The following is a 144179-nucleotide window of genomic DNA, read 5'->3' as shown; positions in this document are numbered from 1 at the left end:
AAAACAAACAAACAAACAAACAAAAAAATGCTCACAGTTTACACTCATTTCCCAGTGTTTCTTTTCTGGATGTAGCTGATTCTGTCCATCATTGATCAATTGGAATTAGATTAGCTCTTCTCTATGTTGAAGATATCCACTTCCATCAAAATACATCCTAATACAGTATCATTATTGAAGTGTATCTCCTAGTTCTGCTCGTTTCACTCAGCATCAGTTGATGTAAGTCTCTTCAAGCTTCTCTGTATTCCTCCTGTTGGTCATTTCTTACAGAACAATAATATTCCATAACGTTCATATACCATAATTTACACAACCATTCTCCAATTGATGGACATCCATTCATTTTCCAGTTTCTAGCCACTACAAAAAGGGCTGCCACAAACATTTGGCCACATACAGGTCCCTTTCCCTTCTTTAGTATTTCCTTGGGATATAAGCCCAGTAGTAGCACTGCTGGGTCAAAGGGTATGCACATTTTGATAACTTTTTGGGCATAATTACAGATTGCTCTCCAGAATGGTTGGATTCTTTCACAACTCCACCAACAATGCATCAGTGTCCCAGTTTTCCCACAGCCCTTCCAACATTCATCATTATTTGTTCCTGTCATCTTAGCCAATCTGACAGGTGTGTAATGATATCTCAGAGTTGTCTTAATTTGCATTTCTCTGATCAATAGTTATTTGGAATACTCTTTCATATGGGTGGAAATAGTTTCAATTTCATCATCTAAAAATTGTCTGTTTATATCCTTTGACCATTTATCAATTGGAGAATGGTTTGATTTCTTATAAATTAAAGTCAATTCTCTGTATATTTTGGAGATGAAGCCTTTATCAGAACCTTTATCTGTAAAAATGTTTTCCCAATTTGTTACTTCCCTTCTAATCTTGTTTGCATTAGTTTTGTTTGTACAGAAACTTTTTAATTTGGTGTAATCAAAATTTTCTATTTTGTGATCAATAATGGTCTCTAGTTCTCCTTTGGACACAAATTCCTTCCTCCTCCACAGGTCTGAGAGGAAAACTATGCTACATTCCTCTAATTTATTTATGATTTCATTCTTTATGCCTAAATCTTGGACCCATTTTGATCTTATTTTAGTATGTGGTGTTAAATGTGGGTCCATGCCTAGTTTCTTCCATACTAATTTCCAGTTTTCCCAGCAGTTTTTGTCAAATAATGAATTCTTATCCCAAAAGTTGGGATCTTTGGGTTTGTCAAACACTAGATTGCTATTTTTATTCACTATCTTGCCCTGTGAACCTATTCCACTGATCAACTAGTCTATTTCTTAACCAATACAAAATGGTTTTGGTGACTGTTGCTTTATAATATAGTTCTAGATCAGATACAGTTAGACCACCTTCATTTAATTTTTTTTTTTTCATTTCTTCCCTTGAAATTCTCGACCTTTTGTTGTTCCATATGAATTCTGTTGTTATTTTTTCTAAGTCATTAAAATAGTTTCTTGGGAGTCTGATTGGTATAGCACTAAATAAGTAGATTAGTTTAGGGAGTATTGTCATCTTAATTATATTCTCTCGGCCTATCCAAAAGCACTGAATGTCTTTCCAATTATTTAAATCTGACTTTATTTTTGTGGCAAGTGTTTCATAATTTTGCTCATATGATTCCTGAATTTCCTTTGTTAGATATATTCCCAAATATTTTATACTATTGACTTATTTTGAATGGAATTTCTCTTTGTATCTCTTGCTCTTATTGTGTTGGTAATGTATAAAAATGCTGAAGATTTATGTGGATTTATTTTGTATCCTGCAACTTTGCTAAAGTTCTGAATTATTTCTAATAGCTTTTTAGCAGAGTCTTTGGGGTTCTCTAAGTATACCATCATGTCATCTGCAAAGAGTGATAGTTTGATTTCCTCATTTCCTACTCTTAATTCCTTGAATCTCTTTCTCGGCTCTTATTGCCGAGGCTAGCATTTCTAGTACTATATTAAATAGTAATGGTGATAGTGGGCAACCTTGTTTCACTCCTGATTGTAAAGGGCTAGAACTGAGCAATGCACTTGGATGATGAAGCACGTGAGACTAATTGCCAATTGGACGGTTCCCTATTAACTTGTTTAAGGTTGACCCTCCCCAGCTGTTCTGTGTTGACTTGATTGGTGAGACAAAGAGAGGGAAGTGACTTGTGTGGAAGGAGTAAGAGAAACTTGGGTGGTGGAACTCACGCTCACTTGCACTCGTGACCTGGCGTTGGAGGTGAAGGTAAAGATCTAGAATAAAGACGTTTAGTGATCCTGACTCCTGCTGATTTCTGGAAAGATAGAGTTCCAGCACCTGATCTTACAGGGAAAGGTTCCAGTTTATCGCCATTACATATGATGTTTACTGACGGTTTTAAATATATGCTCGTTATTATTTTAAGGAATAGTCCATTTGTTCCTATTCTCTCAAGTGTTTTTAGTAGGACTGGATGTTGGATTTTATCAAATGCTTTTTCTGCATCTATTGAGATGATCATATGGTTTTTATTAATTTGATTATTAATATGGTCAATTATACTAATAGTTTTCCTAATACTTAAGATTTTAGCATCAATATTCATTAAGGAGATTGGTCTATAGTTTTCTTTCTCAGTTTTCAATCTACCTGGTTTAGGTATCAATACCATGTCTGTGTCATAAAAGGAATTTGGTAGGACTCCTTCAATCCCTATTTTTTCAAATACTTTATATAGCATTGGAGTTAATTGTTCTTTAAATGTTTGGTAGAATTCACATGTAAATCCATCTGGTCCTGGGGGTTTTTTCTTAGGGAGTTGGTTAATAGCTTGTTTTATTTCTTTTTCTGAGATGAGACTATTTAGACTACTTACTTCTTCCTCTGTTAATCTGGGCAAGCTATATTTTTGAAGGTATTCTTCCATTTCATTTAAGTTATTGAATTTATTGGCATAAAGTTGAGCAAAGTAGCTCCTAACTATTGTTCTAATTTCCTCTTCATTAGTGGTGAGTTCTCCCTTTTCATTTCAAGACTAACAATTTGCTTTTTCTCTTTCCTTTTTTTAATCAGGTTTACTAAGGGTTTGTCTATTTTGTTGGTTTTTTCATAGAACCAACTCTTAGTTTTATTAATTAATTCAATAGTATTTTTACTTTTAATTTTATTAATCTCACCTTTTATTTTTAGAATTTCAAGTTTTGTGTTTGTCTGGGGGTTTTTAATTTGTTCCTTTTCTAGCAATTTTAGTTGTAAGCCCAATTCATTGACCCTCTCTTTCTCTATTTTATGCAAGTAGGCCTCTAGAGATATAAAACTTCCCCTTATAACTGCTTTGGCTGTATGCCACACATTTTGGTATGAGGTCTCATTATTGTCATTTTCTTGGGTGAAGTTATTAATTATGTCTATGATTTGCTATTTTACCCAATCATTCTTTATAAGATTATTTACTTTCCAATTGTTTTTTGGTCTTTTCCCCTGGCTTTTTATTAAATGTAATTTTAATTGCATTGTGGTCTGAAAAGGATGCATTTACTATTTCTGCCTTACTGCATTTGATTTTGAGGTTTTTATGTCCTAGTATATGATCACTTTTTGTATAGGTTCCATTAACTGCTGAGAAGAAAGTATACTCCTTTCTGTCTCCATTTAGCTTTCGCCAAAGATCTATCATATCAAACTTTTCTAGTATTCTATTTACCTCTTTGACTTCTTTCTTATTTATTCTGTGGTTTGACTTATCTAATTCTGAGAGTGCAAGGTTGAGATCTCCCACTATTATAGTTTTGCTGTCTATTTCTTCTTGCAGCTCTTTTAATTTCTCTTTTAAGAATTTAGATGCTGCACCACTTGGTGCATATATGTTTAATATTGATACTGCTTCATTATTGATGCTACCCTAATAAAGTTATTTCTATGGAGAACAAAGTGGAGAGGGAATATACTTGAGTTAGGGAAGATCAATTAAGACAGTGTCATATTAATCCAGATGAATGATTATGAAAATTTGAACTTGGCATAATACTTGAAAGAGAGGATATTTTGTGAGAAAGATAATGTGATTTGGGATGAAGAATACAAATTTTTATCATGCCTGCTCATCTTGTGAAATTTATTCTATTCCACCTGTTAAACACCCAGAATAATAGAGGAGATAAGACTTTTATTCATTGGCAAGAGAACAATTTCTGCCTCTGAAGACTTTTACCCTTTAAGAAGTGTCTTTTTTAGCCACAAGATAATTTGAGTGGCAGGGCATGGTTATTCTGGGGGTGAGGAGAAGGGGAGTTGGATTTTCCCAAAACATAGACATCATTGTTGCTGTAAGTGCTTGGTAGCAGTTAGATTACAACTGTCCAGAAGGTTGCCTGGCTGACAGAGTTGGAAGTTGAGAGCTTTCACAGCAGAATGATGAATCTGAGAATTATATGGTATAAGAGTAGATTTGGCTGTGGTAGAAAAAAGACCTTTGAGTGACTCTTTTGGAGAGGGTGGAAAGTAATTCATTTTCCTACCCTCTAATTGATTGATTACATATACCATGGAATAAGACTACTATACCTGAGATCCAAGAAATAGAGGCCTCTGGATATATCAATCTCAAAAAAAAAATTGTTAATTACATTATTGTTCTGGCTTGTGATAGAACAGACAAATGTACCAACGTACTTCAGGAATTAAGTATGAAAATAATTGCATGTTTTCTCTATTTTATTATACTTCCATAAAGTTTTGATGAGAAATTTTGTTTGTAGACAGAATTTTGATGTTTTTTTCAGTTTTTTCAGGCATGCCTCATTATTTCTGACATTTCTTGGGGATTTCCTTGGCAAAAATACTTGACAAACATCAAAAGCTATAGTGGTTTGTCCTTTAGTTTTCCAAATAATTTTTATGGATGAGGAAACTGAGGCAGTTAAAAAGATTTTCCCAGAATCATACAGCTAGCAGGAGTCTGAGGTTGTATTATAAACATAGATAAAATGAATCTTTTTGATTCTAGATTTGACACTATCCACTATGTCATTTAGATGTCCATTTAGGGCATATATACTAAATGCTACAATTAAATGATTTTATGACCAAAAATTTCAGCAAATACATGGCTTTATTTAAAGAAAGAAAGGAATTAATTGGGTAAAGATATGAGTTGTGTGAAAGTTAAAAAAAAAAGTATTGATTTTCTGCATTTCCCAATCTACTCTTTCTCTTTTCTCTAAAGGACACATCCTTTATAACAAAGGATAAAAAAGAAGGGGAAAAATAGTTTATCTAAAAGTTTAGCATTAGTTTCATGCCTATAGTTTCCTCCTCCTTCAAAGAAGTGAAGAAGGTATCTTATATTAAGCATTTTTCATTATTTCACAAACATTTGCTTTTAATTGTTTTGTTATTCTTTATATTTACATTGTTGTGCAAGAGAACATTTTTTTCTAGTTTTACTTATTTCACTTTATATTCTCATGTAAGTCTTCCTTTGATTTGGTGTATTCATTATTTCTCATGTAGTAATAATTTAACATATGCATGAAATATAGTATGTTTTGCTGTTTTCCAATTGATGTACATTAACTCCCCCCAGTTCTATGCTACCAAAAATATTTTGCTGCAAATATTTTGTTATATATAAGGTCTTTTTTATTGTTGATCTTCATGAGATGCTTAATAGTAGAGTCTTTGAGTCAAAGGCTGTAGCCATTTTATATATAATGGCATATTTCTAAATTATTATTTAATTTTAAATTGCTTCTCAGAATTGTTGGACCAACTTGTAACTCCACCAGCATTGTCCTTCATGTGCCCATATTTTTATAAGTCCTCATTATTGATGCTTCCTTTTTTGTCAATTGCTGGGAGGCAAAACTTCAGAGCTGTTTTGATTGTATTTTGCTTATTATTGATGATTGTGAGAAGTTTTTCTTGTGGAAGTTATTAGTTTGTAATCCTTTTTTTCTAGGATTTGAACAGATATCATTGTCATTTTTTGGAGATCATAACCCGATTGCTTTTCTCACCCTTTTATTATTTTTCTTCCAAGGGATGTTTGCTCACAACAGTATGTGTAGAGATAATATGAATTAAATTTACCCATTCCCATTAATTTAAATTCACGGATATCTGAGATGTCAATGTTTAATTTTTCCATCTCCTGTGTGACCACGTCCAGTTTACCTGGTTCATAGATTTTACATTCTAGGTTCCTATTCAATACTGAGTTTATAGCATTAGATTTTTCTTTGATCACCAGATGCATCTACAGCTTCCTTTGGGCTCTGGCCCAACAATTCAGTTATACCGGAGTTACTTATAGTTATCCTTTACTCTTCCCAGTAGCATATTGGGTACCCTCTTAAGGGACTTATCATCCAATGTAATTTCTTTTATCATTTTAGTATTGAACATGAAGTTCCTTGGCAAAGATACTGGAGTATTTTGCCATTTCCTTCTCCAGTGGATCACTGTTAGAACTCTGATTGGTTTAGTGTTAGAAAAGGAGTACAACAAGGTTTAATATTGTTTCCTCATTTATTTAGCTCATATGTAGAATATATCATGTGAAATGCCAGGTTGGATGAATCAAAATTTGGAATTAAGTTAGCTGGGAAAAATATCAGCAATCTTAGACATGCTGATGATACTACTCTGATGCCAGAAAGTGAAGAGGAATTAAGTAGTCTCATGATGAGGATGAAAGAGAAGAGTCGAAAGCTGACTTCAAGCTTAATATAAAAAACACCCCAAAATAAACAAACAAACAAAAAAATCTAAGAACTTGGCAATTGTTCCCATCACTTCTTGGCAAACAGAGAGAATAAATGGAAGAAATGATGAATTTCATATTCTTGGGTTCAAAGGTCACTGCAAATGGAAGCTGCAGCCAAAAAATTAAAAAATGTTGGTCCTTGGAAGAAAAGCTTTGGTAAATTTGAATAAAGCAGAGACCTTTCCTTGTTGACAAAGGTCCATATAGACAAAGCTATGATTTTTTCCAATAGCCATGTATGACTATGAGAATTGGAATATGAGGAAAGCTGTAAACTGCAGAATTGATACTTTCAAATTATGGTGTTGGAGAGGCCTTTGGAGAGTCCCTTGGATGTCAAGGAAATTAAATTAGTCAATGGTTAAAGAAATTAATTTAGACTATTTATTGGAATGTTAAATACTGAAGCTGAAGCTTAAATACTTTGGCCACATAATGAGAAAATGGGATTCATTAGAAAAGATCCTAATATTGGGAAAGTTTGGAAGCAAAAGGAAAAGGGGATGGCAGAGGATGAGACAGAGTGTCATGGAAACAACAACTGTGAACTTGGACAGACTTAGGGAGATAGTGGAGAATAAAAGGTCTTGGCTTCGATAGTCTAAGGGATCACAAAGAAGTGGACATGAATGAAAGACTGAACAACAAAGACAACAACAAAAGACAAAAACAACTTCTTTTGAAAGTCACTTGTTCACATTCTTGACTATTTACCAGATAGGAAATGGGTTTTGGTCACAGATATTTTGAATAGTTACTTATATATCTTGGTTATTTGACCTATGGCAAAAATATATGATACTAAGATTTTCTGCCCAACTGCTTTCCTTTAATATCCTAATGCCATTAATTTTGTTCATACAAAAGTTATTAATTTCATGTAATCAAAATTACCATTTCTTGTTTGGTTATGAATCCAGCTGCTTGCATTAGATATAAAAAGTACATGATCTTATACTTTTCTAAATTTTTTGTTCTATGATCTTTAATAATCATTTTCAGATTATTTTGTTTTATCATATAAGATTTTGATTTAAAATCTAATTTCTAATAGATTGATTTCAGTTTCCTCATCAGTTTCTGTCAAATGAAGACTTGTTTCATGTATAATTCATGTTTCAAAGTTTATGGAACATTAGGTTATCGAGTTAAATTATTTCTGATTTTTTCTTTTCTTGTTTGTTTTACTGATAATTTTAGAGTTTTTTGGTTTTGTTTTAACCACTGACAAATGATTTTTATGATTATTGCCTGATAGCATAGTTTGACATCTGGTAAAACTATTTTCTCTTTATTCCTACTTTTTTCATTATTTCTTCTGGTATTCTAGGTCGTTTCTTCCTCCAAAAGAATTTTGTTGTCATTTTTATTATTTGCATAAACTATTCATGAGTACTGAATATCCCTATAGTTATATAATATATTCTTTATTTCTTTGAGGAACATATTGTAATTGTACCAATTCTGGTAATAAATATACTTTGGTAAATGAACTTCCTGATAGTTCATGAATTTTGTAGTTTGTTTTTAATGGAACTTCCCTTTCTATTTTTCCCCCTACTGGATTTTATTACCAATATTGATTTGGTGAAGAAAAAAGAGGCAGTGTTTTTGGAAACTGATATTACTTCTGACATACTGATTATGTGATCTTAGGAATGTATGATTATAAAAGCAAAAAATGCAATCTGTACTGTTAAAGGCAGTTTCCTTATTCTGAAGCTCTCTATATTAATGAAATACAGGTTAAGACTCTGTTAAGGAAACAGAAAGAATTAATAGGGACAGTTTCCTAGGTTTTTACAAGTAAATCATTACATCAGAAAATAATGGTAATTTTGTTTCCTTCTTGCTTATCTATATGTATTTCTGTTTCTTCTCTTATTGCTATGGATAGAATTTCTAGAACCATTAACAGCAGGGAAAGAAAACATTCCTGTGTTACTACTCCTGCATTTATTTAAATAATCTGTAGGGCCTTCCCATTGCAAATGATGCTTACTTCTGGAAGCCTGGTGTAATGTTCTTTCTAAGTGCTAAGTTGGTACTTGGCAATTCTCTAGCTCAGAGTTCACACCTTTAGTTCAAACCTTTACACTTTTAAACTTCTGAAAAGGAGTTTACACACCTTTAAAAAGGAGCAAATTCATTGGTTGTAAGTAGTTCCCACAAGCCCCTGGAGTACCCACAAGCCCATTCTCTGGGAGGATAAAAGGAGAAGTTAGAGTCTGGAAGATTCATTCTGGATTGGGTCAAGGAGAAGACGTCCTGTGGATTTGCAAGTCCAGCAATCCCACACTTTTGGAGGGGAAGAAGAGGATTCGAGATTCTACCTTCGCTCTGGCTGGAGGCTCCAGAAGCCTCCCAAGAAACCTGTTTGCAGAGGAAAAGATTTACAGAAAAGAAACCTCCTCTCAGAGAAGGATTATAATTGAGAGACAACAGAACATTACAGTAATGGATGGAGAACCAGACTCAGAGTTACAAAAACTTGGATTCAAGTCATACCTTTGATATATACTTGTTACGTGATCTTGAATAAGTCAATGAACCTCTTAGTGTTCTAAAAAATCCTATAGACTATAAGTTGCATAGAAGGTACAGACATGCATTGTTAGATAGAGCTTCTTCACATGGCAGTCCTGTATAGAAATGAAATTACAACTCTAGTCCTATGTACTATCTGTTATTTTTAATATTATGCTAATTTTACATTGTAATGTTAATCCTAACATTAATCCTAATGTTGACTCATCTCTACATCCTTGTTACAAATAGAACTAGATGCATGCTTTTTAGTATAAAATGGGATAGTATTTTTTTAGGGTCCATAATTGTACTTTAAATAATTTTATAGAAATTATATAGAAGACAGAGATGAATATTAGTGAATAATATTAAGCAATAATTCTATTTCTTTGCTTTATTCTTCTATGGTTTAGTGTTAGGATTACAAATGCTAACTCAGGTTGTCTAAACAATTCTCTAGCTCAGAATTCACACCTTTAGTTCAAACCTTTAAGGGAGTTCACCTTTGAAAGGAATACTTTAAAGAAGCAAGTTCATTGGTTGAAGGAGTTCCCACAAGCCCCTGCAGTACCTACAAGCCCATTCTCAGAGAGGATAAAAAGAGGCAACATTGAGTCTGAAGAACAGTCTGGATTGAGTCAAAGAGAAGACTTTCGTGGATTCGCAAGTCTAGCAATCCCACACTTTTGAAGGGGAAGGCTCCAGAAGCCTCCCAAGAAACCTGCTCACAGAGGAAAAGATTATACAGAAAAGAAACTTCCTTCCAGAGAAGAATTACAATTGAGAGATGACAGGACATTACAGTTTAGTTATTAAGACTATATTTGCATCACAAAAGGAAATTTGGCAGGATGCTTTTTTTCCTCAAATTTGATAATGATTTATACAGTGTATGTATATTCATAGATGTGTAAATTCTTAATATTTATAATAAAATACTTAACTAATATATTAATTTGTTAAAAGATTGGCAGAACTCTGCTTTAGGTCCATCTGGTACATTGGTTTTTCTTCCCCCATATCCATCTTTCCTTTAGAGTTAGTGACTCAGATTAAAAAAAAAAAAAAAAAAAAAAAACAAACAAACCCATAAAACACTTCTATTTCATGTTCTTTTGGTTTGGATAGTTTATATTTTTATACATAATCCATATTTCTTTTAAACCCTCAGTTTTTGGGCATATACTGCATATGTTATAGGTTTAACTAATTCTTTTTGTTTCTTCTGTATTTTGAGTTTACCTTATTTTTAAAAGTGTTGTTCATTTGGTTTTCCTATTTTAAAATACTATTTAATACCATTGGTTTTCCCTGCTAATGTTTCTCACTTGAATTTGCTTTTCTCAATTGTTTACTTCCTCTTTATATGAACTTGAAGTAAAAAGCTATATTTTGACTAACTTCTTAAATGATTTGTGTTTTTTGTTTTGTTTTGTTTTCAATTGTAAAGTAGATGGAAGGGAGATTTTAATTTTTGTTATTATTTACAAACTTTTTTTTTTTTTAACAACGAGAACCATAATAGTATATGAAATGTGATCTATATCTCCTATCAACTTATGGAACATTTCTGAAAAATTTTCACTATTTAAACCCTCAAATATATTATCCAGGGTTTTTTTTTTTCTTGTTGTTACTTTCTGGAATCCACATTAAATATTTGTGCTTGCTTTTGCTTTTAAATTTTGCTTCTTTCCTCTCATAGCTAGTTGTTTTTTTAAATTTTGCTATATTTTGGGTTTCCTCTTCAATTTTATTTTTGTTATATACTGATTTTTAAAAATTTAATTTATGCCATATCCTTTCCTGTTCTTAGTTTTTGCTTATTCCTTTTCATTTTCCCTAATAACTACTTACTTTTTTTAAATGAATGTATATTTTAAATTAATTATATTCTTTCTTTTAATTCCTTTAATATTAAATTTAACATCTATATTAGTATTAGGTCTTTATGAAATGTATTATGTTATGTCTCAATTTTATTTTAACTTACTTTTTTTATACAGGAATTTTTAAAATGATAGATGAAGAACTGACAATGGCAACCTAAGCATGAACTGAAACTGTGGATGAAGGGAATTTCCCCCTAAGAGTAAGATCTATGTTCAAATTAAACAGTTAATAGGAAAATCACAGCAGGAGAAAACACAAGAGTTATGACTTCCAACCTGGAAGCTTGAAACTGGAGTCATGATTTTGATGATCAGTGTGGGTGATTGGAAGCTTCTGAGGGTTGACACTCTGGAAGCATATGATGTTTTCCAGCTTGTATGAACTGATACAAAGTGAACTGAGCAGAACAAAAAAATATTGTACACAATCTTAGCAACATTATATGATGATCAACGACTAACCCAGTGCTTTTCAGCAACATAATTATCTAAACAAGTACAAAGGACTCATGAAGAAAAATGTCATCCATAACTAAGTAAAGAAGATAGATTTGGAATGAAGATTGAAGCATTTTTTCTCACTTACTTGTGGATTTTTTTTCCTCTCCTAATATGTTTCTTTTATAACTGTGATTAATTTGGTAATACATTTTACATGATAGCTCATGCATAAATTATATAACACTGCCTACCATCTTTAGAAGAGGGGAGGGAAAGGAAGAGAAGAAGACAAAAAAATTTGGAACTCAAAGTCTTATAAAAATTATTGCTAATTTTTTTCTTGACATGTAACTGGGGAAAATAAAATATCATTAAAAAACAGAAATTTTAAAAATATGTTTTCCATAGGTTTTTTTTTTGCCCACTCTCTCATATGCTGAAGTATCATACCTATTTATAATAAATACTTCTTTCTAGACAAACCTATAAGTCACCTTATATAGCAAATATTTTATCTCCTTGACAAACTCTTTTCTCCATGGATTACAATAAACCAACATATCTGAATTCTAATTTGACATACCCAAATGTGCTGCTTGAGGAAGTAGAAATGGCCTTGAACAAAAACTAGGATGAAAAGAGTTATAAGATCATTTTGAGGCTGGTGTAAAGTAGCATGTGATCATTCTATTAATTGCTTTAATTGTTTTCAGAGAATGTACTTTGTGGTTGGTTGGTTTAATAGCTATAGGTAGTGTCTAGTATGTCAAAATAGGTCAACAAAAATAATTATAAAAATAAACAATCAGTTTAGGTCTACTATGACTATTAATTTTTTCTTACATTTAGTACTTTCTATTATTTAATTGGCCAAATTCTCTACTATTGTTATATATCCTTTCTAATACCTGAGAATTTTGAAGAGATTTAACTTTTTTATTTTTTTTGACATATTGGGGATTGTTTTCTATTAATCTCTTTTAAAGTACTTTCCTCCCATGTCTTTTAATGGTTAATGGCTTATCAATTTTATTAGTTTGTCTCAAAAAAACAGCTTTTGCTTTTATTTATTAATTGTAATTTTTTTCAGTTTCCAATTTATTTTTCTTCCAATTTTTAAAATCTACTATTTAAAAAAAATTATTTTGCTCATATGTTCAGTTGTTGGTTTTCTATTTTTTTCAGCCACATATTCAATTTATAATCCTCTCTTTTTATATTTTCTTAATGCACATTTTTCCTCTGAACACTGCTTTAGACTATAGTATATTCTGATGGACATAGAAAACAAATCAAAATTGAATATGCAAACATTAGCTAAGCAGCATGATTTACCAATCTTGGATAAGCCAATTAATTCACAGAGCTTCAATTTGTTCTTCTATAAAAATAAGGATTTTGTCTAACTGATTTTCAAATTGTCTTTAATACAAATTTTCTGTGACTTGGAAATTTTGAGAGTGTTTGCAATTGCAGACCTGAATTGTTTATTTTTTATAATTATTTTTGTTGACCTATTGTTGACATAATAGACACTATTACAACTACTAAACCAACCAACTACAAAGTAGTTTCTCTGAAAATAATTAAAGCAATTAATAGAATGATCACATGCTACTTTACACAATCCTCAAAGTGATCTTATAATTCTTTTCATCTCTGTTTTTGTTCAAAAACATTTCTACTTCCTCAAGCAGCACATTTGGGAATGTCATAATAGAGCTCAGTTTGACAAGGAGATCAAATATTTGCTGGATAAGGTGACTTATAGATTTGTCTAAAAAAGTATTTATTATAAATAGGTATGATACTTCTGTATAATCTATAAACATTTGATGTCTCATATTTTTACACTCTTAAAATGTTTTCTAACTTGTACAAACTGATGCGAATCAGAATAAGAAAAACATTATTCACAGTATTAGCAACATTGTATGATAATCAACAACTGACCCAGTGCTTTTCAGCAACATAGTGATCTAACAAGTAGAAAGGACTCAAGAAGAAAAATGCCATCCATAACTAGATAAAGAACTGATAGATTTCAAATGAAGATTGAAGCATTTTTTCCACTTACTTGTGGGTTTTTTCTCTCCTAAAGTGTTTCTTCTTTTATAACTGTGATTAATTTGGTAATATGTTTTACATGATAGCTCATGTATAAATTATATCACACTGCCTACCATCTTTAGAAGAAGGGAGGGAAAGGGAGGAAGAGAGAAAAATTTGAAACTCAAAATCTTATAAAAATTAATGCTAAATTTTTTCCTGAAATGTAAAAGGAGAAAAATATTAAAAAACAGAAATTAAAAAAATGTTTTCCTTAGTTTTTTTTTTTTTGGCCCAACTCTCTCATATGTATCTTTACATTGAAGATATCAATTATTAAATATGTTGATATAATTTAGAGGGTTGTATGTTCTCAGTAGGATTTTTGCATCTCTTCTGCAACAAGTGTTATTATATGAACTATGTTTATTTTCTTGGTGGTTGTGGAAATGCTTATAATGAGCACCACAACAAAAGAAGAATCAAATGTCCCATAGAATGGTGTTTCTTATAGCCTCTGAGTGCACAAAAAAACCCAGCTGTGCTAACTCCTTTATTTGCCTCTAAAAGCAAAATCTGTGAGTCACTTTACCATTTATTTGCAACCACTATTTGTCTTTTGGTTTTACTTATAGAGATAATGCCAAGATTAATAACAATTGATTTCCTTCAATAATATTTCACTAATTGATCATTGAAATAGAACCTCACTTTGATAATGCCAATAGCTGATTTAATAGCTAGGTGGTCTAAAAACTGTCTGAATCTTAGACTCTCTTTTTCTACCACTAATACCTTTATTAAAAAGTGAAAGGAGCTATACAGGAGAATCATTTTTCATTTTACTTTGTTTTATTGCTTGAGATAGTCAATGACTTTATTTCTAAGCAGCAAGACAGCTAGATAGCACAGCGAATAGATCTTTGGGCCTCGAGTCCTCATCCTCAATTCAAATTCAGACTCAGGTGCATACTAATTATATGATAGTCAAGTCATTTAATCTCAGTTTTCTCAATTGCAAAATGGTATAATAGCTCCTACTTCATACTTGAGAGGATTAAAATAATATTTTTCAAAATACCTAAAACAAAATAATTGCTTAATAAATGCTCATTTCCTTTCTAAACTGGTCCTTAAAAAGTACTTAGAGAAAGTCTTTTCAGGAACCTCTCTGGAAGCTTTTCTGAAATGGTAGAACAATTTATAAGTGTTTAGACTTTGCTGCCATATTCTTGAAAAAACTTAGGGTATACTCCATGTCTCTATGAGGTATATTAGTAGAACTGTGTGGACTTTTAAAGAAAAAGGCTTTAAAAAGTGAATTGAGCATCTACCTAAAAGTACTTGAACTTGAAAAAGAAAGTGAAAACAAAGATTACAAGATTAATAGCAGAAGTAAATATAATAAATATAATATAATGAAACATTATTCAGTCATTTAGTTGCCCAATGGAACACAGCAGCCAGGCTCTTCTATTCCCCACTATTTCCCAAAGTCTGTCCAAATTCATGTTCATCATTTCCATGATACTATCTATCCATCTCATCCTCTAACTTTTCCTTCTCCATTTGTCTTTAGTATTTCCCAACATCAAGATCTTTTCCAGAGTCCTATTTTCTCATCATATGCCCCAAATATTTAAGCTTCAGCTTTAGTATTTAACTTGAATAACATGAATAAATTTCTTTAAATATTGATTGATTTTATTTCTTTTCAGTCCAAGGGATTCTCAAAAGTCTTCTTCAGCATCACAATTTGAAAGCTTCAATTCTGCAGAACTCAGCTTTTTTTATGGTCCAACTCTCACAGCCATACATCACTACTGGAAAGAATAGCTGAATTGATAAAACAAAACTAAAACAAACAAAACAAACCAGGAGATTTTAAAAGAGCAATAGAATTATACACTAGCACATAATAAAAATGGAAAAGATATAAATTACAAAATTACAAATTATTAGTTAAAAATAGGCACAAATGAACACAAACGAACAAATGGACCATTCTCAGAATTGGGTAAGTAATCAATGAATTATCCTGTCAAAAAAAATAAACATGGATAAGATGGACTTAAAACCTTCCTATAATAATTAATTCCTAAAGGCTAGTGGGGAATTATGTTGTAGATTTGAATAGGTGAGGTTTAAGGTTCCTTACTTTTCTAAAATTTTAGTATTGCACACATAATTAATATAGAGAATTAAATTCAATAATGTTTGCCCATACTTTAACTTGTATATGTTATTGATTTTAAAAAAGAAACTAGCAAAGATCAGACTGGATAATAAAATTAAATTCCATTTTCAATAATGAACATGGATACAAAATTATTAAATAAAATACTAGCTAAGAAGATACAGTATTACACTTTAAAAATTATTCATTATCATCAGTTGAGATTTCTGCTAAGTATACAAGAATAATTCAGCATTAGAAAAACTATCAATATAATGTGATTCATATAGGGACAAAACTTGTGACTTCATTGGAAGAGGGAACCCTTCAATGAGGAATCACTTCCTATTAATGCATTTCAGCACCTTTTCTTTGGCTTATGGTTTTAGAATATTATCAAGAATATTGAGAGGTTAAGTGACTTGCTCAGGGTCTCACAATCTGTATCACAGGTTATATTGGAACCTTAGTCTTCTTGTATCTGAGATCTCTCTCTCTCTCTACCACACCATGCCTATCACTCATGATATGCTTCTTAGGACATAAACCTAAAAACCCTTAAATAATTACATCAATAGATGCAGAAAAAGCCATAGATAAAAATTCAACATAAATTTTAAGAAAATGTCATTTTGATGTAATTTGTTTTTATGTAGCCTGTCATTTCTGAAAATACCCCTTAACCTCTCATTTTGAATCTTCCCTTATACCAAAGAAAAATGAATAAGTTAAACCAATATCAATATCAATACCAGTATCAAACTTATGTAGTTGTTGTATGGTACTATAGGTAACATTTTGTACCCACACTTCATTCTCCCTATCCTTCCAATTTAACCCACACATAATCTGTCTACTTAGAGGAAAGAATATGTATTTCATTCTTTGAGACCAAGACTAGTTATTAAAATTATTCAGAATAAAAGTGCTCTTTAATGTTATTATTTATATGATTTTAGTTACAGGTATCCTTTTTTTTCTTAATTCAGTAGTTTTTTCCAATTACACATAGTTTTCAACATTCCTTTTTGTAAGAGTTTGAGTTCCAAATTTTTTCTCTCTCCCTCCATTACTTCTCCCCTAAACAAGAGAGCAAGAGAGCAATCTGATATAGATTATACATGTATAAACACTTAAAAATATTTCCATATTAGTCATTTTGCAAAAGAAAAATCAGAACAAAAGGTAAAAAAAACTATGAGAAAGAAAAAGCAAACAAAAATAGTGAAAATATTTTGCTTCTTCAGTTAATACCTCTTTAATATATATTTAAATAATATATATTTGATGTAATAACAATATAATTAAGTAAACATTGATCTTTTTACTTTTATTCAGTCTCCATAGTTTTTTCGGAATGAAGATGGTGTTGTCCATCCCAAGTCAATTGGAGTTGCCTTGTAGCACTGTATTGCTGAGAAGATCCCAGTCTATCATAGTTAATTATCACATAATCTTGCTATTACTGTATACAGTGTTCTATTGTTTCTATTTACTTCACTAAGCATCAGTTTATGCAAGTCTTTCCAGGCTTTTCTGAAAATAACCTGCTCATCATTTAATATAGAACAATAATATTCTATTACATTCATATATCATAACTTATTCAGCAATTCCCTAATTGATGCACATCTACTCCTTTTTCATTTTGTTGCCATCACAAAAATACCTGCTCCAATACTTTTGCGTATATGGATACTTTCCCCTCTTTTATGATCTCTTTAGGATACAGACCATGATGTCTATTCTTCTAGTTCTACTTCACTCAGCATCTATTTATAAAAGTCTTTACATTAAATATTCACATGTAACAAAACAGCTACAAACCACAAAAATGTACAAATAAGAATAGAATTGTTCCTTCACCATAACAAGTTTCTACCGTTGAGAACTAATATAATATGAAATGAAGACATATTAGTAGCATTCTCACTAACAGAAAATGTACTGAACAGTTCTATTTACTATTTATATTTGACAAAATATCAGAAATAATAGCAATTGTTACAAAATATTTAAAGATTAAAGGACTTAATATCAAAAATGATGAAATCATAATTTGTAGATGATATGATAGTTCATATTGACAATCTAAATATCAAACAAAAAATTAAAATAATGAATGACTTTAATAAGACTGTAATATCTCTATCTCTATCTCTATCTCTATCTCTATACCTGAGGCAATTGGGGTTAAGTGACTTGTCCAGGGTTACACAGCTAGGAACTGTTAAGTGTCTGAAACTGGATTTGAACTCAGGTCCTCCTGGTTTCAGGGCTGATGCTCTATCTACTAACTATGCCACTTGGCTGCCCTGTAGAATACATATTTTAACAGATAAAAATTCTTCTCTAAAATACTATTTATTATAATTAGGAGCTACTTTGCCCAATTGTATGCCAATAAATCTGATAATCTAAGTAAAATAGATAAATGCACATAAAAATATAGATTGTCCAGATTAACAGATGAGGAAGTAAATTACTTAAATAGTCCCATTTAGAAAAAGAAATTGAACAAGCCATTAATGAATTCCCTAAGGAAAAAAAAAAAAAAACAATTCCAGGCCAGATGTATTTACAAGTGAATTCTACCAAACATTCTAGTTCTTCTTTAGTCATAAATTCCTCCCTTCTCCTAAGAATTGATAGATAAACAATCCATTGTTCTCCTAATTTGCTTATGATATTACTCTTTATGCCCAAATCCTATAACCATTTTTGACCTTCTTTTGGAATGAGGTGTGAATGTAGAGCTAACTGAGTATCTGACATAATTTCCAATTTTCCCATCAGTTTTTGTGAAATAATGAGTTCTTGTCCCAGATGCTGGAGTTTGGGGATTAATCAAATAATAGATTACTATAGTTGTTGATTATTATGCTGTGTGTATCTAACCTATTCCATGATCCACCATTATGTTTCAAAATTATTTTGTCCTGGTTAAGAATCATTAGCATTCTGTACATAATCAACAAAATCAAGCAGCAAAATCTAGATACAGTAATTTCAGTTTAAGTAATTACAGGAGCTATACAAAATTTGATAATGTATCTACTAAGAGTCATTCAGATACTTTATGGAAAAATAACAATTGCTTATGGGTGGGGTGAACTAATATATGAAAACTGCCAAAACATTATGTTACAGAGTAAGGAAAAATAATAACAAATTTATCTGGAAGAACAAAAAGGTCAAGAATATAAAGGGAGTTAATGAAAAAAATACAAAAGATGGTAGCCTAGCAGTACCAGCCCTAAAGCTATATTATAAAGCAGCAGTCATCAAAACCATTTGATACTGGCTAAGAAACATAATGGTGGATCATGGAATAGGTTAGATACACACAGCATAATAATCAACAACTATAGTAATCTATTATTTGATTAATCCCCAAACTCCAGCATCTGGGACAAGAACTCATTATTTCACAAAAACTGATGGGAAAATTGGAAATTATGTCAGATACTCAGTTAGCTCTACATTCACACCTCATTCCAAAAGAAGGTCAAAAATGGTTATAGGATTTGGGCATAAAGAGTGATATCATAAGCAAATTAGGAGAACAATGGATTGTTTATCTATCAGTTCTTAGGAGAAGGGAGGAATTTATGACTAAAGAAGAACTAGAGAACATTATAAAATGCAAAATGGACAATTTTGATTACAAATTAAGAAATTTGTGCACAAACAAAACCAACAGACATAAGATTAAAAAGGAAGTATAAAACTGGGGAAAATTCTTTACAGCCAGTGTTTCTGATAAAGGTCTCATTTCTAAATATATAAAGAACTATTTCAAATTTATAAAAATAAGTCATTTTACTATTGATAAATGGTCAAAAGATCAGATAATTTTCAGATGAAGAAATTAAAGTCATCCATAGTTCTATGAAAAAATGCTCTAAATAACTATTGAATTAGGAAATTGCAAATTAAAACAACTCTGAGGTACCACCTCATACCTCTCAGATTTGTAAGATGACAGGAAAGGATGATGATAAATGTTGTAGGGTATTCGGGAAAAGTGAGACACTAATACATTGTTGGCAGAGTTGTGAGAAGATTTAAACATTCTGGAGAGCAATGTGGAATTATGTCCAAAGGGCTATCAAACTGTGCATACACTTTGATTCATGCCATTACTGGGTCTGTATCCCATGGAAATCATAAAAGAGGCAATAAGACTCATATGTGCAAAAGTGTTTGTAGCAGCTCTTTTTGTGGCAGCAAAGATTTGGAAAATAAATAGATGCCCATCAATTGGGGAATGGCTGAAAAAGTCATCGTGATATATGAAGGTAATGGAATATTGTTGTTCTATTAAAAATGATGAACAAGCAGATTTTAGAAAGGCTTGGAAAGATTTACATGAACTGATGCTGAGTGAAACAAGCAGAACCTGGAATACACCATACACAGTAACAGCAAGAATGTGTGATGATTGACTATGAAAGACTTGGTCCTTCTCAGTGGTTTGATGATCCAAGGCAATCCCAAGGAACCTTGGATAGAAAATGCACGCAGAAAAAGAACTATGGAGATTGAATATAAATCAACACATACTATGTTCAAAAAAAAGAAAAGAAAAGAAAAAGAAATGTAAATTTAATTCAGTCACTTTGGGGTAATAGGAATTTGCTTTGCATATGCCCAGATTGCTTAACATAGAGGCAGCAACACAGGATATGGCAGGGACCTGCTTCTGGGAGACGATATTCTGTGTTCTTTGACCAAGTGGAACGAATGGTCTTTTTCTATTGACTGCATAGCCAGAACTGTGGCTGTATCTTTAAAACTACCGGATTTGGACCTACACACAAACACACACAACCCCCCCCACCCCCATATTGTAACCATGATTACCCAGGGGGTAGGATTCTAGGCTGAATATTGCTTCTAATCCTGTAGAAAAATCCTGAAAAGCCAGATTACTCAGGCCTTGAGTTGAAGGAATGATTTAGACTTGGAAATTGATGTGGGAACTAAACTAAAGTATGAACCTAATTTCCCTCTCTTTCCCATAGACTGAGATTATATAAGTGGGGAGGATAATATCCATGGAAGGGATGTATTTTCTGAGTCTTGCTATAGCTATGAAATAACTACTCCTGCCAAAGCTACTTTGGTTGTTAAGTGGAACTGGGGGAAAGAAGGGGAAATACGTATTTATATAGCACATACTATATATCAGACATACTGCTCAACAATTTGCAAATATTATCTCAAAGAATTTAATCTATATCCTCTAAAATATTCATAGCAGCTCTCTTTGTGGTGGCAAAGACCTAGAAATTGCAAGAATGCCTGTTATTGGGAAATGGCTGAACAAATTGTGAAATATAATTGTGATGGAATACTACTGTGTTATAAGAAATGATGAGTTTAATGATCTTAAAAAACATGGATAGACGTATGAAATAATGAAGAATGAAATGAGCAGAACCAAGATAATGTCGTATACAGTAACAATATTGTTTTAAGAATAACTTTGAGTGACTGGCATTTTGACTATTATAAATATCCAAATTAATTACAAAGGACACATAAAGGAATATGCTATTTGCATCTAGAGAAAGAATTGACATATAGAAGACATATGGAATGATTTTTCATTTCTATCTATCTATCTCTGTGTATGTATGTATGTACGAATGTATGTATGTGAAACATGGAGATGACTTAGGAAGCCCTTGTGATAATATAGGTGAGTGGCAATGAGCTACATTAATATGGTAGCTGTATTTTTAAAAAAAAAAGTGGAATTCAAAAGATGTGAAGGCAGAAACAACAGGAGTTGGACAATAAATTGTATATACTTGGTGAGGAATAGTGAGAATTCAAGGATGATGCCAAGGTTATAACTCTGTGAAACTGGAAGGAAAATATTGCTTCTACATAAATAGAGTAGTTTAGAAGAGAGGAGGATTTCAGGACAAAGATAATGAATTCAATTTTGTACATGTTATATTAAGATGTCTCCAGGTCACCCATTTGAAAGATTCAATTAATAATTGGCGGTGAGAACTGAAATCAATGGAAAGATGGACTCAGTGTGAAAAACTGAGAGTCATCTGTGTGGAAATGACAGTTATACCCATGGGACCTGATGAGATTACCAAGAGCTAAACGAAAAAGAGTGCTTAGGATAGATCTTTGGGGAACACCTACAGTTAGCAGGAAAGCTTTGATCATGAACTAGCTAAGAAGTCTGAAAAGAATTCAGACAAGTAGGGGGAAAACTAGGAGGAAGTGATATTAAAATCCAGAGGGAGAAAACATTCAGGAGGAAAAGGTGGTCAATAGTGTTAAATGGAGAGATAAGTCTAGGCATATTACAAGGATGGTAGGATCTAGTGAACCTTTTTTTGCACTTATTTAATGATTATGAAAAAATAATTTGGCTGAACAAAATGGCAACTTACAAGCTCTTATAGAAAAGGTTTCCCACCCATCATCAAAAGATTGATTAATGACTATAAAAACAAAGATAATCATGCTTAATGTTCCTCTGGCTCCAAGCATCAGTCATCATAAAACAGAGACATGTGTACTCCAGAAGTGTTTGTTGATGTGATAGAAGAGATAAAGAGCAGAGTCTAAAGTGAAGAAAGACTCCTGCTGGATGGTGAGGTTCTCCAAGAGCTCCAAATTGTGAATAACATTGTGATGACTGCATCAAGCTTCAAAACACCGTAATTGCCTGGAACAGATCTGTAACTACTCAAAAGAGTTTGGGCTGATCATCTATGCAGGAAGAAATAAATGGAGGTCTTTTGCCCAAATGATTGCATGCAGTTAGATGGACAACCTATAGACCTTGTCCATCATTATTCCCAGAACACATAATAGAAAAAAAGTTGAGCCTAGAATTAAATTGGAGAAAGAGATGGGGTTGGATTGCCTGAAGGATACTGTAAAGCTTTTGAAATAATCACAGGATTTTCCCCAAAACAAAGACCCATCTTTTTAATACTAAATTTTTACTAATATTATGACAAGGCTGTGATTCATGAAACAGTGGTCTCTAAAAAAGTGAAAATGAATTTTATACTAAGTCAATGGAAAAGTGCATGATGGGTATGAATAGGCTGTTTATACTTGAGGACCTAAAAAGAAAAATGGTAATAAAAGATGTCAGCAGGAAAATATATGACAGGAAACAAAGAAGGATTGGTGAGATATTGAGCATGAGGGATGACAATAGCCTAAGTCCTTTAATGGTATCTTCTTGTGATGTGAGGAAAGTCCCCCTGCATTTTGGTTCGATTCTCTGTTGCAAACTTATGAAAAGACAAATAAATTTGAGTCATACAGAATGGCAGCCATGAATGATTTGTAATCTGTTGATTATAGGGAAAATTCAAATTTATAAATTCCCTGATAGACCTGAGAATTTCAGTAAAAGGGGTCATATCAATTTTTTCCCAAAATAGTGGGTTATATGATCAGAAATAGTGGGTTATATGATCAGATAGATACTTGTTGACCACTGGAACATAATTAGGAAGTTAATTATATTTAACTTCAACCACAATTACTGATTTAGTCAGTTTTCTGCATGACATTTGGTAGGAATCAATTAAACTATTACAGAATAAAGGGCAGGTGATTAGGTTCTACTGATGTATTATTTTCTACTAGTCTGTGCTAATTATATAAATTATTATTGCTGTTTTTTGTCATTATCACCACAATCACCACCAACACTATCATCATCATTTAAAAATCTCAGGTAGATTATACTCTTGGATCTGGGAAGCTATAGTTGGTTCTTGGATAAAATATTAAGGTTCTTTCTGTCTACTGTGCCTTCTATATTTAAGACTCTTAAGACTTAATTTTTATATAAATTCTACTAATTACATCGTAACACATTCATTGTTTTTTGCTCCCCTGTGTCTATGCATCAATAGCCTTACTGTATAATTTTGGTATATCCAGTCACTAGCTTCAGGAATTACAAAGAAATTTCTTGTTTTTCATGTGAACTTGTAAGAAAAACATTAGAGCATATATATTTTTAAAAATAGGTAGCTTATTTTTAATTACTAAGCATGCTGCTTGAGTATCACTGATCCCTGGTTGAACAAATTTCAGCCATGCACCTAAGGAGAAAAGCGTGCCCTTCTGGCTCCTGTTGCTATAGTAACTGATATTTAGCACTCCTTTCAAGTTCCATTGAAGAGTATTAACTGTCTTTTGGAATTTTGGAAAAGTCTGTTTCATAGAAGAAACAATACCAAAAAGGGAGAATTTTATGAATGTTCCCCAATATTATGGACATGGGGAGCTTCTATTGTTAGACCTTATATAACTGGCTTTCTTTTAATATATCTGTGTATTATTTAAGGTTTGAAAAAACTAAGTGTGAAGGTCCAATATGATTAGGGAAGGATGAAGCTATTTGTGTGCTATCCTTTGCTAAAATCTACTCATATTAGGAAGGCATCCCTGCCTGAGAACAGAATCAGCTCCACTCTCTACATCCACAAAGGAAGAAGACTAAGAGACCGGTTGCTAGGCAACGCCACACTGAAGATTGGAGCTCTTTGAAATTAACACAACTGACCTCTCCAACATCTCTAGAGCTCTCCTATTCAAAACAATTCTTTGAAGCAGTGAGATGAATATATAGCATATAAATAGTATATGAAACATACATATGTATAATACTATTACATATTATTATGCTAGAATATAACAGGGAATACTATTGATACATAAGTAATATTATTGTTACATAGTATCTTATTACCTTATAGTAGTATATAATATACACTGTTTTATATGACATTATGTAACACAATAGCATTACATATCATATATAATCATATGTAATATGCATATTAAAATATTTACAGTATTATTTATTATATTATATTATATATAAACATATAATATACATATTACATATAATATAAAATATATTTTATTATATATTTTACACATGCAGCAATAAGATATAAGGGCAGGAAACTATTATTTTCAAGAAAAAAGCCGGGAAACAGTTAAAGGAAGAGGGAAAAAAGTAATTTGAAAATAAAGTTATATAATGGAAAAGGTTATGATTTATTATAAATTAGAATTCTATTTTAATAATAATATGGGATGAAATATTTCTTCAACAAAACAACTATTAAGGATATTGTATAATACCTATGCAAACTAAAACCAGACAAGAGTCTGGGGGTAAGAAATTAATTTGAAGCTAAAAAAAAAGAAATTAGGACTGAAAATAAATAAAAAAAAATTCCTTTATTTGAACCAACAATAGTCAGCATGTTATATCATACTTGAGCTATTGGTCTTGAAAACTTTTGTATTTTTACTATAACATTGGTTAGTTTAACAAGGAAAGGGAAATATTTTGGAAGTTGAAGGATTTTTTTAGATTGCAATAAGAATGGTCAAAAATGGATAGTCTATTTTACTATTTAATAAGAATAAGTTAATATTTAAAAAATTATTGATGTTTTAAAAAAAGAATTCTATTACTTTGCAATAACTTTTGACCACAATTGTCCTAACTAAAAATTGTTCATATTTTAAAAAAGAATTATTGCTACTTTCCAATAACTTCTGACTACATCCCTCCCAACGAAGGACTAGACTTGTGAGCTTATGAATATAGGACATTCTATAATGAGGAAATTCCTCCTATCAATGTAGGTCAGATCTGTTATTCAATTTATGGTCTTAAAAGAATGGCTGGGAGCATTGAAATAGAAATGATTTGCTTATATTCACAAAATATGTAAATGTCAGATGTAGCCTTTTAACCCAGGTTTTCCTGGCCTTTAGGGAAGCTCTCTAACTATTAAACCATGTTGTAAGCAGCACATTCCTCACATTTGAAAATGTATGCTTCTCTCTGCACTTTGCTTGAGAGGAAGATGGTATGTTTTACTGTCAGACAGTTGAAGTCAAACTTAATTACTTTATTGATCAGAATTCTGATATCTTTCAATTGTGTTGCCCATAATATTATGGCCATTTTGTAAAGTATTCTCTTGGTTTCTGCATATTTGCTCTGTATCAGGTCACACAAACCTTAAAAATTCTTTATATTTGTCATTTATTTAAATGATGCAATAATATTCTATTATATAACAATAAATTTTTTTCTAGCTATTCCCCAACTATTCCTTGCCCCCATATTTTGTGCTACCACAAGAAATACACTATAAGTATTTTTACAATTATTTTCCTCTGGCATATAGACTCAGTAATATAGGGTCAAAGGTATGTTTATTTTAATGTCTTTTCTAGTATAGTTCTAAATTGTTTTCCAGAATCGTTGTACTAGTTCACAGTTTTATCATCAATGAGTCTTTGTCTTCTTATAGCCCTGTTAACATTGACCATTTTTATCCTTTGCCACCTTTGGCAATTTGATGCATGACAAATAAAACTTCAAATTTGTTTTATTTTGTAAGTATTGTATTAATAGAAACTCAGAGCATTTTTCCTATGATCAATGATGGTATGCATTTCATTTGAAAAGTTATGGATTAGCTCATTTGACTATTATCTATTAGAGAGTGACTCTGGTCCTTATCTAGAATTGTTTGGTTTTTGAATAAAGACACAATCAAAATCCAGTAATATATAATAGCACTAGGAGAAGCAATTAAATAAGGAAGTTAGGTGGTACAGCAGATAGAGTCCTGGAGTCAGGAAGAATTGAGTTTAAATCTGGCTTCAAATACTTACTAGCTATGTGATCCTGGGCAAGTCACTTAATCTTATTTGTCTCAGTTTCCTCATCTGTAAAATGAACTGAAAAAGGAAATGTCAAAATACTCTAGTATCTGTCAAAAAAAAAAAAAACCTAAATGGGGTCACAGTCAGGAATGATTGAAAAATGATTGAACAACAACAAAGTGGTTAAATGATTCAATATCTAAAAACCAACTAAGAAAACAATCTATTTTTCACATAATTTGATAAAACAAAATAGTTTCATTAGAAATGGATTACCGAATATCTACTATTTTAAACAGACCTATGAATAGGTCTTTAAAACAGACTTCAATAGTTTTGCCTCAGGGTCTTGATTTTCAGATATACTTCCCCTCTTATTAAAATGACTTTCCACAATGACTATGGCTCTAGAACTTTGCCTTGTAGTCCTCCACCAGGAGTATTAAGGCCAAGACAATTCTCTTAGATCTAACTTTCTCCCAAGTCTTTTTAAAGTCATTTTTACACCTTCCCACCAAGACCACTTTAATTGTGGGACTTTTTTTTTGAATTACTATCACCACTCCCTTAATTGAATTTCTCTGAGGTTTTGAGAGTCCTAATAACAGGAGCTTGAAGCTTGGAAGCTATAGAAAAGAGTTGTTAGTTCATTTTTACAATTTCCCAGGACAGAGAGAGAATATGTAGGTAATTTATACTTGAATCCTGAAATTAGCCATCATGGTGGCTGTGACTTGTACCAAGAGAGGGCCTCCTTCATAATTTTTCTTCCTGGCCTTATTTAAAAGAAAAGCTGCTCCTCCAGAAGAGGAAGGGCTAAGGACATGTCTATGGAGGCAACTAAAAATAACCAACAGCCATGTTTTCATTTCAGCATAACACTACACTAATGTTAGACATCAATGATGATGATGATGATGATGATGATAACACCTAACATTTACAAAGGTAAATGTTACCTTTTTTCAAGGTAGATACAAGGTTTTATGTCTTTCGATTTTTCCATAGTGTGATGAATTTCATAAGCACCTAATGTTTTTGAATAAATATTGAATAAAATTGACTTTAACTCTGAAATATATAATGGAATTCATTTTTAAGCAAGAAGAAAAATCATTTCACAATTTACTCTTAGTATTTTTAAAGTTTACATATTTAACTATTAAAAATGAAACTAAACTCTATTTGGAGGAAACTGAGATAGCAATTAACTTCTTCAGATGATTCTACTTTTTTAAAAGTTTTCTTTCTAGTATAAAAGAAATTTGGAGGAAGATTAATATATATGCTATTTGAAGACAGAATGGTCTAAAAATTACCCTGTATTCCAAGGCTGCACCACTTAAAAGGAAGACATTTAGAGTCTACTCATTACTCAGCTTTCCTCATTTATGGGATAAAATTGCCTTTATGGGCATTCTGCCAGTACCATTTATGTACAGTGTAAGGCAGATTGCTAGAAGAAAGTACTCTGCTAAAAAAACATCTGTTCCTCATGAAGAATGTTAGACGATGTATCACCCATTATTTTATCCATGACTATTATATACTTTATTACAGTGCTGCCTTATTTGTTTAGTGGTCAAACTTCCGGTGATCTTAACCATTGGCACAAAAGTGGAAGGAAGTGAAAAAAATCCTTGAGCAGCAGGAAAACAAATACCATAATGTTTAGGCACAAAGAAAGGCAGTATGGTCTTTCAGGATAAAGATTATTGACTTAGAAATATTGTAAAAGACTCAGCTTGGTGAATAGAACATTGCATTAGGACATGTTAATTCCAGTGCCATCTCTGCTGCTAACAAGCTGGATTATATTAAGCAAGATATTTCATTTCTCTGGGTTTCAGTTTCTTCCTTTGTAATAATAAATAGTATTTCACTTAATGTGCAATGGTATTTACACACATATATTGTATCTAGGTTATATTGTAACATATGTAAAATGTATGGGATTGCCTGTCATCAAGGGGAGGGAGTAGAGGGAGGGAGGGGATAATTTGGAAAAATGAATACAAGGGATAATATTATAAAAAAATTACTCATGCATATATACTGTGAAAAAATTATAAATAAAAAAAATAAAATAAAAAAATAATAAATAGTATTTCTATAATACCCATGATACACCCAGATGCTGTGCTAAATTCTTTTCAAATACTTTAATTTGATCTTGATAAAACCTTGTGAGTTAGATACTATTATCACCCCCCTTTTACAATTGAAGAAACTGAGGCAAATATAGATTTGTCTTTATGATTTGCCTAGAGTCACATAGCTAATAAATGTCCAAGGCAAGATTTGAATTTATATATTGACTCCAGGCTCAGCACTCTATTTACTGTGCCTCCTTGCTTACTTACCTTTGTAAAAATTAAAAGATTGGATATGACTTCCAGGTTTTTTCTAGGATTAGGATTCCATTATTCTATCAAAGTGCTTAACTGAATAAACTAGACTAGTTAATTTCTTCTGAATGCCTCCAGTTTTTTTTTTTTTTTCTGAGTTATAACTAATTTCTAAAGGATTTGTATATTAGTGTATGTTTGTATGTGTGGTATATAGGAGAGAATCCACTATAACACATTAATACTTAATATGGGAAAAAGGAAAGTATAGTAGAATTGACTGTAAGAAACATAGGTGAGGTTTAATAGAAGTGTTGGTGGTTTGACTGGTTAAAAATTCAGCCAAAGTAGATATTGAATTAAGTCAGAGGGCAATATCTCATCTAGCCACTAGGCGGAGTTCTATCTGAGCAATATTTCCTGGGATCATGCAGCAAAGGAGCAAGGCTGTGAAGCTTTAGTATCCCCCCTGCTGGCCAGTTGAGAGAGATCAAAACCTTCAAATACCTTAATTGCCTCCTACCACAATGGCATGATTTTTTGCATTTAGCTCATAAGCAGATTTATGCCTTGTTAAATGCTATTAATTCTACAAGCTGTAATGTAGGAGAGGAAATTAAATGAAATTGTATGAAAATTTGGCTCTACTCTCTACCCCTTGGAAGAATTCATCACCTCTTGGGTTTTCTTGCTGTCATATCCACAGATTTAAATAGAGGGCAGAAAAGTTGCCTGCAGCTTTCTTGTACATAGGATCTTCACATATTTGAAACAAGACAAAATTCTCCCAGTCTATAAAATGATAAATTAGTCTAGGGCCATCTAGTACATGGGCAAACACTTCAAAAATTCTTGAAGGCATTACTGTACTCAGTAAGAGATACACATAATTTTGATCCCAAATTGTTAAGTCAAATTATGTTCAAAGTCTTCTGTTTAAGGCAGTGAAATGTGTAAAATAGTTTTGCATGATTTCCATTTTTTAAACAGACCTGTAATTTTTCTCAGGGTAAGGAATTCTCTAGCATAATTTTTTGGGAGCAAAAAAGGTTAAATGACTGAGTGTTGGTAGCCATCATATGTCAAAGATAGATCATGAAATCTGATTATATTGACTTTTGAGTCTAGGCTTCCAACTTCTAAGCCCTAAAGCCTCTCTATTAAACATTAGAAGAAGTTTCTTTTGCTATAGTGCTCTTCTTGATAGTGCCCTTCTTCTTCCTAAAGTACCCAGCACGTTGTTAGATGCTAGTGGTCACAGGCCTAGTGATTGCTTGTCAAATTAAGTATTGTTGCTAATATTACCTATAATAACTCATAGATTGAAAGCTGGAAGGGACCTCCAAGTCTCAGAGGAAACCAAGCAAAGATTGGTTAAGTGACCAATACTCAACTGATAAACCAGGGATAAACCAGGTAATCAAATCACAACAGATCATTTTACAGCTGGACTTTTGATCATCAGGATGCAAGTTCCTTCAGGGTAAGGACTGCCCTTCTTTTTGCTTTTATTTTTATTCCTAGTATTTAGCACAGTGCATGGCATATAGCAAGCACATAATAAATGTTTGACTTTTGAAGTCACAGACCAACTAATTATATTATTCCTGTAGTCTTTGCAGGAGGTCTTGAGGTCTTGGTGGTGCCAGTGTGAGGGAGAGTAGATGTAAGATCAAAGAACAACTAGGTCCTGATTATTTTGAATAATGAGTCCTGTGAGCTAGACATATTATTCAAATTCATACTCCAGTGATTGGGCTGAAACCAATGACTTTTTAAATGTAACTTCAAAAAATGTGAATTCTAATATATATGCCTACTTTCATTCATTATTCACATTAATTGGAACTTATCTATAGAAGGAGAATCTAGGAGACCTCAGTCAGCATCTTTAATTTCATGGATATTTAGAAAAACTTAGGGCCATATTCCTGTGTATACATTTATCCACTAAAGAATTTTTCCCCATATAGCAGATATATAACTTTGTTTTTTTTAAGTCCTTAATAACCAATAGTGTATTTCCTTTGTACACTGTACTGACATACTTCCCTTTAAACAATATTTGAGAAAGGATTTAATTAATATGTTCAAACCATGCTACAAAATAAATGCTGAAAGTAAAAATTGAATATAGTACCAGAAATTGCTCTTTAACTCACATTTTATTCCCACAGTACAAGTAGAAATGTGTAAAATTCTAGTAATGTGGCTACATTTTATTGACTGGTTTATAATTGTCTTAATATTTCTAATTTGAGATCTGAGGTGATTCTTTGTACTTTTCCATCAGCTGAACTTATTATTATTAGTCTCTATTCAGGCTTGGTATATTCCTATGGTGTTTTTGAGGATGTATATCATGTCATATAAAGGTAAATAGTATAATGTACATTTCACTTTTTTTTTTTTAATACTTTGAAAACAAATAAAACTAAATGATTTTTAGGTGCCCTTCCATCTCTAAAATACAAACAATTGGCAAGGTTTCCATTGGTGAGTTATAATTTATACTCTGTTTTACTGGGTTATTATGCAGTTTACCATATCTGAAGTTTTAACATAATTTCTTAATGATTTTAAGATGCCAAATTCTTATGGAAGACATACAGCTGTCTTCAAGTATTTGAAGGGCTTCTATGTGGGGAATGTTTTTGGTTCCTTTTCCTTAGCCTTATAGGTCAGAACTAGGAATAGTAGGTAGAAATTGCAGGGGCAGATTTAATTGGACGTAAAAAAAATGTCTGTTATAATATTACCACTACTACTGCTATTACTACTAAATGCTTTACATATATTCTTATTTGGCCCTCACAGCATCCCCGAAAGTTAGGCACTATTATTAATCTCATTTTACATATAAGGCAGAATCAAGTGATTTACGCAGGCTCATATAGCTAGTGAGGGACTGCATTTGAATTCATGAAGAGTTGACTGGATAGACTTGGTACTCTACCCACTGTACCATCTACTTCTCTTGGGAAAATTAGGCAAGTTACTTTCTTAGTTGAGGTTAAGCAGAAGTTGATATGCTTTTTAGGGGATTCTTGTTTAAGATGGCATTTGAAGTCCAAGATTCTGTGATTCTATTTTTAAGTACGGAAGTGCACATAGACAAAAAGATATGGACTATTAGAATGAACAATTCCTTTTTTAGCATATCTTGTTTCTTAGAAGACTAAAAAAAAATGCAGTTAAAATGAACATGATATTTGAATTAAAAATTTTATTACAACAAATTTATTTACAAATGACATTTGGATTTATGCCAACAATTGAAACTGCTTAAAAATATTAACAGAAAAAAAATCTCATTTTCTTAAATACATTTTCATGAAATTGACAAAAATATTACAGTAAAAAAATTGTCATTAAGTTTGTTTTAACTTGATTGTCAAGACATTTTAAAGAGAAAGGAAATAGCTCTTCAAATTGTGGAAGATTATAGTTTTGGAGACAGTTTTTAATCAAAGACAGTCAATAAAAGATTTCAATTAATTTCCCCTATGCTTGAATATATCTATTTGAATGTTTCTCTTCCTATACAACAGCAGCCTCTGCTGGAGAATAATACTATCAACTCTGAAAAAAAATTTTCTTTGTAAAACAAATGTGAGCCAAATCTTAATAATAATAGAATTTAAAATCATATTTCCTTTTTAGTGTCTGCTTCAATTTAGTAATCTAGGGAGAATAAGGTTCAAGTTCTTAAAGCTGCACGTGCTTTGTCAAGTATATCTTTTCGGATTTTCGGATAAGTTGGATGTGTTTTGAGAACCTGTAAAATTAAAAAAAAAATGAAAATAATTGCCAAGTGAATAGAAGAACTAGAAAATCAAGTGAGTTTTCTGATTATTCATTTTTACAAAAAGAGTTATGATTTTCTGGTGGATATCTTTCAAAAGATTTTGAAACTTAAGCATATTTGGAACCTAAAGAAAGCTCAGAGTTATTGAATATGAAGAAATTTCATGTCAGGGTAATAACAGAAGGATTTTACTGCATATTTTATGAAAAAGGGATAAGAATTTTCTCATACTAAAATAGTTAGTCTTACATTAAGTTTACATTTAACCAATCATAATAAAGGTTTCATAAAACCAAGATTAAATTAATGGAATCATTTCAAGTTATAAGTGAAAAGGTCAGCTCATAACTTTGAATGTCCTTCAGATATAGCATTACTTTATTCCTGACTCTGAAACTACAATAATCAAAACAATTTTTAATGTAGTAAAAAACTTAATCAAACAAATTTTAAACAGAACTTTTTATTCTCCATTATATTTTCCCCACATTTAGGAGAATCAAATCATAAGAAAACAATGTTAAAGATTCATTTAAAAAAAAAACAACACAGAACTTTATAGGCCATATCCTGGGGGGAAGTATACATTCTGCTCTTTCTCTTATACATTCAACAACTAAAAAAACTGAATTATAAGGACTGTTATGAATGATCACCCTGGGGCAATGAAAAGACCTCTGTTATTAAAAACCTATTAAAAAGGATTTAATTATATTCATTATTCTGTACTTGTTAAAAAATGAAAGTAAAACTAATATTTTAAAAAAGTTTTAACAACAAGAATTGAAGTAAAAAACACATGCCTTCAAATATGTCAACAATTTCTTCAGATATTGTGGTCCAACTTTTATTTTTCTGCAGGATATCATGTTAGACCCTTTTTTCCTTAGGTATAAATCAGCATATTTAATAAGACAAGTTATTAGTAGTGGTAGTGGTAATTATCATATGAGTTTAAGGGCATTAATGAGATATAAGTGAAGGAATCACCATAAAATATCAGTCATTATGCCTCATTTTTTATATGAAAATTTGAGTGATTTAGAAGTGTCAAATTGCTACAGAGCCTGGATAACACAGCAAAAATGATAAACACTATTTATTTGTCATAATTACATTTCAGTGCCACAAGAGGAGTAATTTAATTTCAATCTGAAATACAACTAAATTGAAGCAAACTATGGCACAGAATTATGTTCATCAGAACTCTATTTGTTAACATTTAAGCACCTCAACAAAAGCGATGAGCTTGAGACTACAATATGTTAATGATGTACCTTTTGAATCTTCAAAGATTTATAAAATTGTACTTAAGGTACTTTTACTATTAAGTACACTTTATCATATCCTAATCTCTGTGAAAATTTGTATAAGGTATTTAGGGAATATTGAGTATTTACAATGACCAGAATGTTCCATTTCCCAGCAATGCTGGATAACAGTGCTTACTGTGCTTACTTATGATAGTTATAATGTAGCTAAAGAATGTAGGTAAAGTCTATCCTGAGGTTCACAAAAAAAAAAAAAAAAAAAATTACTGCTACTACACCAATGTTTCAATACATTAAACTGTAGGTAAAAATTATTTTTATTTTAAAAATAATTACCTTGTGACATATATCAATGGCATCAACGTATCTTTTCCCTTTTAAATAATTAAATGCAAGTTTGTAGCCTATAAAGAAAAAATGATAATAAATAAACAATGTGAATAAATATGTTTCCCCCCTTTTTTAAAACTTGTTCTACTAGTTTAATTTTGTGGTATTTAAGGAACTACATTGGAATGAGCAAGAATGAAGTAAAAAGTAAGACAATAGAGGAGGAAAACAATTAGAAAGTCAAGCAGAGAGTATTTGCCACGGAGATAGGAGACTATCAGTCAGGCAAAAGGCGTTTGTAAAATGCTCATTCTGTGTTAGTACTGTCCTGGGATACAAAGAAAGGTAAAATCAGTTTCTGCTCTCAGGGATCCTTCAGTCTAATAGGGAGGTAGGAGTAAACAACTGTGTGTAAATAATACACACACACACACACACACACACACACACACACACACACACACACACACACACACATGATAACCTTAGGTAATTTTATTGAAAGGAAGATGTTAGCTTTAAGGTAGGACTAGAAAAGTGAAGAAGGTGAGATTTTCACAGAGCCAAAGAAGCCAGGAAACTGAGGAAAGGAGGGAGGGCACTTCAGGCCATGGAAATGTATGGAATTTGAGATGAAGTGTCTTGTACAAGGAACAGGAGAAGGCCAGGCTCAGTGGACTATGGAATATGTGGAATGTAATAAATCCGGAAAGTTGGAAAAAGGAAGTTTATGAAAGTTAAAGCAAACAGTGGCTTTTATTTTTTATCTTGGAGGTCAGAGGGAGCCTTTGGAGTTTACTGGCTACAGAAGGGATATGGTTAGACTTTCACTCTGGGAAGATCACTTTGATATCTGAGCAAGGGATGGAATTAAGAGAGAGTTGGAGCAGTGAAACTAGCAAAAGCAAATGGGCTCATGCATTAAATTGTTGCCACTACTGGAGAGATTTTTTGGGATTTCAAACTTCTCTTTTTGTAAGAACCTCCAACTTCTATTCTGAGAAAAGCTATATTGTATAGAGAAAATTTATCTCAATTCAGAAAAATCTTAAGGTATAGTATAAAGCACCAGTGAATTTTACAATAAATCTACTGTGCATCCTAATCACTAAGTGCTCCCACAAATAGTGTCATGTTAAGATACAACCTCTACTTAAAAATTGAGGAAACTGTCTCAAAGTGGCAAATTTCTACACAAAATTAAATGTAGAATCAGAAGACCATCCTGAGGTTTTTTTTTTGTTTTTTTTTTTTTGAATGATGATGAATAATAAAATAAATGTTGACTTGGCCAATGATTTTAAATGATGACAAAATTTAATAGAAAAAAAAGTAAAGTCTTACATTTAGTTTAAAAAAAAAAACATATAAAAGCAAAATGAAAATGCTTAAACAAGTAGCACTTTAAGTGCAAAATACCTGGAAGTTTTAAACACAATTTAGTATAATTTGATCTGATATGGCTATTAAAAAAAGGGGTAGTACGATAATATGCTGCATCAATTCATTAAGCATGTATTCAATGACCATAACATGCGAGGTGCTACAGGAGATGAGTCAAAGAACAAGCTACAATTACTATTCTTATGAAACTTAGTTTAATAATGCTTAGATCTGCAAACTGTGTTGATCAGAGTACTAGTGAGTATTATGTCCAGTTCCGGGAGCTATATTTCAAAAGACATACAGACATAAGAGAATATTTATACAAGTAGTAAGGATAATGAGTATTCTGGAAATTATATCATAGAATAAATGACTGAAGAAACTAGGGATGGTTGCCTTTTATAAAAATGAGGACATGCTAGATGTCCTAAAGCACCTGAAGACATGCTGTGTGATAGAAGGATTAGGCATGTTCAGGATCTTGCATAGGGAAAGAACTAGGATAAAAACCTAGGTGGCTTGTGTATTGGGAATTTTTTTTTTTTTTAACTAAAGACCTTTTTTAATGGCCATTATCAACTTTAAGATTTTATGAACATATAGCATGTAAAGACGGAAAGATGAAAGGTTTTAAAGAATTCTTCCTTATAAGCATAAGCAGTTAAAAGATTAGTTAGGATATCAAGACATCTTTTCAGGAGAGCTCTCAAAAGAGAATTGCTCAACTTCATACTATAGCTGCTGCTATGGATAACATGAACGAAAAACTCCAACCTTATTTAAGTAAAGATTTAGGAATAAAATGTAACCAATCATAATCCCTTTACCCCACTCACCCACTGCTGGACTTATCTGATTGCCATATTTCCATGCCATTTCATAATTCACAGAGGCATCCTTATAAGCTTGTTCTTTCTCCATTATATATCCCATATATTCATAGGCTTTGCAGCAAGACTGAAGAAAAAAGTTTAGAAAGATATATCTTTCTATATAAATGTATCTATCTATAGTTCCAACATTTCATTCACAAGGTTCGAAACTACATATTTACAACACATAATTTTCAAAACTCATATTTACTTTTGTTAATGCAGTCAATGCCTTAAAGATTCCAAAGTATTCAAAAATGCTATAGTACAATAATTATAAAACAATTTTTTCTTCTCCAACCCATTGGAAGGTTCCAATCTTCCATCAATTAATAAAAGTAGGCATATTGTTTTTGAGCTACTTTATTACAATCAGTACAAAATGAGAGTAAGAGAAAATGTGAAGTTTTGAAGCTATAGGTCCTTTTTTTTTCCCCCCCAAATTTCACTTTTTCTGAATCTATAAACACAAGAAACCAGTGAGCATAAATGCCATCTTAGGAAAAAAGCCACCATATCCAGACATATTCAGCAACAGAATATCAAACTAAATTTTGATGTGCCCCACACCTCTCATTGCTAAGCAGATTGTTGTTCTTGTACTGTGTTACAGTAGGGACATGATCAGACTATATATTTCAACAGTTTCTTAGATTTTTCAAAGTTATATTTGTTAAGTCTACTTAAAAATGCAATATACTTCATTTGGGAAAGACAATAAACTGATAAATGATTCATTTTTAAGTTCTCTAAGAACTTAGTAAAACAGTCTTTCATTAGAAGATCTCACTTATAACTTTCTAGGAAAAGTATTTAATTAATATTTTTCCCAGAAACTACAAATGTAGTTTAGATTAATGTAATAGAAGTTCTGAAATAATTTATATAAAATTATAAAAACAAGTATCTCCAAAAAACTAAGGCAAATTCAAGATACTCTTAGATAATTAGATAAATTAATTATGAAAGAATCACATATTTAAAGTAATTTTGTCCCTTATAAGAGAATTCTATGTTTAAAAATAAGTTTGGTAAAAAGGGGCTTTATACTGTAAAAATCTATACTACATTTTGCAATTAAACATTAACATTGTGATTAAACAATCCAAATTAAAACCTGAAAAGGAATTTTTACAAAATTTATTTTGCATAGATTATTCTAATACATGGGAATGGCATCCAGCTGCAGTAAATTCAGTCAGTGTTTCTTTTAGCAAATGAGGCAAAAGCCCACAATTGATATTTTTCTGCAATTTTCATTAGCTCTGAATAGGATAGATAATCAGAGGAAAACACTTGACATTCCACAAACACCTTTAGTAAGTAGTACATACTCACAGCTGAAACTTGAAACATGCATAAATTACTTATATGAATGAAAATGACTAAGTAGCATCTGGAGTTATTTATTTTTTAACTCTCAAAGATAAATTGCTTATCTCCTGTTTTTCTTAAGTTTATTTATTGATCATGACAAGAATAAGTATTCTATTCCCCACTTCATGACTATTCTTACCAAAAGAACACACAAAAAAACTTGAAAATGAATAGAATATGAACAGTACAGATTATTATAAAAACAATATTTTTCATAAATAGAGAGAAGCAGAATTATTTTTATTACTTACCCTATTATGACGCAGACACCGTCTTAGCAGTTCACCTGCCATATCATATTTTGCTGACTGAATATAAATATCAGCAAGCAGCAGCCAACTCTTTTCAAACTCCTCAGCATCAATGGGATTCCAATTCATTTTTGAAATTCGTTTCAGTTGGTTTCTGGCTCGTGGTATCTGTTTCAAGATCATGTATGCTGTTGCCATCCCCAAAAGTGCTGGAATGTGATCTTTCTGTAATTAAAGTTCTGAAATTGAGACACTGTAGATACACATACAGATTAGTAATTCTTAAGAAATTTGCTCATAGATTACTTGTTTACATGCAATATAAAATTAGAATTTGACAGAAAGATCTTATTGGTTTCTTTCACTTCTCAAATATATGACTTTTTGAAATGGTGATCCTTAAATGACACTCTATATCTTCATATTCAAAGGAAAACACTAGATACAAGATGAAGAAACTTTGGCACATATAATATAGAAATATGCAATTGATCATGCTAGTACCATATTCTGATGCCAGATAATTAGTCTGACTCCACTTTTGGTATATGTTTTATTGTACAAGTGAAAACAAACACTTTAAACATAGTCCTTATTTTTCAAGTGTTTATGGTAAAAACAGTTGTGTAAGTTTTCCTTAAATATGGATTATAGCAAGAAATGGATTTGTATATATGTAATTGTACATGTAATTTTATCTTCTCTCTTTTTAAATTAGTCTCCCCTTGCTCTTTTTTCCTTATCTTTAATTTTGTTCATCTGTTATCTAGGGCATCTGACCAAAAATTAAAATTGGTGCAGATTACTTTTCCTTTAAGTTATGAGAAAATGCATAAGATTATAGGAATTTCAGAGTTCAAAAGGATCTTAGAGATCTAATTCAGTACTAATTTTTTCTAAAAAGGAATCTAAGGGCTAGAGAATCCAAATGACTTGGTTATATAGGTAGTAGTCAAGCAAGGCTTTGAACTCAGGTTTTTGTATGCTACATTGTAGGTTTTTTCAACTATATTTCCTTTTTGGAATAAAAGTGGGAAATAATAAAGATAATTAGTTATAATGATGATAATTATAATAATAAATATAAAGTTCACCCATGAATAAATACACTTGCATTTGAAACATGGGCCAAAATAACAGACCATACAAAAGAACACTAAATGTGTGTTTACCAGAAACATTGTTTTTGCACTATAATTTAATTTTGTGAAAGTTGCATATATTATGTGGGTAAGAAGTTATAGGAGAAAAGATGGAGAACAATTATTCAGTTGTGGTAAGAATATACATCATGTACAACTAAGTGAATAAGCATACTACCATAATCTACATCATAAAAGATTATGATGATGACATTATTATTTGTATAAGTACACATGAATGAAATTAATACAAGCACATCTGTCCACATTAATAAGATGTATAGTTTGTTATTTGGAAGGTGGCTATAATTGACCACACAACAGTAGGAAGGTTCTCAGGCACTGGTTCTCTTTTTCTCTTTTTTCACCTCATAGGGAACATAACAGCCTTGGTCACAACAAACTTTCTCTGATTGCTACATACTTGAGTGCTGTTTTCCAGCATTCTGAAGCTATGATATATCACTTGAAACTGAGTTTCATTCAGTTCTTACAGATTTTCTTAGGCCTGGCAAACTTTTAATTATCTTCTTTCTGCACTCAATATGGCAGTTGCTGTCATCCATCTGCCACACACACACACATTTTAGCAGAGTGAAACTACTAGAGGCATTGTTTGAATGTTGGTGGAAGGTTGCATTCTAGGACACTGTTGTTAAATAACAACTGCAATTTTATGTTTAAATGTATATTGTAAGGGATAATGAAATTGCTTGAGAATCTAATCATGTTCAAAATATTTATGGCACTCCTGTTGGGTGCACAGAACTGTACAAGAATCTGAATGAATGGAAGAAAATGATAAATTATTGGCAAAACAAGAGAAACATAATATAAGAACAGAGGGAGGGCTATAATCTTTTAAGCTCAGTCATATATGATTTTCAGTATTTACTTGTGCAGGGTGTTCCAACAATTTTAATTTAATTTAAAATGTTAATAACTTCAGAAGTATAAATGCTACAAAATTATAAAAAAATCAGAAAGTTAATTATTTAAATTTTTATATTTAGTTTTATGAATTCTATTTTATTTTATGAATTGGATTACAAAGACAATCCTTTTAGTCACTTAGCAGCAGTTGATTGAAATTTTTTAACTATAAAGTTTAAAAACTGAATATAGCAATGTATAACATAAAATTGTGATTATGTTGAATATCGTATGAAAAATCAATATTAACAAATTCAAATAATTTTTCAAATGTTTTTAAAGTTTGTAGCATTTACACTTTTTATAATGAAAATTAAAACTATTATTATTTTTGGCCATTGTATTTCAGTACTTTTAGAAGTGATAATTACATGTATGTGTTTTATTCCTTCTATGATCCCAATTATAAATTCTTCATGTAACTTGGTAGACAAATGGATTAAAGTAGCTAAAATCACTCATTACATAGTGGCTAATTTTCTGATAAGTCTTAATGTGGATGATCTCCACATGACAAACTTAGTTTTAAGTCCTTTCAATGTAGTAAGATCTACCAAAGCTTATATTCTACTGGCATAGCCTTTAAGAATCCACAATGCCACAATGAGGGATCACAAAAGAACTCTCAATGGAGGCACTATTATTTATCAGCATATAAATGACATAGAGAGTTTGATGGGCTATAAAATATTTGAGAATTATAGTTAAAAATTAAATAAGGAAGGGCCAGTATGCATTCTCTTCTTATCTCCATACACATAAAATCTCTATACACATAAATAAAGACGAGAATTAAAATAAACGAATGGTCCCAAGAAAAATGAAAGACATAAAATGTCATAATAGAGAAGTAAGAGTTGGTTAGAGATTTCTGGGGGTGGAGCCAAGATGGCAAAATGAAGTCTGGTCAGATTATTAGCCAACCCTCTGAACAGGGTCCAGAACAAGAGAGACTATGAAGAAACAGAATGAAAGAATTCTCCAATTCAAGATATATTGGAAGGAATTCAAGAAAGATGAATCTCACTGAAGTGAAAGGTTTGCAATCCCACTCAGATGGTATCTAGGACAATCAGTGTGAGGGTCTTAATCACAGAGGATCAGCAATGGAGATGCTTTGTCCTGACTCAATAAAATAACACAGCAGACCAGTGGGACAGCTGCCATCCCCAGTGTAGAAGGCAAACTATTAACTAGGGAAACTAGGCAACAACAGGTAGGACTACATCAGGTTACCCCCAGCACTGTGAGCAAGACGCTAACCAAATACATGGGACCCTTGTGCTCAGAGCCAAAGCTCAAAGAAGCATAAGAAGCTTGGGATATGGCCTCTTATGACCCAGGAGAAGATCTCACCTTTTAAAGTCACAAAATAGGGGGGGGAATAAAGAAAAAAAATTAACAAAAAAGAACCTTGACCATAGAAAGGTACTATGGTCACAGGGAAGACCAAAACACACATTCAGAAGAAAACAAAATGCCCACATGTGAATTCCAAGGAGGGATAAGAATTGGGTTTCATGCCCAAAGAACTTTCTTGGAAGAAGAGCTCATAAAGAATTTTAAAAATCAAATATGAGAGATACAAGAAAAATTGGGAAAAGAAATGAGAGGTATGTAAGAGAAACTCAACAGCTTGGAAAAGGAAAACAATCCCTTTTTTATGTCTGGGCTATATCTTTTTTTTTTTTTTTTTTAATTAAAGCTTTTTATTTTCAAAACATATGCATGGGCAATTTTTCAACATTAACTTGCAAAATCTTGTGTTCCAACTTTCCCCTCCTTTCCCCTCATACCTTCCCTACATGGCAAGCAATCCAATATATGTTAAACATAGTAAAAATATACATGAAATCCAATATATTCATTCATATTTATATAATTTTCTTGCACAAGAAAAATCAGATCAAAAAGGAAAAAATGAGAAAGAAAATAAAATGCAAATGAACAACCACAAAAAGAGTGAAAATACTATGCTGTGATCTAAACTCAGTTCCCACAGTCCTCTCTTTGGGTGTAGATGGTTCTCTTTATCACAAGATCATTGGAACTGGCTTGAATCATCTCAAGCAAAAAGAGCCCCATCCATCAGAATTATCATTATATAATCTTGTTGCCGCATGATTTCCTGGTTCTGCTCATTTCACTTAGTATCGGTTCATATAAGTCCTTCAGGGCTCTCTGAAATCATCCTGCTAATCAATTCCTTAAAAAAATTGATCACATGCAAAAAAAAAAATGCACTGAAGAAACCAATTCCTTAAAAAAATACAATTGATCAAATGCAAAACAAATCCAATGAAGAAAACTTTTAAAAATAGAATTAATCAAATGAAAAAGGAGATTACAAAGCTAACTGAAGAAAATCAAACATTAAAACCAAAATTGGGCAAATAGAAGCTAATGACTATGAGAAATTAAGAATCAGTCTAAAAAAAAAAAGGGACACAAATGTAAATTTCCTCACAGGAAAAAAACTAACTTGGAAAATAGATCTTGGAGGAACAATTGAAAAACCACTAGACTACCTGAAAACCATGATCAAAAAAAAAAAAAAAAAAAAAAAAAAAAAAAAAAATCCCGGACAGCATTATACAAGAAATCAAGGAAAACTGCCCTGATCTAGTAGAACCATAGGGCAAAATAGTCATTGAAAGAATCCACTGATCACCACCTCAGAGATATCCCACTAGGAAAATTCCAAGAAATACTGTTGAAAAACTCCAGAACTATAAGCTAAAGGAAAAAATGCTATAGGATGCCAGTCAAAAACAGTTCAAGTAGAGGGGAGCCACAGGATTATCTAGGATTTGGCATCTTCTACAGTCAGAGGGTCTGGAATACCATATTCTGGAAGGCAAAGGACCTTGGATTAAAACCAAGAATCAGTTACCCAGTAAGATTGAGTATCATTTTTCAGGGGAGGAGAAGGACCTTTAATCAAATGGGACTTTCAATCATTTCTATTGAAAGACCAGAACAAAACAAGGAATTTGATCTACAAATATGAGATCCAAGAGAAGCATAACAGCAAGTAAACAGCAAAGAAAAAAAAAAACAACATTAAAGATTATTTAAAGGTTAAACCACTTACATCCCCACCTTGGAAAAAGATACTTGCAAGTCTTGATAACTGCATCTTTCCTTAGGGCAGTTAGAAGTGGAATACATAGAGAATGCAGATATAAATTGACTCCGATGTGATATTTAAAAAAAAAAAAGATATTAAGGAGTAGAAAAAGGTTTATATTGGGAGAAGAGGAAAGGAAAGGTAAAATGAGATAAATTAGATCACATAAAGAGGCACAAAAGACAGTTCTATGAGAATAGAGGGAAAGAAGAGAGGATAATGAGATCTGTCTTAAGCTTAATCTCATCCATTTTGGCTCAAAGAGGGAATTACATATTAATTCAGGAGAATATAGAAATTTATTTTGTCCTAAGTAGGAGAAAGGGGAAAGAAAAGGGAGGAGCTGGATAGAAGGGAGGTTATATTGCAGGAGGCCGTAGTCAGAAACAAAACACTGAAGACTGAGTTAGCACCCCAAATATCTTAGAATCAGCCAAAGTTAGGATAAGCAAAAAGTCCTTGGTCTTTATTCTTGGTCTTTAGGGGTAGAAGTGAAGGGAATGGACACAGGATCTCTGCGACCACTCCTCTCCTCCTCTACCACCACAGTGACTCTGGCTTGTCTTATTCCATCCCCTAATCCCTCCTACAATTCTCTGTATACACCAAAAGATCAAGCCAGCACAGAATAGTAGGAAGGACCATTTTCCAAGCATAAACTAATAGAGTACTGTCCAATGGATAATTAGCCTTAAGTGTTCCGTTGTCTGACCCCAGTGCATCAACTCAGAGTTTCAGCCCTTTACAGAGGAGGAACAGGATGGAAAGGGAAAAAAAATTATATGTAAAGGAGAAAATAAGATGAAGGTTAACATAATGCTGGTAATCATGATTGTGAATGTGATGGCATGAACTCTCATAAAATGAAAGAAGATAGCAGAGTAGGTTAAAAACCAGAACCCCACAACATTTTGTTATTAAGAAACATATCTGAACAGAGACATACAGAGTATGGATAAAAGGCTGGAGCAGAATTATTTTATGTTTCAGCTGAAGCAAAAAAGCAAGGGTAACAATTCTGATCTGCAATGAGGCAAAAGCAAAAATAGATGTAATTAAAAGAGTCAAGGAAGGAAGCTATCTTCTTAAAAGGTATCATAGACAATGAAGTAAAATCAATACTAAACATATATATATATATATATGTGAAGTGGTACAACATCCAAATTTTTAGAGAAGTTAGTTACAGGAAGAAATGGACAGCAAAACTACACTAGTGGAGAAACCCAACTTCCCCTTTTCAGAATTAGATAAATTTAAACACAAAATAAGAAAGAAATTAGGAAGGCTAATAGAATCTTACAAAATTTAGATATGATAGATCTATGGAGAAAATTGAATGGGAATAGAAAGGAATATTTTTTTTTCTAGTGGTACATGGTATCTACACAAAAAGGGACCATATATTAGGGCATAAAAATCTCACAATCAAATGCACAAAGACAGAAATAAATGCATACTTTTCAGATCATGATGCAATAAAAATTACATTTCATAAAGGGTCAGGGAAAAACAGACAAAACCAATTAGAAATTAAATAATCTAACCCTAAAGAATGAGTAAAACAACAAATCATAGAAGCAACCAATAGTTTTATCTAAGAGAATGACAATAATGAGACAGTATATCAAAACTTATGGGATGCAGCCAAAACAGCTCTTAGGGGAAGCTTTATATTTCTAAATGCTTACATGAATAAAATAGAGAAAAAAAGAGATCAATAAAGTGGGCATACAACTAAAAAAGGACAAATTAAAACCTTCCAATTAAAGAAATTCTGAAAATCAAAGGAGATATTAATAAAACTGAAAGTAATAAAACTATTATATTAAAAAATAAAACTAAAGGTTGGTTTTATGAAAACAAAATAAAAAAAAATATAAACCTTTGGTTAATTTAATGTGAAAAAGAAGAAAAAATTACCAACATCAAAAATGAAAAGTGTGAACTTACCACCAGTGAAGAAGAAATTAAAGCAATAATCAGGAGATATTTTGTTCCAACTATATGCCAACAAAACTAAAATGGCAATCTAAGTGAAATAGATGAATATTTAGAAAAATGTAAATTGCCCAGATTAACAGGAAAATAGATTACTTAAGTAACCCCAATTTTAGAAAAAGAAACTGAACAAGCCAACAATGAATTCCCTAAAAAGTGAATGCTACCAAACATTTAAGGAATAATTAATTTCAACACTACATAAACTATTTGGAAAAATAGATGAAGGAATCCTGCCAATTCCTTTTATATCACAAATATGTTACTGATACTGAAGTGGAAAAGCACTCCAAATGGGACTGTGAGAAACATAATCTAACGATGGATTCTCTGGGCCATTCAGGACTTGCTCTCAAAATCTGGTGCTTTCCTAGGGCACTAAAAGTAGTATTTAAGCAACATAAAAATATTTGTGGTACATTTAAGAAACATTTAGTTGCTTCAGTGACTAAGTGTCTTGCTACAAATAAAAAAAAATCAGCAAGAGTCCAGAAATCCAATTGAAGAGAGCAAATTACTAATTTTCAGTGGTCAGCAATGTGAAAAAATAGTACAAAATGGAGTATGTTTGGAGTTATATGTCAGCTGAAAGGAATAACTAATATTTCCTCTGTCATTTTCACACAAATACAGGAAATGTGGTAGTGTGGCTAAAGGGAGAAATAAAACACCAATAACAAAGGAAGTTGTTTTTGTTTTACCTTAGAACTGGGGAGAAGTTGGTATAGATTAAAAAGGAAAGTGAGTAACTCTCTCTTTTAAGGAAAAAAGAAAAAAGATAGTTGAAACCTTCCTAGCAAAGAAGAAAGTAGGAAGAGCTGAAGGTAAAAATCAGTTTCTTATGGTTAGAATTTATGCTGCATTCTTATACAAAAAAGTCATACAATATATTCACACACTGTCAACACTATACCTATTTAGTCTCAGAGTTGGAAATATTCCAAGTTTACAAGCTTGATAAGCTTGGATATCTTGCAACAGTTAAATCTTTTTTCTCAGTGAGTCAAACTAGGACACCTTTATAATTTGGAAATTCTCCAGAGGATTCATTTGGCAACTGTCCTCTGAATTAACTTGTGTCCTGCAGGTTACACTGGGGATTTCCTGTTCTTTGTAACCTACCTGCAATTCCTAAAGAACATTCCTATCAATGATAGTTCTAAACAGAGATACATTATCTTCTGAAGTAGGGGTTTGCTGTGTGAATTTTTTGCCAAACAAATATTTATTTAATAAGTGTCAAGAATTGATTTTTGGAAATAAAGAATTATTCAAAATACATACTTCTGTAATACTTTTGAAAGAAAATATTTGTGTACTAAATAAAACTACTAACCTCAGAAGTTGCTATGTCAGTGAAGGTATTTAATGCTCGCTCAACATTGGCTTTCTGCTTGGTTGCCATTAGGCAATAGTTCTCCATTATTCGAAGTTGTGTCTGACCTTGGACTGTCTGAGGCTTTAGTTCTTTGAGGAGCTTTTCAGCTGTTTGCACAGCTAATCGCACAGATTCTTGCTTCGCAGTAGTATTTCTATAAAGAAACAAAGGCAGCTAGAGCACTGGCCCTAAAGTGAGGAGGACCTGAGTTCAATTCCAGCCTCGGACATAACACTTCTTTGCTGTGTGACCCTGAGAAAATAATTTAATCTCAACTGCCTCACGCCTCAAAAAAAAAAATAATATAACTCTCCATACATAAACACACACACACACACACATACATATATACTCCAATCACTCCCTTCTGATTATTAAATAAGGGAGATCATCATTTAAGTGGCCTTGCTTTAAAAAAAAAAACAACAAAAAAAGTCACTTAATTCTTTTCCTAATATAAAAAAAGATAGTAAAAACAATCAACATTTTTAAAAAGACAAGATAAACCTAGCTTTTAATGAGAGAATGTTCATCAATTCTGATTTATTATGGAATAAAAGGAAAATTTACATGACATTTGTATACATGGTAATATCTCTTGTGTTATTAATGTTAGTTTAGCATAAGTTGTAAATTAACAAAAGCAAGCAATATTATTAACATGGAAATGATAGGATAAATATTTGTGAAAATGGTAAATTTCTCATACTGTGACATTGTCAAATGACGATCTTATAAATAAATTTTATTAAAATTACTCTTGAAAAATGCCAGTAGGCACCAAACCCAATACATATTTTTCAATCCTCATTCTGTTCTGTCCAGTATTTAACCCTGTTAAAATACTCCTCTCTCCCTTTGTTAAACTTTTTTCTTTTCTATTTCTGGTGATATTACCCAATCCAGGTTTTCTACCTTTCTGATTACTTTCTTGTTTTTTTGTTTTTCTACTCTTCTGTTTTCTTCATTGTTTGCTTTACCTAAGGCTTGGTTCTTGACTTTTTGTTCTTTGCTCTAAACTCTGCATTAGGGGAAGGACTCATTTACTCTCACAACTTTAATTATTATTTACATGCAGATGAAAATCAAAAAACCGTAATTTCTTTTTTAAAGGGTTCTGATTCTGCATTTACATCTAGTTACTGTACATTTCCATTTGGATGTTACATCACATGTAACATTATGCCCTCTTATTTATATATATATATATATATATATATATATATATATATATATATATATATATATATATATATATATATATATATATATATATATATATATATATATATGTGTGTGTGTGTGTGTGAGAAATATATATATGTAATGTTCTGGTAGTCTCTTCAATTATAATCCTTCTCTGTGAGGAGATCTCTTTTCTGTAAAATCTTTTCCTCTGTGAGCAGGTTTCTTGGGAGGCTTCTGGAGCCTCCAGCCAGAGCAAAGATGTATACCTTCCTTTCCACTGCCAAGGCTATGATCCTAACAAGTCTTTACCATCTCAAGGCTTGAGTACTAAAAATAACCACCTAATTGGTTTCCTTATTTTCAACCTTCAAACTAATATGCATATAATTATCAGATTAAATTTTCTAAAAACACTGTTTTTATCCTATTATTTTCCTGCTCCTAGAATTCCCTGTTCTGCTAGTTAATGGATAATTTTCTATGTCTCCAACCTGACTTTTTAATCTAATCTCCTATTATTATTATTTTTCCACCCTAGTTTATTTTAGCTGATCTGGATGGATTTCCCTAAACAAGGCTTCAGTCTACTCATTTATGTGTCTCTGTCATTTCCCTCACTTTAATTAACTTCCTAAATCCTATTTATCTTCCAAACTCCAGTTCAAGTCTACATTCTGAACTTTTGTCTTTAGTCTGAATTTATTTTTGTCTGAATTTTTGCCTTTAGTTTTATTTGGGTAATTAATAGTTCTCTTGCAATGTTACTAAGTTATTTCATGGATGTTAGATCTTATCCTTCAATTAGATGAGAGATTTCCTGTTGTAGAACTAAAAACACATGATACTCAGTATTTGTATATTGATATTTGGCTACTATGTAGATAAGAATGCATTTAAAAATTCAGCAATTTACCCTGCATTTATTCCAAACTAATTAAATCTATTTTAATCCAACATATGATTGAATGCCAACTACGTATAAGGTAGAATGCTCAGTGATATAGGGGATAAAAGACATATATTTCACAATAACTTCTTCAAGTAATGTAAAATCGAATAGACAGATAACAAAATCACAAAGAATTATAACACAAGTCAAAAGAAACTAAATCTAAAGAGATTAAAAAAAACCCATGAGAGTTCTGAGTTCATACTTTAGTAGGGGTAGGAATTAAAGAAGGATTAATGGAAGAATGGCATTTAGGAAGGTACTTAGAAGAGATATTGGCAGAAAGAACATAAATAAAGATGTGAAGAAATGAGAGCTCAAAATACTCATCAAGTTCAGTTTAAATGAAATGTAGAGTACTGAAAACTTAAGTAGTAAGAAATAGGGCCAGAGAAACAAATCTAAATTCCAGGCTGAATTTTGGACTTTATTCTATAGGCAATGGGAACCACTTTAGACCTTTGAACAAGTGAATACTGGGATGAGAGCTGTCCTCCTGGCAAGATAAATCTGGCAGTGACAGCTAATTTTTATAATTACAGTCTCATTCAGTGAAATTCTAACTTTTTCTCTGCTCTGTTCCAAAGACCAAAAGATCAATTATGTAGTTGAGACTGGTCTGTAGTGCTCTCACTAGAACTTTACTTTTCCTATTACAGTGGTTAAAAACCCCTCTCTAACCAGGTTGTTAAAAATGAAAAGTGATAGATTTTTGAGTGACTTACCCTAAGTCTCCATCCAGATTTTCAAATACTTCACCTCCTACAGTTTCATTATCTGGATTCAAACAGATTTCTATCATGTTATAAATAGCATTTTGACCCCAGTCACTATCTTTCCGGGCTTTATTAAAATGTCGAAGTGCCTCATTTGGTTCTCCAGTATACCTTGTTAAGGTTAAAAACAACAGACCACAAAGTATTTATTGCTTTTTCCCTTCATGTATATAACTACTATATTTAAACTTTCAATTAATGTTCTATATTTGTATCAAATATATAGTATAAGAACATTTCACAATGTTCAGATTGTGAAATAAAAAGATAAGTTTCAGTTTGACACAATGCTAGAATTAAACAAAATTGTTATATGGGAAATTTATTTATCAAATTAATTTACCAAAGATAAAGTCCTTTACAATATTGAAATCCTGGCTCCAATTTGGCTCTGGCACTATGTTTCTCAGCCATCAAAAGAAACCTTGGAACATCTTCAAATTTTCCAGCTCTTCTTAGTAAATCAATTAAGCGAGATAGAGTTGTATAATTATCTGGCAACACATAATTTTAAAGATTTGAACAAAATGGTAAATGAAAATTTAAACATAATTGAAAATGCATTTCCTTCTTTTTTCCCCAATAGTATTTAATTTTTCCCAATACATGTAAAGATAATTTTCAACATTCATTTCTGTAAGAATTTGTATTCCAAATTTTTACTCCCTCCCCAAGAAAGCAAGCAATCTGATATATAGGTAAACATGTATAATCCTTCTAAACATATTGAAAGCATATTTCAAAGGTAAACATGAAAGCTTATATTATGATGGGTGGATAAAAATATAATTGGATGAACCACTGGATGAGAACTAAGTTATATTGGTGGTTAGTCTGATCTTGGCAGTCTATACCATCAAATCTGAAAGATAACATTTTTGAGGATTTGTTATTAATTCCTCTTCTAGGGCCACTGCCATTTAAATATATGAGCTATATTTTACTTTAAAACAATTCCTAAATATTTCCATGCTACACAATTCAAGATCTATGTGCCGCATCACTTTTGATCTCCAAGTTTTCTTTTATATTTATATGAATGTATTCATGTATTTATGTTTAGTATAGAATTATAAATGCAAATATATTTTAAAATTTATACTGAGAGGAAAGATAGGGATGCTTGCTGTCTAGAAAGGGTTTGATAGGCAACTTAGCTGAAGATTTTGATATCTGATAGCTGGCAAACTAAGAATTTTATTTCCTTATTTTCTTTCAAACATATACATACAAAGTATACAAAGACAGCTGATAAATGTAACTGACATTTTAGTATCTGTTTTCTTTTCTTTTCTTTCTTTTTTCTTTTGGACAATCATGGTCTTAATTCTCCACATAAAATAATTAACTTTGCATTGTGAATATAACAAATTTTCATTCCCAAGAAACTTTTCTTGATTACTGACATTTTTGATGACTATACTTTTATTTAGTGCATTCAAATATTTTTATACATTTCTTTGGCATTTAAACATAAAAATCTATACAAGATAAATTAGCACTCAATCTTATTCTGTTTTGTAATCCTTAAGTGTTCTTCATTTGTGCATGTTGTATATAACTGACTAAATTAAGTAGATCACATCTACTTTTGTATAAGCACCTTGAACAATATGGTATATAGAGATGATCCATGGATATAACCGACTGACCTGAAGTCTAGAGTGAAGGGCTTCTTTGCCATTTTAAAATGTAATGAATTCCTATTTGGCAATTTGATGAAGTCTATGAGCTACTACTTAGACTATTTTTAATGCATAAAATAGCACAACATAATAATATATAGTATAACAAAGGAAACTAACTTCATTGAAATTCAAAGATCATGGACCCCTTAAATCTATGCATAGGTGCTTTGGATCTATGGACTCAAAGTTAAGATCTATGGTGTAGAAGTTCTTATTAGCCCTGGTGATTCCTTTAATTTGAATTCTAATCTAGATATTCCATGATGATGACAAATATCTTTGGTAAATATATATCTTCCTCTTTTATGTCTCACATGATATAAATAATTAGAGGTCAAACAAGATTATACTTGTTAGGTCTTTCAGTGACTGTTGTATAAATTATGACCTATATGGGAGACATATTGTTGCAAAAAAATTCTTAATGTGACCTTTTATTCTAGATAGCAAATACTTTTTAGCCAATAATCAATAAGCACTATAGGAATTTATATTTTTTAAAATTTAGGTCAGTTGTTCAGTTGTTAAGATATTGGTGGTTACAGAATATTTTTGTAAAAGCACTCCTGTTTTCTCCTCATAATTTCATCAAGGATGTTATGTATATATGATCTTTATATACATACAGATTATTCCCATAACATTTTGTAGTGATGGATCACATAAAAGGCAGTGAGAGATGTTTATGCATGGCAGATATGAACATAATGTAACATACTCCTCCCCAAGAATTGCACAAGAAAAGTAGCTTAAGGTTACTGGTGTACTGGATGGATCCCATGTGAAGGTTTTATAGGAGGACATACACAAAAAAATTACATACAAATAAGAGATCATAGATTGTGAATTCCTTGAGGGCAGGGACTATCTTTTGTTTCTTTTGGTATCCCCAGTGCTAAAAGCACATTGCTATTATTTTGGATAGTAGACAGTCTTGATTTCAAGACAGTTTCTACCTATCTTCATTTTTACTTACTCTATTACTCTGCCAATCTTAGGCCCCTGGCTTTTCTGTGGTGTGACAAATATCATTAGAGTTTTAAATAATCATATAGTACTCTCTATGAAGAGATCTGTTTCTAGTGGTCCTTAAGTGATTTACTGTCTGAATCATAGGTTATGTAAAATCACTGATATTTCAAATCAACCCAAACTCTAGTTTCCTGAATTATACAGCCTTAGTGTAATAACGTAATAGTGAAAGATTGGATATATACTTAGAAGAGCTGGGCTTGAGTTAGTAAATGTCTTTGCCAGTTACTAACTAGCCATTTTGTTTGAATAAATTACTCTATCATCAAGTTTACTTAATTTTTCATAGACTAAATAAAAGCTTAAACTGCATGCTGTTACAATTTCAACCTAAAGATAATGAATTTTTAGATTTAATTTAACAACGATAAATAAATATTTATAAATATTTTTTCTCATCTGATGTTCACAACTATACAAAATTTGTAGTTCAAATAAAATCTTCAATTTACATATAAGCAAATGGAATTGTGAAAAAAAAGCTATTAAACGTTGTTGACATGGTATTTGTTGCTGTTAGATGGTGTGCCTGAAGTAAGAAAGGAAAGCTCTTAGCCAACAAGAACTTCAGATAGAAAATATGTTAGAAAGTAGCTGGAGAAAAAGGCAAAATGGATAGAGATTGGATGGGATGAACAGAATAGTTTATAAACTTTTAAAATCCTATTAAATAAATGCCATTTATTTACAAATGAGTATTAATAGAAAATATACATTTCATGTGTCTCACATCACACGGTAAGTTGCCCAACATAGAAAAACATTAAAATTGCTCTGATATTTAATAAGATCATTTCTTTGCATGTTGCAAGATTCTAGGTATTAGAGAAAGAAAATTCTCCTCTCCCCCCAAGAAAACTTAAAATTTATTTAATCATTGATTCAGACTTACTGAATCCAAAAAACTGATAGATGCTTGGAGAAAAGTGTTTAGATTAAAGACAACCTGTGCTGTCATGCAGCTTACAATTTAGTAGGAGAATAAAACACAAACACAAATTTCTCTAAGACAAAAGAATAAATGAAACATGCATTTGACAGCAGGCAAAACAAAGCTGGGGGGGGGATTGTTGTTGGTGATGGAAGTTCCTTTCTGAAAAAGGAATCAGGACTTTTTTCTTCTCTGGGTTTTTGCAACAGTGCCCTGTCTCTGTACTCTATTTGTATGATCATTCTTTCTCTGTCTTCTTTACTGCATCTATCTCCATCCCATAGACACTAATATGTTTCCCTCGAGGTCCTGTCCCTAATCCTCTTGTCCATAGTATTTTATTTGCTGATCTCATTAGGTTTTAATGATTTAATTATTATTTCTATGCAGATGATGCATATTCAGCCCTATCTAGTCTCTCTTCTGAGCTTTATTCCTTTAATACTAACCTTCTTTTAGATATCTTGAACCTAAAAAAGCATTTTATTCTTTATATAAAATAAGTCTACCTTTCTACTCAAACCCTTTCCTTTTCTCAACTTCTTTATTACTGAAAAAGACACTACCATCTTCCTAGGCAGTTGGGTAGCACTGTGGTTTGAGTGCTACACCTTGAAACAGAAGGATGAGTTTAAATCTTAGATATTTATAGTTATGTGATCTTAGGCAAGTCACTTAACATCTGTCTGAATCAGTTTCTTTATAAAAAATGAGGATAACAGTAACTACCATCCCAGGATTATATGATAATACACTAAAGGCTTTAAAAATGACTTCAGCCTGCCTATAGACATGTCAAATGATGTTCAATGGATAGGTTATCAACAACATCTTTCATAAGGAAACTTCTATTTATCTTGTGCAATTCTTATCTATGTTCTCTCATAAGATTGCCTCAGGGGATCCACCCAATATGGTAGAAACCTTTCTCTAAAAGATATCAGTGGTACAGGAAATAAATAATTAGGAAAATGGAGATTAAAACAACGAAATGTTGGTATTGAACTTTTTTCCTTCTTAATCTATATTGTAACTGTACATTTTCATGATTGATGATAGAAGACATTAATAATGACCTATTTTGCTCACTTTCTCATCTCTATAAATTTTTTATAAAAAGGATCAATGTATTAATGATGAAAACATGAGAAAGGGCTTGGCTTTCATGCATTAATTTTTAAAAATATTTTTATTTTGTTAAATATTTTCCAACTACATGTAAAAAACTTAAATCATTTAAAATAATTTGAGTTCCAAATTCTCTCACTCTCTCGAATTATAAAGCAATTTGATATCAATTATACATGTGAAATCATGTACAACATATTTCTATATTAGCAACACTACACAAGAAAACAAAAATGAAACAAGAAAAATAAAGTAAAAACAAAAACTCTATATTCAGAGTTTGTCAGTTCTCTCTGGAACAAGATAATCTCGTTATGGGTGCTTTGGAATTGTCTTGGATCATGTTCTTCATCAGAAAAAGTCTTCAAAAGTGTTTCTTGTTACAGTATTGCTGTCATTAATATACAATGTTACTCTCTGCTCACTTTACTTTGCATGAGTTCATAAAAACCTTCCTAGATTTTCATTTCTTACACAACAGTATTTCATCATGATCATATACCACTAGCTAAAGAAGTTTCTTTAGCCATTCTCAAATGATGATGTTCAATTCTCAGATGAAGAAATTAAAATTATTTCAAATGATGATGTTCAATTCTTTGTACTACACAGAGCTTCTATTAATATTTTTTTTTTTGTAAAAAATGGGTGCTTTTTCATTTTCTTTGAGATACAGATTTAGTATTAGTTTTTCTGGATCAAAAGGTATGCACACTATATAGTCCTTTAGAAGTAATTCCAAATTGTTCTCCAGAATGATTAAGCCAATTCACAACTCTAATAATAGTTATGTGTCCCTGTTTTTCCAATCCCCATGTAGCATTTGTCATTTACTTTTTCTCTCATGTTAGCAAATATGATAGGTGTGAGATGGAATCTCAGAATTGTTTTCATTTGCATTTCTTTGATCAGTGATGATTTAAAGCATTTTTCTATGTGACAACTGAAAGTCTTTTTTTTTTTTTTCCTTTTTCTTCTAAAAACTGCCTGTTCATTTTCTTTGATCACTTATCAACTGGGGAATAGCCCCTATTTTTATAAATTTGTCTTAGTTCTACATGTAACTTATCAGAGAAACTTGTTATTAAAAAGGTTCTCCTCCAGTTTCCGTTTTCCTTCTAATTTTGCTGCATTCGTTTTGTTTGTGCAGAAGTTTTAAAATTTAGTGTTATCAAAATTATTCATTTTACTTCCTATGAATCTCTCTATTTCATGTTTGGTCATAAATGTTTCCCTTGTCTATAGATCTGACAGGTACATTTTTTCATGCTCCCCTAATTTACTAAATAATTTATCCATTTTGATTTTACCTTCTTATATGGTATAAGATGTTGGTCTATGCCTAATTTTTGCCAAATAGCTTTCCAGTTTTGGCATAAATTTTTGTCAAATATTGAGTTTTTTTACTCCAGAAGCTTGGATTTTTGGATTTATCAAACATTTTATTACAATTGTAATTTATTGTTTTGTACTAAATGTTTTTCGTTGATTTGAGACATTATTTCTTAGCTAGTGCCAGACTGTTTTGATAATTATTGTTGTTGTTAAGTCATTTCAGTGGTGTCTTACTATTTGGGGTCTCATTTAAGGTTTTCCTGGTTTTGCCATTTCCTTCTCCAGCTCATTTTACAGGTGAGGAATTTAAGCAGGGTCATGTAGCTATTAAATGTCTGAGATCAGATTTGAACTCAGGAAGAGGATTCTTAACAGTCTTATCTAATTGTTTTGTTTTGATGATTACCACTTTGCAGTATATAGTTTGAAATATGTAACTGCTAGACCACCTTTCTCCATATTTCTACTGATAGATGCCCTTGACATTCTCAACCTTTTGTTCTTCCAGAAGAATTAATTTTTTTCTAGTTATACATAAAAAAATTCTTTGATAGTTTGATTGGTAAGACACTGAATTAAATAAATCAATTTAGGTAGAATTGTGATTTTTATTATATTTGCTCAGCCTATCCTGAGCAATTAATATTTTCCTCAACTGTTTAGATCTGACTGTATTTGTGTGAAAATGGTTTTATAACTGTGTTCAAATAATTCCTGGATTTGTCTTAACAGGTAGATTCTCAAGTATTTTATTGCCTATAGTAACTTTAAATGTAATTCCTCTTTTTATCTTTTGCTGATGGGATTTCATCATAGAAATGCTGATAATTTATATATATATATATATATATATATATATATATATATATATATATATATATATATATATATATATATATTATCCTCCAACATGTGGAAATTATTAACTGTTTCAACTAGTTTTATAGTTGATTTTCCAGGGTTTTTTGGCAGACCATCATATCAGCTACCAAGTGACAGTTTCATTATCTCATTGATAATTTTTATTCCTTCAATTTCTTGTTTTTGTTTTACTTTTATAGATAGCATTTCTAGCATAATATTGAATGATAGTGTTTATCCCTGAATGAACCTATTAGGCTTTGCATTTATCCCTATTAGATAAGGCTTGCTCTTAGTTTTAGATATTATGAATAATTTATTCCTATGATTTCTAATGTTTTTAACAGGACTTTCCCTCCATTTAGTGATATAATTGTAAAATTTCTGCTGTTTTTATTACTAATATGGTTACTTATGCTAAATTTTCTTAATGTTTAACCAGCTCTGCTTTCATGGTATAAATTCCACACAGTCATAGTTTATGCTCTTTGATATCTCCTTGCTAGTATTTTATTTAAAATGTTGCATTGATATTCCTTAAGGAAATGGGCTTTTTTTTTTTCTCTCCTTGGTTTAGCTACCAAAATCATATTTGTGAAATAAAAAAAATTGGGTAGGTGTTATTTTAAGTTTTCCCATAATTTCTTTACCTCATTTTCCCTCTATGACTCATTTAATTTTGAAAAAAAATTTTTTTGCCCTTTTAGGAATTCCTGTTTAGCAAACCCATAATTTTTCTTTAGGCTTTACTTGGAGCTATTTTGACCTAACTGGATTCTGAATTTGTCTTTCTTGGCATTCCCTATAACCACAGTACCTTTTCCCATTTTCCCACCCCGTTTCTTGATTTTAAACTATAGCTTAATGTTGGGATCTGTTCTTGGCTTTGGGGGAGGGGCTAGACCACTGTCACTATTGAGATTTTTTTCACATGCTGTTTTGAGAATTAGTTTGAGGATTTGGAAGTTTTTGGTGCTTCTAAGGTAGTGTGATCTAGAGAGGGGTATAGTCACTGTACTCTAGTTCTTACCCAGGAAGGGCCGCTGATATCTTGGAATTATAATCAATATTGTTCCTCAGGATCCCTGATCCACTGGAACTGGAAGTGATATTGTTCCTTAGAGATTTTGATTCCTTGAGAACAAAAATGATACTGTCCCTCAGACCTTCCCTTCTTTCTTAAGCCCTGAACTATGGACCTAGAAATGATTATAGGTAATGTAGCAGCATAGGGGTCCTCTATAATCTTTGACTAGTTCCTTTCTATCTCTGGCTTAAGAGCTCCTAAAATTGCTGCTGCTGCTTTTGTTGCTCTGGTTCCAACACAGTTGTTTCATTTATTTGGGTTCTGTACTTTCCACATCTGTATCACAAATCTCTGTTTTGATCCTAAGTTGTCTTGGGCTAGAAGACTGATTAAACTTTAATTTAAAAGTTGTTTTGGTAAGAATGTGGAGGGCCAGAACTCTGGAAAGATATATTTGAATTCAGGACAGCAGGGTGCTTATAGTTAAGCACCTACTCAGTGTGATTGATGGGATAATGGTTCTCTACTTAAACATATATTTAATGTGAAGTAATGATGTAATCACTCTAGTTGGCATATACTTAGTGTAATATGGTAATAGATGTAATGTTCTATAGTTGGCACATGCTCAGTTGCTGTAGTGATATAATTATACTGAGGTATTTAAGGGCTGAGAGGACTGGGAATACAGAATCTCAGTCACAGACACAGAGAGGACTCTATCTTTGACTAGCCTCTGATGGCTCTCCTGCCTTCATCACTTCTTCACCTAGAGACAAGGGCCCATCCAGAGATCCTCCAGAATGCTAGTCCAGATGTTACAAATGTTGGGAAGGGTCAGCTGGGTGTTTTCTTTATTCCACTTCATTTAGCTCTATTTCCAGAAGTACTCTCATTGCAGATTTTTTTTTGAATGGCATAGAGAATACAAGATTCTACTGTATTTACTATGTTAATAACAAACAAAAAAGCAAATCATTTGGCAGAACAAAATGCTATCTTTAAGGCTTTTAAAGTACTTCTCCATAAAGCATCTTCCAATCATGTGTTAAGATCATACAAGACTCTTTGATAGATGCAAACAGAGGTAACATTGTTCAAAGAATGTTTGAAGTGCTAATAACAAAAAAGAATTCAAAACTTTGCCAAAGGTGTTTCCCAATGTCACAAAGTCTTGCTTCAGGTCCAAATGGGAAAAATTACTTGTGAATAGAAATGTCTCCAAATATTCTTGTATTCCTGTTTTTAAATGGCACTGACCTTATTAAATGAAGCCCCAAAACATTGCAAATCAAAGAGTTCTACAAACACACAAAACAATTAACCTCACAATTTATATAGGAAAACTCAAGCAGGTGAGAAAGTAGATGGACAGGCTTTTGAGTTAGTATATATACCTTGGATAAATGCTGGCAAATGGACAATCAACAGGACCCAAAATGAGTAAGAAGAGGAAATCCTGAACTATTCCAAGTCCTTCCTAGCCTAGAGTTGAAAAGTTTATCTTTTCAATAAAGTGTCAATATTCTCCTGGTGATATATAGATTATGGAATGGCATATATAGAGTGCCCCCAGAGAACACAATAAATTCAGGTATAAGCAAGAAGAAAAGTTAATACCATATACTGTTGTCTAAATACTCAAAAGCATTTTCATTAAGTAAGTACACTATGTGGTGTCATTTTCATGTCTCTGAGGCTTTCTATACATTAAAAAAAATAACTACATTGGTTATACTATCTCAAGATCACATACAAATAAAAGGCTTACTGGACTTAACCTTCAAACACAAATTGTTTTCAATGACATAAATTTCACAATTATATCTACTAAATATTATCTTAGTAACATTCCAAAACAATTAGGATAAAGTATTCATATCTAACATCTACCAGAACAAGAACTTAATACTATTTTCACATTCTGAAAATACATTTAGAAAATATTTACCTGGTTTGCGTTCTAAAAGTTGTTGGAAATGAAATACTGCTTGCTCATAGTCCTGTTTTCTGAACATGAGATCAGCCATCATCTGCAAAAGTTAAATGTTAATTGTTCTAAAAATATTGTCACATATTCAAAACTGAATTCTGAAACACTGGATTTAACAACATGAGAAACATATCCTGAAACAAAGATCTATGAAAAGGAATCTTTTTTTAGCCTACAAGTTACCCTGGAATGATGATTCTAGTTCTCTTTAAAACAACAGAAGCTTTGCTCTGAGATTAGCATAGGGGGGAATAATAAAAGATTAAAAGTGAATTCCACTGTTAGCATCAAATTATATTTTCATTAATTAAATGTTTCTAGACTTAATTTAAAAGGCTGATTGCCTAAAATGTTATGTCCAAAAGCATTGCAGACAACTATGTTTTGCTCTCTTATTGTTGAGTCATTCTTGACTAAAATGCTTCCTAAAATTGATAGTGGAAATGGGAAAACAGTATTACTATTGGCTACTGTTTTGACCAATACCTTAATAGAATTAAAAATGTATATCCTCACGTGGCTCTCCCTCTTTTTTGTTTGTTTGTTTATTTTTAAAAGTGGGCTTCTCTTGTATTTTCTCCTTGGATATTTCAATAAATTCATCTGGATCACTGAATATACAGATAATAGTGTTTTTGTCTTGAAAGACTGTAGAAGTCATCTAATCTAACCTTCTTATTTTGTATAGGAGATTGATACCTACAAAATTAAAATGATTTGTCCACTCTCACATGGATAATAAGTGGCAAAAATGAGGCCATGGTAAAAAGCAAGCCATTAGTTTCTTAAAATTCTCAATTTGAATGAAGAATTTTGTTGCTTCTGGGATGAGAAGAACTGGTGTTTTAGGGAGACATGCTGACTTTAGGAATTCCTAGTGCTTTCTTTGTTTAACAGTGCTTCAATTATATGATAATTCTTCTCCAAGTCAGAAAACTGAAGGACTCCCTGTAGCTCCTCAGAGTGTGAGAGGGATTGACTTTTCTATAAATACCAAATGTTGTCCCCTTACAATTGAGTCCTGATTCCAGGGTCATTCATAAGGTAGACAACTGTTTATTGGTTTCCTCTGGGGGAAATGAGAGTCATTAATACAGGAAAAAGAGCGTTTTTGACTGTTTATTGGCTCTTTGATTAAGTCCTTTGTGTTTAGAGTTCTTTGCAAGGTAAAATAAAACCTAATTCAATATATTGTTAACCTGAGTATTTGTTTTCATGAGAGCTAAAAGCTCTTTTACTTTTTTTTTCCTGCAGAAATCTAGACATGAGTTATATTATGATATTCCCAGGGGAAGCCTTGAGTGACATAAGCCAAAGAGAAAATTACGTGAGACTGTTTACCTTCTTTCCCAAAATGCTTGCAACAATTGAACCTAGTTTCTGAAAACCCAGGCATTAGCTCTGGATAACAGGTTTTATCTATTATATCTATCATATCAACTGCAGCTTTCTTTGTATGAACTTCTATAAAAAACCCAGACCTCTTCCCACTTTAAAGAACATAAATCAAAACATCCCTTTTCAAAACATGTATCAATTCTAAAATAATGTAAGCAAAACATATGATGCTGTATGGAAGTGCCATTAAAAATCAAATTGGTTTACTTTATCTGAATTTTAGTTTCTATTATGTGAAAATGGCCTAAGTATCCCTTTGTGCAAGAGAACAATTTAATGCTGAAAAGACAAGTAAAGATTGTATCATTATTCAATGTTCTGGAATAATATAACTAAAAGACCCTCATGAATACCACAGTCATGAAGGCAAAAAAAAAATGTTTGAATGAGGAAATACTGCAGATAAAATACTCTGGTGAATAAGCAAGATATTCTGCCAATATGATATATAAACAATTTTTAAACCAGGCAACATAAACAGACTCTGAGAGTTCAGAGTTTAGACATTAATTCCTGATCACATAGATTAGATTATATGAGATTCAACAAAATCAGATGAGAATTTATCTGTTAAGCTATAGAAACTTTGGGGTGTATTTTAAATTCAAACTTCTGAAATTAAATTCTGTGAAGAAAAGACATGATAATAATGATAGCTAACATTTACATTACATCTACTATGTGTTACTGTACTAAAAACTTTTTATTATCTCATGTGATTCTCATGACTACAATGGGAGGTGGTTACTATTATTATATCCATTTGACAGATAAGGAAATTAAGGCAAATCAAAATTCAGTGACTTGCCTATGGTCACATAGGATTCTGGTCCCAATGCACTATACATTGACCTGTCTACCTATTTTAGAAGTACATCTTTCTATTCTACTTGAATATTGTTTTCTAAACATAAATTTAGTGATAATAGTACAATTGTATTTATTCTTCAAAGAATAAACATCAATTTTTTGATTATTATTAGTTAACTAATGAGACTATAACATCAAGTTTTTACATGACTCATTTAATTGTGATGCATTTTTCTGATTAATGGTTTCATAAGGATGGTTTCAATCTTTGCAATGTAGGTAACTCCTTCCAAGGTTGCAGACTCTAACAACAAACACATCTTGCTTGAATCTTGTTTAAGATCTTCTGTAAATCTTCCGCAGGGGTCCACCAATTTCCTGGAAATCTTTCTCTAGATCTTGATAAGTATGTGGGCCAGCCATCATCCCTCACTATAAGTTTTGCCTTTTCTGGTTTATACCTTTATCTTTGGCACCATCCTTTACAGAATGTCTATACAATTCTTTTAGCAACACACTGTGACTCAGTCATACCTATTCATGTATCTTTACAAAGCCCTTTGATTGGTCTGTGATTTTCATTCCTTATAAATTGACTCATAGTCAAATCTTAGCACCAGATAAATATTGACATTTAAAAGATGGGCTTTTGTTTCAGAGAGAGGATTGAAATCTTTAAAAGTGTGAATTTCCCAAATGTTATCCCAAGCACTGTCTTTCTTTTCCATTCTGGAGCCAGTTCATTGTCCAATCAGGATAGTTATGTTGATTAAAAAACCTCTAGGAGTTGTCCAGTTAAAAGAAAATGAAAATGTGGATAAATTCGATATGAATTAACAAGATAATATGAAAGAAATCTAAAACAATTAGTTTACATGAAAGTAGGTATAATTTGTAGGAACAAAGAGGTAACAATTCTTTTGCATTGTTTCTAGGCAATGTCTAGAGTATTATATTCAGTTCTGGATGCTCTATTTTAGAAAACACATTCCAAAATTTCCAAAAGCCAGCAGTAAGAGTCATGTGATCTTTAGTAGTGACATTTTATCTCTGTCGTTTTTTCCTTCATGCTATATGCAGAGTAACCCAAAAAAGAGGGAAATGTTTGGCTGGAGAAAGGAGGATTTAGTATTCTCCAAGCACTTGAAAGGCTATATCTGGAAGAAGTTTATGCTTGACCCCAAAAGGTAGATCTAAGAATAAAATAAAGAGGAAAAGGTAGGGTTGATGGAGGTGAAAGCTTCTTAATAATTCGAGATATAAGAGAGGTGGAATAGGCTGACTTAGGAGAGATGTCTGTTTTTCACTGGAGTCTTCAAGCAAAGACTGAATGAGCACTTGTTTGTTATGTTTTAGAATTGATTTGTCAAACAGGAGTGCTATGACATTCCTGAGTGCAGCCTGAATCAAGTTAAAATGTAACTGGGAAATATTTAACCACAACAAAAAAAGTCCAATAGAATACAGATAATGTCTCTATGTGCTTTTCATTATGTATCCTATAGAGATCCTTTTCTATACTTTAATGGATCCTATTTCTCTCAATCTGACACCACTGTTGTAGAAGACTTTTTTTTCTTAAATCAAGTATGGGTTGAATTGAATTTTAATTCTCAAATTTTGTTTCAAAATTTCCTCTTTTATTTTTTTGTCAAGATTGTATTTACTACTAGAGAAATTGAATCATATCAATCATTAGTAACTAAAAAAGGACCTTACATTAAGAGTATTAACATTTAAATTAATGTTTATAGGTTGTCTAAAATGATGTAACTTTTAGAAATTTTCTACCTTTGCCAAAGATCTCTTACTGCATCCAAGGCCATCTCCAGTCATCCTGATCTATATTTTCCCACTAGAGTCAGATGCCTCTGGAGAAGAAAGTGAGGCAGGTGACCTTGAACAGCCCTTCTTTACTTAAATCCAATTCACTTGTATGCCATGGCATCAACTCCCTGATGTCACAATCTTCTTTGAAAAGGAAGGACAACAACAACTACTTAGCCATCATCACTGTAGAAATGGAAGGGAGATCTCACAGGATTGACAGCCAATTTTCATATTTCTTTGTTTTATAAGTTGCTATTACTGAAGAATGTGTTACTAAGTGGCCTCTTCAAAAATAGATAACTTCTTGGAAAGCAGCCTTAATGTATTGCCAGAACTTTGCGTTAACCATATGGAAGATATGATGGAGCCTCTGATTACTGGGAATCATTTTTTTGCACCAATGGTCATCTACATCACAGTGACATATTGAAGTAGGAACTTAATTCACAGCATAAAGAATTTCCAAAACTTTACTCTGAATGATTATTTTAGCAAGTTCTTTTCATGAGATACAAAGAAAAACAAATATTTGTTGTAGTTTGGTCTCTTATAGCAAAATTCACTAACCATGGTAGCAGCTTCATTATCTTGGTCATTCTTGAGCAAGAGTGCACAATGACGCTGACAGGCAACAGGGTCATCTAGTGCCAGGTACAAACGTGCAAGTTCCAACATTGCCTATATATGAGAAAAAAAGTTGATTAAAATTTTTCTAATTTTTCAATATAGCCAAAAATATTGGAATTGAAAATATAGGATTGGCTCCTAAATATAAAGTGATGGTAGTAGAAAAACAATAGATGCTTTCCATGTGTTTTTAATAATACTTCTAAGACTTAAAAAACCCCAGCAATTTCAGCTTTTGTAAAGGGAATGAGAAATAGCAGAAAAAAGTATTTTGTAACTTGGAGTCAGAAGAGTTAGAGAGGAGACTACTTTTTTCTAAGAATTCTAACTTTGTAACTTTGGATAATGCACAACTTATTTGGACAATTTTATTTATTTGTAAAACAAAGAAGTTAGACTAGATAATTTCTAAGGTTTCTTTTGTTCCCCAATACTTAACAAACTAATATTAAATCTTTGGTTATTCAGGATAGCAAGTTGTTTGCCTTTTTTATATTTCATTAATGCTAAAGAATACTTTATATTTTGTTCTCCCTTCTAAAAGTAATATATTAATTTCAAAACTTTCCAACACAAGCTTTAACTTTCTATTCTTTTAGTCAAGAAACATTATCTACGTAGCACAGTATGATTGCTAAGTTTAATAATCTACTAAATAGATCTAAGAATACTCAAATTTCAGCTAGCAGAAGCAGGTATAGGAATTAAGCTTGCCCATACATTTTTATTTTAGATATGTCTGCCCAATACTTTTCTACCCCAATTTCACTAATCATACCCTAAATACAAAACTTATACATCTAATCTTAAATGGCCTAAAACTGATTGCTGAATCACATGATGAACATTTGAAAACAATGACTTAAGAGATAAACTTTTACACTTATACACATGGAATTTTCATCCTAATAATTTCATTTTTTAAACATTTCCAATTTATGATTACCAATATCTTTGTTTTTATTCTGAATTTGTTTTCTAACAACATTTCTTTAATTTTCTTTTAAAATGTAATTTGTGTTAGATTTCTTCTCATATTTTATAAACAAGATATTCAGAGAAACTTGATGATATTTGGTATCAAAGGTACTATAGAAAATTTATAAGGATTGACCTTGCTATCTGTTTCACAGTGAACAAGGGCCTCTTTGTAAAATTTAATTGATTTCTCATAGTCTCGCTGAATAGCAGAATGTTTTGCAATCTCAATACAGATTTCAGCTGCAAACTGTGTCTGTGTGAGAACTGCATCTGGCTGCTCCATTTGAACACGTTTTAGTACTCGGGCTTGTAATTCTCGAGCCTGAAAGCAATAAAAGATAATGCCATGAGGAAATGGAAAAGAGAAGAAAAGAGTACGTTCTAAGTAACTATGACATAAACATTTCATTTCCCACATTATTTGTCCAGTAGTTTGTTTGCAAACAAAATGCCTTTACAATTTCTTATTTTGCATTCATAATTCATTTATGTTCTGTGAAAATTTTTGCAAGTGAGACAACCAGTATTTTCTTTTCAAGTGCATAAAATGAAAAAGTCCATTTTTGAATGACATGAACTATAACAGCAGCACTATTAAATAAGAACATTTATATATCACTTAAAAGTTTGCAAATCATGGCATTCATATTATCTTAATTGATTTTCCCAATAGTTTGTATTTTTCAACACCCTTCCAATAAAATAATTTTCCAACTTTTTGCTATCTTGTCCCTCTGTTGGGTCTAAGGTGAAAACTTTACAATTATTTTTATTTGAATTTTTCTTATTAGCGAATTTTTCATATGGCTGTTAATAATTTCCAAATCTTTTAAGAACTATTTGTTCATATCCTTTGACCATTTATCAATCAGGGAATGATTCAGTCTTAAATATTTGTGCTAATTCTCTATATGTTTTTAAAATCAGAACTGAATAAGAGATTTAATACTTTCTTAAATGACAGCTTCCCTTCTTACACTAGATAATTCACTATGTCAGTGAAAATTTTTTATTTTGTGTAAGCAAAAATATTTTATAATTTTTAATAGTCTTGATTCTCCCTATTTGATCCACTACTTTTGACCTAGGCATATATATGAAAAATCCTTTATTTAGTTCTCTTTAAAAAAAAAGTTTGTTTCTTACATCATCATAGTTATACCAAATATTTCTTCCACTATCCTTTCCAAAGCCATCCCATATAAGAAATAGTATTTTGTTTTAAAGACATGATAAGATTGTCTCCATGTACCCTGTCTTCAAGATTAGCATGTTTTGCTTGCAAAGTAAGCATATTTCCTTTTAATGTTATTTTTTGTTTCTCTTCTTCTATATTATTCTTAATTTCTGCATATTTGCATTTCCAGTTTATTGCTGTTTCTTTTATTTTGTTTCTTTAAGATTTGCCACTGCAGATTCCAGTTTTTCTAGTCCATATTCCCTATCTAATATTCTTATTCCATTAATTTTTGCTATATAGGGCATAATTTGTTCTTTAATTCTCACTTCATTTTTAACCACTCAGAAACAGCATGTTATAGTTGCATGTTTTCATTACATTCCATAGGGCCTCCTGTTTTATTATGTGTTGCATCATTTTTTATTTTTATTTTGATGCATTAATTCACAGATGACTGAACTAGATCTGAAAGTTATATTTCTTTCTGCTGTAAATAATTTTCCTGGTGATTTTTCTGTTTATGTTCAAGGTCAAGTTTTTCTCTTTCTGAGATCTTCTGTACTTTCAAAGCTCTTCCTCTATCCTCCCCCCAATATACTTTTTGAATCTCTCTCTCTCTCTTTTTCTGAATTTCAGAGTTTTTCAGCTTCCTTTTTTGCTAAGCAATTCTTTGTGCTAAATAATTCTCAGGATATCAGCCTTGGTCTCTGCCCCAGGTATCTTTTATATGGATAGAACTGGCTATCATAGGTGTTAAGTACTTTCTCTCAGTCTTAGTGGAATGTTGCATAGACCATATATACTGTGTCTTGTTCCTGTATACTGCCCTATTCCTTCCATTCTTTAGTATTCTAGTCAGCTACTAACAATTCAGAGAGCTGCCATGCTGGTTCTGTATGGGTCTCTGAGGCTCTGGAAAGAGGGGAGAGTGGGATGTGGCAGTTAGTTCTATTTTAAGCCCAGACATAAGCCTTCCCTTTTCACTTGGTTTCTGGCTCTCCTGCAGACAGTTTTGCAGTACACAATGCTGCCTGTCACAGTGCTACTGTATGGCCCCAGTGACTTTCCTAAGTTTGGAGTGTGACATAGGCATGTTGGTTATTTGTCATGGCCAAACCACTTTTCCACAGCCTTGAGCTGAGATCTCCATGGGACTGGAAAGAAAGAGACCAGGGTTTTGGGCTAGGTCAGGCTCAGGATAGATGGAGTGAAGTGTGTGATAAGTGAACAAAATGTAGAAATCAGTTCATTTGTTAAATATCCTTTTGGGTTCCAGGTATTCTAAATAATGAAGACAACTGAACTTTCTTTATCTTTGGTGCAAATTTTCTGTTTTGAGAGGCTGAGGGATCAGAGAAAATATCTACTCTTCCATTTTATCATACTTCTAAAAGTCTTGATTCACATCTATTTTATTTTTAATAGTGTGACTTTTAATACATTATTCAAGTCATATATCCATTTTCAGTTTATTGTAGCATATGGTATGAAATGTCAGTCTAAACATTAATTTCTACTACAATGTTTTGCAGTCTTCTCAGCAGTTCTTGTCAAAGAGTTTTTTCCAAGTAATTTATGTTTCCAAGTTTATACAACACTAAGTTCAATTTTACCCAATTCTTACTTTAATGTTTTACTGATCAAGTATTCTATTTTGTTGTTGTTACAGTTGTTCTATTTTTAATCAATAGCAAAAATTTTGATGACTAATATTGTTTCATAATAATGAAATGTTGATGTCTGCAAGAATTAATCCCCTTTAATTTCTACTTTAAAAATTATTTCCTCGAGATTGTAGTTTGAACAAATGAATCTTTTTGTCACTTTTATCTAGTTCAACAAATTCTTCCCTTGATAGTTTCATTGATATAGTAATAAATCTGTAAATTAGGTTAGGTGGAATAGTCATTTTTTAAATTAAAATTGATATAGCCCAAATATGAGAGAGAAATATCCCTCCAATTGTGGAAATCATTCTTCATTTCTTTAAAGATTATTTCATAATTGTATTTATATATGTGTTTTGGTAAAATAACTCAAATATTTAATGGATTTTGCTATTATTTTTGAATAGGATTCTTTTTCTATTATATATTTCTGGATTTTTGTCATTTATATGTAGAAATGTTGCTGATTTTTTAATATACTATAATTTTATTGAAGTTATTTTTTAGTTTCTTTCTTGCTTCTCTGGGATAGTATTATTTTGAATTCTTGAAGCATCTTCTACCTGGTGCAATTCTAAAATCAATTTTGTATTTTTTTTTTTTTTTGTGTATATGTAGTCTTTTTTCTCTCTGGTGAGCTGTAAGCTCCTTGGAGTTATTGACCATCATTCCTTCACTCTCAATTATTAAGCATGGTATCTAGGAAATTTTAGCACATATTCAATAAATAGTTGTTGAATTGTAGTGCACATTATTTCAAAACTAAAGTGATAATTTTAATAGAAAGTTTAATCTAGTTATTTAATTGTTTGGTGACTGTTTAAACTATTTCCACAATATTCTAACATTTGCTGTTTTTTTCTTTAGAAAATTCAATTTTATTCAACAAGAAAAATCAGACTATTATCCTTTCCAGTTAGCTATGAATTCTATCAAAAAATTTTGATATCTGACTATACTGAAATATAGAGCAAATGAAATAAGATCATTCATATTTCCTAAAAATGGTAAAGTGGCAAAAAGAAAATTGACTTTTAGGTGACAAAGACAAAACCGTATACATTCCATTTTATATGAGCAAAGCATTGCCTGATTAGTAATTATCTATGTATAGAACTATAACTTATTATAATTAGCTTACATTTGTTATGTCTAATCATTATTTTTTTTCTTTAAAGTTTATCATATGCAGTAACTACTACACTGAGGCACAGAATATAAAAAAGGCCCAACAGTTATTTAAGCAATATCTCAAGAACTTTTAGTTATCATTTTTAGTTATTCAAAATTAAAAGTAAGATGCCTACATAATGTTAAAGTTAGTAAAGTTAGTCTCTATCATGCCTTGGTGCTTTCTGTCTCTTTTAATAGACTAAGAAATTGAGGCCTTAAGAGGCTGGCTTACTCGTCTGAGGTCAAATAGCTAGTCAGTGGTAGATATGAGACTAGAACTCATACTTCTTGACTTGAAATCCAGGGTTCTTTTCCACCACTGCTTGTTTCAAAACATTTATTCAAAATATTAAAGCCAAAATGACTATTATTTCATATAGATGTTATGTTTTCTGAATTTTCTTTTTATTGAAAACATTCAGGCCCACCAATTGTTGGCAGTGATATAGGGGATGATTATATTGTTTCCCCACATTTATACATGTAGTATATTTCCTCCATCATTACCTGTTGCAATGCAATGATTGCTTCATCAGGCTTTTCCATTTTGCTGTAAACTTTTGCTAGAAGAACTTGATAACGTCCATCTTCTATTAGAGTAGAAAGTTCATTTACTATCAAAAAATTAAATGTGGAAAAAAAGAAAAAATGTTTTAGTTAAATAAAAATAAAAAGCATTTAAAAATTTTCAATTTCTTTTTTGAGAAATGATTAATTTTCAAAGTATGGAATGATAAGTACAAAATGCCCAACCATAGTTTAGATAAAAGTCTGCATAGAATCAAGGGGACAAACTTTAGATGACAACTGAATGCAACTGATAACATTAAGAACAAAAATTCTATAAATATAAATGAAAAACTTTAAGTTACACCTGATCTTTTTTCATCTTTCTCCCTTTTTCAACCTTTTCTCCTGCTTCGATCAGAACAATCCTTATCTTTCTTGCCATTGTATTCCTCCCATCAGTTCTCTGGGCTAGATTCTACTCAATACCTTTGCCTCTCTCCTCCCATCCCTACCACAGTAGAAGAAAAAAAATTAGGATTTCTTTCATTTCAATACCTTCAGGCCCCAAAGTCTGTGTTGGGCAGATTTCCTCCAAGCAACTTAGTAGTTTCCAATAACTACTCACACCTTTTGGAAGAGCAAAGAATCACTAATTCTTATCAACTATCCTGTCATATACTGTCATAGCATCCTGCCAGCACCTTAAGGACTACTGGCTTTTCCATCAACTATTTCCATCAACTCTTTTATATATTATCTCTTCAATTAGAGTGTTGAGTTCCTTAAAGTCTGGGGCAGTTTCACTTTCCTGTTTGTATTCCCAATGCTTAGCACATTGTAAATGCTTTAATAAATTATTTTTCAATATTTGTAAGAGATTTGATTACTGTTTAAACAAAAAAAGCAATAAAATGCCCAAATATTACCCATAAGAAAAGAAGTAAAAATACACTTTATTTAAAGTATAACAATCTAATTTATAATTTTCATAACTACTGTTATGGTTGAAAGTGGGAAAAAAAGGCTATGGCTTGAATATTATGTGAAGAAAAGCTATCTATATTATTGCAGCCAAACATTGCTTCTCACAATTATCCAATTCAAAAATATTTCCAGTATTTAACATTAGAATGCTTAAAAACAAATAAAGGAAAAAACACTTGAGTGAAAATTAATTTAACATTTCATACCTTCAGCATCACTTCAAAATTATGAGACATTGGCAGCAGGTGTGTTTTTTAAAAATATAAATTTAAGTTTTGTAAACTGAATTTTATTTTAAATATACTCAAGGTTCTAGCCATTTCTGAGAGAAGTTTTCTAGAGAAGAACAAATCATTCTATCATATAATTATCTTCTCATGAATTTGTTTTGGATTTTTCAAATATGATATTTTAGTACAGAGTTATACACTCGAATATTAAAGAACTAACAGTATACACTCAGCATATGGATTTGTGTTAAAGCAAAAATATAAAAAAACTAAATTAAATAACTATGATGTGTGTTATTTTAAATTAATAAGTCATTCATACCAGGTTCATGGGCTAAAGCATGTTGAAGAACTTTCTCTGCTTTTTCATAATGTTTCAGTTTCAGTAAAAGCTCAGCCAGATCATAACAAAGAAAATTCTGTTGACCACTTTTCAATGCAGCTTCATAATAAGTGATTGCCTAAACAAACAAAAAAAAAAACCTCTTTTTAAGGGGGAAAAGCAATTTAAAAAGCATTCAACAATAGTTACTTTCCATATATCACAAACAATAAATACATTAAAAATAACAAACAGGCATAACTAACAAGAAGATAATCTTATTCATAGACACATTTCCTGAAATAGCTTAAATCTTGTGAATTATATATTTTGGAGAAAGGGTTTAAAATTTCAAATGTAATCATGATATCAAGCTGACATTTTACTTTTTTTTCTTTTGAGACTAGATCTATAGGTACAGCTACTACTCGTGAGCCCAATCCCAATACTGTTCAGGATGGAAGCTTTAATTTGCTCCATTTTTCTAACCTAGAACAGTTTGAATCTCCCTAGGCAGCATGCTGCCTACTGTCACTAGAGTTCACCACATTTATTCCAGACTCAATCTAGACAACAACTGCAGCTCAGAAATCCTAAACTCAAGAGAAATACTTGCCTTCATCTCTTTGAATAGCAGGGACTACAGATTATCCTATCACCCCTAACATCCTTTGTGTGAACACATTTCATTTACTTAAGACAAAATTCAAATTAAAGTTATGGATTCAACTTCATATACTAGTTAACCCCATTGTGCTACAACACTAGATGCATAATAAAATTACAAAAGCCTAATCATCTCATTATGAGTCCTGAAGAAATTTTCCAAGACTATAGATTGTAAATTTATAGCCAAAAACCAAGTCAAAATATTTATTTCCAAAGAATCAAAAGAAAGCAGGAGGATAAAAAACATTCATATTTATCATATATGAGTAACAACTGTAATGTAACTTTAAACATTATAGTCTAGGTCTTAGTTGATTTAGTACTTAGGGAGCAAAAATCTATTGCAGAAACAGAAAAATTTCTATGTATTCAAAAAATTCTGAATATAATGACAGAGCATTTCAGGTCAGTCAGCTAGTCTGTGATTGTGCACATAGAGCACCTTCCCAAACATTGTGGAAAACACAGTTTAATTAAGATATTCTCCTGACACTAAGGATCTTACCATCTAAGCATGGAATAACTTACACAGGTCATTATAGAATAATAAATGCATTATAAAATTCTTTTAAAGTGAAAGTGTTAGGGAAAATGTTTTTACCAAAAGCAAGCAAATTTTGTCAGACTTCCCAGAGAAAGTGACATCTGACTTTAACTTTAATCAGTTAGTCAGTATTAAGTGCTTACTATGTGTTAAGCTTTGGGGATTCACAGAAAAACAAAAGATAGTTCCAGTTCTTAAGAAGCTCAATATTGGAGGATGGTGAGCAATTTTGTAGGTGAAAAATATGAGAAAAGATACTTCATGCATATGGAATAGAATGACAAAGGTGAGAAGACACAGGACACAAATGGAGGTAGGTGGCAGAGTATAGTCCAGTTGGCACATAATACAAGAAAAGAAATATGAAATAGCGAGAAAAGAGAAGGATGGAGATATTTCAATGAAAGGTAAAGCAGTCTAACCATTATTTAGCGCAGATATTCTTAAATTTTTTCCCTTTTCAACTTCTTTTTGACCAGAAACTCTAAGCATATGGGTATATAAAACAGGCATACAAATCAAACGTTTACTGTTAATAAATTAGAATTTTATGATTCCCACATTCACGTGGAGTTGCTCCTCAGTTTAAGAAGCTTTGATTTAGAAAGCAGTAGAAAGCCATTTAAGATTTTTCAGCAAGAAGTGAGATGACTAGAATTTGCTATCAAATAGAAATTCCAGTTTGTGAATGCAAATTCAATTTTTCATATATCAGGTGTGTGCATGCAATTTTTTGAAGGGCTATTCTATGACACACGGCTTGGAAAATCGGGTCCTGTGGGTTTATAACCCACTACATAATATGTAAGTACCTTGGAATAGTTATGCGTCTTAACCAGGGCTTTCCCAATCTTACTTGCCAGAATACCATCTTTTGGGTTCTGCTTGAGAGCTTGCTCATATGCTTCTATGGCTTCTTCAGGCTAGAGTTGTTAGAAATAAAAAGAGATAAAAAGTAATTAACTAGGTCAGGCAAATTAAAACAAGTCTCACGTTTTCCTCATTAGCTTATTAATTTGGATTACTCTGTAAAGCTAATTATATGTGTAGCAATACCAAGAAGCTATAGTTGTCTGACAGGCCAACTTTCAAGACTTAAAAGGGATCCGTCACCATTATCAGGGGTATCTGCATGTGACTCATTAATAAAAACCAAACTCATATTGAAATGGGTCACAAGTGATAGTTGCATTCTTCCTTTTTTTTTCTTTTTTTCCCCTTTTTCTGAGGTTGGGGTTAAGTGGTCACACAGCTAGAAAATATTAAGTGTCTGAGACCAGATTTGAAATCCGGTCCTCCTGAATTCAGGGCTGGTGCTCTATCCACTGCGCCACCTAGTTGCCCCCAGTTGCACTCTTCCTAATCAATTAGTCAGATCACAGTAAAGCCTGAAGCTTAATAATGAAAGGCACTTTACCTACTACCCATGGCACCTGACTGCCCTATTATTATGCCTAATCAAAAGGGCTGTTTATTATGCTTTTGGTAGTCTTTTTCATTTTCAATAAAAAATAAAATCTGCACACCTGGCTCTTAAATAAGTGCTGGTCATCTATTTCTTATACTACAATTTTCCTTTTGTAATTATCTGACATTTGTAACAATATCAAAATTTTATCATTAATATGGAACTGCTTCTTGAATGATGCTGAGCATAATTACCCATGATCCTACATCCTATACAATTCACATTGATTCTCTCAGCTAAATTCATGACTGACTCACTCTACAAAGGTTAGAGGCCTTATTCCCTGTTTTTTCCTTCATACAATGAGGATACTGGCTAAACATACCAGCAATTTACTAGTTATTACTTGCACTGGTTACATGACATGTGAATAATCATCTTGTTCAATTATCTATCACCTATGACATTTTACTTCAGTTTATTCAGATAAAAATTATCATAATTTTTTGTTAGTTTGTTTTAGCCTTCTCACTCATCTCTATTAGTGATATTTATTTTTACTTTTTGAAGATTGTAGTATTCCATGACCTGTAGCCATATAGTAATGCTAGAATTATGCAGATGGATTTAAATTCAAGAAGACCTTCAAATTCTACCTCATATATTCCCTAGCTATGTAACCTGGGCAATTTGCTTGTTATCTTTTAGCCTCAATTTCATCATCTATATATTAGGGATGATAAAAGCACCTATAGTACAGGGTTGTTGTAAAGATCAAATGAGATAACATATATAAAGGGTTTGGTTTCCCCAAAAAAAGATTCTGATTATTGATTGTGAAAGTCTCACTGAGGAGGTCCTCATTCTTGTGTGCAGAAGATTTCAATAAATATTTTCTATAGACAGTAGTAGACTGTTAGTTGGTAAGTTCTTTTGTTTTGAGTGGGGAGGAAATCATGCTGAATATTGGCTCCAGCTGTTTTTTTTTTTTTTTTTTTCCAAACATGAAGCCTTTCCAGATTCTCTACATAGCTGCTAGTGCCTTAGGCCTCCAAACTACCTTATATTTATTTTATTTATATTTTGTAAATATATGCATATGTCTCAATAAAAACCCTTAAGCTTCTTAAGGACAGAGACTATTTCATTTTTGTCTTGTTATCCCTTATACTTGGTATATGATAGGCACTAAATGGAATAAAATTAACAAAGAATGAGAGGTTTTTTTTCCTTACTCCTTTGGTATATATTTTTAAAAAATTATTTATTTTTAATACACATTGCTTAATGAATCATTTGGGAGAGAAAGGTCAAAGCAAAAAGGAAAAATCATGTGGGAGAAAAAAAAGACAAAGAAGAACACAGCATGTGTTGATTTGCATTCAATCTCCATAGTTCTTTTTTTGGATGCAGATAGCATTTTCTGTCCAAAGTCTACTGGTATTTCTTTGGATCACTGAAACAGTGAGAAGAACCATTTCATAGTTGATTATCCAACATTCTTGTCATTATTGTATACAATGTATTCCTGGTTCTGCTTGTGTCATTTGTCTCCAAAGATCTGATAGGTAAAATTTCCCTTTTTCTCCTAATTTGCTTATGGTATAATTCTTTATGCTCAAAAGATGTACCCATTTTGACCTTATTTTGATATAGGGTGGGAGACGTAGGTCTATGCTGAGTTTCTGACATATTATTTTCCAGTTTTCCCAGCAATTTTTGTCAAATATTAAGTTTTTATTTAAGAAGCTGGAGTTTGGGGGTTTATCAAATGTTAGATTATTATAGACTTTGATTATTGTGTAGTATGTATCTAATCTCTTTCATTGATCCACCATTCTTATTTCTTAGCCAGTACCAAATGTTTTGATGACAGCTGCTTTAGTTTGGTCCTGCTAAGCCACCATCCTTTTTATTTTTTCATTAATTCCCTTGATATTCTTGACCTTTTTTTTTCTTCTAGATGAATTTTGTTATTATTTCTTATAGTTCTATAAAATAAGTTTTTGGTAGTTTGATTGATGTGGCCTGAACAAGTAGACCAATTTAGGCAGAATTGTCATTTTTATTATATTAGCTTGGCTCCTTTGGTATATTCTTTTAATATACCTTGTGAATTCTTCTCCCAACACCTTCTATAGATAATTAGGTTAATGTAAGTGTTTTTCAAATCTATTCTCTTTAGTGCCATTTCTATAGCCCCAGAAATCACATTTGGAACTATTTATTAGTATCCAAGTGTAGTGGCTATACTGTTGATTACTTAAAAAGTCTGTTACAAAAATGACTGCAAAATTGCTTAACTTTGTTGTCTTCTATTTTCATCCTCAAAACCAGCATTTGCTTAACTTATTGGACCTCTTACTGAGCTTTATCTAAACTGGTTTATAGTTTAAAATAGGAAAATATTAATTTTAAAATTATGACATCTTTTTCTTATTTTTATTCTTCCTTCTACCTTTGCACTAGTTTTAATCTGCGCTCTAACAAGGGGAGGTTATTTTACACAGGTATCTGATTCAATGATGACTGCCCTACAAGTCAGTTTCATATTTATGGTATGTCATCTCAATACTTATCATCTTAAAACTTAATTTGTTAACATTTAACAAATTAGATTGTCTAATAATTCCACTTTATCTTAACTATCTTGTGCTAGTCCTTAAGAAAATTCAATTAAAGTCAGAAGTACTGCAAGTTCTTACCTCTTGTATGTTCATGTATGCATCACCAAGTAGAAGAAAAGTATGAGGACTGGGGAGTTTTTCTACAAGGTCTCTGGAAGAAAAATTTTTAATTATTTCTAATATGTATTTACAAATATCCCTCTAAATCTAAAACTTGTTTTCCAAATCTTTTTAGGTATATGATTTACATAAACTACTATTAATTGTACTTACTATATGCTTTATATTGAACTATATTTGTAGTATAAAAGTTACAAAGATCATGGTCAAAGTTTATCATAAATATAACATCTTTCTTAAATAATGAAAATACTAAAATATAATAATAAAATATTTATTCAAACTCAGGAAATTGGGCAACTTCTGTTAAAATGAATTAATTTTGTTTTATTGAATATATTCATGTCTAAGACATGTAGACAGCATATAGCTATATATAAATGTAAAGACCTTAGAATTTGTTTTCTTAGAGGAAAAAAAATCATAATATCCTTTTATGTTTGGTTTATTCATCTTTCATAGATATACAAAGAATCTGACTTCCTCAATGCTATAGCATGACTACTTTTGTGCATAATTAGTGAATTAAGAATAAAAGTAGCTTTCCCAGTGATTTTCTCTCAAATTTTTTTTTCTTCACTATTCTTGATGTCTTTTGATGAGTCAAGAGTATTCAAAATATTATTCTGCACAGCTAAGAGAAAGGACTGCAAATTAACACTAATATCCAATCTTGTTTCATATTTACAATTTATTCATAGGTATAAAGTATTATTCTATGTTAAGAATTTAAACTATGATGTTTTGGAGACAGTAGTAGATGATAAAGCATACAAATTCTGGTGCTTAGTTTGCCAGTTGATTGCCAGCCCAAAACAAACCATTTATTAAGTACCTACTAAGTACCAGGTCCTAAGCATGCAAAGAAAGGCAAAAGAAAATCTTTGCTTTGGAGGTGCTCAGAGAATAAGAGAAACTGCATGTAAACAGTTATGTATAAACAAGCTAGAAAGTGTTAAGTGTCTGAGACCAGATTTGAACTTGGGTCTTCCTGAATTCAGGGCTGGTTTTCTATCACCGCCACCTAGCTGCCTCCTAAGTTTAATATTCTTAAAAGTTAAGAATCTGCTAACATTGCCTGGCAATTTCTAGATTTTGTATTTTACTACTGAAAATGTGGTTTTACAGGTTTGTTTATTTAACTTATGAAAAATACTGTATTCCCTGCAACAATGTCATATTCTCCTCTTGACTAGTAGATAACTGATTTATAAATAGGTTTTTGCATGCATGTAAGGCATGATTAGCTATTAGTTAAATGATACTAATTAGATTTCCCATTTTTTGAAAATTAAGACATTGGACATTGTTGTATTGTTATTAAAGCACTAACCAACCATACACAAATGGTATCAATTTTTTTTTTTAACCAAAACCAAGTGGATCTCTTATCAAATGTTGCTTGGAAGCTAAATGAGAAATAAAAAAAAAGGTATTAAGAATACAAGATACTATTTTCCCATTTGTTTTTACTATCAAAAAGCATTAAATTTGGTAAAGTAAAATGTTGTTTTAAAAGCCCTCCTGTGCTAGAATAAAAAGAACACTAGAATTAAAAAATCAGATGGCCTGAGATTTGATGTTTATTATTTTTTTTAAACTATGGAAGTCACTTCACTTTTATATGAAAAATTCTTTTTACATTTTTTGTCTTTATATTTTCAGTGTTCAAAATATTATAGAAACCGAACTGCTTGTTGAATGAATAAATTTAATCTTTAAGTTTAATTTAATTAATAATTTTAATGTAAGGTTAAAAAAATAAAAATCTTATTTTTCCTTGTTTGTCATCCTTTCACTTCCACTGATACAACATGAGCTCCTTGGAAATAACTATTGTCTTAATTATTTTTTGTGTGTATTTTTTATGTTTAGCACATAGTGCATAATACTTAGTAATCACGCTTGTCAACTGATTTATCTTTGGACAATATGACTTTACCTAGTAATCACTTAATGCTTGTCAACTGATTTATCTTTGGACAATATGACTTTACCTAGTAATCACTTAATGCTTGTCAACTGATTTATCTTTGCACAATATGACTTAAGTCAGCAGACTGCCAACCTTTCTGCAAACTTGTTTTCTCCATTTCTTCTAGCTGTTTTGAAAAGCAATATCACTCAATCTTCAACTATCCTCTTCTACAAGAATTTGTAAATTTATTTATATTCTCAACTGGCATTGTCCACAGCTGCCATTTCTCTTTGGTTGACAAGAAGATCCAAGTACTTTTTGATTTAGACTGTGTCTTCCAACTCTAAATCCTATGATTTTTCCTTTAACTTTCCTTTCAAATGATAGCCCTTCAACTATTTAAAGATAGCTCTCATCCCCCCAACACTCCCAAAAATAGCTTCTAACCTATAAATATACAAAGCTAATTCACCTGAACTTGCAACTTGCTTATGATATATTTTTTAACCTTTTTAATTAATAATGAGTGAAGGGACACTTTATAACCTTTAGTGAGAACATTTCATATAGAAAATTTATATGGATGCTTTTACTTATCTGGGTGCAACTTGCAAAACTATTCAATGGCATTTTCCAAGTCAGAATCTTCAAAGAATTTCAATAGCTACCATAATCCAGTAGTATGTTGATCTATAAACATTTATGTGGACTACAAGGTAATAATTTTCTATACATAATACAGTGAATGCATCCTCCATACAGCTAAACTATACATTGTATGACATGCAGAAGTGAGTGTGAACCACGACTCTGATGTTTACTAGGAATGTTACCATGAGAAAGTTATAACCTTTCTGAGTCTCAATCCCTCATCTCTTCCTTGGATACTCCCTGTAGTGTTCATTCCATAGGGTTTTTGTGCAGAACAAATGGGATAATAAATGTTAAGCATTTTATAAACTTATAAGGCACTAAATAAATGTTGACTATTATTACAAATTACTCTAATACTTTTTTTGCTATTTTGCCCCAACCTTTCTCTTTTATTTTCATTATATATTAATCCCTATCCCACACTGCATGGCTTGGCCAAACTGGCATACTCTTTGTTCTTCACATGCAGCATGCCATCTCCTATTTCTGTGGTTTTGTGAAGTTAATCTCCCAGGCCTGAAATGCAGTCCTTCTTCATCTTTGCCCCAAAGAAATCCTCTTTTCCTTCAAGATGCAGTTAAAATTCTGTATTTCATATGAAGGCTTTCTTAAATCTTGCCGTGTTCTTCCTCTACAGTTATACTATAGATACTTACATAGATGTCTCATTTAACAGAATGTTAATCCTTGAGAAAAGGGACTTGTTTCATTCTTCATCTATGTATTTAGTCCCCAGCATCCAGTGCAGCATTTAGCATGCAAGGATAGGAATAGAGACTGGATTTATGATTTCAGAGACTTATAGGTAAATCTTAGGTGAGGAAACTCCCTCTATTAATATAGGTTAACATCTCTGCAATTCCCAGTTTGGAAGTCTTGTAGTGGGAGACTGTTAATTAATTTTACCAGTGTCACATATTTATCCACTATTTGTCAGAAAAAGAACTTTAAGTTCAGGCCTTTGTCTAACTGTGCTAAGCTGGCAAATAGTACGCACTGAAAAAATGCTTAATTGATATAATCATACTACTCAACATTAAGGTGCAAATGAATGTTTTTTTAATGCCCTTCCTGCTCCATAGAGGACAGAAAAGTCAGATGAGATACAGAATACTGCTGTTCCCATGAAAATACTACTGTATTTTTGTGGCAAGCTCTTTTCTTCTCTGATAACAATAGTGTCTGGTGTTCACTGACCCCATAACTTTCTATGGTTCTAATCTCTTACAATCTATTCCCTTTTCTTATCTCTTGGGTCCCATGGTGTTTTTACAGTCTTCTCAGTTTTCATTTGAGAAAGCTTTATTTGTTACAGGCAATACAAGCCAATCTGCACGTTTCTTTCTCTTTGGTCAATGGATTGTTTTTGAGTATTGTGGTTATAATCTTAGACTCTTCAACATTATTTTGTAGTTTTCATTGTTTCCTAGTGCTTTAGGAATCCTATTTCATTAACAAAAGGTTTTTTTTTTTTTTTTTTTTTTTTTTTTTTTTACATCTTCTAACCTACTTCTAGGTTCTGTGACAATTCCAGATGGCAGGCCTCCAAGGAAAGCTGAGTATAGCTGAAGTGAATCTGAATCTGTTTTGCTATAATAATACTCTAAATACTGCTTTTTGAGAACTATATTCCTTATATTTAAGCATTTGCTATCACTTGCTTTTTTTCTCCTCAAAACCAAAGCAATTCTACTTAAGGATTCCAGCCAGTTAACTGAGGATAATCTTATATTACAGTGTTATTACAGTAATTCAGTGGATCCATGATTTCACTGATGTGGGTACCCCCTTCATCAGTGAATATTACAACTAATTCATGGATTCTTGTCTTGTTTTTCAATAGGTCTTCCATAGAAGATCCACCCAATACAATGAAAAAATTATGACTGTTTTACATTTCTTAAATATAAGTGGAATACATTGGCTGTCTATCTATTACCCCTCCATGATTTCACAAGTTTGTTGTTTTTCTTTCCTACCAGTCCTTTATATCACTGGTTAAGAACAGACTATGACCAGAAATAAACTACAGCAAATTTGTGCCTATTATTCATGTTCCCATTATTCTTTGGTAATATGCAGTAATACCCTGTATTGCTGATGATTTATAATATGGTGTTATAAAAGTTGAAATCACAAGATTGTGGCCAGGAGAACATTTGAGTTTTAAAAATGGGTCATTGTGTTAGGGTAAATCTTTGAATGATTGAAAGCATTTTAACTCAACTCAAATTCTGTGTTCACCTCACTGTACACGTGCAATGACTGTCTCAAATCTGTGTACAGATATATTCCCACATCTAGCTAGATATAAAACTGAAAAACAGGCAGTTTTCATTCATTTCATTTTTTCCAAATGGACTGTCAACTAGATCTTATGAGTAAACACGTATCCTCCTGCCATGTTTTAGAGCTTCATTCAGTAGGTTAATATATTCAAAAATAGTATCGCTTAGAAGTCTTATAATCTATACAAGCATTCTTAACCTGGAGTTTATGAACTTTTTAAAAAATATTTTAATAATTTATTTTGTAATTTTACATATTTTATGAACTTAAAAACATTATTTGGAGAAAGTATCTATGCTAAAAGATTCCTTGACCATAAAATCCCTCTTCCAAATACATGAGATAATATAATATATATAATAGTATATTATTATATTATTTTGAAAACCAAAATGTGCAGTTTTCTAGAATTTTCTAGGTAACTAAACTTGTGGAGTGATATTTCAAAAATGTTCAATATCTTGAATTATTTTTTTCAAAATTGATTCCACACTTATCTTATTCAGTCAACAAAATACAATAAATATTTATTGATGACTCAGTACTCTCATTATACAAAATTGTGAAAAATGAAAATGTGTTTGAACAGTATTTTTTAAAAGCTACTGGGGACACTTGGGCTTTATATTGACCTTTCCATGGGTTCCTCTAAATGATTATGTTTTTCTAGGATGAAATGCTTTTTCCCTTTTCTTGCAGGTGAATTGTTTTCTATGGGATTAGTCTTTTGTCTATATCTACTACTACATGTAATGTTGATTGCTACTTTAGCCTTCTCCTGTCTCTTGTTCTTTTATCTCCTTTTGGCTATTACTGTTGACAACACCCGGAAATTATTTTACCTTCTTACAGATTCATGGCTATTTAGGTTCTGAAATCTGACATCTAAGATAACTGAGGTATTACTATGCTATTTTGAATTGCAAAGGCAACAGAATTATTATCTTTGTTAAAAAAAGTTCTATGTTAGAAAAGTTCCAGTTAATGATGGTTTGTAAGAGAAAAAATCAGGGTCTAGAAGGAGATTTTGGAATGTATCATTAGTTGTAGGAAGATGTTGTAAACAAATGTTGTCATAAAGGGGGATTGGGGAAAAAATATAACCATAAGTAAGGGAAAATGGGGAAAGATAAACAGAGAAGACTTTGCCTTAAGGAGAAACACTTAAGAAACCACTTTCTAGGGACAACCTGATAATTTAAAATAGATTGTAATAATTTTACCTGTAACAGCTGGCATATAATTTTTTCTCTTTTCTATGTTTTAGATAAATGTCTGCCATTTTCTCTTTGGTTTCAATAAAATAAGGCTGCTCTGGTGTGACATTTCGGAGCATGCTTAAGGCTCGTTCAACTTCTCCTTGGGCAAGAGCTAGGTCTGCGTTAGCAATAGTAACACGCAGTTCTTCAGGTGTTCCAGAAAATTCATTGATGGCATCTTGCAAAATTTTTGCTGCTTCATGCTATTCAGATGGAATGAAAACATTATCTCAAAATGTATAAAAATAAATGTACATCAGAAGGTATAAATTTTCAATTATGATTAAATTATATAAACTAAACTAGATAAATAAGGCATGGACAAGATTGATTTAAGATGTCAGAATAAGAGGATAGAAAGAAAATAAGTTGTTCATACCCTACCAAAAACCCCCCAGAAAGACTGACATAAAATAATTTCTTCCTCTGGGACAATCAGAAAGAAAGGAAGATAGTGATAATACTGAGAAGAAGCATGAGAGTTTAACTCTCATGCATTTCTAGTGAAATGGTATAAAAGTAGGTAATTTGTGACAGACAGATGAAGATGATATTGGGAATCTGAAAAGATGACTATGTCTACAATCTCTTTATAAGGGAAAGATATAGAGAATTAATAAGTATGGAAGAGTATTTCTAAGCAGTATTTTCCAGTGAAATAATAAGGTATAATGTAGGATTTTAGGTAGGGGAGTGGTAGGTCAGAATTAGGCTTCAAAAGCCAAATAGAATTTCTTATTTGAACCTGCAACTCATAGGGAGTCAACTGAGTTTACTCATTAGAGGCATAACATACATAGACTTATGGGAACTTTAGAACATAAGTTTGGCAGCTAAGTGAAAGATGGATTAGAGTAGGAAGAGTCTGGAAGTAAAGAGACCAAACAGTAGATTATAATAATATTCTAGGTATGATATTATGAGGGTCTGAACCAGAATGGTAGCAGTGTCAGAGGACAGAAGGTGGGGAGTATGCTAGAGATATTACAAAGGCAAAACAGTTCCCAGAAAAACCTATGGGGGTTGAGAAAGAGTGAGCTAAGTATGATCTCTAAATTGTAGGTGTGAGTGATCGGTAGGACAGTGGTACTCTTATCAATAATGGGAAAGTTAAAAAAGAGAGAATTTGGGAAAAAAAGTTTTTATTAATTTTTGGCAAGTTAATTTTAAGATGTTGTAAGACATCTAGTTCAAGATATACAATAGGCAGATAGAAATGTGGAATGTAGATCAGCAGAGAGATTACAGTGGTAGATGGGGAATTTAAGAATCATTAGCATAATCGTTAGCAGACTTTCTCTTCTTCCTTTATGCTATTTCACCTGATAATTGAATTCATGGGAGCTAAAGAGTTCATCAAATGAAATCGTATAGAGTGACAAGAGCTGAACAGAATTCTGTAAACTAATCATATTTAGTGGATGTGATCTGGAAGAAGATACAATAAAGGAGCCTGAGAAGAAGTGGTTAGATAAGTAGAGGGATAAATAGAAGAATAGTAATAATATGAAAATTTATAGAAAATAGAATATCAAGAAGAATAAGAGGGTTATTGACTGTGTCAAAGGTTGTAGAAAGGTCAAGAAGAAAGAGAATTAAGAAAAGGATTTGGAAATAAAAAGATCATTTGTAAATTTGGAAGGACTAAGTTTAGTTAAATGATGTGGACAGAAGCCATATTATAGACTTAAAAGAATCTAAGAGGGGAGGAAGTGGAAGCACTTAATGTAGACAGCCTTTGCAAGGAATTTAACCACAAAAGGGAGGAAAGAAATGGTACCATAGATAAAAAAAAATGGATCAAGTCATTATTTTTTAAGGATTAAAGAAATATGGGTATATTTGTAGGCAGTAGAGAAGCAGGCAATAGTCAGAAAGATTCTGAAGTGAAAGAGTAAAGATGACAGAAGAGACAATCTGCTGGAGAAGACAGGATGGAATGGGATTACTTGTTCATGTCCAGGAGTTTGCCTTGCCAGGGAGAAGGGCCATCTTATTATGGAATGAGGAATGAAGGGGGAGATAGTAGCAGAAGGTTTCTGGGAGATGTGAATTGAAGAGGAAGGAAAAGAAGAACACATTGGTGAAGTCTCAATTTTTTCAATAAAATATGAGGCAAGATTCTTAGCTGACAAATTAGTAGACAAGGAGCAATGGACTGCTGTAGTGAGTAGAACAGTAAGCCAATTAGAAAGAAAAAAAAAGATTGCCTTGCTGCAATGAGGATCCAGTTGAGTTTACATAATATAAATTTGAAATGGATTCAGTAAGGATGGTTTTGTGACTTTCTTGAACTTCATTTACCAGTAACAGAGTAGAAGCAAAGGCATTGGATGGGAATTATCCAGGGATGAGGCTTAGTAGAGCACACTGGTGATAGCATAAGGAGGAAAGGGATTTAAAAAGAAAAGGACAATGTAGAAGTGAACTGGTTTACCATAGGATCAGAATAGGAAAGGAAGGAAAATAAAACCAGGGCAGGGATGATGGCTTGGGAAAGTATTGTGAGCATGAAGAACAGGATTTGGATTTGCAAGGCAGAGGGAATGACAACATATTTTGATCAGATAAGTATATCAAAGGTCATAAACCTGAAAGTGAAGCATTTATGGATGAAGGCAAGATCCATGTAGCTAAGATGTGATAGAAAGGGTCATGGGAAATAATCAAGTTGAGGAAGGAGGAGATAAAGGTTTGAAGAAGTATCAATATTATATGTTCAAGTTTCATAACATAAGGGAGAGTTGAGGAGAAGAGAAAGATAGGATTTGGCAAATGATTAGATATATTGGGAGAGGAAGAATGAGGACTTAAGGATAAAAAACCAGGGAGATCAAAGGATGGTGGTGAACTCAAAATAAATAGAGAAGTAAGTATTTGTTGAATTGAATATCATAGAAACATTATAATATTAGTGTGTTTAATCAATAGTAGCCAAGGTGGTATAGAGACCCTATATATCCTCATATTACTTAAAACTAGTGTGCTTTTAGATAAGATGCAATATGATAAAGTGACAAGAGTATCAGTTCTAGAGTAAGAGGGCTTGGGTTAATATTCTGTATGACATTGAATTGGACAAATTTCTAAACTTCCCTAGAGCTCAGTTTTCTCAACTATAAAATAAAAGGATGGACTACATGGCATTTGAGACTCCTTCCAATTTTAAATCTACTAAATTATTCTAAATTATACTTTAGAAGTAAGTTTCTTCTAAAATAAAATGCAGGTGGCTCTAAGTCAAGGTAATAAAAAAGTTTTTTTTGAATCTGTTGGCAGAAAGGAATGATTCTTATTTTGTGCTCATTGTTAAATAAGATTGACCAATAACACTACTGACCAATTTCTCTGAATTACATCTCTACCTACCTGTTCTCCATTTAAGCGATGAGCATCTACCAACTCAAGAAAGATTGACAAACGATGACTTGAATCAACCTCACACTTTTGGGATTTAAATTTTGAAGCTCCAATTCTTCTCATCCCAGGTAAACTCATTGCCATATGCAAAGTTTTAACAGCTTCTGCTATTTGTCCCATTTTCTTCTGTGCCTGGGCTTTTATTAAATGATATAAAGGATATTCTCTTATCTGAAAATATTTTGATATACTTTAATTATTTGGTAATAATTTTAAAATGTTAAAATAACAATACACATTACAATCTTAATATACATTTAAGATGAATGAAATTATTTAGGAAAAAAACAAAGTTTCTTTTTTTTTTTGGTAATGAGATTTGATTTCCTTCTTTTTCACTTTCATATGCTATTCACTTAAGGAAGACAAATATAAGGAAATCATCACTACTGAAGATCTCCAAATGTCCATCCCCTACAGAGCAGTAAGATTGCTTACTTTCATTTTCATAAAGACTAAAAACATAAGCCCCAACAACCTTTAATAGAACTATCATTCAGAAAGTGCTGTTGAGTTTTATGGGTTCTCATGGTAAAGAAGTATATAAAGAAGTTTGTACTGGAGGTGATAAAGTCCTTAAAGATAAAATCTCAAGATATCTTGAAGAGAAGAAAACTTAAAAAATAGAAAAAAGCTCGTGTACAACAATTCACTTAAGACATTAACAATTATTGATCCATATATCTGCTTTCTCATCTCTTTATATAAAACCTTTATGAAAACTGTTTATGCATACATTGAAGACATTCCAAATGAAATTATAAGGGAGTATAAGATAAGCTTTCATATGCAGTTTCCTAAAGCCAAGTGTATTTTTATAAATCATAAAGATGACTGAGAATTACAGAAAAAGATTTTGAGAAAGCATTTGGAGCAGCTCTTTTTTCAGCAGCAAATTACTTGTGTTTACCCACTGATATAAGAATGTAACAATATTATTTTGTGGTGTGAAATGACAAATTTGAAGAATTCAGAGAAACATGGGAAATCTGTATGAAATAATGAAAAATGAAACATGAAAAGATTACAACAAAGTAAGTGAAAAAATAAAATCACTAAAAGGAAGATGAAGCTTGAATAATGGAAAAATCAATGTAGATACCCAGAGAAGAGATAATGAAACACACCTCTTAATTTTACAGCAGTCAGATATACTGTCACAGCTACTGTATTGGATGGTTTTATCTGCTGTTGTTTTTTGCCCACAACTCACCCATTCTTGAAAACTTTCACTCATGATCCATCCATTTCCATTAGCTTTCACTCTATATACATCTCCTTGCTTTCCTGGTTAAATTCCTGGAGAAGCACATCTACAACTGATATCTCAACTTCCCTTATTTTCTTTATAACTGTCTGCAGTCTGCCTTTTGACTTCATTATTCAACAAAAACTGAAACAAGTCTTCAAAATTACCAATCATCTCTTACCTGCTAAATTTAATGGCTTTTTCTCAATTCTCATCCTTCTCTACTTCTCTGAAACTTTAAGACCATCAATCAGTCATTTCTCCTTGATAATCTATTCTCTGATTTTCACAACAGTTTTCCTCCTCCCTGACCACTCCTTCATTCATGCTGTTCCTATAAACACAGATATCCTAGAAGGTATTATCCTTCTCTTCTCATTTCATTTGATAATCTCACCAGCTCACATGGTTTTAACTATTATCTCAATATCGATGATTCTAAGATCTATTTATCCAGCCCTAACCTCTTCTGAATTTTGATTTCACATATCCAATTATATATGAGACATCTTGAACTTGATGTCCATAGAATTCTTAAATCCAATGTGTTCAAAAATGAATTCAGTATCTTTCCCCTCCAATTTTTAATTATTCTTAATTTCCCTATAATTGTTAGAGCACCATCATCCAGTCATCTAAGTTCACCACACTGGTGCTATCTTTCATCCTTCACGCTTTCACCAATATATCCAATATACTGTTAAGGCCTGAGAGTTCTACCTTTGTAACGTCTGTGGTACATTTCTCAATCTCTGCTGCTGGTGCTACCCTCAAATCATATCACACCTGAAATAATGCAATAGCTTTCTGGTTGGTTTCACTGCCTTAAGTCTCTCCCTACTTCAATCCATCTTCCATTAAGTAATCAAAGAGATCTACTAAAGCACTGGTATGACCACGTTATCCTTTTATTTAATAAACTCCAGTGATTCCCTATTAACCCCAAGACCAATGAAAATGCTTTTTGGCTTGACCCTCAATAACCTGGATGAAGTCTATCTTTCTAATCTTCTTATATTTTACTTTTTGACTAGTGATACTGTTTTCCTTGATGTTCCTACACCACATTATCCATGTATTTTCACTAAGACCTTATGTCTGGAATGTTCTCTCCTCATTTCTGCCTTTTGATGTGCCTATAGGAAATCTTTCCTGATTGTAATTTATCCTGCATATACTCTCTTTTTATAGAGTTGTTTTTTTATGTTGTTATTCTACCTTCCCTTTTTCCACTAGATTGTGAGCTCCTAGAATGAAAGATTTCTTTGTATTTCTACTCTTTATCACATCGTCTGGTACATGGTAGATAATAAACAAAAGAAGGTTCATTCTTAAGGAAATCAGAAAAGTGACTTAAAGAAAAAAGGCATCAAAATACATCATTTTTTAAAAAAAGAAAAACATCTGTTACACAAGGGAAAAAATTATTTGGCTCAGAAGAGTAAAATGTAGTTTTAAAAGCTCTTCTCAGATAAGCATACTTTATCTTTTTCAAAATTACACAAAACTCTATTATGGACATGATTACAGAAATAACTTTGTGCAATGATAACTAATAAATATAGAAATGGAATGAAGTACTCAACCCAAATGTTCACCAATATCATGGAAAATGTCTTGCGTAAGATCTGAACAGAAGTATTTCCCATCAATGGTAAAGTTCTTCAAATGGGAGACAAAGGATAACCTAGTGTCAAAACTTGAAACACTTTGAAGTCTCATCAGTTAATTCCACTGTAATTTAAAGGCAACTGATCTAGTCATTCACACAAAAAAGTGAATTAAAAATGCACATTGCCACAAATGTATCAGCTCAGTGAATTTGCCCTAACATACATCTTGAATAATGTTTCAGAGAGAGAATGAGAGGGATCTAAAATTGAAATCAGGATGCATTGTATTTTGGAAAATGTGTTCAAATTTACCAACATACCCATTTTCAAAGACCTATTTTGTTTTAGTAGGAATCTTGATAACATAATCTTAAAAGAATAAAATTATTAAAAACTCAAAGGACAATGGAAATATTCATGGTAATCAAGAGTGGAACATGTGAAGGGTGATGACATTTTTAGAATTAGAGCAAAAGATATCAAAGATATGGGGCAGCTAGGTGGCGCTGAGTTCAAATCTTGCCTCAGATACTTAAAACTTCCTCGCTGTGTGACTCTGGGCCTGTAACTTTAACCCCAATTATCTTAAAAAAAAAAAAAAAAAAAAGATATCAAGGATATGTATAGTCAGAAAAGACAGTATTGGGATGAATCAGAGTAATAGAGAAAAGAAAGAAATGAATAATTTCAATAACTTATAAACCTTACTTTTTAAAAAAGAGGATTCTAGCAAAATGTGTTGATGGAGATTCTCTATGAAAGATTTATTATATAACAAATATAGAAGCAGGATAAAAAGTATTATCATTTGTGAAAAACCCACATGAATAAAATCACAGAACATTCACAGTAGTCAAGTGTTATTTGAGTTTCTGGACACTAAACATATTTTTTTTTTGAGGAAGGGCAGAGTTTAGGAATGTAATGTAAAATTAATTATGTCCTTTTTTCTTTCTAAAAATTTACAGCATACTTTATTCAAATAAACCTTTTAATGCTACCCCTATATATAAAAGTTACAAGAGACTGGCTTTTACACTGGAGACTGCAAAGACTCCTAAGAAAGTAAGCATAGAGAGGAGTAACTCGGGCACTACTGAGACATAAAGCCAGTAAAGAAGACAACAAATAATGAAAAATAAGGTTCACTGTTTTGAAGAGTAAGGATATGAGACCTGTTTGTTATTTCTATGAAATAGAATATGTTGTACTCCCTATTTGTAACTTTGATGTTTTACCAAAATGTCTGATGATTAAATTCTATAAGAATCTATAAAATTCTATAAATGATTATTACTAGAAGATTGTGTAATCCCTACATTGTTACATGATGATTAGCCTTTTCCTTTGAAATAAGTTTAAAACTGAACTCACTCTTCAATGCCAAGGGACACTAGAGGATAATTATATATAAATAACTAGGACAAAATATAGTGTATCTACACGCTTACTTATGCCATGAAATTATGTTCAAGATGACAAGAAAATATGTGTTAAAAATAAATAAATAAGAAGTTTCAAAACAAAAAAATAAACAAAAACCCCAAAATGACAAGATAGAACTTAATTATGACATCATTCTACAAAATACATTATACACAATTCAAAATTTCTCAGTCATTATATAAAACCAGTGACAGGATTTACCAAAATTTTTTTTATGGTTTAAGAGGTCTGAATTAATTTAACAATTCTTATTTCACTCTAAAATAAAATGTATAAGGTAAACTTAAATTATAAGGGAAAAATTGCTTTAAAATTAAATAATTCTTAAAATTTACTTTAAGTTCCATGGAGAGTAATAGTCAACCTATTTAAGTCCAGAGAACTCACCTCAAAATTATAACTCAGACAAAGTTCAAGAGATTGAGAGCACAATTTAAAATTATCTTGAGATAAATAAACTTGAGCCATAAGAAGATGAGCATCTGCATAGGAAGGATTGTGCTCTAGGCAGTGCTGAAGGTTACTATAGGATGCTTCAATATCACCTAATAATGCAAACAAAACATTAATTACAGAAAACTGTAATTAAAACATTTAAGAATTTAGGAATATTTCTATAGGAGACAACTGTTAATTCAAAACATATCTCTGAATGATTGGTTCTTTTATCACAAAGACAAAGCTACAGGTTGGTCAGATTTGTTCTATACTATAAAACTATATCTTTAATTCATGTTAGTCAAAAGATAAATTATTTATACTATCATGAGCTCCTTTTCAGTTCTGATAAGAAAGGTTAGAGCTTGGCCTAAAAGGTAACAGGTTGGTGATAATCCTAGGAGTCAAGGGATATTGAAGACTTTTATCTACCAATGACTTGGTAGAGTTCACAAATGATAATAGCTTATGAAAATATTTTTGCCCTGCACAGTTGTATTCAATGCTCATTTAGCTGGAACACATGTGAAAGTTTTTGTTTTCTGGAGGGAAGATATGGTACCCAGGAAATCTTTAATTAAATGAGTTTGATTCCTACAAAATTCATTAACTGAGGTATCACTAGATTGTGGTTAATATATATTAATTCTTAGGATAAAGAAAAAATAGTGAATGAATTAACCACAGTAAAGGAGTCCTCAGTTTTATCATACAAAAGTAGTTCAATGAAAATAACATCAATGAGTATAATTCATGAATAAGAAATTAGGGAGTGAACCCTAGAGGGATGGTGATCTTTGCATCTAGTCTAGGGATTTCAAAATGAATTTTTCTAAGTCTGGTCATATGAGTATATAATTTAATTAATAATTACTGTGAAGACAAAAATTTCAACAGTACTGAGAAAATTTGCTGATTCTTAAAACTTTTCATTTGCATTGCAAACTAATAACTGAGTCCACTCTCACTTTTATAGAAGAGAAAATGGATAACCAAATCCCAGTATACCACAGAGCAACTTACTAGTGGTAGAGCTAAGCTTTGAAATTAAGTTTCCTGATTCACAGTCCAGTGTGCTTTCCCTATTCCACATAATAAAAATTACTGGATTAGATGGTAAACTCCTTAAAACTAATTTCTTCCCTAAGAGCTCTTCAGGGCTAATTAATTTTTATTTAGCATACAAACCTGTTTGAGCCTAAAAAAGAAATATTAAATGCTATCTGTGCTTATATTTATACCTAATAGCTTCTGTGATGATTCTGCTATGTTTAGAAGTTTAAAAAGCTGGTAACTATTTAATGTATTCCAATTATTTACAAAACAATACTTGTAGTCACAACTGCTTGTATCTGAAGCACCAATCTAGACTTGATGTTCTCATACAGTCTCTAGCCTGATTTAATTGTGTTTTCCCAGAGTCTATTTTATGGTCAATGTTTAATACTAGTTAATCAAATCTAAAGATATGATTATATACTTTAATTTTAATAAAAAATATATACACAAAGGACAAGCATATAATTTATTTAACCCATTGAAAATTCACTTTGTCAATATAATGAGCAAAAATGTCACTTAAGGAAATTTAATTTTAAAAAATACACACACACATACACACACAAACACGTTCATACACACACACAGCTACCTGATAAATATTTCACTTTTGCAATTAAGAAAACAGCTTGCAGAAGACCTGGTACAGTTCTTACAATAGTCTCTAAGACTGAGGCACAGTGTCTGAGAAGCAGAGAAGGTGGTTGCCCAGGACTTGCAGGCTAACAATAAAAACAAATTAGATGATTAACTCTTACCATAATTTCATAATGCTTTTCTCCAACAGAATGTACAAATTCTTATTCTCTGCAAGAAGACTTTGTTTCAAGTCTGACCTCTGAAATATATTTAAGTTCAATTTTCCCAGACATTTTTGATAAACAGTGAAGTATTTTCTGTAAAGGGCTGAAACTCTGAGTAGGTACACTGGAATCAGACAACCGAGCACTTAAGGCTAATTTACCCACTGGACAATACTTTATTAGCATATGCTTGGAAAATTGCCCTTCCCACTATTCTGTGCTGCCTCGATCTTTTGGTGTACATAGAAAATTGTAGAAGGGATTAGGGGATGGAGTAAGACAAGCCAGAGTCACTTTGTGGTGGACAAGGAGAAGGGAGGTAATAGAGAGCTTGTGTTCATTCCCTTCACTTCTGCCCCTAACGACCAAGAACAAAGACCAAGCACTTTTGCTTATCCTGACTCTGGCTGATTCTAAGGCATCCAGGTGCTAACTTGGTCTTCACAGTTTTCCCCAATAATTGATGTTTGGGGTTTGATTTGAATTATGATATTGTATCTTATGTTTCTGTTTCACTGATCAATTTCTGCTTTTTAAAATATATATCCATTAAAAAATCATCACTGCTGTGTAGCCTCGTATGATATATCTCCTCATGATTTCCTTTGAGATACCTTTTGTTTTGTTCACTTTCATGTTGTTAGTATTTTGTTTGGTTATCTAAAATAATCCTATGGTAGTATGATTAGCAGGACAATGGATTTGTAAATTAATTTAGGTAGTTTTGTCATATATTATAGTAGTTATTTTTTCAATTAATTTTAGTTGAATATTTAGATGATTTATTAGTAAAATAACATAATCTGCAAAAAGTGATCACTTTTCTTCTCTAAGCTTATTTATTCAATTCTTTTTCTGGCCTTATTGCTAATAAATTTCTAGAATTATTTCAAGAAATAGTGGTAATAACACTCTTGATACAAAAAAATCAGATACATGGGCTCAGTTTTATTATGAACTAACAGGGAGGCTAGATACTCTTTATGAGTTTCAACTAAATCAGTCACTAAAATAAAGGGAACCAATATTACTTACCTGAGTTGGACAGAAATTCAGATACTCTGTAACAATTTCTAATAAAAAGTCAGGATTTAACTTTTCAAAATATTGTATACCAAATGGTAAGGCTTGCAAGTTAGAGAAATGTGTATCCAGGACATCATTCAACAAATTAATAACCTCTTCTTGTGGTTTATGTTCCTTCATGGCTAGTACTGCATGCAAAAAGGTCAGTTCCTAAAAGAATAAGTAGTTTTATTTAGGAATATTGTACTTGATTGAGATTTGAAGTAAACATATAAAATGCTATTAATGAGTCATTTTTATGCTCTAATATAATCATTAACTTCCATATTTGAAGTTAAAAATCTTTCAGTCATATATAATTTTGCACATAGCTAATAAACAAATAACTTGCTTGATGTTAAAAAAAACTATTATGTATTGATAAAATACTGTCTTTACTAAACAGAAAGCTTGATTTTAAGTCTCATTTTTTAAAATCATTTGCCTTGCATTATTAACTACAAGTACCTAGCTGAAATAAAATCTTACCGCAGTTTTCCCAATGGACTGCTGAATTTCATTAAGGAATTCAAGTTGATGACCTGCATCCTGTATTTGCCCTTCTATTAGCTGACATCGAATAATTCCTATAAAAGAGGAAAACTATTCAAACTCAGTATCATCTTAGTAATAGCTCCAAACCAAAATCAACTCAAGGAACTTCAGACTGAAGTAAAATATTATTTTGTCAAATTTTGCCAAAAAGAGAGAATGGTGTGGTCAGTTTCTTATTATTTAGTAGCTTACACAAAAGAAAATGGTATTTACCTTGAGATATTTAATCATAAATTAGATTAAAAAAGACTTTATATTTGGAGAAAATAATATTTTGTTGTATGCTGCATATAATAAAATATTTTCTCCAAAAATCATTTTGAAATGTTCTTTGGTACTTGATTATAAGGAATTAAATAATTAGATGAAAAATAGTAAAATAAGCATCATCCCCAACTCCCCCCCCAATGTATAAACAATTCAAATTTTACAGAACAGAATTTAGAACTTATAGAATTGATAAAATAGGGACCATAGGCACATGCTATAGACATGCAAGTAATTTTATTTTCCCATCAACCATTATATAAAAATGGAAAAGTTTCTTTCAGCCAAAATGACTTGGATATAGTGAGTCTATGTAGGAGAACTTGCATAAGCATGCCCCCATATTTGTTTTACTGCACATAATTGCCTCTCAAAACTATCCTCCTCTGTTGCTTAGGTAGAACACAGAAAAAAGAGGGGGGAAAACATTAAAAAAAATTAAAACTGAAAGCTATTCAAAACTATTACATTTTTCTATTAGCTCAATACTGCTACTTTGGTCTGGACCTGTGATTTCATCAATGCAGATAAATTTTTGATGAGGAAAACTTTATCAATACAGATTAGCAACTTATCTATAATTAAGGGTATATAGCAAATGCTTTTATGGGCTCTAGCTTTCTAAATTTTCAATATACTTATACCTCAGAAATCATCAAATGCTATAAATTGGGGCTTGATTTATTCTTTTGCTGATTGTTTCTAGAAAACAATGCTATCAGCTTTCTGATTCATTTGTTAAAAGAAATATCTCCAGAGCTCATCTAATTTTCAACAGCGGGAGAAGAGAAACCTAAAAGATAGTAATTAAAGAGGAATTTGATGGTTTTAGGAAAGCAATTCTCAGGGGCCACCAAAAATTGAAGTGATGATTATTTTTGAATCAATTATCTGAACTTTCTTATTATGTTTCCTTACTGTGGAATTCTGTCTTTTTTGGAAAAATACTGTAAGTTGTGTGAGAAAAATGGCTTTGATTAAGAGATTTGCAAAGGTATGATGGATTTCTGTACCTCTAGATTTTTCTTAATAAATCTGAGATTTTAGAAATGAGTTTATATTTTAAATCTCCTTGCTGTAAATATGTTATGTCTTCACTAAGATATATTTCAGGTTCTTTTTTGTGTCCAGTCACCTGAACATAAAAGAAAGCTTAATAGTTCACATTTCTATTTTCAGGTATGAAAACTGGAGACCAAGACTAAGTAAATTGTTATAGTATGTTAGAGATAGAAGGGATTTTGCCAATCATCTATTTTAAATACCCCTGTAGAGATGGGGAAATAAAGGTGGGGAAAACTGGTTTGAACAAACCTGTATTTTACAAGTCATTCATTAACAGCAGAGATGGGATATGATCTTAGGTTAATCAAATTTAAGTCCAGTGCTCTTTCTCTTTGGTCCTTTATTGAAATAGTCTTCTGATTAGTTTCTCAGTATCCAATTCCCTTTCCAATCCATCTTCTACAAGTGTGCAAAACTGATATCTCTAAATCATAAATTTTAACCACAATACTCCCTTTCTCAAGAAGAATAAGAAGCTCTCTTTTGTCTTAAGGATATAGTACTAATACCCATGCTTAGATTTGAAAGCCCTTCACAATATTACTTCACCCTACTTTTCCATGTGTAATGCATCTTATTCTCCTTCCTTCACTCTATATTCCAAGTCAGACTAAATTACTTCTATTGAGGACATTCCATTTCTCATCATGGTGCCTCTGAACAGCTTATTCACCATGTTCAGAATGTATGTTTTCCTCACCCCTGTCTTAAGGAATCTCTCGCTTCAAGACAGACTCCCTATAAGAAGGTGAAAACCTTTTCCCCCAACTTCTAATACCATTCCTCCAACAATTACTTTGCATAAATTTTACATTTAATTTTCTGTATACATGGCTTTGTTTCCGATGGAATGTAAATGCACTAAGAGCAGAAATGGCTTTATGCTTTTTTTCCCCCCTTTTATCCATAGTGCCAAGCACAAGTACACAACAGAAACTTATTAAGTGATTATTGAAGCAATAACAGTTAAATAACTATGTAATTACTCTAATTCCTGTTAATAAATCTTCCATCTTATTTCTCACTTTCCAGTACCAATAATTTGTTTAAATATATCAAATAGGAATTATTTTAATTAAACATCTTTTTTTCCCTCACTTTTATTTTTCAAGTTTTTGTATTAATTTTTTAATTTGCTCAAACAAGTCTGACTATAACAGATAGATGATTAAGGAATAATCCTCTATTGTGTATCTCATTATCTGTGTACACACTACTTCCCCATGATAAACTCCTTGAGAGCAAAAGAAAAGACTGTTTTGTAGTTGCATTCCCAATGCTTAGCATAAGTCTTATACATTGTATCACTTAAATTATTGGTGAATGAATGGCTCCCACAGCCAAAATGGGACATTTCTTCCCTGAAAAGATATAATCAAAGCCAATGACTTTTAAATGATGTTAGTTGATGCTTGCTCTGTTCCATGTATTCAGATTGTTTTCTCAAAGATTAAGTCCATGATGCACAGCTGTGAGGATTCTGTCGTCTACAAAAAAAGATCTTGGTGTTTTTTATTTATTATGCCCTCAAGTTTTCCAATATGTTTTTCACTTTTCTAACTATTCCCACTTTGGTATGAAATCAACAGAGATTTACTGAATCTTACTTATTAAGTTTTCCATTTAATTTTTCTACCTCTTTCTCCAAAATAAGATATATTGATCCATAAGGTTGTTATTTTCATGTTGATCTTTTGACAAATTTTGAACTACAGCAAGAAACTAAAGAATATCCAATTAAATGTTTCTTACTGCTTTTCATTGCATAATAAAACCAATTCTGACAATTTTTTCTTCTCTGCTTCTTTAAAGAAACTGAGCCATGCTTCCACTTAACTATGGTATTCTCCTGTCTTCTGGTTTCATTTATAGTGATAATGCCACAATTCATATGATTAATTTCTGTAGGGATATATGTACTCGTTTATTGGGAAAGAATCTTAATTTTTTAGTGCCAACAGCATAAATTATTATTTTAAAATGTTAAAAATTTTATGATCTTTTTAGCATCTTTTGTCTTCATTTTCATTACTTTGCTGTTATCACTACAAAATATAGGTGGCACAGTAATAAGGTCTATTTTTCATTTTTCTTTGTTTCACAAGTTGTCATGGCCAAAAGATTCATCATCAAATGGAAAGCCTACTAGCAATGATCCTCTAAAAACAAACATAGTATTTTGCTAATACTTGAATTATTTTCTGCATAGTGGACCTTCTCAGGGTTTATACTTTGCTAATGAAGAGGGGACTCCGAAATTCTAAAAATTCTTGAAGGAGAAAATCTCCTTCAACTTTGCCTCAGTGTTAGCTAGGAAAGTGTTAGCTAGGAAAGGAATTCCAATCCTACAGAATTGAAGAAACTCATTAATTCTATTCAAATTCAGCTCAAGCTGAATCCCAGATTGTAGAACTCCACCCACGTAGTTAATGCTCCTATTATAAAAAGAGCCAATTTAAAATCCTCTCTTTGCAGAAGTTCCAAACATGCCAGCTATGCCATGCTTGCTATGCCAAGGAGCCTCTGTCCACTGGAATATTTTTTTCCAGTGCCACCCTCTCTTTACCCTCACCTATTTCCCTAACCAGACTTCATGCCTCTCTGTCAGAATTTCTAACCTTACTTCCTAATTCCTATAATAAACCTCTTTTACCAATCTAGGTTTTGGGGTCTGTAAATTCCTTTACAGAGAATCTCTGCGCCGCCAGAAGGGAGTTCCCCCAAAACTCTCTACTCTTGCACTAAATCCCAAGGGGGCTCAGGGGAGCCAAACCTTTCCATTTGGTTCCTTGAACCCTGAACCTGCCACTAGACCTTATCATTTAACTCCCTGATCATCAGAAACCCTAATCTCATTTTAGTTCCCTAAACCTTATCACTAGTACAGCCTTTGAGAAATTAGATTACTTCTATTATGTAATATATTATTAGAGTAGGACTCTGTAGGGGCACTTAAAGTTTTTAAAAATTAGGAATAAATGTATTATATACATATTATGAATAATAAATATTACATTAATTCTTTTTAAAGAATTTTAAATGGAATATTAGGCAGTCAATAATTCTTTTGAGTTAACAACATTAAGAAAAAGTTGAAAGATGTACTATCATACCAATTAGTGCAGACACACTGGTCTCATCAAGTGTCATTGCAGTTTTATACCATTTAAGTGCTTCTTTAACTTTTCCTTGTAATATCATTTGATATCCAAGTTCTGTAGCAAATTCTGCATCGTGAGGAGTTAAACCAAATGCTCTTTCAACTAGTACTTGAGTTTTCTGAAGGATAAATTGATTCCTTCCACACTAAAACAAAATAAAACAGGAATATTGTGAGGAAATTAACTATAATTACTCATGTGCAAAATTCTCTTAAGTATATATATATTTCAATGAAGTAATTTAATTAGACTTTTAATGATCATCCTAGAGGTTATAAATTTATATGAGAACTACCCTTCAAAGTAATATTTATTCCAAGTAGGTTGCCTCAAATTTATTACCCCATCTTCATGATCAAGTTGGACAATATTATTTACAATAGTAATATTGCTAGATTAAATGTACCACCTTCCAAGTGGTACTGTAAAGTAATACTTTTAAAGCTATACAAATGTTAAAAAAATCATTTAAAATTACCAACATTTTCAAAAATAAATTAAGTTGTGATTAATAAAGAAAAAATTTAAACTTGAATGAACTGAACATGCCCCATTTGCTAAGCAAAAAGAAAATTTTGGAAAACTGAGTTTTTGCATACAAATTTCCTCATTAGGCTACACAAACTCTTCCAAACATAAAATTTATAGTAAACACATGAAAACATCAATGATAATATTTAAGAATCATTTTCTCCTGTAAAATTTTTAAATTTAAACTATAGCTATCCTTTGAGGTTCAGTGCAAATGCAGTCTCCTTCATAGAACCTTTGTAAAAATTTTTTCTTCTGGAATTTTCATAAAACTTTTAAATCATCAGGTATTTATTTAAATATCATTCTTCCTTATAGTGGAACTCTTTGAGAGCAAAGACAATGTTTCATTCATCTTTGTATTCTTCCTTCCTGCCTCACAGCTTCTCCCAGCACAATGCTAGAATACAGCAATATATATTTTTAATTGAATAAAAAAGGATACCTTTAAGAGTAAAGAATGTCAATAATGTTTTCCTTACAAGTTAAAAGTGTTAAATTACTGCTATGTAGTAATTGCCATCCTATTTTTAAATCTTAGAGAAAAAGAAAAATATATGTATCCTGCTTTAGAACCTAAGGAAATCTAAATTCTTACAGTTCTGCAGAAAGTTAATGCCATGTTGTAAAAAAGTTGAGCGTTATGTGGTTCCATTATATCTAATGCTCTAATTAAATCTCCCAGCTTGTTGGTAGCCTAGAACAAAAATGTAAATAGTAAAATTGTAAAATATATGCCAAAAAGAAGTTATAAGTCTATATGTATTTATGAAATATACAAATATTGCCACATTATGCTTTGATGTATATATATACACACACACACACACACACACACACACACATATATATATATATACACACACACATTAGGTACATTTAAAATCATATTATCAGTGTTTCTTAAATATAAGAGATTGTCATTTTCACCTTTTTTGATGAGATTAAAAAAAAAAAAAACAGAACAGAAACAAATTGTTATCCTGCTTTCATTCTTTTATATTCAATATTTTTAGACTTTTGTACAAGTGAACAAAACAACTAGTTTTTGTAATTGAATACAAGTTTTAGGATCTAAGTTCATCTTCTATAAGCTCCCTGAAGGTACCCTTACTACGAGAGAGGACAAGGATAACATGCCTATCATCTTGTTTCCTCCATGACTTTAGTTTCTTTTTGGTCTCTAAAACATAAAGGCATTTCTTTTTATTTCATGTGGAGATTAAAACATTAATATTCTAATACCTATTAAATCTATTGTTCTTAAGTTTTTATGGATTGATGATAAGTCCAGGCAATTGTGGACAATGGTTTAGTTTGTGAAAACAATCTGGTTCTAGAAGATTTTTTGATTGAGTTCTCCAGAATATTTTGAAGACATTTCCTTAAAACAGGCTTTTTTTTTTGTCAACATATAAAAAAACAGAGATATTTTGATATATAATTCTAGCCACCAGATCATATTTTACCAGAAATTTGGCAGGTGACAAGTTTTTAAAAACTTGGAGTGATATGATACATTTGCTACTTTCCTTGCCTAATCTAGATTATTATTATCTAAGATTAGTTCATAAAATATCTATTAGTACTTAAGTTTATAGATTGTTTTGATAAAAAATTTAAAAGAAAAGCCTTTTTAAAATTATTTAAATTCAAGCTTTTTAATTAAATGCACTGATTCTTCTATAATTTCTGGTGGCAATGATCTAGTCTTATATTGCTATTTTAAAATTTTTTCATAAATACAACTACAAACTACTGTTGACAGAAAAAAGTAGAATATTAATTGTCCATAGATAATCCAAGTTAACATAACAAAAATGACATTATTTAAATTAATTTGAATATTCAGTGTCACAATAATCAAACTACCTAATGATTACTTTATAGAACTAGAAAAAACAATAACAAAATTCATCTGGAAGAAGAAAAGGTCAAGGCTATCAAGAAAAATAATTTAAAAAAAAAGAGGCTGAGATATCAGGGAGTGAAACTGGTTACAAAGCAGTGATCATCACAATATTTTGATATTGGTTAAAAAATATAGGGATTGATGAGTACAACAGATTAACTTCACAGTCTATGGAAGCAAATGAACCTTTTAGCCTAGTGTTTGGAAAAATCCAAAGACCACAGCTTCTAGGGAGAGAATTAAATTTTTGACAAATAATGCCAGGAAAACTGGACAACAATCTGGCAGAAATTAAGTGTAGACCTCACACCATATACCAAAATGAGCTACAAATGGATATCTGATGTAGATAACGAAAGGTCATATTATAAACAAGATAAAGAAATAAAGTAGAAATTACCTTTTATATTTTTATTTAGTGGAAGAGATAATGATTAAACAAGTGATAGCAAGAATAATAGAAGATAAAATAGACAATTGTGATTACATACAATTTAAAAAGATTTTGCACAAATAAATCCAATGTAAAGACAAAATGAGAGCTAGAGCATCACGTAAGATAAAATAGAAAATGTTGATTATACAAAATTCAAACTTTTTACAAAACAAACCTAATTAAAATTGGAAGGGAAAAAGTTAACTAGGAAAAATATTTGCAACAAGTTTCTCTGATAAAGATCTCTTTTCCAATATATATATATGGAGTTTATTCAGATTTACAAGAATAAGAGCCCCAAATGATAATCTTAAGAATTGAAAAGGGAGTTATGAAGGGAAGTCTAAGCTATCTATAGCATACAACAATTTTAAAAACCACCAATAATTAAAGAAATTAAATTAAAGCAACCCTGAAATTCTACCTCATATTTATCAGAATTGCAAAGTTGATGAAAAAGGAACATTACAAGTGCTAGAGTGACTATGAGAAAATATGCACAATGATGTACTGCTGATAGAGCCATGAATTGGTTCAATAATTTGGGAAAGTAATTTAGAACTACAACTATAAAGTTGCTAAACTATGAATTCTTTTGTACCAAGCTTATACTGAAAACATATTAAAAAAAAAAGAAAAGATCTTAAATGTATCTAGGGGGGTTTAGTGGCTGGTGTGCTATCTGGTTTCTGAGACTTACTAGCTCTGTGACCCTGAGGAAATCACTTAATCTCTGTTTGCATCACTTTTCTCATCTATAAAATTAGAATATTAGCAGCTATTTCTTAGGGTTGTTGTAGGGAATAAATGAGATAACTGGAGAGTGTTTACTACAGTGCCTAGCACATAGCAAGAACTATATACATTTTAGTTATTATTACCTATTACAAATGTGTAAAAATGTTTATAGTTGTTATTTTCATAGTGATAACGAGTTGGAAACTAAGGTGCTGCCTTTTGGGCACTTGGATAAATTATGAATATATTGGAGTACTATTATGCCTCAAGAAATGCTGAAAGAGATGGTCTCAAAAAAAAAAATCTGGGAAAACTTGTATAAACAGATAGAAAAATGAACAGGCCAGGAAAACTATTTATACTATTATAGTAACATTATAAAAATGAACAATTTTGAAAGACCTGATCAATGCTATTTAGGATCAACCATGATTTCATACAATCAAAGATGAAGCAGTTTATGAATACTGTGACAGAAAGGTGATAATTAGACTACATATGCAAAATCAAACATACTTTTAGACATGGCCAATATGGAGATTTTTTCCAGTTCAGGGAGGGAGGTTAAGGAGAGAGAAAACATTGTTTAATTGTTGAAAAATGATTAAGTGAAAAAACACAGCAATATATAAATTCATGCAGTTCCACAAAGAAATCTGAGTATTTGATGTTTGTCCATACATTATGGGTGGGATTCAAGTGCATTTTACCAATATGGAGGGCCTTTTTAGATCACTGTTGGATTTTAGCTGTTTCATAGACTCCATTCGGAAGGAAACTATGTTACATTTGACAAATCCAGTGATATATATCCCCTGTTATTATCCCAGGCTAGTAATGTATTTGATTAGTCCTCTTTCTCCTTTTTGGTAAAGAAATGTTTATCTTTCTATAACTGCCTTTCTATAGCTGTATTTAGTTTATGTGATAAAGATTTTTGTTATTTTGGCATAATTCATTTAAAACTTAAAAAGTGTACATTAAGTATAGAAGTATAGTATTATGGAACTATTGTTTTAAATGACTTTCTTTCAGCTTAGATTTCAGAGTATCAGTAAGTTTTTTTTTGTTTTTTTTAAGCCATAGGCTTCTCTTTGATAGTTTTGTAGATATCACCTTTACCTAATGATTTAATATAAATTTTAGATTCAAGCAAAAAATTTTCAATCTCTATTAGTTATTCATATACATTGAGATTTTATTCCAGTGAATCCAAATGTTTTTATATCATTAGACAAAGATTCTATGAGATAAAAGAGAGTTTAAAGTATTTTAGTGTGAGTTATATAGTTTGATATCATTTATATAGATATTTTATTATAATTCAATAATATGCTTTGGTTCAACTTCTTTACTTTGGAAAAACCTATTTAATTTTATTTAGGAAAGGTAATAATGGATTTAAAGCTAAATAAAACCATAATGGGCTTAAATTGTCTCCTTGAAAAGTTGCACATTTTCTAGAAATTATTCCTGACATTATTGTACTGATTTTTAAACAGAGAATAGTTTTCCAATATCGCAAACTTGCATTTTCACCAGATATATTTTTATACAAATAAACTATGACTGAAAACACAAGTCAATAGTTTTACAATAATCAACAACAGCAATATAAATGTCACAGCATTATATATAATCAATGAAAGAATTATAAATATTATCTATTATTCTGGGGCTACTTTTGCAACAACAACAATAATGATAATAATAAGTACTATGTAACAATTTTTACCACCAGAACTTTTTGGTAAATTAATTTTGTTACTTAGCCAATATGTTGTTTTATGGTAGATGTTTATAGATTATGCTAATTATATGTGAAGACTTTGTATGGAGTATATAAATAACTACCTTACATTTGAAGAAATTGGCCAGTGTTTTCATTTTTTTGATAATAAATTTTTCATGTCTTCTGTTGAATGAAACATCTGAGATTAAGCTGGAGATATTGCTATTGATGATGATGATCATGACAATGATATAGCATCTAATTAGGTTTCATCACTGATTTGTATTAATATTAATTTGGCAGTTGCATGGAGTAGAAAGAAAAGAAACTAGAAGGAAGCCAATTAGGAGGCTATTCAAAATTCATTTAGTCCATAAGGTTAAAATGCATGGATTACAATGAAAGGCATCAATATTTAATCATTTGCTAACAAGGAATATTAAGTACTTTAAGACACTTACCTCTTGTATATTTCCCTCCCTACATAAATGGTAAAGGGCTAGCATTCTCAGGGATTCCACATTTTGGTTATCTTGCTGAATTATCCTGTAGGAAAATATTCCAATAATTATTAAAAATAAATGTGCTTTCCCTTTACTTAGGGCATGATTATATAGATCTTTGGTTATACTGACCCAAATTCATAATTTTAACTTGGTAATACGACTTCCCAAAAAGAGAGAATAGAACTCGTAAATGAAGCTAATTTACTAGTGTTAAAAGAAAAGTATCAAGAGGCTGCTATGTTATTTTGTTTCAAACACATGGAAAATAAAGCATGCACATAGACATTTTCCCTCATTCCTCTATATGTAAACAAAATCAAAGATGATATTTAAGATTCTATCTTTACTTAACCTTTGTGCTGTCTCAACAGCCTGATCCCAATCTTGCAAGGCTAATTGCAACTTCATTTTCTTCACAAAAGCAGGAAGAAAGCTGGGCAAATTTAATGTTATCTGGTTCATAGTCTCCAGAGCTCCTGAATAATTCTGGCGTATTTCAAGGTAATGGGCCTAATGGAAGAAAAAAAAGGTTGTTATCCCTAATGAAGAGTTAAAATTATGCTAATTTAGAAAAATTAAATATTTTATTTAATGAATTTGCTTGAAACTACAGAGTTTTAAAAATGTTATTGCAGGAGGAAAATAAAAACAAAAAGCAAATTAAATGTATTCTAAGCACCTTTTCTAGAACTAAAAAAGTTTGGGAAATCAGTACATAAATTATAATTTTGATAGATTTTTTTATCTTCTATAGGAGAAAAATGTGACATGAATTTAAAAAGCAAAATAATATAAATCTAAAATATGGAATGCAATATTTTAAATGCAAATGAAAGAACCATTTTGCATATATTACATTATATTTGGTTTGATACTAATGCCCATTTGGTGAGCTCAGTAGATTTTAGGGGTTCAATTATTGTCTCTGCAATTGATGAGTAGGAAATCTATGGAAACTTCACTAATCTCTTTCCTGAATCTGTGAATCTGTACTACATTGCCAATTACTCATTAAATCTCTCCATCACCATTTCAAACTCAACATGAACAAAAGAGAACTTTGTGTCTTCTCTCTTAAAAAAAAAATTTCTTCTTCCACTCCAAAATTCCCTATTTCTACTTGGGACATAGAAAAATGCATTGCTAACCTGGAGAATTCACTCTGACACATCCAATGCATTTTCAAGTCTTATTGATTCTATCTTTACAAATGTCTTCTTTTTCTCTCAATTTAGAAGGCCATTACTATAGTTCATGTATGTATTACCTAATTAGTATCCCTAATTTTAATCTCTCTTCCTTCTCTAAATAACAACAGTTATCAGATTAATATTCCTAAAACACAGAGCTATGTCACTCTGCTTCTCAAAAATCTTCCATTGCTTTTGAGCTAAAATGTGAACTCCTTAGCCTGGCACTTAAAAGCTCTCTCTATAATCTCGTTCACACTTACATTTCCAAACTTATTCCATATTATTTCTATTCCCACAATCTATATTTCATGGAAAAAAACCAAAACAAATAAATCTAGTCTATTAGCTTTCAATGAAATCTGATTTTACACAATTACGCCAGTTTAAACTTTGATCCTTAAATCTGAAATATACTTGTGTCTTCACCAGTTAAGTTTTTTTTGAGGCTCAATTTATGTGCCACTTTCCAGCAAACCTTGATTGACATTCCTTTAATTGTTAATACTTTCTTCCTCCTAAAATTATTTCATCTATTTGTCTGTATACATATCTCCAAGATTTCCTTTCTTATCTCAACTCTATCTTTTACTTTCAATTCCCTTATCTTATTGATGCTCAAGTATTATCAAACATCAACCCAGGATTATCAATTGAATTTTAGTCTGGAATTAATGCCTCCTATTCTCTTGAGTGAGTCTATGTAGAGGAATTAGCATTAATCCCAAAAGACTGTGTTACTTGGGCCCAAATAAATTATTAAAATTCTCAGTCAAGCTTTCATTACTAGCATACACATAAGACACACATACACAAGAGCATCCCCTTTATATTGTACCACATATATATTCAAGCATATATACACAGAAATACCTGGATTTTTATCTTCAGGCTTATGTTATATAACATTACTTTGATGAACATTGCATTGTAATACTAACATCAGCATATTATAAGCAAACCCTATTATACAACACTGCTAATTTTGTAACACAATTCAATTCAACACACATTTAAATAAATTTCTCTGTTACAAGGCACTGTACAAAGCTCTGAAGCCATAAAAACAACAAAAAAGATTAAAGACTGTCTTGTTCTCAAAAAGTTTATATTCTACTAGAAGACACACTGTAAACAGTTAAGCAAATACAAAAGAACTGTTCCTTTGTAATTAACTAGGTTTTTTTGTTGTTGTTGTTGTTTTTTCCCTGAGGCTGGGGTTAAGTGACTTGCTCAGAGTCACACAGCTAGAAAGTGTTAAGTGTCTAAGACCAGATTTGAACTCAGGTCCTTCTGAATTCAAGGCTGGTGCTCTATCCACTTCGCCACCTAGCTGCCCCACTAACTAGTCTTTTAAACCCTGTATTATCTAATGCCATAATTTTGTAGAAGCAAGTATTAAGTATAAATCCAAATGTGTATATAAATATCTCAGCAGTTGACATACTAGGTGGCATATTGTAGGTACTTACTAAATGCTTATTGACTATGATGAACCAAATACATTCAAAACTAAGGTATAAAAGCTACATATACTTAACTTGATTTTTATGAACTCACCTTACCCAGCATAGCAAAAATGTCATTTCCATCTTGTATGCCTTCCTCAAAGTGCCTCAGTGCTTTTTTAGCATAAGCTTCTTTTCCATTAGTTATATCAAGCCATGCCCTCAAGACCAGTCCCTGTAAAAAGAATTATATAGTCAGATTTCTCTTTTTTTTTTTGAAATATTTATTTTGATAAAAAGTAAAGATGTAACTGCCAGAAGGGCATGTTACATAAAGAGGAAATCTTTTGGGAATCATAATATAGAAAAAAGGTCCTTTAACAAACTCATAAAAATATTTTTTTTCATGCCACAGAGTTAGATTTTGAAAACTTGCAGATATGAATCAAAGAAACTATAGATTACTGTGGGACCCAACAAACACCAATTCACTGTACCTGGCATTAAGAAACATGGAAAAATATTGCATTACTGCTAAAATTGATTTATTGCTGTGTTTATCCTGATTTGGTGATTTACCATTATAGGTTCAGCATTTATCTACTTTTCTATGACATGTAAAAAAAGAAAAAATGTTTGACCACTTAGACAAAGAAAAGTAGATCAGTGACAGTGTTGTTACATCCATTTTAGGTAAAGATAATTTTGACTTGAATAAGTAGCCAAACTGCCAAGGATTAAAATAAAAAGAAAAATGAGGTGAGAAAGAATTAAGCATCACAATAATTGATATTACTGATATGATCATTAATGTATAATATAAAGTTAAATGTTAGCTGATAATTAAACAGCTGATGTGAATCATTTATCCTAGAAAAATGAAATAATTTTAACAGAGGGATTACAAATACACATACAGTCTCACGCACATACTCACTCTCATTCATTCTTTCCACTGATGCCTTCAATTTAGTACATAGCTTTTAGGAGGTACTAGGGATGAATGATGTATCATTCTGCATCTAACACTGTAATGAGCTTTTTATGAATTTGGGTAGGCTGATCCACAGGAAACAGACATAGTTGTAAATGGACTTGTCAATGCAGCCACACAAGAAGCCTTTACATTTAGATGAGAACTGTCAGTGTTTCCATTTGGGTAGCTTAGTCTACAAGTCACTCTGATGCCATATTGAGATAGCAGAGTAGGACTTGGTGGAAGAAATTATTAACCTGAGTTTCTTCATCTATAAAATAAAGCAATGGTACTAAATGACTTTTAAAGCTCCTTACAATTTTCAAGCTACAAACCTAGGATTTTTAAGCAAATAAAATTTAACTTGTCTCTATTCTTAACAAAATATTAACCTGACCACAGAATTAAATATAAACAAAAAAGAGAAATAGGCTAAGAACTCTATTAAAATATTTAGATTGTCAATTTGGAGTTAGGCAATTAGCCTTTCTAATTAAATATCAGACCAATTCTTAAAATAAGAAACTTTCTATTTCTACTGTAAACTTTTTATTTAACTACTAGTTTGTTTTCCATGAAAACATAGATAAGTGAAAGAATGTTCCTTCCATGCTTTTCACTTAATGGAATATAAAATTTTACAAATTTTCCATTAAGTAACACAAAATGAAAACCAATTTTTACATCATTTGAATAAAAAAAAATGAGTTAAAACATTGTTCTTTATAGACATAAAACAGAAAAAACTAATAAATATAGATCTAAAAAAATAAGACCATATTTAAAAATGTAGCAGTTGTAATCACAGAATGAAGTTCTTTTGTTCTTGCAGTGACAATTAAGAAAACCAATTACCTCTTTGCTACCATTAGAAATTTTGATCATTCTGTCAATATATTCCCGAGCCTTATCATGACGACCAATATGCCACAAAAATAATCCTGCATAGTAGAGAGCCTTTGATCCAGCTGTTTTACGATGCTCTTTCATGTTAGCATCCAGTTCCAGGATAGCTTCTTGATCTGGAAGGAGGAAAAAAGAACCCTAAAATGAAAATCAATTCTTCTAAATTTAGGGTTTAAAGTTTTCTGAAGTATATCAATAAATATTTATATCTGGAACTGTGATTACTGGATATACATATCCACTTTCCCATATAGACAGGATATATCACTTATATGTAATTAGTTAGGGTCTAGGGTAAGGAGTTCCAGATTCACTGTTGTTGCAGTTAATAATCAATAATAGCAGTTACAATCAGTTTTTTATCCACGTGACTAAGTAATCTTAAATCTTTGAAAAGAAATGCTGAGATTTAGATAGTATTCTTATCTATATAAATCTGGAGGCAGACAGGGAAATGGAAAGAATAGTAGAGAACACCTAGTTATAAAGTGTAAACCAAATAATTGGTATAGCTTTCCAAACTTAAGTTTCCTTAATCTACAAAAATGAGGATACTAGTTTGAACTAAGGTCTTTTTGTAAGGAAAGCAATTTTTAAGTTGTAAATTTTAATATGAAGACTCAGTACAGATACTCCCATGAACAATATTCATGGTTTTCTCCCTTGGTTTAGCAGCAGATCTCTGAGAGTTGCTGTAGCTAAATAATTCTTCACTGAGATTTGTCCTTTAAATGCTAGACATGAAACTTATGAGAAGCCTAAGCTGCGCTGAACTGAATTTAGTTAAATGCTTTTCCTGCATGGTGGGACCTATCAGCTAGAACTTAAAATCTTCTAGCATAATCTTTTTTTTTTTTTTTTTTTTTTATTAATTTTTTTATTTTTTTTTTATTTTATATATATATATATATTTTATAATATTATCCCTTGTATTCATTTTTCCAAATTACCCCCCCTCCCTCTATTCCCTCCCCCCGACGACAGGCAATACCATACATTTTACATGTGTTACAATATAGTCTAGGTACAATACATGTGTGCGAATATCATTTTCTTGTTGCACAATAAACATTAGAATCCGAAGGTACATGCAACCTGGGCAGACAGATATTAGTGCTAACAATTTTCATTCCCCTCCCAGTGTTTCTTCTCTGGGTGCAGCTACCTCTGTCCATCATTGATCAACTGGAAGTGAGTTGGATCTTCTTTATGTTGAAGATATCCACTTCCATCAGAATACATCCCCATACAGTATTGTTGTTGAAGTGTACAGTGATCTTCTGGTTCTGCTCATTTCACTCAGCATCAGTTGATTTAAGTCTCTCCAGGCCTCTCTGTATTCCTCCTGCTGGTCATTTCTTACCGAGCAATAATATTCCATAACCTTCATATACCACAATTTACCCAACCATTCTCCAACTGATGGACATCCATTCATCTTCCAGTTTCTAGCTACAACAAAAAGAGCTGCCACAAACATTTTGGCACATATATGTCTCTTTCCGCTCTTTAGTATTTCTTTGGGATATAATCCCAGTAGTAGCGCTGCTGGGTCAAAGGGTATGCACAGTTTGATAACTTTTTGGGCATAATTCCAGATTGCTCTCCAGAATGGCTGGATTCTTTCACAACTCCACCAGCAATGTATCAGTGTCCCAATTTCCCCACATCCCCTCCAACATTTGTCATTATTTGTTCCTGTCATCTTAGCCAATCTGACAGGTGTGTAGTGGTATCTCAGAGTGGTCTTAATTTGCATTTCTCTGATCAGTAGTGATTTGGAACACTCTTTCATGTGAGTGGATATAGTTTCAATTTCTTCCTCTGAGAATTGTCTGTTCATATCCTTTGACCATTTATCAATTGGAGAATGGTTCGGTTTCTTATAAATTATGGTCAGTTCTCTATATATTTTGGAAATGAGACCTTTGTCAGAACCTTTGTTTTTAAAAATATTTTCCCAATTTGTTACTTCCCTTCTAATCTTGTTTGCATTAGTATTATTTGTACAGAAACTTTTTAGTTTGATGTAATCAAAATCTTCTATTTTGTGATCAATAATGATCTCTAGTTCTCCTCTGGTCATAAATTCCTTCCTCCTCCACAAGTCTGAGAGGTAGATTATCCTCTGTTCCTCTAATCTATTTATTATCTCCCTCTTTATGCCTAAATCATGGACCCATTTTGATCTTATCTTGGTATATGGTGTTAAGTGTGGATCCATATCTAATTTCTGCCATACTAATTTCCAGTTTTCCCAACAGTTTTTTCCGAATAATGAATTTTTATCCCTAATGTTGGAATCTTTGGGTTTGTCAAAGATTAGATTGCTATAGATGTACCCTTTTTTGTCCTTTGTATCTAATCTGTTCCACTGATCTACCAGTCTATTTCGTAGCCAATACCAAATGGTTTTGGTGACTGCTGCTATATAGTATAGCTTTAGATCAGGTACACTTAGACCACCTTCCTCTGACTTTTTTTTCATTAGTTCCCTTGCAATTCTTGACCTTTTATTCTTCCATATGAATTTTGTTGTTATTTTTTCTAGGTCATTAAAATAGTTTCTTGGGAGTCTGATTGGTATAGCACTAAATAAATAGATTAGTTTGGGGAGTATTGTCATCTTTATTATATTCGCTCGGCCTATCCAAGAGCACTGAATGTCTTTCCAATTATTTAAATCTGATTTTATTTTTGTGGCAAGTGTTTTGTAATTTTTCTCATATAATTCCTGACTTTTCTTTGGTAGATGGATTCCCAAATATTTTATACTCTCAACATTTGTTTGGAATGGAATTTCTCTTTGTATCTCTTGCTGTTGCATTTTGTTAGTGATATATAAAAATGCCGAGGATTTATGTGGATTTATTTTGTATCCTGCCACTTTGCTGAAATTTTGAATTATTTCTAGTAGCTTTTTAGCAGAGTCTTTGGGGTTCTCTAAGTATACCATCATGTCATCTGCAAAAAGTGATAGTTTAATTTCCTCATTTCCTACTCTAATTCCTTGAATCTCTTTCTCGGCTCTTATTGCCGAGGCTAGTGTTTCTAGTACTATATTGAATAGTAATGGTGATAGTGGGCAACCTTGTTTCACTCCTGATCTTACTGGGAAAGGTTGCAGTTTATTTCTATTGCATATTATGCTTACTGACGGTCTTAAATATATACTCCTGATTATTCTAAGGAATAATCCATTTATTCCTATACTCTCAAGAGTTTTTAGTAGGAATGGATGTTGGATTTTGTCAAATGCTTTTTCTGCATCTATTGAGATGATCATATGGTTCTTATTAATTTGATTATTAATATGGTCAATTATATTAATAGTTTTCCTAATATTAAGCCAGCCCTGCATTCCTGGAATAAATCCTACTTGATCATAGTGTATTATCTTGGAGATGATTTTCTGAAGTCTTTTTGCTAATATCTTATTTAAGATTTTAGCATCAATATTCATTAAGGAGATTGGTCTATAATTTTCTTTCTCAGTTTTCGATCTACCAGGTTTAGGTATCAGTACCATGTCTGTGTCATAAAAGGAGTTTGGTAGGACTCCTTCATCCCCTATTTTTTCAAATAATTTATATAACATTGGGGCTAATTGTTCTTTAAATGTTTGGTAGAATTCACATGTGAATCCATCTGGCCCTGGGGATTTTTTCCTGGGGAGTTGATTAATAGCTTGTTCTATTTCTTTTTCTGAAATGGGACTATTTAAGCAATTTATCTCCTCCTCTGTTAATCTAGGGAACCTATATTTTTGGAGGAAGTCATCCATTTCACTTAAGTTATCAAATTTATTGGCATAAAGTTGGGCAAAGTAACTCCTTATTATTTCTCTAATTTCCTCTTCATTGGTGGAAAGATCCCCCTTTTCATTTGTAAGACTATCAATTTGATTTTCCTCTTTCTTTTTTTTGATCAAATTTACCAAAGGTTTATCTATTTTATTGGCTTTTTCATAAAACCAACTCTTGGTTTTATTTATTAATTCAATAGTTTTTTTACTTTCAATTTTATTGATTTCTCCTTTTAATTTTTGTATTTCGAGTTTAATTTTTGGTTGGGGGTTCTTCTAGCATAATCTTTAAGAAACTAGGATTTCCACACTCTGAGGCAACATGGGAAATAATTCTTTGGTAGATTTCTGTTTGTATGTATGCAAATGAACATATATAAATATATAGAAATTCATATTATATGAGTTATTACCATTAGCAGAAGATTAATGATATAAACAAATATAAAATCTGAGCTAGAGATTCTAAAACTAACTTATGTCAAAAGTCTAAAACAGACACATTTTTAAGAATTTTTTTTCATTTATAACTTATACTTTGATATTTAAGTTACTTTGTCATTAAATATACCAGTTTACCCACTGAAACAATGTAAATAACAATACAACTATGTCTTTTCAACATGTGCAATTTTTGTATTTGTTTTCACATAAGTTCTTCACAAGGGGTCTATCTAATTTGTTGAAAACCAAAATGGAAATCTTCAACCAGAGGACAGATATCCACTTGATGGATATATGCTTGGGAAGAGTTTTTTTTTTTTTTTTTTTTTTTCCCCCAGACACAGGTTGGACTAGATGGCTTCTGTATTCTATTCAATACTAATACTATGTAATTATGGAAAAAAATTAATAAACTTGGGTTCTAGGATAAATAATATGAAGAGGAAACAAAATCATAGGGGAAAGAAATGAGTTTTGTTTTGGACATGAGTTGAAGATATTAGACATTCAGTTTAAAATATCTGAAAGGAAGTTGAAGATGCAAGGGCAACAGAGAGCCTGGGACAGGAAAGGTAGATTTGAGAATCATCAGCATAAAGACAGTAATTATGTCCATGACAACTGATGACATCACCTAGTGAAGCAGTGAAGAAGGAAATGAGAAGCAGACCCAGGACAGAACCTTATGATTAAGGTGTGTGATCTGGAGGAAGATCCAGCAAAAGAGACAGAAGAGTGGCCAGATAAGTAGGAGGAAAACTAGGAGAGAGTGTTGTCATAAGAACCTAGAAAAAAGAGTATCAAGGAGGAGTGATCAATAAAATTAAAGGCTACAGGGAGGTCAAAGAGAGTATAAGGATTGAAAAAAGGCTATTGGATTTGGCAATTAAGAGTTGATTAATAATTTTGAAGACAGCAATGTCAGTGGGATTGTAATGTCAAAATAAGATTATATGGGGTTAAGAAGAGTGAGAAAAGAAAGAAAGTAGTATCTATTCTGGTCCTTTTCAAGGAGCTGAACTACAAAAGGTAGAAGAGAAATAGAAAGATAGTTAGCAGGGATAGAAGAATCAAGTAGGAAAATTTTCAGACTAGGAAAGACATGGGCATGTTTGCAGGAAGTAGGAAATGAGTCAGGAGAAACAAGATGGAAAATAGTGAGAGAGTAGAGTTACAAAGGGGGCAATATAGTGGAGGAAACAGGATGGAATGGGATCATGTGAACAAATTATGGAGTTAGTCTTGGTAAGGAATAAGGTCACTTTATCATGTGAAATGGGTGAAAAAAGAGAAAATTACCAAAGAAACCTGAGTGATAAGAGAGAAGGAAGAAAAGAAAAATGGCCTCTGTGTGTGTGTGTGTGTGTGTGTGTGTAAAATATGAGGCAAGGGTTTCTTCTGAAGGAGCAAAGGGAATGAGAGATATGAGGCTTAGATAAAAAGGCTTGAAGAGTCATTGTGGAGAATATATCTGAATGAACACCTCACAAAACTTTTTACATTCAAAACAATGTAAATTCTGGAATAGACAGTACAATGGAATATGAACTGGACCTAGATTTGGAAATGAGGAGAAAAAACTGGATTTCATTTGGGAAATTGCAGAGCATTTTACAAACCCAAAACTTCCCCATAAACAAAAGTCCAGCTTTTCAACATAAAGATTTTACTGTTGTGTTATACTAGTGAAACTTGGAATATCATTGCCTTTGAAAAATTGAATATTACACAAATAGTGATGGAAAAAGAATGATAAAGTAAAAAGAGAGGAAATCCCAAATCAATGAGATCATAATGACTGAGACTAAAAATACTCTAAGAGTCAGAGAAAGCTCAATGTAAATGGAGTAGGCCAAAAGTCAGTACACTGATAAATATAATGTTGATTATATACTCTACCTGGATTAGAACTCTTTTTATGAGCATAAATCAATGCAATCAAGGAGCAAAGGGATACATCTTGTTTGTTTTTAATAGCCTCTAATTCTCGAACAGCGTCTTGGTTTTTACCTAAAAGCCAAATAAGATTGAGATATAATCAAAGCTTGTATTAACCTAACAACAATGATTTCAAGCATATGGAACATATTTATCAAAATAGTACATACCTTCCATTAATGAGCCATATGCATGGTAAAACCTAAAAACTGGGTCACCAGCATACTTTTTAATCCCTTCACTTGCAGCAATTACAACATGATGAAAAAATCTCTCTTGACAATAACAGTCGATCAATGTCTAAAATAAAACAAATTTAACAAAAACAAAAACAAAAACAAAAACAAGAAGACATTATATAGCATTTAGGGAAAAGAGTTTGGAGCTCTAAATTTGAATCCCGACATGGCCACTTACCTGAATGATTTTGAACAAATTACCTAACCTTATTGTATCTCATCTTCTCCATCTTTCAGAAGAAAGAATTGAACTAGATGAACTCAAAGGTCCATTCCAGCTCAATCTATGATCCAAATGAATGACCAATATAATGAATGAAATATAATCACAGAATGTCAATGTCGGAAGACTCCTCAGAAGTCATCTATTACAAATCACATGGACCAAAAATCATAGGCAAGGGATTATGTAATCTCTATTTGAAAACCTTGTGTGAAGAAAAACCTATCACCTTCCATAGGCAGCCTATTTTACTTTGGATCAGTTATGATTATTATGAATTTCTATCAGAAATTTAAGCTTACATTCAGTTCTGGTTCTTGTGGTCAAACAGACCAAATCCAATTCTTCTTTCATATGGCAACTCTCTGTCCTTTAGTTGAGCCTTGTATGACTCAAGTTCCCCTTTTGATCTTCTTAGAAGTTGTTAATAATTTTTCTAAAATGCAGACCCTTTTATTAAACATAAAATTCCAGATTTTGATTATATACATAGGAATTACCACCCTTGTGTTTAAAACAGAAGGGTGGTAGTTCTGATGAAGAATCCTAGATATAGTTAGAAAAGAGGCATAATAGGTATTAAAAAAGACTGAGATTATGAAAAGTCTCAGGAAAATAAAACTCAAAAGTACTCGAATGTAAGAAGACAAATCAATATGGAAAACATTAACAATAGGAGGGAAAATGATCTTCAGATCTAGTAAACAAGTCTGGGCAAATATAATAAAAAATAATTCAACACCTCATCACACAGGACCTGTGGAATTTCTAAACATCGAACTACAATACTCTGTTTCTGAGACATTCAAAAAATAAATAAATAAAAGAGAGAATTATGAGAGCAGAATCTCTGAGTTAAACAGCAAAAAATAACGGGCAGAACAGAAATACTGGAACCTCTGATGACAAATTTCACCAAAGAAACAAAAGAGAGGGGAACAGATCAGAGATGCAAATATATAGAAGTGCAGGGCAATCTAGAAGAAAAGTAACCAAAACAATTACATTTAAAAAATGTTCTTATTATGCAAGCAAAACATACTGATTTCGAAGACAGGATGTGTAGAGACAATTTAGGGATCAAGGCCTCCCAGAGGAACACAAGAGGACAAAAAAAAAAAAAAAAGAAAAGAAAAGAAAACCTTAATGCAGGAAATAACAAAAATATGCAAAACTTCTGACCAAAAAAAAAAAAAAAAGAGCTATACAAAGCAAAATAATTCACAAATCATTCCAGAAAAAAAAATTCCCAAACTGCAAACTTTAAGACACATAGTGATTAAATTTAACAATATGATCCAGAAACAAGTTCTGCAAGAGATTAGGAGAAAGACATTCAAATAAAAAGGAAAAATAAATATTTGATTAACATAGTATGATGTGAAAGCAGATTCAATATGTAAGAATTACCAGGAAACTGGATTGGTGTCTCAAAAGAAGAAAAAATTCCTTTTGAGAAATGGCTTTATTGTCATATAAAGCAAGATAGGACCACACAGTATCAGGGGAATAGTCAGTCTAAGGGGGTACTTCAGTATGGGTATTTTATAGGGAAAAAGTAGGCTAAGGGGAGAGAGGTAGGAAGAGATGTATACTTTTTACTTATTGGTTAGATCCTCTCAAGGGAGATATTTACTTCTCAATCTGAAGGTGTGTAGTGGTATCTCAGAGTTGTCTTAATTTGCATTTCTCTGATCAATAGTGATTTGGAACACTCTTTCACATGAGTGGAAAATAGTTTCAATTTCATCATCTGAAAATTGTCTGTTCATATCCTTTGACCATTTATCAATTGGAGAATGGCTTGTAAATCTACTTGATTAAGAGAGGAAAGGGTGGTGGTTGTGATAGTGATAGAGAACTATATAATCAGATAAAAGCAATGGAGAAAAATAAACTAATAAACAAAACCCCAAAGAGAAAAGGGATAAGAAATAAGAGGAGATCAAGAGTGAGGGGAAGAGAACCATGGGGATGAAGACACCTTAAAAATGATGAAGACAAAGTAGGTGAAGGAACATTATACTGTTTAATGCAGAAAAATTAAAAAGCTCATAACTCAGGAAAAAAACAAAAATAAGTAATATTAGGTGAAAAAAATATAAACCTAATTATAAGTTTAAAAGTGAATGGATAAAAAACGATCCAACAAAACAAGAAGATGAAATTAACACAATGGAATGAACAATAGTTGTTTAGAAGGAGAATTCTATTAAAATTTTGAGGAACAGTTATTATCTATACGTCAGAAATTATCCTCAAAAATTGAAAAAGAAATCAACCTATCAGTTGGGTCAATGAGTTTGGGAAAGAAATAGCAAATCACTTCATTAATTTTTGCCAAGAAAAACCTCAAATGGGGTCACAAAGAGTCATTAAAATGACTGAACAATAAATGATAATGATGATGATGATGAGATGGGTCTTTGGGTGGGGAAGAAGAAGAAAATACTTAGGATAACCATGATGATGTAAGCTAAGATACAGAAGATATCAATAGTTAAAAAAAAATTAAAGTTATTTTAAAGAAGATATCAAAGGCTTGGAAAAATTATTTTAAAAAATCTTTTTAATTTCCAAAAACAGTGACCAAAAAGGAAATTAACAACTACTATTCCACATATATGTGGACATGTTATATGTACTGCATACACATTTTATGCCTTTAATATATACACATTTTAATGAGATCATCTACATATGCATCAAGGGCATTCTTAATGGAGTTGGTTGTAATCATGTTTTGAGGCAGTGATTTTTCAAAACAACACATCTTTAATGTTATATATCTGACTAAAAAAATGGAGAAAATATAAGATTTCATTTTGTTGTTGACTATAATAAAAAAGCAATGGATTTATAGAGTAAATGCACCTAAGAGGTTCTCTATTAACAAGGTACCTCCCATCTACATATCCGAATAATACAAGATTCACTGAAAGACAGAACAAAAGAGATTTTGTTCAATGTTTATCAACATCATAATGTCAGAGGGAAGAATACTTGGCAAAAATTTTCATGACCACCGAAATTACCACTGTCGGAAAATCCAATGTAAAATTCAAAATAATGAAGTCACATATATGATACAATTTGTGAATAATACTGCACTAGTTGCATCAAGCCTCATAATACTGAAAAGCAACTTAGATAAGGCTAAAAAATCACTTTAAAAAGTTCCATCTAATCATTTGCATAGGAAAAATTAAGTGGATAAATGATGAAATTAGAAAGATAATCTAAAGAATATATCTTTAAATATATCTGTACTTTGGACAAGCATAGCAAAAGGCTTAAGTCTGGTATAAACAGGAGAAAGAAAATGGACTCAGTTACCTTTGGAAAATTGTACCATTCTTTTAATCATTTCAAACTTTTCCATGAGATAAAGGCCTATATTTTTACTATACATAGGAAAAATTAAGTGGATAAATGATGAAATTAGAAAGATAATCTAAAGAATATATCTTTAAATATATCTGTACTTTAGACAAGCATAGCAAAAGACTTAAGTCTGGTATAAACAGGAGAAAGAAAATGGACTCAGTTACCTTTGGAAAATTGTACCATTCTTTTAATCATTTCAAACTTTTCCATGAGATAAAGGCTTATATTTTTACTATATATACTTTACCTATGTCAATAAAGAGCTAAAAAATGGAACACTACAGTCTTGGAATAATTAAAATTGAGAATCACTGAGGGCAATAGAGAAGCGCAAGGTAGCTATGAGAATGTAACATATTACAGTAATGAATTATGAATAAAATTCAGAACAAATGATACCAAAAGAAATATCTGATCAAAAAAGAAGATAGGCTAGATACAGGGAAGGGAGGAAAAAATTCACAAAAATCTTGTTGGATGACCAATGTGGTCTAATGATTATCCCCTCTATAGCAAGGGAAATTAATAAAGTGCTTCAGCATGTGTTAAACCTATAAGGATACCTGATAGAACTGCATGAAGGAGTTGTGATCTGCATCACTGGAAGGAATATCCACAAAGATAAAATAAAAAGCTAAATAACATAAGTATACTAATGAATTTAAAGCACAGATGAATAACTACAAGAAATATTTATTAGGCACTCTGTACAGATCTTGAGCTAGGCTCTCAGGAACACTATGCTCTCCTCCAGAATTTCATAATCCACTAAATTAGTTTACTGTTTAGTGATTGTGTTACAAACAATCAGATATCATGTAATAGTGTGTAATAGGATAACAAAGTAAATCCCTTTGTTAAGTTAAGGGAAGTTGACACAAAGTGTATGAAATTTTGCTAGGCAAAGATAGTGCTGGAAGCCTAAGAAGAGCCTCAGTAGAAGAAGAGGTTTAAGAATACACAACACACAGAGACATCCAGCAGAGCTAGAATTTAGAATACATGGAGTGAGGAATAAGAAGTTGAAAGTATGGTGGCAAAGGGATCTTGAATGCCAGGCAGGAGAACTTGAACTTTACTTGGTAGGTAATATGGAGCCACAGGAAGTTTTTGAGCAGAGGATCGATGTGACTACATTGGCTTATAAAGAACTTATCAAAACATTTCATTTTTTACTTCATTATTCTCATTCCTGCTCCCTCCAACCTTGTGGGAATAAACAAAACTAGTCACAATCCTTCGATTATATCTATATTGTTTGATTTTCCAGCTGCCAAACAGGCATCATTTATTATGTATAATTTCCAAAGTAAGATTCCTAAAACTCAATCTCCTTCTAATGTCCCTTTTTTTTTTTTTTTTTTTTCCCAGTGAGCCTTAAAGGAAAAAACTATGCAGTCCTAAATTGAGGGAAGAAAATGGCAGGTGTGGCAGGGAAAGAGTCCAATAAATCAGCCTTTTCTGTCTTCAAGCACAGCCTCAGAATTAATTCCATTTTCCCTTCCTCCTCAAACATATTTTTATATTAGGAGAGAAGAATTAATTTCCTTCTCTCCAATTAAACAGATAGTGGGAGTCATGTACATGTTAAAGGAACATTCATTCTGTTATCATTTCAAACCTCCCACGTACAGCATATTTGGCTTATTTTGAGGGTTGAGCGCCAAAGGCTGGACAGGACCCATGATTTTATCCCGGGGGGAGATCCTGGTGTGGAAGCTCCTTCCTTGACTGTGGAGGATAACAGCTAGCTATCGTTTAGCGCTTCAAAGTTGCGAAAAATTATCTCATATTTGATCCTCACAACCACCTAGTGAAGTCTTAGTACTACCCTCATTTAACAGATGAGTAAATAGAGGCAGCTTATATTCTTATATTCCCATGGGAATATGTGTATTGTCACAGGGTCACAAACTCTAAGGTCTCATTTGAACTCAGCCCTCCCAGACCCTCGAATCTCTCTATTCACAGTCCCAAGGCATAAGACCTGACCTTGTCCCAGGACCACTGTCCCAGAGACAGCACTTGAACCCGAGGCTTCTTCGCAATTTCGGGCTCAGCCACAAAAAAGCAGGCCACTCGAGAGCAGGGAAGTGTTTTGCCTCTCTTGGTATACCCAGCGCTTTAGCACAATGCCAGGTATACAGCAGACGCTTTAACTGAATTGAAGTCAATCAATTCACTTTAAGAGACCAGGGTATCCTGTGGCCTCGGGGTCAAAAGATGGGGCCAGGAACTGGACTCAGTAACTACAAGCACAGGAGTGGTGGAGACGTTACAGCCACGGCCCATCCCGTGGAGATGGGAGCCGCAGGGCCCACCAGCAGCACCACGCTTCCAATCAAACGGCGTCCGCGGCCCGAACCATCCCCCTCCCGAAAACCCCTCACCCCGACCTCGGCCCGCCTCACTCCTCCAGCTGCCACCTTGCCAGCGGCTCTAGCTCACCTTTAGAGCCTGAGCGTCCATGGTTCGCCAGACTACGGAGGAAATGGGCCACTGCCCCCCGGGAGACCCGGCCGAAGGCCCGCCCACCCCGCTGGCCCAAGTTCCTCCCACCAGCTTCCTCTCCGCCCGCCTCAGACTACGGCAGCGCGCGCTCTTCCCAGACTCCGAGGTCGGAGGTGGAGGAGGAGTCTCGGCAGCCTCGCTCTCTATTCGGAGACGGGGAAGCGAGCGGAGAGGTTGGAGTGGGAGTGGGAAAGAGATTAAGGGCGGGACTCAAGGCGAGATGCTCTGGTAGTAGCTCGGAGTGTGGCCCGGAGATAGACCACGCCCCAAGGTCTCAGGCCCATCCATTGGCTATCAATCCAAAGAGGAGGTCCCGCCAGCTCTGACGCGAAGAAGGTAGGGATTTAAATTGGATTAGGAGCTGGCCCAAAGGGGATTAGCGAAAAAGACTGGGCGTTCATTAAGAGCTACTGAAGAATAATGATTTAAAAAAAAAAAAAACAAGAAAAATTTCCTAAAAACTCTTAATTCCAATGCTTTTCCTCTCATTTCCCTTTTATTCTGGGTATAGTTTACCTTGTGGATATTTGCATATTGTCTCCCCCATTAGATTGTGAGCTACTTTGAGGGTGAGAATTGTCCTTTGCTTCTTATTGTATCCTCAGTGTTTAGCACAATCCCTGGCACATATTAGGCTCTTAAATGTTTATTGAATTGGACTGAAAAAACAACCAACATTTATATATGCAAGTCAAGGTTTTCAAAAGACTTTGCCATGTATTATATCCTTTGATCCTAACATTAAACTGGGAAGAATGAAGATAGGGAATATGGCTTGTCTTCACTCATTTTCCTCCCTCCTTTAGCTTACTGAGGGAGCAAATTGTAGACCATAGATGATGTCAGTTAAGAAATAATACTTTGTTCATCTCTAATGCCCAGTGCTACTTAGTAGCTAGCTGGGGCAGTCACCCAATGGAGTGCACTGGCTCCCTCAGATTTAACAAGGGGGAAATAGTTAAGTTCTTTCTATAGGTGGAGCAGCTAGCTTATACAGTCAATAGTGTCAGGCCTGGAGTCAGAAAGACAGTTTTCTTTCTTTCTTTCTTTCTTTCTTTCTTCTTTTCTTTTCTTTCTTTCTTTCTTTCTTTCTTTCTTTCTTTCTTCTTTCTTCTTTCTTTTCTTTCTTTCTTTCTTTCTTTCTTTCTTTCTTTCTTTCTTTCTTTCTTTCTTTCTTTCTTTCTTCTTTCTTCCTTTCTTCCTTCTTCCTTCCTTCCTTCCTTCCTTCCTTCCTTCCTTCCTTCCTTCCTTCCTTCCTTCCTTCCTTCCTTCCTCCTTCCTTCCTTCCTTCTTCCTTCTTTCCTTCCTTCCTTCCTTCCTTCCTTCCTTCCTTCCTTCCTTCCTTCCTTCCTTCCTTCCTTCCTTTCCTTCTTTCTTCTTCTTTCTTTCTTTCTTTCTTTCTTTCTTTCTTTCTTTCTTTCTTTCTTTCTTTCTTTCTTTCTTTCTTTCTTTCTTTCTTTCTTTCTTTCTTTCTTTCTCTTTCTTTTTCTTTCTTTCTTTCTTCTTTCTTTCTTTCTTTCTTTCTGACTTTATACTGAAATATAGACTTTCCCTCCTCCTGAGTTAAATCCTTGACTGAGATTTCCCAAGACTGTAATTTTTTCTCAGTTTTTTTGGTATATTTTTGTACTTCATCTATGCTCAATTTTTAGGGATTGCATCATTTGTGGAGAATAAATTAGAAAAAGATTCTGATATTTTTGAAAAAGCAAGATTGATGATTAAAAAAAAAAAGGTCGAGTCAGGATGCCTTCAGTTCTTTCTTCTTAATCATGGAAAACAAGGCAATTGAATTGAGGAATAGAAAATCAGGAAAAGCACCAAAAACTTTGACAAAGACAAATTCTCTCTTCCCTTCAGAAGCCAGTCTATTGAAGAAGGGTAGTCAAGCTTCCTGGAGGTTTATGAACTGGCTTTTATGGTACAGATCTAACTGTATTAGAGGGAGAAAAAGAGGGAGAGATGAGACCTTGTCGAAGAGCAATATAGTTCTAAGAAGTCTGGTTATTCAGGTGACTTCCCTTGTGAACCTGTGTTTGGGTTTTTCTGTGCTGTAGAGGTCTTTGGGGAGAGGCTTGAGTAATGGTCTACCTGAGGTTCTCAAACTACAGCCCGGCGGGCCAGATGCGGCCAGCTGAGGACGTTTATGCGGGCCTGCCAGGTTATGGCAAATGGGCTGAGGGGCAGAGACAGAGTGTGTTTTTGTTTTCACAATAGTCCAGCCCCCAACAGTCTGAGGGACAGTGAACTGGCTCCTTATTTAAAAAGTTTGAGGTCCACTGGACTAAAGATAATGCCGTAGTAAATTTGTTTTAAGAAAATGGAGATGTTTAACCTGCAAGTATTTGAAGATCTGAAAAGGGGGAAAACCTCAATTCAATGGTGAAACTGAAGAACAATTTATAGAAAAATTATGTTGTAAGATAAATAAATTTGAAAGACTTAGGTACATTGATCAATATAGTGACCAATCCATTCTAGATGACTGATTATGGAAAATTCTATCCACCTCCATTCAGAGAAATGATGGAATGCAGAAGAAAACATCTTTTTAGACATTGTATGGAAATTTGTTTTGCTTAATTATACATATTTATTACAGTAATTTTGTTTTACTTTCTTGGGGGGGAAGGAAAAAGGAGGCAATGAAAGAAAATTAATACTTGTTAATTGAAAAGTAAAATTTAATAAAAAAAAATTAATGACCACAAGGGGCCACTCTTGCTCCATAGAAGAGAAAATAAATCACTTTTTAGCAAACAAACAAACAAACCCCCCCAAAGTCCCCCAAAACCAAGAACATTAACCAAACATTATAACAAAAGTATCAGAAAGGATAAATAAAATATGTTAGATTCCACCCTTGCAGTTTTACACTAAGGATGATGATGCGTGAGGATAAGGAAGCAAATAATGAGGACAAGACTTGTGTCCTTGAAGGCACTTTAACTTTAAAATCTATTTTGGTTAAGGCTAGACAGGTACCAGACTGTAGGATTGAGTAATTTTATTTAAATCATTTATTTTTATTTAAATTTGGGGTCTGACCAAAGACCTAAAGATTCCTAGATTTTTATGTGTGGCAACTTTGGGATTCAAATTTACTTCAAAATATTCTTTAATGGGATCTCAAACTAAAACAGACAAACCTTTTTATTTATATTTATTTATATATTTACTTTTACATTGCTTACATTTCCAAATTTCTCCCCACCTCCCCCTCTTCCCTATCTTGCAGGAAATTGCAAGCACCTAATCAACATAAAAAGAACAATTGATATTACATAAAATAAATAGTCCTAGTCTCTTACCTCTGTAAAGAATTAGAAAGAAGTGACTTTTCATATCTCTACTTTAGTAGAGAGGAGAACCAACTCTTTAGATATTCTCTGGATTCTTGTCCTAAGCTATTATAAAGCTGGAACTAAGACTTATGTGGTTACTGAGATAATTTTGATACTTTAAAAAATTTATTATGTATGTTGACTTGTTAAATATATAAGTATTTTGCATAGAGGATAGAAAGTCAGTCCTAGAGCCAGGCCATCCCAGCTTCATGTCCCATCTCTGATACATATTCACTATTTGGTCCTTCTACTACTCTAAGATTTTAAAAATTGCAGATCTACATTGATAGAGGAAGATTTCTCATTGAAAGCTTCCAATACAAATTAAATAATAGGTTTGACCACAGACACACACACAGAGGCAGACAAATACACACACACACACACACACACACACACACACACGCCCCACATGCTTTAGAAATAGATATAGAATGTTAGAATTGGAAAGTTTCTTAGCAAGCAATCAATTAATCAAAAAACATTAAGTGCTAGTCATTATAATGGGTATTGGAGATACAAAGAAAGGGATGAAACAAGCTCTACTTTCAAGGAGCTTACCTTCTATTATCCAATCCTTTGCTTTTACAAATGAGGAAACAGGCTTAGGAAAATAATGAATTGCCTAAAAATCATTCAGATGCACTAGAAATAACTATTCTTTTAATTTGATGCTTTGTTTCACATTCATTGGTTTATTAGTAAATTACTTGAATTTAGATGAGTGATAACATGAAATGCTAAGTGGAAACACTTATCCTATGTTCATTTGTAATCATTTTCTTATTCATATTGAATGGCTATTGCAAGCTTTGAATTAAAAAAAAGATATATTCATTAAATTTTAAAAAAATGTAGTGTTTATATCTTAAGGATAAGTCATCTTAGGTAATTGAATATTTTTCTATGTGTTATCTAACTCATTAGATTTGTAGAAATTGAATGGTGATAAATACACTGTTAAATATACTATAGCTCTCAGCTGAAAAAATACATTTGTTAAATGTATAATAATTTCCCAGTCAGATGATTTTATGTCTTGTATGTGTTGTTACTTGCAGTTGCCCACTGTTCCTGAGAGGTGGCGTTGTTATTCATGTTTCTGTGGCTTTGGTCCATTGCAGCAAAATTGTACTTTTTTCTTTCATAATTTATTTCCATAGTTTTCAGACTGAGGTGATAACTAAGTTCTGTGTAATTGGTGATTCTTTTTATGTTACTAGATTCTTTAAGGGCTAATATCTTTTCTGCACCCACAAGGTGGGAATAGAGATCAATCATTCTAGTGTGTTTCCTGGCTTTTCAGTAGATTCCTACACCTAGCTAGATCCATCTTTTGAGGTGATGCTGTATCCTATTTTAAAGGTTTCTGTCTGGTAGCTTCCATAAGCTTCCTCAGTAATAGTGAATCCATTTCAACATTATCACTCTCATTAGGAAAACTTTCTTTCATCAAACCTAAATTCCTCACATTGAAGAATATATCATTTCTCAATGTGTTATATCATGATAGCATAGGATGGTCTTTCCTGAAGCCCAAAATAGGGCTCAAATGTTGCAGAGTAAGAGAGCCCATCTGCCACTAAAGTGCCACCAAAATATGTATATTTGTATATACATCTACAAATCCTATGGCACTCAAATACATAATTAACTTCAATTTCAGCTGGACATTGATAGCTCTGCTGAATCCAAAGTGGGTTTGCAGACTTAAGAATTATTTGGGTATGGAAGAACAAAGGAGAAGATTTTTAGGTCTAAAGATACACACACACACACACACACACACACACACACAAACACATACATATATAGCTAGTCGCATATGCTTAACAATCTGGTGATTATTTTGATATCTACCAAATTATTGAAATATATTCTATGCATATGCATGTAAGCATATAAATATATATGCAAACAGCCCTTACCATCCTTGACATATAATGTTTCAGTTTCTTCCAGATTGAATCAATTGGTATGTTTAGTTCATAAGTCCCATGATAGCAAAACTATTTAATTAACTATAATTTACAAAAATATAGCTTAGCAACAGTCATTAAAACCATTTGGTACTGGCTAAGAAATAGAGTAGCCAATCAGTGGAATAGGTTAGATTCACAGGACACAATAGTCAATGACTATAGTAATTTTGTGTTTGACTAACCCAAAGATTCCAGCTTCTGGGATAAGAACTCGTTATTTGACAAAAATTGATGGGAAAATTGGAAATTTGTATGGCAGAAAATAGGCATTGACTCATACCTAACACCGTATACCAAGATAAGGTTGAAATGGATTCATGGTTTAGACATCGAGTGATTTCATAAGCAAATTAGAAGAACAAAGGATAGTCTACCTATAAGATCTGTAGAGAAGGAAGGAATCTGTGACCAAAGAAGAACTGGAGTACATTACTGAATACAAAATGGATGGATTTGTTTATATTAAGTTAAAAAAAATTATACAAACAAAACCAATACAGACAAGATTAGAAGGGGAGCAATAAACTGGGGAAAAATTTACATTTAAAGTTCTGATAAAGGCCTCATTTCTAAAATATATAGAGAATTGACTCAAATTTATAAGAATTCAAGCCATTCTCCAATTGATAAATGGTCAAAGTATATGAACAGACACTTTTCAGATGAAGAAATTAAAATCATTTCTAGTTGTATGAAAAAATTCTCTAAATCACTATTGATTAGAGAAATGCAAATTAAACAACTCTGAGACACCACTTCACATGTCTCAGATTGGCTAAGATGACAGGAAAAAAATAGTGACGAATGTTGAAGGGGATATGGGAAAACTGAGACACTAATACATTGTTGGTGGATTTGTGAATGGATCCAACCATTCTGGAGAGCAATTTGGAACTATGCCCAAAGAGCTATCAAACTGTGCATACCCTTTGATTCAGTAGTGTTTCTACTGGGCTTGTATCCTAAAGAGATCATAAAGGAGAGAAAGGGACCCATATTTACAAAAATGTTTTTGACAGTCCTTTTTGTAGTGACAAGAAATTGTAAACTGAGTGAATTTCTCCCATCAGTTGGCTGGATAAGTTATTCAATGGCTCAATAAGTTATGGTATATGAATATTATGGAATATTATTGTTCTATAAGAAACAATTTGCAGGAGGATTTCAGAGAGGCCTGGAGAGACTTACATTTACTTAGGTAAATTGAACAGAACCAAGAGATTATTATACATAGCAACTGCAAGATTATACTCTGACAGACGTGGCTCTCTTCAACAATGAGATGATTTAGGCCAGTTCCAATGGTCTTGTGATGAAGAGAGCCATCTGCACAGAGAGAGAGAGAGAGAGAGAGAGAGAGAGAGAGAGAGAGAGAGAGAGAGAGAGAGAGAGAGGATTGTGCAAACTAAGTGTGGATCACAACATAGCATTTTCACTCTTTTTGTTGTTTTTTTGCTTGCATTTTATTTTCTTTCTCATTTTTTTCCTTTTTGATCTGATTTTTCTTGTGTAGCGTGATATTTGTGGAAATATATATAGAAGAATTGCACATGTTTAACATATTAAATCACTTGCTTTTTAGGGGAGAAGGTGGAAGGAAGGGGAAAATTTAGAACACAAGATTTAGTAAGGGTGAATATTGAAAATTATCCATGTAAACATTTTAAAAATAAAAAGTTTTAATTTAAAAAATCCAAAAACAAAAACAAAAATATAGCTTAGGATTGTTCTCAAACATCTCACCTTTCATCAATTATCAGTCTTTAATTACTTAATATAAATGCCTCTTTCAGTAAAACCAGCCACTATATTTACCACTGTGTGATAAACAATATTCTGCTTGCCTCTAAAAGAAAACTGTTTTTTCCAAGTGCAAGAAATACTGCTGATGATACCTCTTCTAAAAGACACATAAATAATGCAGGTGAGAGTTACCCTAAGTATTATTGAAAAAAGAAGAGCAAGAAATTCTCAATACATTTTAGAAGGATAATTTTAATATGGCAATGCCTGAGAATATTCATATGGCACAGCATGAGAATGACTATAAATGCAATGTAAGTTTTAATCTATTAAGTTTTCATTAGTTGGATTTTACATCATTGAAGTATATGCCTTAAGGCTTATGTTTTGTATAAATACACAGATACCAGCATAATGTAACTATAGAATAATGAGCCTAACATGTGAAATCTAAATAATTTGTACTCATGTTATGATTACACGTCAAAAAACAGCAAACTCCACTGACTGAGAATCTTCCACAAATCTGGTGATAATTTATCTATTTATCTATCTGATACTTCCTAAATTTATAATCCTGTGCCTCAATAAGTTTCAATTTCCACATCTTTAATATAAGGTTAATAATATTGTACTTCCTACAAGTCATTCTATAACCTCATTGAGCCTCAGTTTCCTTTGTGACATCCAGTAAAAAAGTAAGAATGCTTTTAGTCACAGGGAAATTACTATTACAAATTTTAGCTCTTTGAGAATAGGACTTATTTCACTTTTTTTGGTTTTATTTTGTGTACACAGCATATAGCAAAGCTTCTGCATATAGTAAGCACTAAACCAATGTTTTATTTGTTAGAAAAAGTAGTAAATTTTATTTTGAAAAAGCTGTTGTTGCTTATTGTTATGGTTATTATTGCTGTTTTTGTTGTAATTTTTTCTAAAAGAGGACCATGGCATCAGGTTGGTGATGATTGCTCTGAAACCTGTCATCCCATCACTGCTATCCACTGGTGCTAGTTGAATCCTTTAGAACTACTAAGAGCAAGTTCAGACTTTCATATTATACTTAAAACAGCATTTAAAAAGTTATTGTTCCCTTCCCCTTATCCTCTCTTTTCTAAAGTCAAATATTTCCACCTTCTTTTATTAACTCTCATATCCATATTTTCCATGTCCAAGAGGAAATAATACCAACCTAAGAGTCATACTAGTTGAATAGCTGTACAATTTTTTAACCTGGTTTATGTAAAATAAGGACTTATTAACTGATTAGATTGCACTGATTTTCTAGTCCTTAAGTGCTCTTTGAGCTAGACAATTCAATAGTTTAACTATTTCATCCTAATAGTGTTGTTGTGGAACTGTTCCAGTTTATACTACCACCCAGAATAAAGTAGTCTAGAACAAAATACAATAGATAGAAGAGGACTATTCCTTCTCTCATTCTGGATGCCTCAGTTTTCTATAAGGAACCTAAGATGATGTTAGTTTTCTCAGGACCACATTATACTGTTAAGTTTTATTAAGCTTGAAGTTAGCTAAAATCCGAAAGTTTTTTTTTTTTAAACATGGATAGTTATTAAAATGAGTCTTTTCTATTCAGTATTAATTTAGTTAATTTTGGGAGTTAAGGAGTTAAATTTTACATTTGCTAGAGACAGCTCATTATTTTATAGTCTTTCAAAATCTTCAGAATCCTTTAAAAAAGGTCACTAGAATTCTCCCTCCAAATAAACAATTATTTATTAGTCAGCATTGTGGGTCCTGACATTGTGTTATAAATCTACCTAATTATTGTCTATCCTAAATTTATCTATCTTATCCAAAAGAATTTAATACCTTGTAATGTAGGTATGCCATATTTCACAGATACATTAACTGTTAGAATTGAAAAGAACATCAGAAACTATTTAGCTCTCAATCTGTACCTGCCCATGAATCCCCTATATGATATACTCATTAGGTGTTAATCTAACCTTCCACTGAAGACTTTTTGAAAAATGAAAGCTAGTACCTCCAGAGTCAGCTAATTCCACTTTTAAAAATGGACATATTTTGATATTTTGTCTTGAGGTGCTGGTAACTCAACAAATAACTTTCAGGGCAGCTAGGTGGCACAGTGGATAGAGCACCAGCCTTGAATTCAGGAGGACCCCAGTTCAAATATGATCTCAGACACTTAACACTTCCTAACTGTGTGACCCTGGGCAAGTCACTTAACCCCAGCCTCGGGGGGGGGGGGGGGAGAAAAAGAAAACAAATAACTTTCAATAATTATTTAAACTTTCTATTTTTTTTTCTTTTTTTATTATTTAGAATTTTTTTCACAGTATATATGCATGAGTAATTTTTTAAAATAATATTATCCCTTGTATTCATTTTTCCAAATTATCCCCCCCTCCCTCCACTCCCTCCCCCCGATGACAGGCAATCCCATACATTTTACATGTGTTACCTAGATACAATATATGTGTGTAAATACCATTTTCTTGTTGCACATTAAGTATTAGATTCCGAAGGTATAAGTAACCGGGGTAGATAGACAGTAGTGCTAACAATTTACATTCACTTCCCAGTGTTCCTTCTCTGGGTGTAGTTATTTCTGTCCATCATTGATCAACTGGAAGTGAGTTGGATCTTCTTTATGTTGAAGATATCCACTTCCATCAGAATACCTCTTCATACAGCATTGAAGTGTACAGCGATCTTCCAGTTCTATTCATTTCACTCAGCATCAGTTGATGTAAAACTTTCTATTTTTTAAAAAAAGCCAGCAAATCTGATTAATGTAGTCATTGCAACAGACATTATATATAACTTTCCAGTTTTGTATTTTACTATTTGTTAACAGAGAGAAAATGAATGTGCATGTTTGAGGGGGCTAGGCAATTGAGTTTAAGTGATTTGCCTAGAGTCACACAGCCAATAAGTATTTAGTATCTGAGACTGGATTTGAACTCAGGTCCTTCTGACTCCAAGGTCAGTGTTCTTTCAACTTGCTACCTAGCTATCCCCAAGAATGTATATTTTAACTAAGAATTTGGAACTACTACTATTCATTGTCATTATATTTCACCTGAGTTTTTTTTTAGCCTTTTTAGTATTGTTTTTACTAATGTTTTTGAAGTAATTTTGTATTGATCTTTTTATTTTGCTTTCTGTGCTCAGAATCAGCTAATAATAATGTGTCACATCCATTTAGTACTTTTTGGTTTACAGGGTGCTTAACAAATATCTCATTCTATCTTCACTATGACTTAGAAGATTGGTGCTATTATGGTAGTTCCATTTTAGAGATAAGAAAACTAAGGCTTACAGAGGTTAAATGGCTTGCTCACAAAGACACATAACAAGTGTCAGAGAGAGTAAATTAACTCAATTCTTTCTGACACACACAAATGTTAAATACATACACATATATAGATAGATTATGTGATACATATCACAGTATATTATGATAGTATTGATACTTTTGTTTTAGCATAATGATTCATTTCATTGTTCTTTATTATCCCTTAAATCAAATATAAAATCCTCTACTTGGCATTTAAAGTCCTTCACAACTTTTATATCTTTTTAATCTTACAGTTCATTCCCCTTCAAGAATTGTGATCTAATTACAATGTTGGTATAGTTGCTCACACACAATACCCACTTGACAATACATCTCTCAATTTTGTGCATTAGCTGTCTCCTCATTCCTGGAATGCTTTCCCTCCTTGCTTCCGATCCAGAGCTTCCCTGGCTTCCTTTAAGACAGTTTGAATTTACCTTCTGCAGAAGCCCCTTCCTGACTTCTTTCTCTCCTGCCCTATGATATGTGTGTGTATGTGTGTATATAGAAAGCATACACATATGTATGTGAAACATAAAATTTAAATATATTTTATAAATTGTTCACATTAGCAATATCATATTTATCAAATATATTTATGTGAATAATGTATAAACATAAAGTATACACTATAGAAGGATTTAGCCCATCTCTCCAGGATAATGTCCTTTTCAGTAATCAATATGGCTCTTTCAGCACTGAGTTGTTGAGATATTCCATATGTCTTTGGCTCATAAATAGCCTTTAGGGCATCTTAAAAGCACTTTGGATTGCTACTATCAGCATAAAATGAATATTATCTGCCTTTTTTACTGAGTGAAGAATCCTGCATTTCTCTAAGCTTCACTTTTAGTTTACTTTTGAGGGAGTTAAATGCTGCATTTTGAGAGATGATGAACTACCCTGCTAGTAAATCCTGGCAAATTCTCATTTGTCATTTAGCAACTTCTGAATTTCCTGATCATTATTATCAAACCAGTTCTGCCAGATGAATAAATGCCAATGCTGTACACCAAATCTCTGAAAGTACTTTTCTGCTTCAGTGTTGCCAATACTGCATTGGCTCAACTTTCCCTCCAAGTTAGCAATAATTTCTTCCAGCTTAGAAAAATACTCTAATCTGTTGATATTATTTTCTAGTAGTCTTTTTGCCTTGGGACCATTGCTTTTGTTGAATGTGGATATTTAACTTGGAAAGGATAAGTCTATGATCAGTTCAGCACTCTATGCCATACATTGCCTTTATCACTCTCACATCTTGTTTGTATTTTCTTTCAATCACAGTCTACTAAATGCCAATGATTGCTGCAAGAGTACACCTACAAAGTTTTATCAATAGGTAAATGGAAGACAGTCTTCATTATGAGAAGGTCATGTGATACACAAGTCTTTATTAAGTGTTTGCTGTTGCTGTTTCCAACTCCATTCCTCCCAAGGACTCCCTTCCATTGTTCGTAGTCTGAGCCTACTCTAGCATTAAAGTTACCCATAAATATAAGCTTGTCCTCTTTTGGTACATTGATAATAAAAGTATGCTTATAAAAGTATATCTTTTAAAGGATATCATAAAAATTTTCTTTGACCTCATTAGACTTCATTATGGTGGGAGCAAAGGCACTGATGAACATGGCATGGCATTTTCCTGCAAGTGACAATCACATTGTCATGAACCTGTCATTCACTCTTTTTGGTAGGCATGCTATCTTGTTGACTAGATTAATTTTGATCGCAAAACTTACACTAGCTTCATGGCCCTTTTCTTCATTATAGCCATTCCAGAAAAATGTATATCCAGCCCCAATTTCAGTAAACTGGCTTTTATTTGCCAGCCTAATTTAACTCAGGGATGGATTGAAATACCTATTGAGTTCTCTCACAATAAGAGCTATTTGTTTTTCTAGTCTACTGGATTTTGTGTTATCTGTAAATGTGTGCACATTATACATAATGATGAGTAGAATCATTTTTGTAGAAGTTTTTGCACATTGTGTGTGTGCCTGTGTGTGTGTGTGTGTGTGTGTGTGTGTGTGTGTGTGTGTGTGTGTGTGTAAATAGGCCAAAATTAGATAAGTGGATGAGGTTTAGGCCAACTTTTCTAGTTGCTGCTCATACCAGGAGGTGAGCAATATAGTCCTTTAAAGGATGCTGAGATACCCTGGGGGGGGGGGCACCGAATCCCATAGCTACTTCCAGTGAGAAAACAGTTCTATGGTCTTGAATGCCTATAATTAAGGATGGGACTACAGCTCCAAGTGAATCTTCACCTGCTGCTTCATCTCTTATCTGTTACCACAGGACTTTGATATAAATAAAAATGGTTTGGATGGTCTTTTGATTCATGCATAAATTGTATTTAAATGAGGTAGAATTGCATAAAGTCCTCAACCTTACTTTCTTCCAGAATCATCACAGTTCAGTGGCAAGACAGAATCAAGATGACTGGTGATGGCGTGAGATGAAGTGGATGACCTTAGCATCTCTGATGTCTAACCAAGCCCTAAGCACTTCACAGAACCTGCTTCAATTGCCTTCAAGGTCTTTGGGAAAAAAGTATTCTCATCTGCCCATTCCATCAAGTGAAGTCTTCATATGCTTGAGGTAGATATCCCACTAATTCACCAACAGGTTTGAGAACCCCCTGTTACCCTCAACCTCCTTTAACCTATCTGCCAAAATGGTTTTCCCAAGTGTGGTTTCTGTTCATGCTGCAGCTTCTTGGAGGCACTGATAAGAGTTAGGTGGATCAAACATGTAAATACACATCTTATATGCTACTGAACATTGTCTTCCCCATTAGAATGTTAGTATGATTGAAAACAGTGATTGCTTTTGCTTTTCTTTGTATATGAAGCATTTGGCATAATGCATAGTACACAGTAAGCCCTTAATAAATATATTATTGACTGACTATTTTCATGATGCTAAAATGTTAACCTTGGGTAAAAAGACAACATATAAGGTCAGTTCCTTCCTCAGTCACACTTAATAAGTATGATACAGATATTACCTAATGAAGAAATGTAGCCACAAATGAAACTAATTCTGGGTGTTCTCTATTTCCCCTAAATATAGAATTGCCAAATGAAACATTGCATTTGATCTCATTTTATTTCAAGATGACAGAGTAATCTATAAATATTATTTAAGATACAGCTTGGAATTTTTAGTAGTATACCAGATTTGATGAAATCAATGTTCTCTTCTACAAGATATCCTTGAACAGACAAATATAGATAAACAAATGAGAAATGCCAAGTAGTCAGATCTCACTTAGTTCAGTCAATAAATAACTGTCATGTGGAGAATCACTTGTTCTAAACCTATACATGGGATCTCCTTGGATACTGAAGCTGTCCTGCAATTTTATAACCCTGAGAATTGAGTTCCACTTTGGGAGTGGGTATGATTGTAGCTAATATGCCAGCTTCACTTAAAATGAAATGATGACAGAAATGGGGAAAGTGATCCAAATTGTCAATTACCTCTAGCTTAAGATCTTTGTGTCTGGCTTGTTCCCTTGACATCAATGACCCACTGGCCTGCTTAATGGGCATATGTATTGGCCCCAGTTTCTGATCCAATTCCAGTTTGACTCCTTTTGCTGGCTCACCTTACATCGTATTTTGGCTCCTACTTCTGTCCTTGCTGTTAGCTGCTATCTGGTTGCAATGATTCTCCAAAACTGACCTCAAACTGCCCATGTTCAATTCAAGATGCTTGTTTTGTCACCCTGACCTTCTGAACCTGGGGAATGGGGATAAAAGAAGGTATGAGAAGAGGGTTATTTGGTCCTAGTGAAATAGGAGTTCACATTTCTCTACATTAAAATTTCATCAACTATGGCTATATCGAGCTATATGGATCTGTCAAGATCTTTTTGAATCTCAATTATTTCCCCCAAGTTGATGTTGTACCCTGCATTTTATAAGCATATAATTTTAAATTTTATTTAAGACATTGATAAAAATACCAAATTATACAAGATTAAGTGTAGAGCCCTATGTCATGATCATTTTTCCTTCCATATTGATATGAACCTGTGAATCTCTGAGCAATATATTATCAAAGTGGTCAACACTTTTCCATCTTACCCACAAAGAGACTTTGAAAAAAAGCACCTTTGTGAAATCAAGAGATTTCATCTTTATTATATGCCTCTTATCTATTAGTTAAATAATCATCATTTTAAAAAGGAAATAAGAAAATAAAGGAAGTAAAGATATTATGGACATTCTCTCTTCTTTGTGACTCCTTACACCAAAATTTTATTAAGTGTTCACAAATGATTTGTTTAATAATCTGCATTGTACTTTTACTGTGGGTTAATACCAATGTGCTATTTCTCCTGTCCTATTCTCTTGTCAAGAACTGGGAATGAATGGGAGTAATGTTGCAGATTGAACCTTCACAGGTTGGGAACAGAGGAAAGGACACTTGAAAAAAATCTCTGGTGTTTAAGTATCATTGTGTAAAAAGGGTTTGCATACTTTAATGATTTCGAAGTCATAGTTTTAAACTGATTTCCAGAATAACTGGACCAATTCACAGATCTCCCACAAATATGTCTTTGTCAATTTGATGATTATAAAGTGGAACTTCAAAGTTATCGTTAATTTTTACTTCTCTTAATATTTGTGCTCTAGAGAATTTTTAAAAATATGATAGTTGATAGTTTGTAACTCCTCTTTTGAGAATTATTTATATCCTTTTATCATATATCTGTTGAGGATAGTTTGAGGTAGGAAGATGATACAATGGATAGAATGCTAGGCATGCAGGTAGGAAGACCTGAGTTCAAATTCACTCTTAGACTCTTACCACCAAAGTGATACTGGGAAAATCAGTTAACTGCCATCTGCCTTAGTTTCCTCTATTGTAAAATGGGAATACTAATAACACCTCATAGGGCTGTAGTGAAGATCAAATGAAATAATATTTATAAAATGCTTAGCACAGAATCTGGCATATAGTAGAATATATGCAAATGATCATTACCTGCTCCTTTTCTTTTGTATTTTGTATTACATATATGTTTTGGCTATCTGAACTTTATCAGAAAAATTTACTACAAAGATTTCTTATTAATTATTAACTTACTAATTCTTTCTTCATTGATATTGTTTAGATAAATACTTTTAATTTTTCTTTGTTATCAAACTTGGTTAATCAATGATTCTCCCCTTTCTATAATTATGTTAAGTATTTCTTTCCTTCTGTAAGTTATTTTAATAGATTGTATATACACATATGTATGGACATATATGTATACACACATGTAATATATTTTTGTGGAAATTATTTTAATGAAATGTTGTTCTGAGTCTAATTTACTCCAATTTGCTTTCCAATTTCTCCAACAATCTTTGTAGAATTATAAGTTTTTACTCATATGGTTGGTGTCTTTTTATTAACTAGATTCTATGTTACTATTTAAAATTCTTTTGGGCATCCTATATCTAATCCATCCCATAATTTTTTTATTATTTTTTAAAGAGTACCAAATTGTTTAGGCATTATATCTTTGTACTCTGGTTGATATTTGGTGCTGCTAGGTTCCCTTTCCTCCCTCTTCTGTCATTATTTCCTTTGAGTTTTTTGACTTCATATGAACTTTATCATTATTTTATCCAGTTCTATATAGTAATCTTTTGATAGTTTAATTGGCATGCCACTGAACTTGTAAATACAGATCTTTGCTTTCACCCTGGTCTATTTGAAAAAACCTTACAAATAATGCTAACTGTTGTTTTTAGATAGTCTCTGCCAAAATAAAGAAGATTCAATTAATCTTTTCTGTTTTTTAAAAGATATATCAGCATTGAATTAAAAAATCTTTTCTGTACCTCTTGGTGCAGTTATATATTTTTTTCATATTAACATGGTCTACTCTACTACATTAATTTTCTCCAATATCATATTAACTCTGAATTCCTGGCAAGAATCCAATTAATCATGACATGTAATGATCTTAATATTTTTGTGGCAGTCTCTTTGATAATATTTTGTTTGATATTTTCATAGCTATTAAATACATTAGTCTATAATTATCTTTCTCTACTTTCCTAGTCAGTGTATGGGTATTAGGATCATATTTGCCTTATAGAAGTTCAGTAGGATGCCTTTTTACTCAGTTTTCTCAATAATTTATATACTATTTCACTTGATTGTTTTTTGTTTAAATTTAATTATTTATTTAATAATTTTCCCCAGCTACATTCAAAATTTTTTTACACTTGTTTTAAATTTTTTTGAATTATAGGTTCTCTCCCTTATTTCCCCCTTTTTTCTCCTTGATTTGGAAGTTCCAGAGTTTGGCTCTAAATTCCTGGGAATTTTTATTTTGGGATCTCTTTCAGAAGATGATTAGTGGATTCTTTACATTTCTATTTTATCCTCTGGTTCTAGAATATGAGAACAGTCTTCCTTGAAAGGTGATGTCCAGGCTTCTTTTTTGATCATGACTTTCAGGTAGACAAATAATTTTTAAATAATCTCTTCTGAATCTATTTTTCAGGTCAGTTGTTTTTCCAGTTAGATATTTCATATTTTTTCTATTTTTTAATTTTTTTAAGTTTTGATTTATGGTATCTTGATTGCTCATAAAGCCATTAGCTTCCATTTGCTCAATTCTATTTTTTATGGAATTATTTTCCTCAGTGAACCTTTATACCTCCTTTACCAATCGTCCAATTTTGCTTTTTAAGGCATTCTTTACCTCCTTAGCTTTTTGTATTTCTTTTTGCACTTCTTTCAATTCTATCCCTAATTGTCCCTCTATCTCTCTTACTAGATTTTCAAAGTCTCATTTGAGTGCTTCCATAGTTTGAGCCCAATTCTTATTTTTCTTGAAAGGTTTGGATGTAGGAGTTTTGACTTTGCTATCGTCTTCTGAGTATGTGTTTTGATCTTCCTTATCACCATATCACCTTACCACCATAATAATTTTCAATGTCAGAAACTGTTTTTGTTTTCTGCTCTATTTCCTGTCTACTTTTAACTCTGTTTTCAGGGTAGAAGGTGCACAGTCCCAAGCTTCAGGGGTTATATGCAGCTAGTTTTCAGAAATCCTTCTAGTAATCTGACCACAAGTACTCTTTTCTACCTTGGAGCTGTTAGGGGTGTCAGTCCTACTGTAGATGTAAGATCTAGCATACTGGCCAGGGATGATGCTCTGCTGACTCAGACTGCCCTGGAACTGCACACCAGACTCCCACCTTATTGCTACAGATCCTCTTCACTTTTCTGAGTCTTCTCTGGTGGTCCCGGGCTGAGAGGTCTAGAATCCTCCACCACTGCTGCTGATTCAAAGGTCAGTCCAAGCTGGGGCTGGGACTGCATGTTGGATTCCCACCTGGTATCACAGGCCTTTTCTGTGGACCTTCTAAGCTGCCTTTAACTGGAATATGTTTTCTGTATTTTTGGGTGTCTTGATGTTCCCTTGGTTGTATTTGAATATTTGATAGAATTAATTTGTATTCCCATCTGGTCCTGTTTCTTGCCCATCATGTCTCTCTTTCTCCTCCTCTTTCATTGGTAAATTTTTTTAAATGACTTTGTGAACAGTGAAAGCTAGTTTTGCTGGTATGGTCCCAACCCCCAAAAGATTGTTTATATTAAAACGAATAAATCCAGAGACTTTATGTACTATCCCCATTCTCTGACCAGGTGGCAGAGTTAAGAGTTAAGTTCCCCATGTCCTTATTCAATTTAGAAAATACAATCATTCCATAGGTCTTAGCTGTATAACAAGAAAATATTTTATTTTTATTTTTAGTGTTATGCTAGTGTTTTATCTAAAACTCTATGGAAGGTGATCTTTTATTCTGAGTGGCTCTTGGCCTTTGACCAGAACATAAAAGCTATTTGCCTAGTTCCAAATCTGTAAACCAACCACTGTATATTGCAGTTGGCCAAGGGCATTGGGGGGAGCACACATTGAGTCTGTTCTCTGTTGGCATTTTGTTGTTCTTCTCCCCTAATTAGGGATAATAAATAATTATTAACTGTATGGCTCTTCCATTCTTCATCATATTAATCTGCTATTTTATATGATCAGAAATTTTATATGTTTGTAAATATTTCTCTATTCATCAGTTTTGTTACCATATAATTGGACAAAATCATATAGTTCAGTTTACCAAAATTATATTGCATAATTTTGATAAACTTTTTTTATTTCTTCTTCATGTGTTGTGATTTTTTATTTTTTTATTTTGACAATTTTTTTTTCTCTTTACTTAAAAATCAAATTAGATAACAGTTTTCCTATTTATTAGGCTTGAAAAAACCCCCTCAAACCTTCTGATACTCAAAAAGGTCTCATTTTAACTATCAATTCAATAGAGTTTTGTTTCTAATTTTGTCTCTTTGGTTTTCATAATTTCTTTAATTTGGTTTAGGTTTTTTTTTTTTTTTTTTTTTTTTTTTTTTTGCTGAGGCAATTGGAGTTAAGTGACTTGCCCAGGGTCACACAGCTAGGATGTGTTAAATATCTGAAACCACATTTGAACTCCGGTCCTCCTGACTTCATGGCTGGCCCTCTATCCACTACACTATCTAGCTGCTCCCGGTTTAGTTTTTTTTAAAGTTTAAATATTTAAAGTTTTCTTTTTATTTATATATCCAATTCATTTATCTGTTTTTCTTCCATTCTTGATGATGTTGTTTAGCAATATGATTTCTCCCTAATGACTCCTTTTAAAAAATAAAAATAAAAGGTTTGGTGTGTTTCTCTCTTTTTTGTTTTCTGCAATGAAATTGTCTACTATTTTTTTGATTTATTCTTTAGTCCACAACCTTATTTATTATAATTTTTATTGTGTTGATGTCAGTATAAAATGTGCTTGATATTGCTGCTTTTCTGCATTTGCTTATGCAATTTTTATGCCTTGACATAGTAAATTTTTGTAAAGGTTTTATGTACATTTGAAAATATGTATACTTATTTCAATTCCCATTCAGTATTTGCCAGAGATCTATCATATCTAACTTTTACAAAATTCTTATCTTTTTGTTACATTTGTTTACTATGCTAAGGTATAGGGAAAAAAAAAAGCATATTGAGGTCCTTACTATTTAAGTTTCTCCCTACAATTAGATTAGCTTCTCCTTTAAACACTTAGATACTTTGCAACTTGGTTACTTTTTTACTAAATATTGATTTTATTTCATTATCTATCATGTACTTTTCTTGTTTATTTCTTTTAATCATATCTATTTTTTTACTTTTCCTTTTTTCTGAAATCATGATTGCCATACCTGCTTTTTTGAATTAGTCTGAGGCCTAATAAATTCTGCTCAAATTCTTCATTTTAATTTTGAGAAATTTTTGTTTCAAGTATGTTTCTTGTAAGCTACATATTGTTATCTGTTTCCTAATCCATAATACTACTCTTTACCATTTAATTAATTAATTCATTTCATTCACATATATTTGCATTTGTTCCCTCGTCATAATCTCTTATTTTTAAAAATTCCATTTGCTTCATTTTCCCTTTACTGAAGAAGAAAAAATGGTAAAAGAAAAAGAAATGCAATCACCACTAATATTCTATAATTGAAGTAGTCTGCTTGCTTTTACTCTGCTACTCCTTCTTTCACCTAGCCTAGATCTCAGTAATTGGGTCTTACATTTTCTTTTTTTTTCTCTTTTTAATTCCTTCTTTATAGCCACTCCCTAAAGTTGAAGTTTTTCTCTTTTCTATTTCCTCATGACTCTATTTTCCTTCTTAAGCCTTTTATTTCCTTTTCCTGTTTTTTTTTTCTCTTCTCTATGCAATTTGATGTATTTCTACATACAGAGTTGGCATATTTTTTATTCATCAATTCTTTGTCTAATTGACTGAAGCTAATGAAATATGTGATCCCCTCACTTTCTCTTTCATGTTTATATCCCTTTTTCTGGCATACCACAGATATAAGAAATAACAAATTCTGCCCCTTCCTTCATATCTCCTTTAGTGTGTTCCTTCTCCTGACCTTTCTTTTAGCCAACAAGATAAAACAAAATCACTTTGAGGCTCTGTGTCTTTCTTATTCTCTCTATATTCCTAATAGTGGAATTCTGAAAGGGAAATTCATCTTTTTTGTTCCATTTGAATATAACCTTCATTATCTCTTTCCATTTTGTCTGTTGTACTTACCTGAGCTTTTCTTGTCTTTTGTGTTTAGATTTTGACAATTCTATCCAGCTTTAGTCTTTTCATCAGAAAAACTTGAAAGTTTTTATTCTATTTAAGGATTATATTTTCCTCTAAAGGAAAACAAGGATAAACCCATTTTTTTCAGGGGATATTTTACTTATAGTGTGTTATAAGACTTCCTTTCTTTTTGTAGAAACTATAGTATTATTTTTGTGGACTCCCAACTGTAGTCCCTTTCTACTTAAACTCTTTTCCCTGGCTTCTAAGATTTTTCTTTTGACCTGGAAGTTGTGATTATGGTTATGACATTCATAGGTGTTTTAATTTGAAGCTTCTTTCAGGAGATGGGTACTGAATTCTTTTTAAAAGCTCTATTTTCTTTTCTTATAACAACTCTGTGCTATTAAGATTTCTCAAAATCTGATATCCTTGTTTCTTGTTTGGTCATGATTTTCAAGGAGTCTAATGACTGATAAATTATCTCTTCTTAACTAAGTTTCCATTAGATGTTTACTTAACCTCCCCTCCTCACTGTAGGAATAGCTACCTTACATGTCCTTCTGAAGTTTCTGGCTTTTCAGATTTGTTTAAATATATCTTGTTTCCTGGAATCATTGAGTTATGCTTATTCCATTTTATTTTTCAAGAAGTCTACTATTTGGTTAAAGTTTTGCATATATTTTCTAACTATTTATTTATCTTCCCTTTCCCCCCTAAAGAACTCTATTTTCACTTAAAAATATTTTATTTTTTCCAGTCACTATAGAATAATTGTGGCTAAGTATTTGGAGCTGCTCTCTTCTTCTGCTCACATCTCTTTAAATATTATTTCTTGTATTTTGTGTTTTCTTTCCTGCCCCTCTTCATCTCCAGCCTAAGTTCCTGAATTTGCATTTGTAGTTTGTTCCTTACAGCTTACTGTTCCTTACTGCTGCATTTCTGGGTGTTTGACACTGGATCCCTACCCTTTGCTAGAGTCCTGGATTCTCTATCTATTGATCTACATATTTTTTTTTGGGGTTATTTTTGTCCCTCCCTTTCACAGTTCAACTGAGAATTATTGTTGTCTTATAGAATCTTGGTTTCTGACAGTTCCTAATAGGACATTAAAGATCACACTAATCTCAGGTCTACTGCGAAATGCCTGCCAGTTCAAACTGGTCCTGTCTCTTGCTCTCCAAGGAATATACTACTTGATCTCGTTTTTCTGTACCATGACTTGTCAGGAGCTGGCTCAGTATACCATTGCTTTTTTTGGCAGTCCTTGGCCAAGATTCTGATGGTTTCAAGTCTTATTTATGGAAAATCATGCTGGTTTCATCTATATTGGTGTGATCCAACTCAGAGAACCTTCAAAATATAACCTGATTTTATAATGATGATTGGTGAGTGGGATGATTATAGTTAACATTTTATAATACTTTAAGGTTTATATGTTACTTTACAAATATTTCACTTTATCTTTACCACAGCCCTCAGAGGTAGGTGCTGATATTATGCTCATTTTATAGCTGAAGAAATTGAGGCTGATAATGGCTAAGGGTTACATCTCAAGGTTAGAGATGTAATTAAGTATTCAAAGCAGGATTCCTTATAATTGTTTAAGTTATGACCAACCTTTGTGAACTCATGGACCATAGCACACCAGTTCCTTTTATCCTCCCTTATTTCTTGAAGTCTACCCAAGTTAATATTCATGAT

The 144179-nt window shown here is 32.1% G+C and overlaps 1 protein-coding gene across 1 annotated transcript; it reads right to left on the bottom strand.

The window, feature by feature from the left end:
* Window positions 1-32094: 32094 nt before the first annotated feature.
* Window positions 32095-122081, bottom strand: TTC21B (tetratricopeptide repeat domain 21B). The gene is made up of 29 exons (XM_074303217.1): window positions 121871-122081; window positions 115744-115873; window positions 115535-115645; window positions 109336-109502; window positions 107617-107739; window positions 105219-105376; window positions 104822-104906; window positions 100141-100239; window positions 98964-99156; window positions 94453-94550; window positions 93934-94134; window positions 92688-92817; window positions 90986-91143; window positions 86240-86461; window positions 82835-83073; window positions 76709-76781; window positions 73408-73518; window positions 71383-71521; window positions 69844-69950; window positions 65450-65638; window positions 64276-64386; window positions 59629-59710; window positions 50019-50169; window positions 49625-49786; window positions 46721-46916; window positions 38179-38403; window positions 36515-36635; window positions 34299-34366; window positions 32095-32661 (listed from the first exon to the last, which is right to left on the bottom strand). The coding sequence occupies exons 1-29, from the start codon at window positions 121889-121891 to the stop codon at window positions 32584-32586; spliced, it is 3948 nt and encodes a 1315-aa protein (XP_074159318.1). The 5' UTR covers window positions 121892-122081; the 3' UTR covers window positions 32095-32583.
* Window positions 122082-144179: the final 22098 nt, after the last annotated feature.

Source organism: Sminthopsis crassicaudata, chromosome 3 (assembly GCF_048593235.1).
Source record: "Sminthopsis crassicaudata isolate SCR6 chromosome 3, ASM4859323v1, whole genome shotgun sequence".
Lineage (NCBI taxonomy): Eukaryota > Metazoa > Chordata > Mammalia > Dasyuromorphia > Dasyuridae > Sminthopsis > Sminthopsis crassicaudata.
Note: the sequence above shows the minus strand (reverse complement) of the source record. Positions and strands in the feature narration are given on the sequence as shown.

Coding starts and splice junctions, on each gene's coding strand:
- TTC21B (XM_074303217.1), bottom strand. CDS start 121,891: ATGGACGCTCAGGCTCTAAAG. Junction 105,377..107,616: donor TTTTTGCTATGCTGGGTAAG/GTGAGTTCATAA, acceptor TTCTTCCATTAG/GCCCATTACCTTGAAATACG. Junction 65,639..69,843: donor CAATCATTGCATTGCAACAG/GTAATGATGGAG, acceptor TATTGCTTTCAG/GCTCGAGAATTACAAGCCCG.